Source organism: Platichthys flesus, chromosome 18, assembly GCF_949316205.1.
Source record: "Platichthys flesus chromosome 18, fPlaFle2.1, whole genome shotgun sequence".
Classification (NCBI taxonomy): Eukaryota; Metazoa; Chordata; class Actinopteri; order Pleuronectiformes; family Pleuronectidae; genus Platichthys; species Platichthys flesus.
In genome coordinates this window covers 16111424-16218281 of record NC_084962.1, presented here as the reverse complement: position 1 = coordinate 16218281, position 106858 = coordinate 16111424, and the positions used below count along the sequence as shown (strand labels likewise).

At 43.2% G+C, this 106858-nt stretch overlaps 10 protein-coding genes across 18 annotated transcripts; 5 read left to right on the top strand and 5 right to left on the bottom strand.

Moving 5' to 3' along the window:
• Positions 1–998: 998 nt before the first annotated feature.
• Positions 999–6668, bottom strand: LOC133973545 (uncharacterized). Its single transcript, XM_062411477.1, has 21 exons — positions 6576–6668; positions 6431–6489; positions 6257–6343; positions 6049–6170; positions 5806–5946; positions 5555–5650; positions 5304–5474; positions 4920–5022; positions 4603–4823; positions 4158–4314; positions 3865–4079; positions 3666–3780; positions 3191–3390; positions 2970–3084; positions 2718–2887; positions 2550–2644; positions 1877–2007; positions 1557–1746; positions 1342–1483; positions 1170–1260; positions 999–1094 (listed from the first exon to the last, which is right to left on the bottom strand). The coding sequence occupies exons 1-21, from the start codon at positions 6596–6598 to the stop codon at positions 1018–1020; spliced, it is 2721 nt and encodes a 906-aa protein (XP_062267461.1). The 5' UTR covers positions 6599–6668; the 3' UTR covers positions 999–1017.
• Positions 6669–9836: 3168 nt separating this feature from the next.
• On the top strand, positions 9837–11842 carry LOC133973661 (potassium voltage-gated channel subfamily S member 3-like). The gene has a single exon (XM_062411655.1). The coding sequence runs from the start codon at positions 9837–9839 to the stop codon at positions 11322–11324; it is 1488 nt and encodes a 495-aa protein (XP_062267639.1). The 3' UTR covers positions 11325–11842.
• Positions 11843–28668: 16826 nt separating this feature from the next.
• mideasa (mitotic deacetylase associated SANT domain protein a) lies at positions 28669–38235 on the bottom strand. 4 transcript variants are annotated; one of them, XM_062411159.1, is made up of 13 exons: positions 38111–38235; positions 35434–37167; positions 34000–34227; positions 32837–33179; positions 32682–32748; positions 32426–32568; positions 32091–32194; positions 31813–31888; positions 31529–31617; positions 30831–30974; positions 30619–30747; positions 30280–30446; positions 28669–29662 (listed from the first exon to the last, which is right to left on the bottom strand). In XM_062411159.1, the coding sequence occupies exons 2-13, from the start codon at positions 36907–36909 to the stop codon at positions 29401–29403; spliced, it is 3228 nt and encodes a 1075-aa protein (XP_062267143.1). In that variant the 5' UTR covers positions 36910–37167; positions 38111–38235; the 3' UTR covers positions 28669–29400. The 4 variants fall into 4 exon arrangements, with proteins under 4 accessions (XP_062267143.1, XP_062267142.1, XP_062267145.1 ...); XM_062411158.1 differs by lacking the exon at positions 38111–38235 and adding an exon at positions 37575–38100; XM_062411161.1 differs by lacking the exon at positions 38111–38235 and adding an exon at positions 37575–38100 and having other exon boundaries at positions 34009–34227.
• A 1199-nt stretch (positions 38236–39434) lies between these two features.
• ttbk2b (tau tubulin kinase 2b) lies at positions 39435–46978 on the top strand. 2 transcript variants are annotated; one of them, XM_062411850.1, is made up of 15 exons: positions 39435–39829; positions 40378–40500; positions 40608–40755; positions 41658–41731; positions 41825–41965; positions 42051–42155; positions 42497–42562; positions 42651–42743; positions 42840–42965; positions 43065–43222; positions 43428–43617; positions 43807–44021; positions 44107–44536; positions 44807–45507; positions 45790–46978. In XM_062411850.1, the coding sequence occupies exons 2-15, from the start codon at positions 40432–40434 to the stop codon at positions 46133–46135; spliced, it is 2862 nt and encodes a 953-aa protein (XP_062267834.1). In that variant the 5' UTR covers positions 39435–39829; positions 40378–40431; the 3' UTR covers positions 46136–46978. The 2 variants fall into 2 exon arrangements, with proteins under 2 accessions (XP_062267834.1, XP_062267833.1); XM_062411849.1 differs by having other exon boundaries at positions 39437–39829; positions 45787–46978.
• A 1214-nt stretch (positions 46979–48192) lies between these two features.
• Positions 48193–50796, bottom strand: churc1 (churchill domain containing 1). The gene is made up of 4 exons (XM_062410689.1): positions 50640–50796; positions 49283–49418; positions 48936–49006; positions 48193–48542 (listed from the first exon to the last, which is right to left on the bottom strand). The coding sequence occupies exons 1-4, from the start codon at positions 50676–50678 to the stop codon at positions 48450–48452; spliced, it is 339 nt and encodes a 112-aa protein (XP_062266673.1). The 5' UTR covers positions 50679–50796; the 3' UTR covers positions 48193–48449.
• A 79-nt stretch (positions 50797–50875) lies between these two features.
• znf106b (zinc finger protein 106b) lies at positions 50876–59829 on the top strand. 3 transcript variants are annotated; one of them, XM_062410683.1, is made up of 21 exons: positions 50876–51004; positions 51199–51326; positions 51434–51495; positions 52051–52254; positions 52753–53949; positions 54282–54597; positions 54702–54762; positions 55031–55185; positions 55271–55331; positions 55444–55927; positions 56030–56076; positions 56159–56295; positions 56493–56630; positions 56806–56922; positions 57140–57331; positions 57529–57591; positions 57711–57830; positions 58107–58178; positions 58275–58346; positions 58419–58565; positions 58648–59829. In XM_062410683.1, the coding sequence occupies exons 1-21, from the start codon at positions 50983–50985 to the stop codon at positions 58711–58713; spliced, it is 3861 nt and encodes a 1286-aa protein (XP_062266667.1). In that variant the 5' UTR covers positions 50876–50982; the 3' UTR covers positions 58714–59829. The 3 variants fall into 3 exon arrangements, with proteins under 3 accessions (XP_062266667.1, XP_062266666.1, XP_062266665.1); XM_062410682.1 differs by having other exon boundaries at positions 55441–55927; XM_062410681.1 differs by having other exon boundaries at positions 55411–55927.
• Positions 59824–70115, bottom strand: capn3b (calpain 3b). Of its 3 annotated transcripts, XM_062410684.1 has the most exons (23): positions 69605–70115; positions 66702–66771; positions 66334–66452; positions 65973–66106; positions 65352–65520; positions 64875–64958; positions 64694–64785; positions 64515–64592; positions 64190–64350; positions 63940–64109; positions 63845–63856; positions 63368–63576; positions 63172–63208; positions 62680–62703; positions 62365–62451; positions 61539–61616; positions 61388–61445; positions 61237–61304; positions 60890–60958; positions 60725–60803; positions 60448–60564; positions 60180–60238; positions 59824–60035 (listed from the first exon to the last, which is right to left on the bottom strand). In XM_062410684.1, exons 1-23 carry the CDS (start codon positions 69920–69922, stop codon positions 60009–60011), a joined length of 2319 nt encoding a protein of 772 aa, XP_062266668.1. In that variant the 5' UTR covers positions 69923–70115; the 3' UTR covers positions 59824–60008. The 3 variants fall into 3 exon arrangements, with proteins under 3 accessions (XP_062266668.1, XP_062266669.1, XP_062266670.1); XM_062410685.1 differs by lacking the exon at positions 62680–62703; XM_062410686.1 differs by lacking the exons at positions 64190–64350; positions 64515–64592; positions 64694–64785; ... (4 more) ...; positions 66702–66771; positions 69605–70115 and having other exon boundaries at positions 63808–63856; positions 63940–64023.
• A 1419-nt stretch (positions 70116–71534) lies between these two features.
• On the top strand, positions 71535–78886 carry nrbp1 (nuclear receptor binding protein 1). The gene is made up of 18 exons (XM_062410688.1): positions 71535–72066; positions 72300–72572; positions 72752–72874; positions 73839–73940; positions 74044–74133; positions 74229–74269; positions 74481–74575; positions 74723–74806; positions 74905–74963; positions 75100–75198; positions 75285–75417; positions 75705–75795; positions 75895–75945; positions 76203–76338; positions 76546–76599; positions 76685–76748; positions 77191–77246; positions 77377–78886. The coding sequence occupies exons 2-18, from the start codon at positions 72339–72341 to the stop codon at positions 77470–77472; spliced, it is 1608 nt and encodes a 535-aa protein (XP_062266672.1). The 5' UTR covers positions 71535–72066; positions 72300–72338; the 3' UTR covers positions 77473–78886.
• A 726-nt stretch (positions 78887–79612) lies between these two features.
• Positions 79613–90240, bottom strand: si:dkey-12h9.6 (macoilin). Its single transcript, XM_062410677.1, has 11 exons — positions 89229–90240; positions 87404–87545; positions 87131–87257; positions 86889–87012; positions 86342–86520; positions 85160–85622; positions 84912–85070; positions 84322–84492; positions 83423–83549; positions 82278–82482; positions 79613–81689 (listed from the first exon to the last, which is right to left on the bottom strand). The coding sequence occupies exons 1-11, from the start codon at positions 89303–89305 to the stop codon at positions 81499–81501; spliced, it is 1965 nt and encodes a 654-aa protein (XP_062266661.1). The 5' UTR covers positions 89306–90240; the 3' UTR covers positions 79613–81498.
• A 3684-nt stretch (positions 90241–93924) lies between these two features.
• LOC133973933 (serotriflin-like) lies at positions 93925–97361 on the top strand. Its single transcript, XM_062412005.1, has 8 exons — positions 93925–94014; positions 94144–94147; positions 94257–94360; positions 95077–95167; positions 95633–95775; positions 95866–95960; positions 96344–96426; positions 97167–97361. The coding sequence occupies exons 1-8, from the start codon at positions 93925–93927 to the stop codon at positions 97292–97294; spliced, it is 738 nt and encodes a 245-aa protein (XP_062267989.1). The 3' UTR covers positions 97295–97361.
• The last annotated feature ends 9497 nt before the right edge of the window (positions 97362–106858 follow it).

The following is a 106858-nucleotide window of genomic DNA, read 5'->3' as shown; positions in this document are numbered from 1 at the left end:
GCCAAACCACTCCATGTTGGTAGACAGGATATGGCTAAAAAATGTGTAGTTTCAGTCATTTCTCAGTAAATTTGTTTTATCAATTCTATAAAAAACATCTTTTACTCGATCACACCATGTACTCAGGTTGATTCCAATACCAGTGGACAATAAAGATTAGAAAAAACAAGCTGATAATTGTTCCATAATGAAAACCAATTCTCCAAATGAACATCACATGGAGCTCAGCGTAAGTTCAATAAGACTTAAACCCTGCATCCAGATCAGCGGGCGGTCCTAAATATTGGCAACGCCCACAGGACGGCTTAACCCATACCGTCAGCTGATCGTGGGCTTTCCCATTACATCCAATCAGGCCCGCGAGGGTTCCTTCAGCCAGTCACACAGCAGCTGTCAAACTTTAAAAATCCCTTCTCTTCCTCAGCAGTGTCAATGCAGCGACTCGCTCAACCCCTCCTCCACCCCAATCGCCTCCGTTCCCAAGGAGAACATTCATCATCTCTCCCGGATCCCGACGACAACCGACCACGGACTAAGGTGGCAGCTGACTGCCTGACAGACTTGTTACTCGTGGCATCCATTGCACTTCTGTCCATCCTGGGAGAAGGATCCCTCGCATGTGGCTCTTCCTGAGGTTTCACGTTTTTCCCTTCAAAAAGGTTTTTTTTTCGTAGTTTTTCCTCACTCTTGCGAGGGTTAAGGACAGAGGATGTCACACCTAGGAAGTCCAACATGGCAATGCCCATACATCGGCCATCCAAACAAACGACTGATGAACCACCACCAGTGTCTAGATCCCGGGGGGTATTCCTGTATGACGTTCTTCTCTACCCCCTCCTAATTCTGATGACATCACACAGGGGTCTAAAATGCCCAAAAACTATAAATATTCACATTTCCTACGCATTGTGAAAATATGTAAATAAAACTTGTTAAATCAAAAACCAAGTCTCTCCTGATTGAACTAAAGTTATAATAGAAAACCACGCAGTGTAAACTCTTGTAAAACCACTTTTATTAGGATTGTGTTATCTTTATGGGTCCCGATGACACGTGTTTGTAACTGTGTGCGTCTGAAACCGCTCGTCTTTGACCTGCGGAGGAAAAGAAAACATTTGATTTATTGCCAGAACATTTTGTACCGTGATACCAGAGTATGCATAGTTCACCTTTAATCCGGTTCTGCTGGTTTGAACACTTCCCATTACAAACGCCACCATTCCTGTCATCACAGATCGCCACATCACAGTGGACAAAGAGCTGCAGGGTACGAACAGATGAAAGAGTTTGTCCATATGTGAAGCATGAGAGAACAGAAGTGTTTTTTAAAGTGTTAATTACCTGGCGACTCAAGTTATCTTGATCTTCAGCGAAGGCAAACATCTGGACCTCGAAGCGTTTGACGTGAGACGGATACGGAACTCTGGCTTCCGCCCACACAGGATGGAAGACCAGCTGGTATGGGTCTACTGGGTTTGCACAGCTGGAAGAGAGAAGAGTTTACATTTTCACCATTTCCTGTTATTTTACAACAGACGACACCAGTGTTTGGTTACCCGTCGATGATGAGGTTCCATCTGGGTTTGGACATCCTGTCGTCTTTCAGTGTCGCCCAGCAGTTCTCCAGCTCCAGGGACACCTGGGGATTGGTGGACCTCATCAGCTCGATCTCAAAATACAGCGGCTGTTGTAAGTACTTGGCGATGGGGTAGTCCTCGCTTCTGTGGAACGAGCTGTAGGACTCGTCTGACGGAGGAGGGACAGAAAGTGTTATTGAGTCTTCATCGTACGACTTGCTAACTTGATTCAAGAGGTGCCAATGACTCGTTAATGTTGTAAAGCCAACGTGAAAAGAAGTGCACTCAGAACTTCTCACCCGAAGCGATTCTCATCACCACCTCCAGCTCGCCCTTTGCGTTTTCAGCGAATGGTTCACTCCGGCGAGGTCGCGGGTGGAAGGCCACAGCGCGGGTTGTGTTGATGTCATAGTAACAAGAAATCTTTAACCTGGAGGAACGACAACAGTGTGATCGCCTTGTAAAAAACTAACATGAGGCAAAATTGATTTTTGGAGATGATTGGTCTGGCGTTTAACTGGGATTCATGTCGTATTTAATTGACTTAAATCACCAGACTTTTGATAAGAAACTCTTCATAGATTAGGAAGATTGTCCCATCAGGGCTGCAACTATCAAGATATTAGATAAGAAATGCAGGAAATGCAAATTAGTGAGGCTGTGACTGAGGATTGTTTGTCCCGGAATCGTTGTTTAATAAATAACGTGTTTCAGCCCATGTTTAAATGGTAATTGATCATTTTGAAAAATGCTAAAAAAAAGCTTAGAATTGCAGTGCACCTCTATTTCCTCAGTCTTATAATGAGCCCGCCCAGATTTGATGAGGGCGTTGACTTTAACATCATGATGAGTAGTCTCAACTGGCACCAGCCTCAAAAGGTCACTTTGATACTGGAATCCATGAAGCCACATTTCGCATTAATTTTGTGAGACGTACATTATTTTATTGCACAGTAACTTTCAGACACTCACTCGTACTCGGGCTCTTCTGTTTCTGATTCCTGTGAAGGTTGAAGCTCATCCGGCAGAGAGATCTCATTTTCATACAGCATCACGTTGGAGAAAAACTAAGAAATCAAAAGTAGAAATTTAGTCATGTTAGATCTTAATGTAGAACAATGTAGAGCAGCGTTTCTTCACCTTTCTGGTCGTCCCACACGAGTTCCCTGTGAAGACGAAGAAGGCGTGGCGGTCGTCGCTGTAGACAGGACCACAGCTGGGGTCAGAGAGGGTGAGCTCACTGGGCTTCAGACTGGGAACCGACTCCAGCTTCACAGCCAGAACTGTGATGGTTCCATTAGGAAAACACTCTGGAGGAGAAAGACGGGAACTGTTACTGTGCACGTTTGAGTTTTGGCAACAAAGAGATTATGTATTTTCTCTAAAACGAACCAGTCAGGGTTAAGGGGAATTTGCAGGATAAAGAGAATTCTTGAATGTTCCTGTTGTTTTCTGGATCCTTCAACGTCATGTCCACTCTGCTCTTGATGGACGACGACTCAACAGCCTGAGCAGTCAGAAGTCACAAGAACAGAACATTTCTTAAAGGTATGGACAGAATATCGAGGATTGCATTGCATCTTTGCACAACCATTACTTGATTGAGCTCGGACCTCAAACACGGCGTCAGCGGCTGAGAACGGCACGACCAAACTGAAGTGGGTGTCGTTCTCCTTGAACCCGTACAGGTGAGCCAGGCTGGGGGTCAACATCTGCTTTCCCACGATGGTCTGAAAGTTGATGCCCTTAGTTCCGTATTGCACGAGAACATAGAAGTTTTCATGATCACATCCACCGGAGACAGAGGGAGCAACTGGAGGAGGAGGAAGACACTGAGGTTATAGAAGATTGCATGTTGTTCACGAGGTTCAGGGAGGAGGAGAGGATTTGACAATCACTAGTTGCCTTATTTGGTCACTTAATATTTATTGTTCCTTAGTTACTTACCCTCTTTTTGCTTTAAATTAAAAACAAATTTTTTCTTAGTCACTATTTGTAAATATTTCTTTTGAATGGATAAAGTTTTTGGTTTATAGATCAATTCCTCTCGTTAACTCTGTTTTGAATGAATCCATTAAGAGAACAGACCTATGTCTACTAATGTGGCTTCCAGATTAGCGGTATGAGAAAATGGCGCAAACTCCGGCAGCACCAGCAGGCCCAAGGTCAGCTTAAGAGAAAACACTGCCGTCCCCTTCTCTCTCTGTTGGGGAGAAGATCATCAACCAAAACATATATAAAAAATAATAATTATATACGTATTTTCCAAGCTGAGGTCGAAGCTCACACTCGTTTGTTGGACTACAGGATCCGTGAAGGGCACGTCGAGGGTGAAGACCTTCAAGCTGCTGTTGGGGGCCGTGTGCTCCAGGACGTTGAAGCCCCGGGCGCTGCAGTCTGTGACGGACAAAACCTCCGAGGGGAAGGTGACGTTCACAAGAGCCACGTCGGAGCCGAAGGGGCCGATCAGCATCTTGAAGATCCGCTCCTCCGGAACGGTTTCTGTGAGGGAGCACACAAACAGGAATGAGGGCAGGTTGGACTTATTCATTGAAAACTCCACACATCTTAAAAACTCACTGTCGATAACCTGTGCAGGTCGAGGCAGTAACGGCGTGGCGATGGGAAACAGGACTTTGTAACTGGTGTCCTCGTGAGTGGTTTCCTCCGTCCAGAGCAGCTCCAGCATCGGCTCTATCATGTAAGAAGTGAGGTATTGATTGTTCTGAATGTGACTCTGCCAAAAAAAAAAAGAGGAAAAAGGGCATTAAACTCAAATCTAATGACGTGTCCCATTAAAAAGAAATTACAGAAACCATAGAAAGTTAACTGGAGCCAGAAAAGCATCGAGTGGAGGAATAAAGAAATTAGATTAGATTAGCACTTTGTGGGGTGGAAATATTAAAACCTGATATTTTGAATGTTGAAAATATTAAATAAATGAATGTAAATGTACGATGAAATAAGAGCCCAAATGATTATTAATTGGAGATTTTGATATCAAACTGTATTCAGTGCCAGAGACCTTAAAGTAGCCACCGGTGGCACCGACAGGAATTTTGAGGACGATGTAAATGTTATTGACGGAGAGAGAGTATCGCCTGGCAGCCATCTCAGTGGCGTCCAGTCTCTCGCCATCGACGCCCACGTGCACCTCCACCAGTTTGAACTGCCCGGCGGTAACCAGCGGGTCGATGTGCCGGGGCAGGAACCAGGTGATCGTGTTGGGAGTGAAGTGAACGCTGCCTGTAAATGAAAAAAGATACTCGCACATCAAACAGGAAGTAAAATCATCGATTCGATTTTAGGTGAAGTCCTCCGCTCTCAAAATGCTGTCTTTACCCTCCACGGTCGGACAGGCAGCCGCTGCATTGATCTGAGTTGCCAGCCATTTCTTTTCAAAGATGGTGGAGGTCTGGAGCACAGTCATCGGTACGCCGGCTACCTGCAGGAAGAAATGAGTGGTAAAGTTGCAGATGATAGACAAACGCTTGAGAAGAGGAAAATCCAGTTACTCAGGATGTGGGTAATTCACGACAATGGGGGCCATTAATAAAATTAAGTCTACTGGGTTGTTTAACTGTGCCAATTGGATGCAAGACAAAGTGATTTAAAAAAGGGAGCTTGGTCTTATTGTGTAATCAGGGAGCTGAGGGTAATAAATCCTCTGGTGCACTGGTAGGTCAACACTTGTTCATGTAACTTAGCGGCCTGCGCTCCACTCACATTCTGGGTGTACGTTTCAGACGCCGTGTGTGGGGCTCGCAGCACCAGCCTCGACGGAGTGCTCGCCATCCCGTAACCACTTCTCTGGGCCTCGGCCACCGTCATGACCTTCTCCTCGGGGGTGAAGAACACGACGGACGTGATCCTGAATCCGGCGTCCATGGGCTTTTTCTGTGTGTGAAGGGAAAGCCATTAAATACAGGTGAAAAGATGTTCCAGAATTTATATATTTAAAAAAAAAAAATTCTAACCTCTGCACCTCGTCGAGGATCAAGCTTTGGGTTGACCCCTAGGAGAGGATGTGCAGGCACAGCATAGTCGTCTGGAGCCGCCCTTTTCACAGACACCTAGAGAGGAGGCCACTTTAGAAATGATGATCCATCTCTCCCCTCGTTTTTACAGTGGCGTCAAATGTAGTAGCCTTGATGCTAATACGGGTCATAAAGCTACTTATCATATAGACTGGCCCGTGACCCCTGACAGTCCTGCAGCGTTCACTTGCCTCCATGTAGTTACGCTCACACACTATTTCCCTGGAGCTCCAGGCGGCGTGGCGGCAGGTTTCGGCCACCTGGTGCAGCTCGTCCTCGGCCATCCGGTTCCCCTTCAGACGAAGATTTAACGTTGTGGTGAATGCGTCGTCCTGCAGAAAGAACACAACTCAGAACACAACTCAAAACCCATTGAAGACACAATCGGTGCCGCTGCTCGACAAAAACACCCAACATCTCCAGTTGTTCTTTACCACATTGTGAACGAAGCAGTTTTGCAGGGAGACGTAAATCACGGCGTTCCCCTGCTGGTCCGTCTTCATGCTGAAGCCACACTGAGAAGCCAGGCTTGGTGTGAGAAGGATGCTAGAGTTATCTGAGGTGGAGGGGGAAAAGAGAGGGAAGTTTACAAAGAGTGAGTTTTAGAAGTTGAAAAGAATAAATTCAGAAATGTCGACTTACTTATGACGACAGAGACTTCAAGAAGTTTCCCTCCAAGTGGACCAACATCCACACGCAGGATGTTCCCCAGACATTTAGAGCGGATATCTGGGATTAAACAAATTTCCATTCAGTAGAGTTCAAAAAGACAAAATTCACTGATTCAAATGACCAAAGAAAATAAAAAAAACATACTTGTAGGTGGTTTCTTTTGAGCTTCTATGTTTACAGCAGCTATCAGGAGAATAAACCACCTGAAAGACATTGAATCATTTTCAGTGTTAAATCAAATCTGGAGCCGTGAACAAAGGAAACTTGACAAGAGGCAAAAACGACAAACCCCAATCTGTATGAACAGGCCATGGCAGTAGAGGTGGAACACTGGGAACCACAGAGCGCTGTTTTTTTGCAGATTTGAATGCACTTACTGGGAAAGTAAACTCTGTGGGCGGGAGTTGGAGGTTCCTGTTCAACACAGGTGGATCCTATCACCGGCTGATGGAGGTAATTGTGAGGACGGGTGGTGTCGAGTTCAACTATAGTTTAAAAAAACACTTTTTATTATATCTCTGTTTTTGAGTGGCCACTATTTACACACATAGTCCGTGGTTTGGGTCTATTTTGTTGATTTAGTTTTTTTAATTTCATGATTAAAATTTCGTGTCTGAACATTAACAGCCATAATGTGCAAGTGTAAAAACACTCGAGAATAAAATACATTGTATAATAAATACATGCATGTATACACATCAAATAAAAATACATCAGACTCAAAACTGTGAGAAATAATTATTAATAATGATAATGTATTTCTAAAAGCAAATGAAATTAATTCATAAAAAAATAAACACACATTAAACGGTTATCAAGGGCGTTCAGGGCCACATATTTGATGTATTACATAAATACAGATAAATAAAATCTAAAATAATTAGTAGATTTTGTTTTATTTTCTTCCCCTCAGTCTTTATTGTTTTATTATTTTTATCTTACTTTATTACAACAGTAAATTCAGAGAAGGGTCCACCATTCGTTGGTCTTCACACCAGAGTCCTCAGCGGCTTGTGTTGGATCCCAGGTGGAGTTAGGAAGCTACATAGAAAACCAGTGTAGGAAGGTCTCTGAGGACACGATGACTGTCTTGGAGACGGAGCGAGAAGACACACCGATGGTTTGACGAGCCGAGCCAAGGTTGAGACTCATTGGTCCAGAGAAGCATCGTGAAGAGTAATGACATGTGGCCTCTGTGACGTGCAGGGAGATTGTATTACTCACATGTTTTACAAGGACAGCTCCGATTTGGTTCTGCTGCTGCCTAAGACATCGTCCGTCTCCAAAATAAAAGAAAAACTGTCTCTTACGTTGCAAACTTCACCAGAGCAAACATATTTATTTGATTAAGGACATTTTGGGAATAAATAATGGAACAAGAGCAAGTTAAAGGTGTGGCCAACTCATCAAGACACATTAGATATTCATGTTTCTGTGACACAAACATTTATAAATTGTGAAAGTATTTTTACTAAATCTAAAAAGTGAGGTGCAAACCAAAGAACAAGTGTCAATAAATGGATGAATAATTTATAAGATTCAGACACTGATGACTATGAGACTACGTTTTATTGAGTTATAAATCTACTCAACCAATTTCCATACGACACAAGGAGGAAGCCATTACAGTTTGGTGTGGATGCAGATCATTGGGGGATCATGACCTTACTCTTTCACTTTTTTTTACTTTGCAAGATCAGGTGTTTTTTCTAAATTATATTTTCATTGATTTCTTAGAGAATAATTTATGGATCTTGTTGAAGAAAATCTGGAGTTTTTGCGAGACTGAAAATAATTGAATGATCCGGATCGAGTGACTCTAAATCTGTTTTCATGCGGAGACTCGCGGTCTACCCTGAGCCACTGTAGTTTTTTTTATTAACAAGCCTTCAAGCTTAAAAGGTGCCTTAATGTGTTTTTCCCTATTTCCCCCAGTGCTACAAATGCCACATTAATTCTTAAAGTACAGACAAGTCCACAACGCTGGTGCTTCGGGGGGAAGAAGAACACATTTCATATTATAAACAGCATCTGGGAGATACTGAGCGTGTGTTTTATGGAAGGTGGTTAAAAACCCTCGGCCAGGACACAGGGGTGACTTCACATCGACCACATTACAAGTTGTCAAGGCAGTTTAAACACAGCGTCTGCAGCTGCTCTCTCCACAGCTCACAGTGGAGCTATGCTGCTATTTGGCGTTTGCTGCCAGATCACTGTGTTGCTGCCTGGTTTGGCAGAGGAGTGAAATGTCAGTGTTTGAGTTTACTTCACTTTCGCCTGCCCTCTCTCCTCCAGGACGCAGACAAGCTGTGGTCAACAAAATCCAAGTGCAGCTTTCACGACGTTAGACTCTTATTTTAAGGGACAAACACGGGTTAAACTACAAATATCTCAGGTGGAAGATCACATCAGGAACGCTTTCTGGTGGTTCAACATATAATTGACCTCCACAGTGTTAATTGGGGCCCATTTATGTGTGGTCAAAAAAAGGCCACCCAATGTGAACCTGTGACAGTGGATTGTAAAACAAAAGTGCAGATATTTGTTGATACTCCGTACTCATTAGAATAAAAGTAAAACGTGAGTAAATGTAGTACTTTGTTACATCCCACCATTGGTTAGAGGCTCATATAAAGATAAAGATGAATAATACAGCTGGGTTTTACTACAACTTCTCCTCTCCTTTCTTCCTCCCTTTCTTCCTCTCCTCCCTCTCTCTCCTCCCTTTCTTCCTCCCTCTCCTCATCCTCTCTCGCCCCTCCCTGTTCCCAGTATAAGGGAACAAACCTCCGTCACTCCTCCAGTCTCTCTCCTCGTCCTGAAGCCGCAGCACCGCTCCCTCTCTCCCTCTCTCCCCCTCTCCCTCCTCCACCGACCTGCCGTGCGTTTTTTTTTTGTGCAAAACTAAAACAGCTGGATAAAAGTTATTTTCATGGAAAGAACGGTTCCAGGTGCAGGTACGATGCAACTTTACCTTCTGCATTCTGCTTCAGTGACATTTAAAGTATCAGTCTTGAACAAGAAATAGGGTTTGGTGGGACTAAAATGGCATAGATTCTCTAATGCAAAGGCCAGTACAGTCAGAGTGCATGCAGCCACGCATGTTGATGTCATGCAGAATGATCACAGGACAACACAGGCACAGGCTGGAGAAACGGTCCCTGGAGCGATGTTTGGGGTCGGTTTCAACTTGTTGCCTCCCATATCCTCTGAGTTAGTCCTCTCCACTCGGTAATTTGATTCCTCTCGTGATAATCCTGCTCTTGAGCTCTGGAAGAAGTGACAGTACCTCACGCCTCTTCACTCACTCCAGCACAAGCCATTTCCTGTGTGTGCTGTATTGATTTTCTTTTCTCTTCTGAGGACTAATGTGTTCTACAAACAGTGCCGTCAAATTTGTCTTGATGGGTGTCCGTCCACATAAATGTGTAGCTCGCAGCCCTGAGATCTTCAGATGCTTGTGGGGCGTTTGCTTGTAATGAAACTGTAAAGACTTATATTTATAGAAGTCATTTATTCTCATAATGTTTCTGTGCGTATCATCAGGACGATGGGGTATGGGCAAATTCTCCACCGGCGTGGGAATGAGGAGGACCAGGTCCACCTCAATGTGGGAGGAGTACGACATGAAGTGGATCCCAGCATGCTGCAGCGCTTCCCTCACACTCGCCTAGCACGTCTCCTCTGCTGTCAGAGCGAGGCGGCCATCCTGGAGCTGTGCGATGACTACGTCCAGGACGAGAAGGAGTACTACTTCGACAGGAATCCCCGGGTCTTCCTGTGCGTGCTCAACTTCTACCAAACGGGACGTATCCACATGATGGAAGAGGTGTGCGTTTTCTCCTTCAGCCAGGAGATCGAGTACTGGGGCATCCAGGAGGTCTACCTGAGCACCTGCTGTAACAACTGGTACCACGAGAGGAAGGACTACATCGAGGACAGGGACTGGGACATCAGGAGTGACGACATGCAGCAGCCAAGCTGCAACTCGTCCTTCGAGGAGCTCTCTGCTATTGATAAAGACCTGGAGAAGTTCAAAGGTGTCTGGTGTGCAGAGCTGAGGAGCTACATCTGGCTCAGGATGGAGGATCCCGGTCACTCCACGGCCTCCAAAGTCATCGCTGTGGCCTCCCTCAGCGTGGTCTTGACCTCTATTGTTGCCATGTGTGTCCACAGCATGCCTGAGTTCCAGCTGGTGGACGACAATGACAGGCCCATCGAGGACCCGGTCCTCTCCATCCTGGAGGTCATCTGCATCATCTGCTTTTCCACAGAGTTCATCATCAGGCTGATTGTTGCCCCCTCTCGCAGGAAGTTCCTCTCAAACCCCTTGAACATCATAGACGTCGCTTCCATTTTGCCATTTTACGCCACTTTAGCTCTGGAGACAGCGGACGAGGAGGCCGCGGAGGAGAACGAGGACCTAGAGAACGTTGGGAAAGTGGTGCAGGTTCTGCGCCTCATGCGGGTTCTCCGAATCCTCAAACTGGCTCGTCACTCCATCGGGCTGCGAGCGCTGGGTGCCACCGTGCGACACAGCTACAACGAGGTGGGTCTTCTCCTGCTCTTCCTCTCGGTGGGCATCTCCATCTTCTCTGCCCTGATCTACTTTGCGGAGAAGGAAGATGGGTCCTCAGATTTGGGGACCATCCCTTCAGGCTGGTGGTGGGCGACGATCACCATGACCACCGTCGGTTATGGTGACACCTGCCCAGTGACGTTTCCAGGGAAGATAGTGGCGACCTTGTGTATCATCTGTGGCTTGTTAGTGGTGGCTCTGCCCATCACTATCATCTTCAATAAGTTTTCAAAGTACTATCAAAGAAATAAAGCCATGGAGGGACAAGGCATCACTAAGCCGGTCAGAAAAGACCCAGAACTCCCTCATTATAACATCAGAGACCTGTTCACAGACAGCGTGTATCCCTTCATTGGCAGCATCACCTTCAGGAACAGTGTGAGCAGCGCAGGGGACGATACAGATGCCTCCAGTCTCCAGGACATCGAGGTTTATGAAAATGACACTTGTGAAAATTAGGCGACAAAATGAGAACCCTGGCATTTCAGCGAGACCCGCTCCCTTTATGACTTCTAGTCACTCCGTGCCTCTCAGGGCAGAGCCCTCCATCACTGACCCCGTCTTCCTACACTGTCTTCCTCCTGCAATTTGACAGAGATTTGTGATGGCCATTATTTGCGTTTTCCTTTTTTTTACCTAAGGGGATTCATTTGAATCATCTCTGAGGTTTGAAAGCCCATTTTCTGCTTGAGAAATCTGCAATGATGCATGTAGAGGGCCATAATGTTAATGTTTTTCAAAGTAATGTCCTGTATCGATCTGTCTGCTCGCTGAAAGTTCAGACCGAATATAAAAGTCTAGGACGACAACAACAGTTTGATATTTAGAAATGGTGTTATAATTCTCAGATGATACACAGCCTGCATGAAATAAAGTAAATTCATTTTTTATTTTAATCAGAGAGTAATGTAAATACTTTTGTAGAGTTATGCAACATCATTGATGCTGGTGAAGAGTGGCCGCACATTTCTGTCAGAGCTCAGTGGGAAGGTTTGATGCCCGGTTATTGTTATGGACAGTTGTGTTGGCATGAAATAAAACTCAGTGAATCAGAAGCGAGATGGCCTCTCATTTGTTTAAAGGCAAACAGAACATGGTATTTTGTTTTCATCTATAACCGTGTGTATAAAACGGGCAGGATTCCACATTGACGGAAACGATGGAAATCATCGAGAATGTCTTTTCTTTTGTGGTCGAATGGAGATGTAGAAGAAACTTTCTTTTCTTGTTTTCTCCCTGAAAGCATTGATTTCCTGCCTCATGTTATCATCTGTGGTTGGATGAGCTGCTGTCCCACTAGAGCCAGAGATGTAAAAAAAAACAATCACTTCTCTGCAGGGGGTCTCAAAGGTGCTCGCTCAGTTGACCAGAAGCAGCCTCACGCAAAGTCAACATCACCTGCATTTGTAAACAATGTTTCTTGAACCATTTGTGGATTTAGAGCTCAGATGGTTTATTTTCTCTTGGCTGAAATACATTGCATTAAATTGATAGAAGTGACGAGTTGAGGTTCCCATGCAAATCATAGATCGTTACTATGACCACTATCCACAAATGAAGCCAAAATATCCTAGATACAAACCATCTGGTGCCAAAGACATACAGAGCAGTTCATATACTACAGATACACAATCCTTACTTTAGAGCAGGTTATGTGCAGGCTAAATGCAGATTAACCTGAGTTACTATTAGTTCATAATATTAAATGAGTTTTGATCAGTCAGCCTCAGAGGAGCGTTTTGTAGAAGGTGATTAGCAAATTGCTTTATCCACACTTTCAGTTTTTCACTCTTGGCACATACCATTTAATGCAATGATACAGAAGAGCAATGAATTTATATGAGGGGTCACCAGATGGACTAATGAGCAAGAAATCATGTTGTGTTACTTCTAATTATGTAAATGTGCGACGTACTCCATTGACCCATCTTAATTTTAAATGCTTACAAGGCAAAAAGGTTGTGTAACATTGCAATAAAACATAAAACAAGTATTAAAGGAACAGTGCTGGATATACGATTGCTGTTCTATTAAATCATAATGGATGTAATGGTCATTACTGTTATACACACTTTGATTAATGCTCTTGTGGAAATCCTTCAACATCTAAAGACTAATCTAACATCAACATCTAAAGACTAATTAGAAAGATGTAACATGCATTCACTTTGAAGAATAGCAGTCAGTAGATTTCTAATCAGATATATAATCTTGACTGAACGTGACGGTGAAATCCTTTTGTGGAAGAATCCACCTCTCGAGTCGCGGATGAGGATCAGATGATGATGTTTTTCCCGTTCAGCGACTGCTCGTCTTTACCTCTCAGCCTCATGACTCCAGGCACTGCTGAGCGGAGTGGATTTAATGTGCCCTTACTCTGCTGTTCCTTATTATCGATTAATGACCTGTTTTTCCTCGCCGCCTTAAACATCCACCTCGCTCTCCGTCTCCCTGACTGACAAGTGACCGATCTGCCAGCTTTAAAAGAAAACTCTCCACAGAAAAAAGGTCTTTCCAAGAGAGGGAATGAGCAGCCAGCTCGTGGGATCTGGGCATGAGCATGTCCCCCTGGAAAAGATTTTGACCTTCATGGCTCAAATCTTGTGCCTCTGTTTCCTTTTTTCTTCAACTATTACTATAATTAAAATAATAAGCCTCCCTTGTTTTTAACTCTGTGAAATTTGTAAAAGAGAAAAGCCAGAATGGAATTCTTCATTAAAGTATGACCAAAAATGCTCAATGATAGGAAAACCCAACATTTGTATCTTGAATAAAACACATTATGTGGAATTGATTTGTTCCTGCAGGATTTTACATTATATCAATTTTTCATTGTTTAACACATAATTAGGAACCTGTGAAATTACAACTGTAAACTGTATCTAGAGCAGTCTCTCACTAATCTGCCAATAATCAATAATCTGTCACTTCTGTCATTTCCTTTAATGAACAAAATCGTTCCTGTAATAATTACTACACAACAGGAGAATGGATTATCACAGGTGTGGCTTTTTTCCTGGTGTGGCCCTCGGTATGTGTGAGGGAAATCATTCTTAATGCAAAGAGGGAAAAAAGCCAATTACCTGTAAAGGTCAGAGTGACTATGTCAGCACAAATGTCGTCGTTCCAGAAATGATTTGAGTTTTTTCTCAAACTTCCACTCAAGGCTTTTTCCCCCACTTGAAATGAAACAACCTTAATTTTTAAACTGAGGTGAAGTTGGCGACTACTATGCTGCTGCCGAGTCTCACACTCAGTGCTGATTTGAAGTGAGTTGTCCTTGTGCAGAATAGAGACAGTGATTTTTCTTGGCATCAGGAGCTGGGACACTTCTGCTGGGAATTAATATTAAAAAACAGCCCTGCAGAGGAGGATGGAGATAAAGCTGGGACATGGCCGCCTCTCACAAGGCTCAAATGGGTGCATGTTTGGCACCTCAAGTTTTTGAAGAGAAAAATTGTATCTCGAAAAACTCTTTTATATTTGTTTCCAGGTATGAACTTGAGCAGTGCATTACACACAAAGCCTCCGGCTCTGCGAAGGCAGGTGTCCCTGAACCTCACGCACAAGGAAAAGGTCAGTGAACGCAGTGATGAATGTGCAGAGGGAACTTTTATATTGTGTGAAATTCTGCAACATTCCGACGCATCAGCTTCTTTGTGAGTTCACACTTTGCTATTTGGTTGCACCACACAGTACATCTTGGTTGTCAATTAGTTAACTCACCTGTTTAGATTAAAGAGAACAAGGGTAAGAAGGTTGAGTTAGCTTTAATATTAAATATCAATCAACTGCCTTCGTCAGTATAAGATGTTTGGTTTTGATCTACAAAGAAGATGAAATTTACAGTTGTGCATTTCACACCAGGAATACTGCACTGCGGTTGTATGCCTCCCCGAGCCAGTGCAGTTTCTGTCTTCATAAAACAAATGCTCCAGATTTATATAAGGTCACTGTGACCTTTAAACACTGAAATCTAATTGGTTCTTTAAGTCCAACTGACAAATGTTCAAAACTTGAAGAAATTCCCTCAATGTACTCTTATATCCCAGTCAAGAGGCCAAAGACATGATTGGTGAGGCCACGGTGACCTTGACCTTTGACCTTATGGCTTGCCAAAATCAAATCAGTTCATCCTTCACTTCAAGTGAATGTTTCTGTCAAACCTGAAAGGATTTCCTCAAGCCCTTCTGGAGATATTGCATTGACAGGGCAAACAGATTTGCTTTTTAATGTCACAGTGACCTCGACCTTTGACCTTTGACTACTCAAAGCTTATCAGCGCATTCAGGAAGGGACTGTTTAAATCCCTCAAGGAGTTCTTTAGATATCGCTTTCACAAGAATGAAACACATATTGCCTCAAATTACAATATCTCAAATTACAAAACAATGACATGATGCTAATGCTAATGACTGTACACAGCTAAGGAAGCTAACGTAGCTGACAAAACTATCTTTACAGTGAGTTTCATTAAGTGTGGTTATTGTGTTGATTAAAAACTTGTGTTTAACTCAGATAAAAACAACACAATACCTCACTAGACAGCAGTTGTGAACTTTACACACAAATCTAGTGATGGATTAACTGGAGAAACCAGATCAGCTTTAACTGAGAGAACATCAGTCACTGAGCAATTTAAAAAAACGATGTCATCTGAGGCCAGCGAGGTGGTTTCTGCTGGAGTGTTATGAAGCCGTGTGCTTCATTATAATTACCTTACTCTGAAAAGACAACACTTACATGTGTAAATAGTTAATGAGCTGGACCATGAGTCTGTGACGCCTCTCTGGGAGAGAGAAGATGGGTTTTTATGTGTTTCCCAAACTGAATGAAAGTCTGTACGAACCCCAGCTGGAGACGGTTTGGGTACTTCCATGACCCCCCCCCCCCCACATAAATTGTGAGCTAATTTATAATGTTTTGATCAGAGTCATTAACGGATCAGTTTCACTCAGCCCCAGCAGCTGTGTGGCAGCAGCTCAGGGTCACAAATAACAAAGAAACCACTTTGTTTATATTTCGATCCTGCTTTTCTCCCTCAGGCTGGTTTATTACACCGAGGCTGGATGGACCTGGTTACTGCTACTGTCCATAATCATCTATTGCTCTGACAGAGGTTGAGTTTTCCAGTGGGCAACAACAATAATCTGCCGTAATTCAGTCGGACATTTAACCCTGTTTGCTCTAGTTTCTACTTGACCACTCCTCTGAATTTCTGAAAAAACAGTTTTACGTCATAAACAGAAATTTATTTAATATTTATTTTTGGAGCGACAAGCACATGTACCAACATACCACACCATATATAGCCCAAGCTAGTCTTCAACACCAGTCCCTAGATGGTACTTTACACAAATATACACAATAAGCAGGAAAACCATTGGCACAAATACCAATGCGATTAAAAACACCATAAAAACAAAGGGGAAGTCAACTAACTCATTTTGAGAACAGGACCAGTACGTCCTTGAAAACTGAAATTAGAAATAAAGTCAGTCATTTGTGGTGAGTTTGATAATAAGGACATTTCATGAAATACTCGTATAATTCGATCTGGTGAAACTCAAGGTCCACTCATTAATTTAACATGAAGCTTTCAGACGTACGACAAGATCTTCATCTGCTGATGGAGTTTGCTCGATCTTTGCAGCGTTGATAATTCAATCAAAGTACTTTAAGGACTTTGTGATCGTGTTGGCTCAAAGGTTAAAGCCCATTAAGTTCAGGGAAATTAGCCGATCCATCGCCAGCTAACTCTATCCGCTAATGAAGACTGTAGTAGATAGATCTTGAATTAGAAACATCTGTGTTTTCTTTCAAGATTTAATTACATTCCCACACACAAGCAAAAAAACATCTGGACGTGAAACTAAATGTGGTAATTGGTGAACATGGCCCAAACAGCACATAACACATTTGGGCCTACTTTGGTGGGCAGGATGTGGGATGTTGGTCAAATCTGCACCAAAACAAGTTTGTAAGTGTGTTCATGAAATAGCTTTATTATATTAGACCTATAGAAGAACAAATTGACCCCGTTGGATTAAAAACAAGAGTAAATTAAGTATCTCATTTAAATTTGATAATTAAACAATGAAAAAAGCAAGTTATTCTCATCCGGATTATTCCAGTTTGGCCAAAAATTAATTGCCAGTTAAAGCCAGTTTCACCCTCACCTCACCTTGGATACTGCAGTGTGACCTATCCCATTAAGAACATGGGGATGACTTGAGCATTTCAATTAGCCGCGTTGATCCATGCCTTTTGTCCAGCATTAAAATCGCTCCCAGGGAACCTTCAGTAATTACGGAGGCCGAGATAAGATGGATAATCTGATGTCCCAAGTGTTGCCGGTGTCCCTTCTCCCAGGGACACAGATTCAGGCCTGTACATAGTCTGACCTCACCACTCACAGCAGCAGCAGCTCCACTGGGACCTCTGGTATTTGCCTGCGCAGACAGAATCTGTTTAATGGTTGTGTGGACGGGTTACATGAGGATACAGTCTAAGCACTAAACGACGAGAGCTTAATGTTTGTATATAATGATATACAAACACTACGCATACATATCTTTCCTTCTGTTACACCGTAAGACATTTTTAGTTAATTGTAATCATGTAATTTTTGCACTATCTGACAATATCAAATTATTTTTATTGGTTAATTGTATTTTTCAATTAGGATTTAAAGCCGTTTTCAGTCATTAACGCCAGAAAATGTCCGGAAAATTGGTTCTAGATATTTTGCCTCATATATGAAGGATGCAGCAGGAGATTGTTGAGTCAGGGAAACTTTATTTAGATACTGGAATTCAAAATAAAGTGTTGAGCATTGGATTTTTTTCCTGCACATCACATAATTGAATTGATTTCTGTGTAACTCCTTAATGCATAAGCTATTTAGTCAGAAATCAAAAATAGCAAACCACATACTGTTCTGATCTGATGTGTTATTTCCTGTAAGCGACTTGTAAACAGCGGTAAACCATATTTCTGCTGCAGATTCAACCGTTATTTGGGGAACTCAATAACCACTACACACTTTCTTTGTATGAACAGTTTTCCCACCACAAGATTCCAATGTTGCACATTTTACATCCTTTCAATTAATGTTTATGTGATATTTTATCAACTGTTGTCCAACTGTATAAACAGAGTGTATTCATAAACACGTATTATAAATTAATTTGCGTATTATTTATTATGTCTTTTACAGCAGGTACAACGAAAGGCCGTCGTGATTTAGTATTTGTTGAAAGATGGAAAGAGATGCAGAATCTCTCTTGCTGTTAATCACTGGCTAACAAGCATTATATGAATTAGATTTACATTTCATTATTGTGATCCAGAGTAACAGAGTGCTGATCCGGGCCAGAACCGGCCCGAGTGAAGATAAAGAGGGTGGGATGAAAAATGTTGAGTACATTGCCACGGCTCTTAGCTCAGATGATGAACCGATGCACTTCGCCATCCATGGAGAGTTGCAATGGAGGGAGCGAGGATTTAATGGAGGCAGTAAAAGAGGGCAAGAGGGCTCCAAGTCCTGCTAATGAATCAAAGGGAGGAGGAGGAGGAAGAGGAGGAGGAGGAGGAGGAGGAAGGGAGGGAGCCTTCATTCTGCGTGTGGCTGCACCGCTACAGCAAGCGAAGCACATTTACTATAAAGAGTGCAGACAGAGATTGGCCCTTTGTGTTTTTATCGGGAGCAAATTTTGAGTCCGTGGAATTGATCCTTGAAATCAGATTACAAATCAGAAAAATAAGATGGCTTGAAAGAAATTGTGATTTCTTCTAGGGCCAAAGATGATTCTCTTTATAAACAATGGCTGATTCATTCTAAAACAACAGAAAACATTTAAAACAACCAGACATTTAATTTAATACTCTCACCGATATCTTGTTATCTGTGTTTTAATTTGTTGTTATAGTCTTGGTCTGTATAAAATTATTTCGGACGCATTTGACCAAAGTGAAGTCAGGTTTATCGATAAAGCACATTTAAAACAACCAATAATTTATTTGAATTAAATTAAATTAAATAAAAACAAATATATTAAAATAAAAAAGCGGTTTAAAACAACTTAAGGTCACGAGACGACACAATGGAGCCTCTTGAGTCAGTTGGTCGGTGAATCTGAGAGAAGTGGGAGTGGAGGAGGAAGCAGAAAGAACCACAGCCCTTAGAAGATAAAGAGCCCAAAGAAATAAACAGTTTCTTGGAGTGATTAGCTCCAGAAACTCAATGTAATAAGTTTATCCGAACTAGGCCGAGCTCGGGGCTAAACCAGATTAGCAATTTGCGAATCGCCAATCACAGAACTGCTGCAACAAACCAAGCCCCAACTGATGATGCTTCCGACAAGAGCATTTGGAAAATAAGCAACAAAGAAAAGAAAAACACAAAAGTCACACTTTAACATGAAATGCATGATTTTCATTAATGATAAAAAACCATTCACTTTGAAAATTAGGTTTTTCTGTGATTTTTTTACGGCAGCTGCAGTTTACATTGCCTCCTGTCCGTGCTGTGTAATGCATGTGCTCTGTGATTGTGTCCACTCAGCCCTTCACTGCATCAATAAAAAGCCTTTAATTAAAAAATCAATGAGCTCCATTGGATTCTGCTTTAGCTGAAGTTTATTTAGTTTCATGCATGATGGGATGAGATCTGTGTCTGATGCATCGTTTGATTTATGCCGATCCGGTGCATTTGTTTTCAGGGCAGCAGCTACAACGAGTGAGAGAGTTTTCAGCTGTTGTACATGGAATAAGACAAATAGATCTGTTTCATAAAGTTAATATGGATGATGTTCCTATTATGATCGCTGCTTTAAATCATAGCAGAAAGGGAAAAAATTAGACACGTTAATTGCAAAGTTTTAGGGAGGTTAGGATCAATATCTATGAAGAAGAGATGAAAATAGAAAGGTGTAAATATTCATTGGTAAAAAATAAATAGTGCATCTCAAACGCCCCCTGTTGGCTGGCTGCTGTATGGATAATAAACAGAGCCTCCTCCGCGTTAGTGAACGGGACATGGACCACACAAACTTGTCAAAGTGCAAGTTGAACACAATTTGCTCAAAGATGGTTTCTGTCTCCGATTGCCCGAAGATGGCAGCCTTTATGTCCTGGACATTTTGGCTTCCTCTCTACAAGTAGTGGGAGGAAGTGGAGTCGTGTCGTTCATCTTTATTTACAGCCTGTGTAAATAAAAACAATGAGTGTGTCGGTAGCTGATGGATGTGGCTCAACGAAGACAATCAGCAAATCCCACTCCAGCAACGAGGAAGTGAATGAGCTTGACTTTAACTCTAACGGTGACAAAGTGCCACGTAGAGTTGCACCTCCCACATAATTACAATGACGATGGTGAACGGAGGAAACGCCGTCTCCAGAAAAGTTTGGTCCTGAGTCCTCGGTTTCTTCTTCTCCCTCCACGTTTTGTCTTCCTGTTTTTCAAACTGACTCTCGAACTCTCGGGTTGCGTGTCACTTACAAGCAGCGTCGCCTTTTCGAGGCGTCGATGTGACATTAAAATGGAAATCGACTCAGCGAGCCGTCAGACCCGGCGCACTTAACGAAAGCTCTGAAGTCATCAGTCAGTGAGTAATTGGCCGCTTCATTGCTAAGCATTATTGTGCCCCAGCGATTGCTTTGATTAGCCCGGGATGACCTTTCGTTCAATCGATCTGTGGATTTTATTTCTCGCCGGTTGACTTATGCTGCTATGAATCTTTTTCGACGAGGTGAGAGTTCACGTATCTACAGCATTGCACTTTCAATTTGCTCTTCCCTAATTGTGGTCATTTGTGTGCACTGGTTTCTGTGGGATCTCATAACACGTGATACCTGAAAACAGCCGTGTCATTTAAAATAAACCACATCCTGCTCTGTTGCTCTGGTCTGATGATCCATAAAATTATTTTTGGGGATCTGGCCAAAGTGATTAATCAGTTAAGCTGAGGTATCCTGCTTTGTCTCTTTGAGGAAATGGGCCTGGATGTGAAAGAAGCTCCTCGAATGTTGTCAGTGAGATATTGATTCGCATTCGCTTGATTAATTTAAAGTTTCTAATGTAATGTTTTTCCCACGCACTTCAGCAAAGTCTCTTAACGGGAGGAAATTCTGTTGAAAGAGCTTGTTTCAAATCATGATGAGCAGAAGTGGCACAGAACCATTAAAGCCTTTTTAACGACGATTGTAAAGCAACTAAATTAGCTGATTTTTGAAAGATGTAATTTATGAAAAATAGTTAGAACTTGAATTCTAAGGTTCCCGTAAGTTGTGTTTTTTCAGCAAATTCAAAAGCAGACTCACAGATGATCCTGTTTCCTCTGATATCGTGTGTTTATCGCAGGTAACTGTTTTTTTTGCTTCATCATCATCCAGTGAATTATACCACATTAATAATTAATAAATTGATCGACACACCTGAAGACGGTGCTAGGACCTCGCAGAATATTCCGCATGACATGTTTCCAAAATCCATACACTCACCAAATCTGTGCAGCTGCATAGAACAAGCCTTGTTGTTTATGTCGGGGGTGCAGATAGCGACGTTATTGAAGTTGTCAGTTCAATTTAAATAAGAGGCTGAACAAGAGTCTCTCAGCGTAATGGACAGCGACAGCGTGTTTACCTGAGTGTGTAAACAGAGGGGGCGACGCTCGGACCCAGCAATTGACTCCTCTAATAACACGCCGGCTGCAAGAGGCTGAAATAATGGCCTTGTGTGCTCATTAGGAGATAATAAGTCTGATTTGAATCGTGCTGAGGCTCTGCTGGAAACTATGCTATTGATCGGAGGCACAATAAAGTGAAGCCACAAGTGGATCTGTCTGGTATCGCCTCTCTGCATTCAAACGTGCGAAAACAGCAACACTCAAAATGTTATACCTTATTAAAGGTGGAAAATCCATTTACTATTAAATCATATATTTTACCTCTTTATTGTGTTGAAGTAATTGTATCAATATACTGTTGAATTTAACTGTTGTCGAAAATATAAAAATACTTGTTTTCTTATTGCTCTGTATTCATGTAAGCTTTTATATAATTTTATAGAAACACAGTGCAAATTTCATATTTATATTTTCTATCTTTACATTTTCTTTTCATTTGTCATAGTTTGTCCCGTGTGTCAATTTCCACCTTGAGGGATGAATAAAGTATTTTGTATTGTATTGTTTCATATTGTATCGCACTAGTATACCACTATAACTAGTATAGTGTTGTATTGTGTTGTATCGTTTTGTATTGGTTCATATTGTATAGTTTTGTAATCGTAACCTTTCATATTGTATCATTATTTATTATTTTGCATCGTATCTTGTTGTTTTGTATCGTTTCATATATCAAATCATCTAATTTCATATTGTCAAATTTCATTTATCGTTTCGTATGATCTCATCTTGTATCGAATTTCGTATCATATGATTACCACATCATTTCATATCATATCATATCATTTCGTTGTGCATCATTTCATATAGCAACACAAGATAAGACACGATTCCACTGCTAACACAGCACTCTACTGCCAGTCAATGTTTCACGTTAATGAAAACTCCTTCATTGTTACTGTTGTTCTTTAATCGTCTAATGCTGTTTGCTAAGTGTCGCTCTGTGGCTGGTTTCATGGACACGTGGTTTGTGAGGCAGAATGTTGTCCAGAGAAGGAGGAATTCATACGTCCATGAATTCCTCCTTCTCTGGACAATTAGCTCACTAACTCAGAAGTGTATCTTTTTAATGTACTCGGGATATTATGGTCACAACAACGATAAACGACAATTAAAACTCAGTGGCCTGATTGATTGTTTTGCAGAAATACGCCTGTAGGCTCATTTAAAGGACTTTACTATATGTTTTAACCCATTCAATTCAATATGTCAGAGATTATAAATCAGTCCAGGAACAAATAACCTTCTAAGACACTGAAAAAGTAAGTATCCTTACCCGGTGATCATTAATTCTTTAGTCAATATTACATTATTGTTACCTATTAAAGTTGTTTCAAGCAAATCTGTCATTAAAATAAAATCAGAGGCATCATCCTGGTAGATTAGTGCGGAGGTTAGAAACCACTGATTAATCAATATATAATAAGGCTGATTGATCAGAGTCGGTCCAGACTGTTAGGATGGAAAAGAAACAAGTTCTAGATTTAATGGAAGCGCAAGAAAATAAAGTCCAATAAAGTCGTACCATAGCAAGAATATAAACACGCTAGATAAAATAGATTTTATGTATTTTGTCTTCCGCAGCTCTGGAGGAGATTTGTTAAGTCTGAGAAAAATAACCCTAATCACGTCGTCAGCTTTATCTCCGTTAAGGCTGGAACAGTCTATTACAAACATCACCGACTGGAGGGTTGAAACAAACTGAAGTCCAATGAAAAGATGCCATTGTTTTTCATCATGGGAAATTTATTGCATGTGGTTGACCAAGCAGAGGTTTCACTTTATTGTCCATCCAATCAGCAGCATCCTTCTCATTGGTGCCTGTGGGGTTTTGCTAGACGTTTTAGCTTTAACGAGCTATTCTACTAACTTAACAATGTAACACTGAAACTTTCCTTGGAAGCAGCAGTGGTTCCTCCTCGAAGCAGCAGTGTGCAGCTCTCAGAACTACTTGTTCGTTAATGGAGCTCTGGCTGCGAGCCTGGATCGATCACGGAGCCTTAAAGCTGAAGAACTCCCAATTTCAGAACAAATCAGGACCCTAACTCTGGTTTACAGCAGAGCCTGATGTCGGCTGACGCCCTGCTCCATCACGCCAGGATGTACAAGGCCTAGGGGGGGGGGGAACGGGAGTGGCCGACAAGGGAGGGGGGGGCAAGTGGACGCAGGACGAACACAGAAGGCAGTGAATCACGCAGATAAATCAGAGCATCCGGGCCACTACATCACCCCCCCCCCCCCCCTCCGAGAGGAGGAGGCTGGATGTTGATGACTTTGTGATGGATGACGGATTCAGTATCCATCAGACCTGCACATGGATCACAGCGAGATGGGACGGAACATTGGCAGAGCTGAACTGTCGGCTCAGGGCTTTGAGTGAAACATCCCTGAGGCACAGAGAAAAGAAAACGCTTACGTGGTTTTATGTAGATCATCTGTGAGCTCAGTGGGGCGTCGGCTCGGTTGGGGTTATTTATCATATACAAATATCTTTAAAATGACCTCAGATGGATGTAACTGTAGAGTTTGTTTTATTAAAAATACATTATAAGCTGATTAACAAGTAGAAGACGGAGGTAGTGGAGGCTAAACCCACACTTTAATGTGCTGACTTCTCTTCTCAAGATAAGTAACCTTTGACGTCCAAATAAATCTTTGAAAATTAATAGTAAACAGAGGCTTCAACAGAACGTAGACGAGGAGAGAGTCTGTGGAACGAAACAAATTAATGCTTCTCAGTTTGGTCGGTGGTAAGAACACGTCATTGGCAAATGTTAAAAGCTTTCCATTATTTATTAAGGATATTGAATAATAAGACTAAAGATGCCAGTTTACTCCGTCACAACCATCAACTGTTTAAAGATGGACAACATCTAGTGTCTCGATCACCCCCTGGTGGCTGGCTGCAGTTCAGGTCATAACCCCCGCCTCCTCTATGTTAGTGGATGGGACATGGAGTTGAAGTCAAATTAACTTTTCTCAAATTTGGTTTCTATCATTTGAGGTAGTGTAAACGCGTTGTGTACGGTCAGAACTAATCTTTGGAAATACCTGGTTTTCTTTCAGTATAGTGGAAGGAAGCAGAAACACGTCTTATACATAAAAATCAAGCTAACGTTACATGAAGATTGCCAGTAGGTGTGAACGTTAGTAAGATATCTTTGTATGTTGGCGATATGCAACCTATCCCAGGTGCACCCTGCCTATCGCCCCAATGTCAGACGGGATTGGCTCCAGCTCCCCCGGACCCCTCAGAGGACAAGCGGTGTAGACAACGGCTGGATGGATGATAAGATAAGCTTCATATCAGATGCAGCCCCCAGGTGAGGGGGAGGTGGGAAAGAGAATTTAATGTTGCTGGAACTCTGAGACTAATTTAAACAGAGGGATTTACGGTCCATCTGTGCAGTAGCAACGTTAGCGAAGCTGGACCCATGAGCCCCGTCCTCCCCCACACTAAAGTCACTCATTGCTTATTAAAGCAGACACCCTTCTTTGTTGTGAGTCTGCAGAACAAGCATATTGGGAGGCCACCTTTCTGAAATTAGAAATTACCCATGAGTGAAAGAGGTGACGGCTGATGCTCTGCCAAACACACTCCCACACTGTAAGTGCTCCCAGTTCAGTCGTCCTCTCCTAAGTCCTGCCAACCGTCCCATAGGAGAACAAGAGCTTCTGGCTCATCCTCACAGAGTCACTGCTTTAACGAAGGCAGCCTCCACACAAGGGCAATATTTCCTGCTACACTATAATAAGACAGCCTTGTTTCATTAGAAATGGTCAAAAGAACGCCACAAAAACACATGTGCATCTAGTAGTGACCCTGTGATCAATTTTTTTTTAATTGAACAGTGTTTGCTTTTAGCTTCTGGAAGCAGTTAATAAATGTTTGCCATATCAGGTAGCCTCCTTAAATGCCAGATGATCATAAGTTAAGTCTGTTGTCTTTTTAACTGTCTTTCATGCCTCACGTAGAGAATTCAAACTTTTTATCATCCAAACAAGCAACAAATCATCAAACTGAACTTGACTGAAAAGTGATAACTTGTATTTACACTATTTGTTTCAGTCCATGTTCCATCCACTAACATGGAGGAGGCTAGGTTTAATGAACTCTACTGCAGCAACCGGTGGATCGAGACACTTTGGCTTCACCTCTGAGGAGCAGTCGTATCGTGCATCTTTATTTAAAGTATTTCCCACGATACAATACTCAGCCCCCTGCTGATACATTGATCCTACTGAACAACACATCAGAACCTTTTCCTTTAAAATCTGTGTTTCTCACGTCTTTGTCAGGACAGTTTCTACTGACGTGAGCGACGTATCCACCTCGGCAAGACAGTAAATAAGCATATTGCCTCGAATATTGATCTATTCCTTTAAGCTGCTGGACATCGATATCAGCCGTCAGCGATGACTTGATGGACAAAATGTCATCTTGTTAAAGCTGAAACCCGAACCTCCTCACTCAGAGCCGGATGCACCACCTCCCACAATCATCTTGTGTGTTCCATTAAAACAAGACACATAAATCACACGTAACCTGACATGTCCGACTCAATCACAACCACCCTGTGTTTCTGGGGCCTCCCAGTCCTGCTGCAATGGGGGCAACTGATCCATAGTGGAGGGAAAGGGATTTGCATAAACGTGCGGTGGAGCTGCTGACTGCAGCCGAAAAACGCTGACAGATGCTTTTAATTCCATTAAGCGAGCTCCTGTGTGAGGATAGAGTCGCAGCTAATGTATGGCACAGCGAGCGGCTCCTTTATGCCGTCAGCACTGCACCTGACTCTAACATGGTGGAGAGCTGCGGATAAGGATGACAGGCAGACGACCAATCAAAGCGAGAGGTGTCACAGGTCGCGGGGGTCAGCCGGGCCGATTACACCCCTCAAGGCCATTGACCACAGATTGGAATTGAGCTGAGTGGGTTGTCAGTTATATGGCGTCATAGTCGTTAAACCAAGTGATTCTGGTTCGGCACCAAGGACGGCGTGATGTAAGCAATGCTGGAGCTATTACGTGTGTTATATATGGCAGAAGGTCTTCTGAGGGAGTTAAAGAGAAGCTGACACTTTATTTCATTTTGATTTTATGGAAGGATTTCAGTTCAAAAGCTGTAAATGAGCCCGATTGGAAGATTTTTACTCGATGTAAATGAATCAAGACAGCAGACACATCCTCGTTCATCACTACTACCTTTACTCCTGCAATACTTTTACTTTCTACGTTGTTTTTATGGTTAGTGTACAAAAAATGAATGTACCCATTCGATCCAAAGATTTTCTGAAGCCTTTATAAAGGATTTAGGGACAAATACATTTTATCTTATCTTATTTTATCTTGTCTTTTGTATCGTATCATATCAAAGCGTATTTTATCATATCTTATCATATAATATAATATCGTAGTGTATCGTGTAATATTCTTATCGTATCATATCTTATTGTGTTTCCTTATTTAAATGTAACTTCAAACCTCAATGATTCATTATCTCCATCCTCTCATTTATTTCCACCCTGTGGCCTCAGTTTCTTTATGTGTATTTACTGCAAGAATGACATTGACCTGCAGCCTCACGGGTCACATCCAGAAAATGATCAAAGTTTTACATCTGAATGGCCGATCATAAATAACCTTGGTGCACTTTTCAGGTTTAACCTCGGCCGTGCCGGAGAGGAACCATCGATCTCCTCGTTTGTCTTCCAGACATTCTGTGACATTGATCCAGGGTTCTGCCTTTTGTCTCCGTCACTCTGCACCAGTCTTCTTTGCAATGTCTTCATTTTCTGCTCCCTCTCGCTAACCTGTTTTACTGTGTCCACTCCACCGCAGAGCTGGCTTTTCAGAGGGGACCTCATTACCAGACCTGGGGCATCCATGAACAGTTGTGAAGACATTCATGGTCCCCAGAGGATGAGTCCTGCTGATGATGGTGGCCCTTGACTTGTCCTCTAGAGCCACCGTGAGATGATGCAACAACAGCTGGATTCACATGGAATCTGGAGACCTTCATGGTCCCCAGAGGATGAATCATGATAACTCATTAACTGATTCACTAGCTGTTATTGTAGCAGGTTATATCAGGTTAAATGTTTAGTCTGGTTTATGAACCACTACCTGCAAAGCCAATGACATTCCCATCAACCTCAGCTTGTTTAACTAAAGTATACCTCCTGTACATCAGCACGTTCAGATTTTTAGTGTTTAACTCAAAGTACTGCGCCCACTAAATACAGCCTCACGACACAGCTACTGACTCTAGCAATATACAACATACAACTAAGAATACTAACTGTGTATATGGTTGCATGGTAACTGTAGGAGTACATCTAATACTAAAGGTAATTATTCCTTAAGCCCCTTCATAACATAATAAACTTTATTTGTAAAGCACTTTTCTTTACAAAGTGACAAAGTGCTTCACAACAGGATAAAACAAAATAAAAACTCTTTTTTTTTCTCCGAGATGCGTAAAGCCATGATTGAATCCACATCAAAAGGTAAAGTCAGGTGATTTCCTTCTGTCCTCGTCCTGACACATGAAGCCTCTTGTGCCCACATCACAGCAGCATCAGGACTAAATGAGAGCTGTCAGGCACCAGCTTGTCAGTGACGAGTGGGAGACAGAAACAGGGCCACGTCGTCCTCCGGGATCTCGGGGTTATTCGCCTCTGCATCTCATCTCCTGGGGGCAACAAGCCACACTTCTCTCTGCTGAGCACATCTCTAAATGGCTGAGTTATGTCACCGTTGATCAACGCCACAGTTCACCACACCGTGTCAGAAGATGGCTTCCCCGGCCCTTAATCTGGAGATGACAGGCGTGTAGGAGCCTGTGTTGCATATTAAATCAGACCTATAAGGAGTTATTAATCTCCCCTGTTTAGTGGATACAGAGGAGGCTGTTCAAAGCAGGATTTTATCACTGAAAAGGGTAAAATGAAAAATGGATTTTGATACAATCCATTAACAAATTCAACCAAGTGAATCTAAAACCATCTCGACAAGAATTCCATCTTTCCACAAAGCACCATCACACTGACCCTCTACCGCCCCCTGCTGGATCAACAATGTCTCGCAATGTGGGGGGGAAAAAAGAGACACACTTTCACAACAGTAGTGATTTTAATAAACTTTTCAATTCACAAGTCATATTGCAGATGACATGATTAGTTTTTATATTACCAAAGATCATTGAAAAATGCATCATTATAAATACATGGCGACATCTCATATATACTTTTTTTTTGTACAGAATCATTTCAAAAAGGTCCCTTAGTTGTGAAAGCAAGTGTACAACTAACCTGAGACCTGATGGGAATCTGAAGAACTACACTTTCCAAAGAGAAAAGATTTTTAAATATGGGATCTAATTATATTTAAAAAGGTCATGGCTATAAAGTGAAACATATATATTTTTTTGATCTTGTCGTTTGTATTGCTAAAGAGACACCCTGATTATCTGATGAAGTACTCTCAATGAAAAAGTTACAATATTTTCGACGTATATTCAATTAAATAATTGATATAAAAAAGGCAATATTGGCAAAAAAGCAGAAGCGTACAGTATAAGTGCATTTACAAAAAAATAAACTTTCTCTGAATATTTAAAAGATACAAATGCGAAGGGTTGGAGTGTGACCGCCTGGTTTTAACGGTGTAAAGCTGAATAATGGTCAAAGAGATGACGGAGTGAGAAGATGAACAGGAAGATGTGAGAAGCTCTTGCTCTCCATGGCTGTGTAGTTTTTTTTATTTTATTCCTCCCTTTTCTGATTCAATTGCCCTCTTTCCCCTCCATTTACCAATCAATAAATCTCCTCATTGAGTTTTATTCCTTAGCGCCAATCCTCATCATCGTCATCCTCTCCTTCAGATGACTCTTCGTGGCTGCTGACCTGCTCGGTCACTCCATTCCCATTTCCCTCCTGATTGGCCGCCGCCGCCGTCAACGCTGCTGCCGCCGCCGCCACCTTCCTGGCTCGCGCTTCAGCCGCCGCCTGCTCCTCTTCCTCTTTCAGACGCAGCGCCGCCGCCTTCTTCTCCTGCTCGGCGTGACTCTTCATGTGGGCGCTTCGACTCTTCACCTTATTAAACACCCTGGAGTACAACGAGAAGATGATGCAACGTTACAGACAATAGCAGGTGTACATTTAATAAATTGAAAAAAAATCGTTCTTTAAAACTTGGCCCTATTATGTGATTTTCCCAGCATGCACCTGGCTTCCAACCAGTTCACTAACCATTCATGAGAAGATTCTGTGAATAAATCGGTTTGAAACTTGCCACAACTGTTTGGCCTAAGTCATTAAAGCAAACACAAGTCATCAAGTTCTTTGCCCTTACTCCAATATAACTGCAGCTCAAGCAATATTTAATTTATGAGGTCGATACAGAGAATGATAATTAAGAGTCTAAAAACTGTCTGTCTGCTCAAAACTGCTCTAAATACACCCAGCAGTTTATTGCAGGTTTAATTAGTCTGTCAATCAGTACCCATTATTTCACAATTTCATGACCGTATCACTTCATTATCTGCATTTCTTCACATGACTGCTGAATTCACAACATCCCACTTTATCTGTTATCTTGTTATTGACCCACGTGAACAACAATCAACGCACTGAGTAGACAGTGCGGCTGCAACTTTTACAAACATCATTGCAAAACCCACACTTGAGATCACAGCCTGAGTCATGAAGAAAAACATTGTATACCTGCCACACTTCTTGCAGGGAAACACTGCGTCCGGATCCTGCGGCGGCTTTGCCGGGGCTCTGGGCTTCTTTGCCGCAGGGTCGGCCCGAGGCCTGGGATGTGCCGCCGGGCGATGAGCCTCCTTATTCACAGCGACTGGCTCTTTGATCACCAGCATTGTTCCCGCCTGTAGTACCAGACAAGAAGTTTTGTAGTTTCTATATCAAAGTTTCAGTGGAAGTTCTTCTCCTGGTGTTGATTAAACCACTGAAAAATACCTCTGTGATTCTTTCTAACATTTTATTGACCAAACATCAATGATCGCCATTTACAGATCTAACATGCAGTGAAATACTTACATAGTCATGAGCCTGTAGTGACTGAGCAACGCTCGCCTGATGGTCTCTCTCAGTAATCTGGTCGTAAGACAGATCCTTCTTGTCGTCCCCACCCGTCTCTCCAAGAGCCATTTTGGACTGATGGGAGCCCTGTGATGAAGACATTCTTTTAACCAGTAACCAGAAACCAGTATGTGGTACGTTACATTTGAGCCACGTTAACTCCGCCCTACCTTGACATCCACCACGGCCTCTGCCTGTTTCTCCCCTGGCGAGTCTGGAGGCCCGAAGGTTAAAATACTATTGCGACCGATCTTCACCTGCTTCTTGTACGTGTAGTAGAACTCTACACACTGAGCCACAGTCTTGGTCTGCACCTTTAAACCAGCGCAACAAAAAACAAAAACACACAGACACACAAGAAGATTAATGTTATTATTCTGATGTTCCATGCACTGTCAATGTTTACATGTAAAAGGTTCATCTGCAGCACTACAGTGTATAAATCAAGAGCAGCGGTAGTCTCGTGGTATCGATACCGAAGTAAAGACCACATTTCCCACAAATCAACTTACTTCCTGACTCAAAGAGGATGTGGCCAGGCTACTTGAATCTTCTTCTAGTTTGCACTTTTTTTGGCTCGTTTTAGCTCAGTTTGTGTTGAAAGAGGAGCTGGCAGCTTCCTGTTTGTAATCTTGCACATTTTCCAACACTAACTGTCACATGCTTTAAAATGCAGTCAATGTCCGGTCATGAGTAAGTTCTAATGATGTATGTTTTAGGTAATTAAACCAATGGGATAAGGGGGTAATGGGGTAAGCATTTACGGACACAACACAGGGCAGATTTAATTAAAGTCAAATGTATTTTTAGATTTATTCGGGTTGATATGTGCTTGTTTATGCTGCGGGGGAGAAATTAACGAGCATACCAGTTTCTGCACCAGAAAGAAGTCCTTCCTGTAGGCAGAGATGCCCTTATTGAAGTAGCGCTTCTCTTCTGCCGTCCAGCTGTCAGAGCCTGCGAGTTCATTCAGAGGCAGTAACATTTTATGTGTTCTTACAGGAATGAGTGAACATTTAGAGAGGAATTAAAAAAAATCATAAAGAACAAGAGAGGATGAGGAAGAGATGAGGGTAATGTGGGAATCTGTTAGAGTAGATACAAGTGGTTTAGATTTAAAAGACTTGATTTTCCTGTAGAGTTAAAACTCACCTGAGTAGTGATAACCAGCCAGGGTATGGCCTCTGGGAAAAACAGGGTCCTGAAGCATCAAACGTCCCAATGTTTCCTGCAAATCAGCATCAGAGAGGGAATCAATAAAACCAAATCTAACTGCGAAAAATAACAAAGACATGTGGATTTACACCAATATGTAATGTTTTTGATCGAATCCTGCTGCTGTTGTTTGTTTTAATTTATTTGATTTTGATCGTTATCAGTGCAAACTGAATTTCTTCAAGTCGACCGAGTCTCTGAGTCACTATACTTACAAGAAAATCCCCTCCACATTCATGTAAACAGTGTAAAACCAGTTCCTGATTGGTTCCTCCCCCTGTGAGCACACTGGAACAAGCCATGTTCATCAAATCAACCACTGGGAAGAAAAGAAACGAAAGAAAAGAGGCGTGTAGTGAGAAAACAGCTCGGGAAGAATCCATAACCTTAAAGGCTCACTGTGCTCAGTTGTGTTTTCAGATGGCACATCATCAGATCCCCATTCAAAGCCAACGTGTTCTCAGAATCTCTTGACCCTGTGCTGCCCTCTGGGTGGATGCATTGTATCTCTTTAAATGAGTCAACAGTCAGTATGACATGAGATACTTACTGCTCTCCTGGTCGCCATGTTTCAGGTTAGAGTTTTCCACAGGGACCCAAACCAAGTCGGCCTTCAGCTGGTCAAACTGGGAGGAAAGTTGATCCTGCAGATCTGGAATATCTGCCTGGTACTGCTGTCCGATGTTAATGCGCCTGGATAATAATATTAAAAAAAGAAGCAGAGTTATGGAGATCAGAGCTAAGAGCTTTGGGACAAATATTGAAAGACCTCAGAAGCCTGTTTCGATGTTGGTGGTTATACTCACGGTTCGAGGCTAACTGGTGTGACATCAGTGATCATGGGCAGGACAGGGGGAGTAATATCTGAACTTGCTGAAAAATGCAAATAAAAGAAACTTTAAAACATTATCCGATAAAGTCTCTAGTGGATTTTACGAGAGGGTCAACAACCACAACTTACCGGAGCGCAACAGGCTGCGCGTCGCAGTCTTGGGCGTTGGCGGCAGAGGCAGGATCTGGTTGCTTACGGCGATGCTGGTCATCAAGGTGGAGAAGTAGAGTCCAGAGCCCTCGCGCACAGGAGAGAGGATGGGTGGAGGCGTGTAGGGGGGCAGTATGAGGGGGTGGTCCGGCATACGGACCGGGGAGCGCAGGTTGCTCTGGTAGGAGGAGATGCTAGAGTAGATGGATGGAGCGATGAAGGTGGATGGTTTGGGAGGAGGGATGATGAGAGGCTCCGGGCGAGGGCGACGCTTGAATTTGGATTTTCCATCCGCATCCGGCCCTGGATCGTTCTCTCCATCCTGGATAGAAGATGGAACAGGTTACTTTAACCGGTTGATAGCAGAGTCGGCTGGAAACCATGGACCCAACCGGCCTCGTGTTGACAGTTCAGGATGGAGGAGGAGGAGTAACAGAGTGGAGAAGGTTTTCCTGGCTCTTAATAACAACCAATATTCTTATAAACAGTATTGTTGCTGATCATGTGCACCACGTCACCAGATGAGAACTTAGTAGAACACCTTTAGGATTTGGTGGAAGAGATTAAAAGAAAGAAGATGTGCAGAAACAGCGGTTTGAAGAACTGAAGCAGATATCACTGAGCTGTCACTGCTCTTTACCTGCACCACACACACAGCAGAAGACACACGATCACGTTTGTCCTCGGATGTTTTTCTTTCCATGACGGTATCGGATCGAATGATGTCAAACTGTTGAATCGGGCTTCATTGTGAACGTTCACACCCACTTTATAACAGAGCTAATCCACTCCCGTCATGGCTGCTTCAGGTTTCAACACCTTCTAATTCTACTAGAATGTCACTGGGTAGAGCACATACCTCCGCCGAGGCCCAACCGGCGCCTTTAATTCAATCAAGCGGCACCAGATTTGATACACTCATTGATATGAGTCACTTTATGAGTCTGTGCCGTTTTTTTTATTTTTTTATCAAGTTTCAAAAACAGTTTTAAATCCTTGGTCCATGTCCAACCCTTCCACCACGTTTCAATAACTTCACTTGTAGCCTTGAGTCCCTACGATAATAGAGTCGGTACCACTGATCACAAACAATGATCCAACTGCGTGTGACAATCGAAGCAAAGCAGATCTTGTCTCCTCACCGAACTAACCTGGCCAAGACTCTCAGACATGGAGTTCCTGAGCGATCGCCGGCGAGCCACGATGACGGAGGGGATGCGGTCGGACAGCGCCGCGGTCGGACGCTCGCCCTGGCCGAGTCGGCCCTGAGCCCAGAGGCCCAGAGGATCCATCGGACTCCTGTGCACCGGCACAGACACGGGGATGACCAGGGGCACCATGGTGGCCTGTTTGCCTGAGGAACCATCTTCCTGTGGAGGCAGGAAGAAGAAAGAAGGCGATGTGAGAGAGGGAGAGAGAGCATTACAGGATATTTTGGGATAAAAAGAAAAGGGGTTGCGATGTGAAAAGAGGACGAGAGGGCTCAACAACCGAAGGTTCATCACCTACAACGTTCATCTTCACCCTCATCAAAGTTGTTGCTCATTAACTTTCTGTCGTTGAACTAATCAACCGATCAATTGTTACAGCTCTAAAGTGCATGATCACATTCTCCAGCAGACTTCACTCTATTGTAATATTGATTTTCACTCACAGAGTTCAAAAAGCCTGAATTCTGCAGCACTCTGTCAGAAGTCACACCCTTTTCTGTAACATAAACGAAACCTTGTTGTTTTATTTCCTTCAACTTTGTTCTCTGAAATGCACATGTGCAGCAATCCTACCATCTATTATTGGCAAAGAGAGATATAAATCAGTTTTATGATTCACTCTCCAGGCAAAGTCACCAGAGGAACCGGAGTGAGGACATGTGAATCTCATCTGCTTCACCAGAAAAGAGCCAACCGCAACCGCAACACAACAGTGCAGGGTTTGTGAGCAGCGATATTAAACCTGTTCGGGGTGTGTTGGGGAGTTGCAGTTGTGCAGGTTGACAGCTTGGCCCCTCCCTGGCTCTGCTGAATGACTGGGAAACAGCCTGCAGGAATGTGGAGGTGTGCAGACATGCAGCTCCTCTGATTGTACATCCAGCGTTCGCCCTCTGCACTAAAGCCTACAACGAGCCTGGTTAACTCCCCGAGGACAGAGCGCTGAGAAAATGGTACTAGATCTTTGTTTACTGCGTTTAACTGAGCTGCTGAAGAAAAAAGAAAAAAGACGCCGGCTCCAGTGGGTGCGCCACTCAAAATGTAAACAATATAAATCCTGAGGAACAGGGTTAAAGGTGTCGCCTCCCTCACAGCGATAAAATAAGGACAATCCTCAAAATCTAGAAAGCAGGATGTTCAATAATAGCAGTTTTTCAGGTTGCACCAGTATTTGTCGCCGCCTGCTACGGCAGAGGTTCCACGGAATCGAGTAAACAGACCCAATAAGAGGATTTTGTAAACCACGGGGGAAGTTCTGCATAGAAACAGGGTTCTTCCTCTTTGTGCAGCTGACTGAAGCAAACGCTCAATTGCTTAGATTACCATGAATAAAAAAGGAAATGCAGTGTCATTGAGTGATTGTTTAACCTTGACCATTTTTTGCCTTTCCGATGCCGTCTGTGCAAGAGTCTCCAGGTTGATCTCCTTCGACGCCCTCCTCCTCCGGCGGGTGATCTGGATGACGCCTCCTGTGGCCACCTGGCTCTCCCCTCCTCTCTTTTCGCCCGCCACACCGTTCTGGGACGCCGAAGGTTCTTTGGAGCCCTGAGGCCAGATGTTCGTCGAAGGGGGACCCAGTGGGGACTGTCCCTCTCTGGAAAGGCGACGCGAGCGCCGTGGGGCCGCCGGGTGCGAGTCTGAGGCCTCGTCAGGATCTGCGGGGCCCTTTTCGGGACCCGGATCAGGTACGGCTGATGAGTCACAGGTTTGAGTCTGTGGCTCCACTGAGCGGACCTCCTCCGTTTTAGATGCAACTTCAGATGGACAGGGTTCAGGAGACTGATAGCCTGCAAAGTTTTGGGTCTGTGGCTGTTTTGGTTGCACCTGCAGTTGTGTTGTTGCATCTTGCTGTGGCACATTTTGCTGCAGCTGCTGCTGCTGCTGTTGCATTTGCTGCATTTGCTGCTGTCGCCCCTGAAGCTGATGCTGCTGATGATACTGCTGCATGTGCTGCAGTTGTTGCTGTTGCTGTTGCATTTGATGGTGTTGGATATGGTGATGCTGGTGTTGCTGCAGATGTTGCTGCTGCTGCATCTGAAGTTGATGCTGTTGCTGCAACTGCTGCTGCTGCTGTTGTTGCTGCTGCTGCTGCTGCTGGTGATGATGATGCATTTTTTGCTGCTGCATCTGGTGAAGCAGTTGTTGTTGAGTTTTCTGTTGCTCTCCGTAGGCCAGGCTCGGCATGGCCTTGTTCCCTGGAAAAACTGAGTAATAGCCAGAGGAGAACTGCTGCTTGCTGGGTCGAAATGTCGACTGGAAGGGCTGCAGCATGGAGCCCTGCAAAGCGTGAGGCGGCACGTGGGGCTGACCCTGGAGCTCCGCACCTTTGTGGCCATGTTGATATGCTTGCAGCTGCGCCTGTTGCATCGCAGCCACGGCATGCTGCTCCCACTCGAGCCCCCTCCCCTGAGCTGGTGCCTGGTTGGCATCTCTATAGGCCTCGGCGGGTGCGGGCACCTGATTCTCTCCAACCACTGGCAGAGTTACACCTTCGTGGACTCCTTTGTGGAACGCCATCTGACCCCTGATGTTCACCCCACCCATGTAGGGACCAAAGTTCTGCCCCCAGGCTGGCACGGGGGCTTCCTGAGACCAGCCGGGGGCCTGAATGGAGTCCTGGTGTATCCACTTTACTGGAGCAGCCTGCTGGTAGTGCGGTAAACTTGGGGGCCCTTTATCAGGGTTATAAACAGCAGAGCTGCTCGCAGAGTCACTGTGGCTCGACTCTAGAATAGGAGGTCCCATACCATAGTAAGACTCCCCTGAATGCTGCACCGACTCCTTCATGGCTGCAGCCTGATGCTTGCCACTCTTGTCCGTGCTGACTTGAGGCGGGAGACTCATACTAATGTTCTAATGAACGAAAATGTCACCGCTCTCCGTCTTTAATTGGGTGTGCAAATCTGAAGTTATCGCCTCTGTAGTGTGTTGTCTCGGCCTGCAGTCGAGAAATGTTTTGTTTAGTTGTGTACACAGAGGTATTTTGGAGGAAATATAAATCCCAGAGGAAAGTGCAGGGTGGGGAACATGCAACCGTCCTTCTTGCAGAATCAAATCTGAGGTTTGTTGTCCGTTCTTCTCATCCTCTCCAGGCTGCCAGACCTTATGAGAGAGAGGAGGGGTTAGACACTTTTATATTTCTTCCTCTGAGCACAAGCACAAAGTTTGCAGTCTACTTTCACCAAAGAGGAAACCGAGGCCTACACAAGCAAATAGCCCAGATAGAAAAGTGAAGAGTGGATCTGTAAAAGTGAGCAGAAGCAGAAGAGGGAGAATAAAGAATATATATATAAAGACAGTAAGATCCATGTGCATGCAAAAGGAGAGTTATAAACAGGAGTTATTAAGCAGCCAAAGGCAACAAGGAGGCGCTTGCGGTTCAGCTGCCATTTGGCATAACAAGAAATACAGGAAACGAAGGGGCTCGTGCAGACACTCGGGCGATGGCCACTGACGTTTTATCAAAAAAAGAATAAACAAGGAGCTCGACATGAGCCCAGTGTGTGTACCTCATCAATGGTGCACGGAGCTCCAGCTCCATGGAGCTACTTTGGTTCCGATCAAAGTCGACTGCGTGCAGCCCCGCGGAGGGATCGTGCGCAGCGAGTGTCATAACTCTGACAACTTTCCCTCGAGTTTCTCTGCGCACAAATATGGCGAACAGGCGGGTTTAGATTCGAGAATAGCAGGAAAGAGCTGCTGCGAAGTCCGCGCACGCAGGAGAGACGCGTAAACGGCTACGACGTCGCGCAGCGTGTGCGTAAAACCGTGCAGCTCCGGGAAAACATGTCCACAACTTTTTCCGCGAGTGAACAGCACATGAGACGTGGGTGGTGCAGAAACCCAGCTCCGCACCTCACCGCACAGGCGTTTCCGCTGATTTCAACACTGCACGGCCGAGCCCCCGCAGGCGGCTCCACGGGTTCCGCTAGTATCCGTCCATCCGCAGCGTGAGAAAAAAAAAGTGCGCAAACAAACACCCAGAGGAAAAGTTATGCGTCCCCCGAAACGCGCTGCCTCACCCCGAAAAAACAGCGCAACTCACATCCTGTTGTCCAATCCCGTCGTCTGACCACTCCCATCGCCGTGTCCGTGTACGTTTGTTTTCGCTGTCATGGCTGCCCCGGAAAAGCGGCGTCTGGCCTCGTCACACGGAAACAGTGTCCACACAGGGCCGGAGCCACGACTTCAGAGCTCCAGCAGCCCCCCCCCACACACACAAACACACTGCATTACATTACCCAAGACTTTCAAACTTTATTAGATGTTCTATATTTGTCCTTGTTTAATTATATCACACTGATGTCACAAAGTAGTTTATTCAGATATGTAAAGTCATATGATACAGTTTACACATTACTTTTTACATGTTTTCATCTATAACATCTTCAGTAGTTTAAGGACAGGTATTAAAAAAACGTTTAGACATTACACTTTTATAATAATTTATACAATTTTCACTCTACTTAATACATATTTCCACCTATCGTCTATCAACTACCATAACCTTTTTTCATAATGCCATCTATTGTATTAGTGTCAATATAGAAAAAAATGTTATATAACTTTCTGCTTTTGATGTTTTCTATTTAACACATCATCTATGACAGCTGTTCATAATTTTAATTCTATACAATATGACAGCAGATGTCTGTCATAAGTAAGAACTTGTGGTCAAGAATGAACCTCAATTCTTAGTTTTAATAAGTGTAAATCATTTATTATTATTTATTACTTAAAAAATAAGATGTGATTTGTGTACTTGTACCCTTGGTGGATGGGGGGACTGCAGCATCCCCTACGTGCAAGGGACTTTAATTGCAAGGTAATAATGCTTTCTTGAAACGTTCTATTATTTTTTTTTTATGTATTTGATTTCATTTTCAAAGTAACACTTAAAATGCGGCATAGTTGTAGGCCTACAAGGTTTGAAGTACAAAAAGACAATATTTGGGATTTTTTATCAACATTCTGTGTATTTTCACTGTAGCCTATGTGAAGGGCAATTACGATTAACTATGATAATGAGAAGTTACTGAAGTCTGCTACTCCTCAGTGGTGATGGAACTTCACAAAGCGTTGAACTCCAGCCAGGTTCATCACTTATTTGGGTCGCCTTAAAATATTTCCACGTTACTGTATTTGCACGTGTTGCGAATTTTTGCAACGCATGCGGCGTCAAATCGATGAAGTTGTTTTCTTAGGTTTAACGTGTCTTTTTTCTATTTGCGTGTGTTTTCTTGATTTGCAGTGCATTAAGTTTTCTCTAAGCCACTGCATTATACAGAGTTTCTCTCAGTGTCCCCACCGGACTGGGGGGTGGGGGGGGGGGGGGGTTGCAGCAGCAGAGGCCTTTGCTACGCCCCTGCTGCGTTATCGATCAACAGGGATGATCGCGATGAGCGTCGATCAAAGACACGAGGATAGTGATGACGCAACACACGTATGACCCACACACATGTGCTTCGAGCAGGGTCGAGCAGAGCTGTGACGTTACCGCCCGCTGCTGGACTTTGCGGGACTTTCCCCCAGCTGTGACGTCACCGCCAGCAGTCAGCGCACACACACATACATACACACACACACACACGCACACACACTGGGGCATCGCTCCGCATCCTTCAGCGGGGGCTAACGGGGGCTAATCTGCAGCTAACCTTCAGCGATGGTCCGTCACCTCACCCGCCTCCAGTGACCGAGCTGCCCCGGCGAGCATGGGCGCAGTCTGGATCGCACCCGCTGACTGCGACCACACCGAAGCGAGGTGAGGAGGGTGGAGGGCGGAGAGGGGGATGCCTCGTAAACATGCTAGTTAGCTTCTGTACAGGACCACCTCCGGAGCCGAGCGCGGCCACACAGATGAGATTAGCCTCGCGGCGACTAATCCTCTCAAGCAGCCGGTTATTATCCAGTTATGACCCGTGAGATGATCGCCGCGCTGGTCCCGCTGCTGCCATGGCTCCGCAGGCAAAACACAACACAAAGCCTAGCTAGCTGCTGTGTTGTGTCCTGACCACCGGCTAGCATCGGTTAGCATCTCCTCGGAGGTGTGGCTAACCTTTAAATGCTCCACACACACACACACACGCTTCTGTGTAATATCTGACAATCAATGGTTCCTCATTCCATCAGCTGCTGTGTTTACTTGACCACCAGCTAGCATTGCTTAGCTTCTTCTCTGAGGTGTGGCTAACCTTTAAATGCTACCCCCCCCCCATCCTCCCCATCAATGAATTCCTCCTGTTTTAATGAGCTGCAGTGCAACAGAAATGGAAAACGTGTTAATGCAAATCTGCCTCCCCTTGATTTCAGCGAGGGGCTTGATCCACTGATGCCAGGAGCAGGCTGCGGGTGAGAGCTCTCAGGATGAGTGGGGCTGCAGAGCACGCTGACATCCTGTCAGTGGCAGACGTGGTCAGAGACAGATGGAAAGTGGTGAGTGGCCTTTTTCAAAAACACTCGTAGGTAAATCACAGTTTCCTCTAAATCTGAGCCTTTTGGGGCCAAAGCAACAAATATGGACGATCTCTTCTCCCCACCAGACGAGGAAGATAGGTGGAGGGGGGTTCGGGGAGATCTACGAGGTGCTGGATCAGCTGAGCCAGGCCACGGTCGCCTTGAAGGTGGAGTCGGCTCAGCAGCCCAAACAGGTGCTGAAGATGGAGGTGGCCGTGCTGAAGAAGCTGCAGGGTGAGTGATGACTTCCACGTCCTGACTCACTTGTTTTAGTTCAAATCCTCCAAAAAAACATTTGAGAGGAGGCATTCATATTTGTTCCTGCCCTCCATGAGTAGTGTTCGATTACAAGCTGTGACTGTGTCTGTCAGCAGACGTTATACAAGTGTAAACTAAAAGCAGGATTGCTGTGTCAGCGGATTCTGCTGCAGGAGGCTCTTCTGTCCCCTTTGTACGGTTTCCGTCAGCACAATCGGACCATTAGTGCGAGCTGCAGTAGCTAGAGGAAGCTCGTCAACTCATTCTGTGTCAATTTTAGGAAAAACATAGTTCAAATATTTGTATTCATTTAATACCTGAATTTACCACCACTTATCTGTTCAATATCCTTTTTCCTAAATTATTGTTATATGCAGCTGTGAATTACCTTTAAAACCGTGACATTAATGCAAATAAATTAATGTTCTCAATGAGTTATGGCGGGTTTTATTGTCTGCACTGGTTTTCCATCATCCTTTGAACTAAAGGACCATGTAAATTGCTGTGTTATAGGTGTTAAGTTTGTATTAAAAGTCTTAAATTACATTTTTGGTACACTGCAGAAACTCTGATTTAAATACTCTGCGTTTGTTCTAAGTAGTAGTCGTCTACCAATGCTGAAATGTCCAATCAGCGGTTTTATTATTTCTCATAATGTCAATTTATTTCAGTCAATTATATTAATTACAACCAGGATATTACATTTGTATAAATATATCTATATTCTATAAGTAATATTTGTAGTTTGTAACGGTCACAATTGTAGGTGCAGCAAATGTGTATTTATGGGGAGTAGTATTAGCACAAGGCCAGCAGTAGTAGTGATCAACTTATCTACTTATTTTATATTGACATGTATATATACTTTTCTTTGACAGGCAAAGACCACGTGTGTCGCTTCGTTGGCTGTGGCAGAAATGATCGCTTCAACTATGTGGTGATGGAACTTCAGGTATGTTTTTCATCGTGGAAATGCTGGTTGAGTATTTTATTTGCGTCTGATACCGTATTACCCATCATGCAACACTTGACTTCCTGTGTAAAGGGGAGGAACCTGGCAGATCTACGCAGAACCATGAGCCGCGGCACCTTTTCTGTCTCCACCACCCTGAGACTCGGCAAGCAGATTCTAGAGGCCATCGAGAGCATCCATTCTGTCGGCTTCCTGCACCGGGACATTAAACCAGTGAGTAGACCTGAAACATTGGGTTGGTTTGGAAATGAGATGCCGTTGTGCATTCGCTGACTTGCTTGTGTTTATCGCTGCCCAGTCTAACTTTGCCATGGGAAGACTAGCCAGTACCTGCAGATGTTGCTACATGCTTGACTTTGGTTTGGCCCGTCAGTTCACCAACTCCAGCCAGGAAGTCCGTCCAGTAAGTACCGTGTGCCAGCTTCCTGAAAGCATTGTTTTATCTTCTTCCATTACCCATCGTCAGAAAATGTGACATCAATATTTATGTAGCTTTGATGGAAAGGTTCAGACTCCTCTATATACTGATGTAACAATTTTAATAAAATTCTAGATAAGTGTTTGACCACAGAATATTTATGAAAGTTTACTCTAAGTTCACAAGGAGGTCATACAGGGTGTATTTAAATTGAAAGTAGACGTCATTCAAATTTACCCTGATTTGACACAAACATGCAACTCCCCATCACTGAGGATTGTTATTTGTGTTTCACTCTCTCTTTTTTATTCTACCTCATCTTTCAGCCTCGTCCTGTGGCAGGATTTCGAGGCACTGTGCGATATGCATCAATCAATGCTCATAAGAATAAGGTGAGCACAGACCAAAGACACATCATCACAGCAGTCTGGTTTTTCGTGCAATTTGAATTTAATAAGCCTCTTGTGTCCGAATCTGCAGGAAATGGGTCGGCATGATGACCTGTGGTCCCTCTTCTACATGCTGGTTGAATTCATGGTCGGTCAGCTTCCATGGAGGAAAATCAAAGACAAGGTATGTGCCTCTATGAAGCTACATGCTCTGTAGATTTTTTGTTACAGCACGTGTGCGTGTATAAACAGACTTTTTTTAATTCCCCTCTGCTCTCAGGAACAAGTAGGAAACCTTAAAGAGACGTACGACAACCGACTCATGCTTAAGCACCTTCCCTCAGAGTTCACTGCTTTCCTGGATCATATCTTGACCTTGGACTATTTCACTAAGCCCGACTATCAGGTAAGCAAATTCTTGCAGGTGTTATGTTGCATACACTGTTTATTCCTCTCCAGCCATCAAATGCTGAGTCCTGTGGTTTTCTGTTTTTGTCTGCGACAGCTTCTGACGTCAATTTTTGACAACGCCATGAAGAGCAACAACGTGCTGGAGAATGATCCTTACGACTGGGAGAAATGTGATTCAGGGGATATGCTGTCCATCACTGGCACAGCAACCACCGCTCAGCAGCTCACTCGTCTAACACCAGCCTACATGGGGTACTTGCAGCTGAAGAAAACTATTTTATATTGTTTTTTCAATTGCATTATATTTATTAACTTCACATACTGCTGGATGCGTTTTTTAATATATATCTGCAGCTTTTTTTAGAACAGGAATCTGCACAGTCGGAGATCCCAGAGAAATCACTGCTCTATATTGTGCTGTGAAAACCAGCAGGGTGACCTTCTCTCTCCTCCACAGCATGGCCAATGCCTCAGTGCTGCCGGGCGAGCTGCAGCGGGAGAACACAGAGGATGTCCTGCTAGGGGAACGCCTCAGTGATGCTGACAACTGTCCTCCCATACCCACACCGACCACCCCTGGTGCAGACGTATGGGAGGAGATGGACCGGAACCTAAACCATAAACATGCCCAGCAGATCATCAGGAAGGTCAGGGCAATGTACTTTACTTTAACATTAGCTGGACTGGTCCTACACCAAGAGTAATCACTATATAAATCTAAATTCAAGGCTCTGTTCACCTTGCAAAGAGATATGATAATTGCTTAGATCCCATTAATCTCTGTCCTTGACTACAAATGTTCTAGCAGCTTATCCACTGTCACCTATTTTGTTCAGGGGGTGAGTGAGGATGAACACAGTCAGAACCAGGGGAACCAGAGTCCCAACACCGGCTCTGTACAGAGCTCTCCTCGACGGGTACGATCGGAGACCATGTTCCTGGAACGAGCGGCCCCGCTTCTACGGAGGATAAGACACAGTCAGAGCTTGGCGTTCGAAAAGAGGCTCGCACCCGAGCCCAAGCCCACCATTGAACGCTTCCTCGAGGCCTAGTAAGTACTCAAGATACATTGAATTACAACAATATAGACAAAACAGACAGAATCCCACAATAATGCCTATAATGTCTTCTTTCAGCCTCGGCAAGAAGCGACCGTCCCTTTCTCAGGTTGGAGAGAAATCTATCACTGATCAGCCACACGGGCAGCAGACGCCCTCCTGCAACGAGGCACACTCTGGCACAGGCACCCCTGACCCGGAGGAGTGCGCAGCGAGCAGTGGCTTTGTGGCCGTGAACCTCAGTCCTGTGCCCCAGGAGGGAGACTCTCAAGAGTGGGTGATGCTGGAGCTGGAGCAAGGCAGCGGAAGCAGACCTTCAGCAGAAGCACCGCATGAGGAGAAGACCGCAGAGACTAAGAACCAGGATGGCCAGTCCGCTGCAGTCCCGACCAGCCCTGTCATGTCTCAGATGGGCATGCCTGGCACATGGCTACTGGGCCACCGGAGGCTGCCAGGCATGCTGGGACAAATGCCATCAGTCATCATGGGAAGACCTCAGATGGACCAGGTAGGACTGATGAAGCGCTTTGTTTTACAATTACCTGAGAGCAAATAAAATAAATATTTTGGACATATCTTATGACACAATCTGAAGCACTAACAGTGGAGCTTTTGACCTTATTACAGGGTCTGGATACCTCTTCTGTAATATTCATTCAATAGATTTTCTGTCACACCTCAGGAAGCCTTTGTGTCAAGTTCTTTATATCCCTGTTAGAGGTAATATCACATTATAATTTCTTCAGCAACCCTTAAACAATCATCAAACTCTTCTCAGTCCTCCAGCTGTGGGCCCCAGTCGCCTGTACAGGAGAGGAGGGATGCAATACCGATGGAGGCTCCATCCAGTAAATCGGACAGAATTCCAGAGGAAATTTTAAACGATGGAGGGAGGTTGGAGTTAGCACCAGTGCCAAGCCCAGCCAAAAGCCCCGCAGCTCATCTGACACACGACAGAGACCCAGAGAGTGACTCTGGTCTGCCCGATCGCTCCTCAGAGCCCAATCAGCAGCCCCAAGCTGACACTATAGGGGGCGCTATGGAGAGCACCGTCACAGTCTCCTCCTCGCCACCCCCAGCTTTGCTCAGGCAAAGAGACTCACCCTTGTCGCCAAAACTGAGCCGGATCCCGGTACGAGACCCCAGCGCTCCCCTGGACTCTGCGAGCAGGGACCTCAACATGGAGAGGCGTCATCGCTGGAGCAGCCCCGTCCCCGGCTCTCCCACCCACTCCCCCTCTCCATCTCTGTCCTGCGACAACCTGCCCTGCGCTCTGCTCAGAGACAGGCTCTGGTCAGAGCGAGGCTCGAGGTCCGACTGTGGAGGAGAAGACCCCCTCTCTCTGTCCTCCTCATCAGGGAGTAAAAGTAAGATCCCACGGCCGGTGAGCGCCACCTTCATACCCGAGCTGCTCACAAGCAGATTCCTGCCTCGTCCGCCTCCTGGAAAACCACCCATCCGTCCGTGTATGGACAACAGGTAAGAGCTCTGCTCTGTCAAAGGGCTTTTAAGATAATACAGATCTTTGAGCAGTAGTTGATAAAAGGACATTTATTTCTCTCATTTGATTGATGATAAATATGGCGACTTGCAGCATGGAGACAACAGACCCTACCAGTTAAAATATACAATTATAAGTATTTAAATAATCTAAATACACTGAATGGCCTATGCTAAACTGGAAATATAGTAGAAGAGCTGGGAGGTTGAATCGTTTCACAGCCTTATAATCAATGTGCCTTGTGCTCTTGTCTCCAGAAGGCGGAGGCTAAGAGTGCGAGCCAGCAGCACCAGCGACGCAGACTTCCTCGCCAGCCTGACCCAGCTGATGCAGGACCGCAGTGGGATGCTCTTTAGCCCTCCTCCCCGCCCTCGCAGCTCCTCCTCCTCCTTGCAGCGCTCGCTAAGCTCCTCCCCCTCCCGCCAGGAACTCCGCGAGGGCGGAGCGCTGCAGGGGCGCAGCCGCTCTCCCTCCAGCTTGTCTGGATCCCCACCTCCTCGGCACCTGCAAGACGGGTCCAGCGGGCAGCCTCCATGGAACCTCGGCGCCAGGGGGGGAAGGCGTCTGATCCTTGAGAGCAAAGGTTCTGGGAAAGTGAATCGATGACTGTGTTTCACTCATAAAGACTGATCGCGAATCGTGCAGCTGTAGCAAGAGGCTGTGTCACATCCAGTCACTGAGAGCATGTGTAAATACAGTATTTACTCAAGAGGAATGTACTGTATGTAATGTAAAATGTATGATAAATTGTATTTATTTATTTATTCATCTATTGGTAGTGTCTCTTAAAATACTTGACGATGTTGCTTGATACCTGCAGATGAAAGAAAAAGTTGAAGAAAAGCTTGAGATTGCCAACTCTTACCTCTCATCTCACTCCTCCTCTCTGAACACTCCTTATAGGCCTAATATGAGACCAAAAACATGTTGAATACTCGAGGGATGTAAAAAATGATGCTATCTGTATATATGTACCATTAGAAACACTCATAGAAACTGTATAATCACAACAAGAACACTAATAGTAAAGTAAAACAAGATCAGCGATTAATGAAGATGATCAGGGCATGCTGTCCCATATCGACCTCACTCCTGTAAAACCGATCGGTTATAATATGTAACAATGAATTTGCTCATTCTGGCATATCACAGTGTTGTAGTGTGCTTTTACTTTGCCAGAAAATGTTTGTCATGCAGAAGACATTGGAATTATAGAATGTAAATGTAAGCGCACACATACTTAAGTATTGTAAAAGTGCATGAGCATCACGGCAAATGATTTTTTTTTTTATTCATTTGTACAATCGGTTAAATCATATGTATTTTTATTGAACCGCTTCTGAACAAAATGCAACATTTTATGATAGACCAGCAGCAGCTAAGTGCATTTTAATTTCCCACGGACACGACAAGAGATAAAAGCTGATTAAAAAAGGAACATTTTCATCATGTCTGGCGATTGTTGCATTTTATTTGTTTTTATCCAATTTTAAAAAGGGACTTTGACAAAAATTCTAGATCTCAAAAAGTCTCATTTCCTGCTTTCACATGTAGACTTTATCTGGATTTAAGTTTTACTTCACCATAATGTACTTCCTGTTTCTTCACTCAGCCAAAGTTGAATCTAGATGTGCAGATATGTTTGAGATTTCTGCCACAACTGAGTGGAATTTGGTTTGTGGCCCTCAGCACTGGAAACCAATGTTTCTAAACTGCAGCAGGAGCATTAATATCCAGTAACAGCTGCTCTAGATAACATGTGTATGTCTGTGTTATCTCTAGAATGTGCCTGCAGAAGAGAGAAAAAAGATCCCAACCTAAAACACTGACGAGGCCACTTTCAGCTCCACGCCCCAAAAGCAGTGGAGAGAGAGTGCTGAAGATCTGGTGACTGAGTCGTGATAGGGGGGAGGGGGCTGCAGGGGCGAGGGAGGGTCCCAGATGACAACCGCCATGAAACCAGAGTGAAATGAGGACTGTTCCACCTGTTGTGTTCACTGAGGTTTAAAATGTGAAGGGAGATAATGTCTAACCAGCACTTTAGCAGCAGTAAATGACAAAGAGCTCTTCTGGACACTGAAGCTCAAGAGGGATAAACTCTAAATCACTTAAGGGATTTCTTGCATTGACTCTAATGAAAACTGGAGTAACTGAATGAACACTAATTGAGATGTCTAGTATGGCAGATATAGGTTGGTTAAGTACTTTGACTGCTGTATAGGAAATGAGAAGCTACGACAAATGAACAGATGTCGACAAAAAACAGCAACTCAGTACAAATACTCTCACAAACCAGTCTCTCAGTCCAACTACACAATGAAATGTGGAAATGCGTAGTAAATGTTTTTTAGACTCATCATTTGAAAGCTGAGACCAAACATTTATTCTTGCACTTGAGGTGAGATTGTTTTTGTCAGTTGTCGTTTCCACAGTCGAGAACGAGCTTGAAATGAAAAGATCCGGACTGAAACATTGTAGCTCAACATAATCAGAACATTCTGAGCCGGACTACTCTGGGACAAGGTCTTTGCCAAAGTAAATACAAGCACACGATTATGCTTTTGTTTTAAAAGATCCTGAAATGTTGACTTTGCATTATTTTATAATTCTGACTTTGTGAATGATCAGCTATTTTGAGTTAGGAAGAAGTAAGATACAAAGGGTTTTGATGGCTGAATAAAAAGTTTTATTTACAATTTATAATCAGTTAACATACAGAATATTGGTTAGTCATAAAAAGCTGTATTTCCTGTTCTAACTTTATAAGAATACAGCAGTTTCTAAATATTATGTAACGAACATGCATTGAATTTTGAAATGGCATGATAAAATACTTGTAGCCCTGAAGCAAGGCGCCGGCAGTTAGTCCACGTCGCTGTGAGTTGATCTAAAAAGGGAGCGACGGCCTGCAGGTTTGGTTCTAGAAGAGCGGAGCGGACTGCCGGGGGTCATCTGGTAACACACTGATGGAGTCCTCTGCCTTTCCACACAGCATGCACAACATGGTGTACTCCTGCACAACACAAAACACACTTTAAGTACTGAGGAGAGAATCTAATATTAGCAGGATTGAGAGTCTGAATAAGACACTGCCATGGAAACAGCATTCTCTGATTACCTTAAGAAGCAATAATCAAATCAAGACATGTGAAGTATTCAGATTCTCAATCTCATTATGTATGTATTGTCACATGTCAACACAAACAGAAATGGAATGTTCTATTAGCAACTAATGTCAATATCATAATCAAAATAATGTCGGAATATTAGTGTCCATGTAAACAAAGAAACCATAAACAAGTAGCTATGAATTCTGTTGTATTATGTCCAATGACAGGTCTGAAAATAAGCATCTAACATCAGAATATGTTTAGTTATGGTGAATAAACCAGACAACATCACTCACCTGATATTCATCAACGACAGAGAAAGTGTATTCGTGTCGGGCGATGACGTGGTCGCAGTTCTTACAAACATCTGGAAGCACAAATGAACACGAGTCAAACACATGTGAAAGATGCAGTGAAGGTGGAGACATGATTATCAGACTGGTGAGATATGATCGACTCTCGTCTAGTTTCACTTTGGATATAAATCTGTGTGGACACTTCGTATGTGATTGTTGCACTTCTCCTTTCAAAACTGCTGCTGAGACAACTTCTGCTTCTCTTTAATGAATTTCCACAAGATGTTGGAAAACTGGCACAGCAGGGCAATTGGATTCATAACGGGCCTAGAAGAAAAGAGACTAACGGTCATATGTGACGATCTCCTCTCCATCCTCATCCTCTGTGGTTTTGTTGTTGATCAGCACAAAGTCCCTCTGGTGGCAGCTGGCACAGCACAGGTAGTTCATCAGGTAGGAGCCATTCTCCAGACAGGTGTTCCCCTGAGCAGGAAATCATACGCACTTTAGTTTGAAGCAGAAATAACAGACACACGCCTGTTTAGACACACAATGACAATCATGAAAGTTGGATTTACTGCAGAACGGCTGTGTCACTGTAGCTGGGTGTTCCTAATAAACTGTTTGTACTGTTGTGTATCAACTTCCATGGAAATTATTATTATTAACTCAAATGAGCCTTTCACAAACAAAGCAGTATTGATATGATAATGTTTATTTTACAGAATAAAAAAATTGCAGAAAATATTTATTTTCATGTTTACGTACATTTATTAAACAATTATAAAATCTAAAGTTAAACTGTAATTTAGATATCAATATATAGATCTATCTATAGAGATATGGATATCGATCTATCCCACCTCTCTCTGTCTCTCCATCTATCCTCTCTTTCTCAATCTATATATCCTCTCTCTCTATCTATATATCTATCCCTTTTCTCTCTCTCTATCCATCTATCTATCTCTCTCTTTCTCTATCCATCTATCTATCCTCTCTCTCTCTCTTTCTCTATCCTCTCTCTCTCTCTATCCATCTAACTATCCTCTCTCTCTTTCTCTATCCATCTATCTATCCGCTCTCTCTCTATCCATCTATCTATCCGCTCTCTCTCTATCCATCTATCTAGCCTCTCTCTCTTTCTCTATCCATCCTCTCTCTCTTTCTCTATCCATCTATCTATCCTCTCTCTCTCTATCCATCTATCCATCTATATATCCTCTCTCTCTCTCTCTCTCTCTCTCTCTCTCTCTCTCTCTCTCTCTCTCTCTCTCTCTCTCTCTCTCTCTCTCTCTCTATCCATGTACCCCCTCTCACTGTCTGTATCGATCATCGATCTATGTAACTTTCCCCTCCATTTCTCTATCCATCCATACCCTCTCTCTCTCTCTTTCTGTCTATCATCTCTCTCTTAATCCATCCATACCCCCTCTCTCTCTCTTTCTATCTATCGATCTATCTCTCCTCTCTCTCTATCCCCTTTCTCGTTCTATCTATCATCTCTCTCTTAATCTATCTATCTAGATTAACGGAGTGACATATCAATACACGATCTGTAGAAGAGGAGAGCAGGAAATACACCACAAGTCAAATGTTCGCCTGAACTTAAAACCTATTTAGCTCGTGTGGTTGGTCGAAGGCATCACACACGTTGACGCGTCAGGGGCTAAGGAGGTTGGTAAAGTTGACCAAAGTAGAACTCACCCTGTCCGGGTATTCTTTGTGCAAGCAGCCGTTACACATCTTCACTTTTCACTTTATTTCCAACGTAAATAAACGATAAACAGCAGAGGAGAAAGCGTAAACCTCTACTTCCGCACTGACGATCCCCGCTGGTTTATTAGATCTGCACAACATCCGCGCCGCTAAATCATCTCGTCATGGTGTTCTGTAGATCTGCGGCACAAAAACCGGCACTGCCGTCAAACGCTCCGTGGACGTAAAACAAACATGGCGGCTGCCAGGGCGGTGGGTCCTGTCGTCAAGTGGAATCTTACCTGATGGTCAAACGTCACTTGTTCACAACTTGAACCTTTGAAGTTCTCAAATGCAAGTTAGTATGAGTTCAGGTGAGTTGTGGCCACGTGGTGCTGCTGTTTCTTTTAAACGTTACATTCAATGCTTGTTGTTTTTTCCTGTTTATAAAGTAAAAGTCAACAGTAGAATGCATTTCAGTTGCTCTGTCTACTCCCTCTGCTACACGCTGTTGTGCCAAAGCGCCCCTTGTTTACATGTGTCTGTGTGTGTGTTGCTTGCTTCACAGAGATGTCAGTGGTTCCAACCCCTCAAGGGGCAGTGGGTAAAAAGGGCAACAAGAAACTACAGTATCAGCAGCAGCAGCGTGAGAGGCGCACAGAGTGTATCCTGTGTCGAGTGTCCTTTCCAAGACGTGTGAGTGACCAAGATGTCTACATGTGGAGCAGCACTGGCTCATGTCAGATTGTTTTTAATTGACCACATGGATCCTTCTCACCTGCTCTTTATTCTCTCTGACACAGGAAGCACATGAGCACGTGCATGGGATGCAGCACCACAGAGAGCTGGAGTCAGTGCTGGGCAGGCGAGTCCATTCCGTCTAATGAAAACATCTCTATCCGTTCAATTGATGATATAGAACAGTATTTAGTAGAATGGTTGCCTCTGCCAAAGCTGATCTCTTTCTCTTGCAACGACACACAAACACCTCGGACACAAACTGGATGAAAACAGCATAATTTGGTCCTTGTGAACAAAAAGGACGAATATGATTATTCCCAGGAAAGTGAGGTCCGTTCACAGGCGGTCACAGGAGACACATTCAGGACGTGTTGCCGACATGTGAACACAGTTACTCAACACGGGCCTGGGTCTCTCAGGATGGATGTTAATCCTCATATATATTACTCTCCTAAATGTGTCAAAATTGTTAAATTCAGTGATACAAATATTCCTGGATCCGTTCCTCTATCCAGATCTGCCCCAAATTTTGACCCATTAAATTCTGTGGTATTTTTCTGAAATCTCAGGTGTAATATCAGCTCTGGTATTTGTTTTGATCCAAAACCTTTCCCCACATTTTGGAAGCCGAGATTTTGACATATACGTATATCTGATTTTTGTGTCCTTCGATGAACAGGGATGTGTTCCATGAATGCCAGGCGTGTAAGGTGTGCGACATGAGTTTGCGCGACTACACCCAGCACATCTCCACTCCGCTACACAGAGCAAAGTTGCAGGGCTTGATGTCTAGAAACACAAAGCCTCTTCCTCTGGTTAAGACTCTGAGCAATGAAGCAATCGCCCGGATCCTAGAGAGAAACAAGATGCTGAGGAAAGAGGAGTAAGAATTTCACCTTTATGTCATTATGATAATGGATGTTGCATTTGAATGAGTGTTTTGGCCTTTGGATGGGTATCTGGAGACAGTATCATGACTATCAAGAAATTTTGAGGGAGTCAGTGTTAAAGAGAAAATTAAATTAACATTGATTTGGAATGGTGGCATCAACCATACACCTAGATAAAACTAGGTCTATAGAAGAATGTACAGGGTTCTCACAAAGGCATCAACCTTCCACTTTACACCATGCAGACAGAGGCAGCATTGGGAATACAGGAGCTGGAATTCCACGAGCAGTCTTTTTATTGAGGACACAGACTTGTGATAGTCCAGTCTAGGGGAGATGGGGGCTAATGAGCAGCATGACCAGTCACAGGTGCAGACCAATCATGGTGATTCAACCACTAGAGGAGGAAAAAGACAGGAGCAAAGAAAAGAGACACAAACACACTGCTCCTGTCTGGCACATAACAATGACTCTGCCTCTCTCCATCATAGGAAGAAACAAAAGGGAAAGAAGAAAAAGAAACAGAAGCAGATCGCGGCTCAGAAGCGTGTGGAGGAGGTACAGGGATCCACCAAGAAAAGCTCTGTGGCCTCCAACGTGGTGAAGATACAACAATCCAAAGAAGTGAACCAACAGACACAGCAACAGATGCAGCAAACCCTCCAGAAAGGTAGAAGCAATGTTGTTGTCCAAAACAAGGAGAACAAAGTGCTTAGTGTGCAAAGACCTGTTTGGAGAAGTGAAATGCCTCCGCCGAATCAAAGTGCAAGACTGGCCGGTCCTTTGGGACCACCTGCTGGCAGACCTTGGCATCGCGATCATGTCAGCGAACAGTTCCAACAGCCGGGTTGCCACATGAGTTCCAACACAATGTGCCAGATGAGGTACAGTGACAACTTTTCTGTCCACAACCAGCATGTGAATGTGGAGCACTCACAAACATGGAGAGCTGTTAACAGACCACCAAATTACTATGACGGTGGCAGGCCTGACTTGTCTGAGCAAAGGACATGGCCTGACAAACGCCACTATGATGACTATTACAGCAGGCAGTATAGGGGAGCCACCATGTTTGATAACAACCAGAATGAGTGGCCTAGATTTCCTCAACGGGGACAAGAAAGTTCACATCGATTCTCTAGTCCTGCTCCAGCGAACAGATCCTCCGGTGCAGCTCCGCTCATGGATGTCGACGTCATTAAGATGTTGAGGCAAATCAGAAGAACGCTGGGTGTGAGGGAGCCATGCAGAGCAGATCGTGAAGCCAGGAGGCAGAACGTTGAGGCAAGTGACCAGGTGGTTGATCGCAGCACCACACAACAGGCTGGAGCCGCGGAAGGTCAACCTTCAGGTGCTGCAAGTACATCTGTGCCATGTCCACAGGTCGCCACCTTTGTACCTGAAGCACCGACTGATGTTCGTCCTCCCAATGCTGCTCCTGCCACACCAAAACAGACCACTGTCGAAGTAACGCAAGAAATGACCGGATGCGCAGGCAGCGCCACATCCTCTGAGCAAAGCAGCCCCAGGGTTCGAATCGCCCATGAACCAAGAAGAAGAAGTCCGGCTGGGAAGGAGGCTGGACGGAAATCGCTCAACTCATCAGGGGCCAAGAACAAGCTGAGCTGGAGTGAGATGTACAACAAGAGGAAAAGAGAGGGGTCGGTCAGCATCACAAGAACTCCCAGGTGAGCAAACCACCATCAAAACACATGTAAACATCTTTTATTTACTATGTGCAATATATATTTACTTGAGTTGTATTTACTTTGAAAAATATTTTGCTATTATTTAATCTTCATCGTTGATCTCTTTCCATCGGCCTTTGGTGTTTCTCCGTTTCAAATTGATGAGGTTTCCGATGGTGCTACCTCAGTTCCTGTCTTGCTCTATTGTTTTTATTTTATTTTATTTCATTTGGATTATTTGACTCTGATTCTTTTTGTGTTGCATTGTTTGTATCATAAGTGCTATACAAATTAAGTCTGTTTCATTTATATGTGTCATTATGTGTGTTTAGGTCAAGAATAGAGTCGTCGAACCCTCCACCTGAACACAGACCGGACTCTGACCTGCCTCTGTCCGAAGGCTTCCAGTGGGAGTCGATCCCAGTCAGTCCTTCAGAGACCCACTTGACTTTGCCGCCGTCAGCCCAGGACACGACCGAGATCGACTCCCACAGGGACGAACAGTCGGGGTCTTTGATGCAGGAGCCTGGCTCATCAGGTCAGGGTGCGGGCAGTCCCACAGTACCAGCAGGCCCCGTCCAAGCAGAGCCAAGCGGGGAGCTTGAGAACGGAGGTTTGAGTCGAGCCAAAAAGAGGAAGCAGCACAAGGTGTGTAGAATATTGTCCCAGAACAAAGTTCCCCACCAAATTCTTATTTCTTAGATTCTTAAATTCTTGTTGTGATATAGTTATAGTAAATTTTTTTTTTACAGGATGATGACATTTCTGTAAAGGAGACAAAAAGAAAAAAGAAAAGAACAAATTCAAACAAAGGTAATTCTTACATTTTTTTCTACTGTAACATGAATAACACCAAAAGTAATGCATTACAACGTGTAACCTAGATTTAAAGATTTATGGCGTTTTCAGTCATTTCCACTTCACAGTAGATGAATGAAAACTTTATCCACATCACATGTTGTTGTAAGGCTGTGAGAATACTGCAAAAATGAAAATGACACAAGCACAAATGTATTAACATGGACTTCAGACATTTATTATGTGAAACTCAGTTATGTTTCCCAACGTTGTCCACTTGCAGATCAGGGTCTCATGGACCAGCTGCTGGCCGTGTCTCTGAGGGAGGACGAGCTGAGCCACTCGCTGCAGGATTTGGACATTTCTCTGATCCAGGCTCGAAACGCGCTGCAGGTGGCCTACGCAGAGGTCCAGAGAATTCTGTTTCTGAGACAGCAGGTAACTGCTCTAGTGAAAGAAAAATGTTATCTTTTCCTTTTAGATGTCCATTCAAAGATTTGCATTAAACGTTTCCTGTTTTTAGTTTTATGCCGAGGTCAACACTCTGAGAGCAAAACGCATTGAGATCCTGCAGGGGATGCAAGGTACTGACTAATCCAACATAGAAATTGTGGTCTAAATGGTTTAGCAAACGAAAAAACAGTTTCTTATTGTTTTCCTCAGGAGCGTCTAACATAACCACTGTCTCATCAGCAGGCGCCGATGCTCCCCTGCAACCAAGACACTGTCCCCCTCCTTCCTCTAGTGCCTCCTTGGCTTCCTCCAGCCAGCAACCGTCTGCCACGACAGTAAAGGAAGAAGCCACAGCTTCACAGGCCAGACCGTTTGTCTTCTCCAGCACAGACGCACCTCACGTACCTCTGAACCAACCTGTGCCTTCATTTCCCTCTGAGCTTCCCCCCCCACTGCTGCTCGGACCCTCACACCCAGCTGCTCCCACCACCTCTGCTGCTGCTGCAGCCTTGACGTCAGCACTAGTCAATGATGATGGGAACGAGAGCGCCGACTCCGGGAAAATGATGGAGCCCTCCGACCCGGTGGTTATCAACATTGATGAATCGGACGACGAGGACTTACCCGAGGGGGTCCCGGATGGTTCAGCTCATCCAGAGCAGCAGGTCTCAGGTGTTGAGCTGAGTTCTGCCAGCACACAGACGTTTCCGCAAAAGGAGGTTGACAGGTGAGATTCAATATCAGGCTCATGTCGGAGCTATGGACATTATAGGGATCTGCAGTTTCAGTTATGTGAAATGTGATCCACCATTTTCTCTTGGTCCTTCAGAAAGATTAAGATTTCTTTGCCAGTGAAAGCTGCCAAATCTCCTGCAGGTGACTAGCATCCCTCCTTTTAAATAAATGCACCAAGTGAAGATTAAAAGATGTTAAATCAATAAAATCCTCCATGTTTCAGTGTCTGTTGAGGATGAGGAGGAGCCGTCGCTGGGGGAGTTTCTGAGTCACGCCGGGCCCGTGCACGGCATGCAAGTCCACAGGCGCCTGTTGTTCACATGTTCAGGGGACAACACAGCACGAGCCTACTGTCTGAGGGTGCGTTGTCCAGGCACTTCACACTGACATATGCCTCTTTAGACTGCCCAGAACAAAGCAGCTGAGTCCTAATACTATCAAATCAAATATATTTCCATATGTCCTGTAAAAAACATTTAAGTTCTCATACACCTTGAAATCTGCTGGTATCAAGTCTCCTCATGAAACGTGTCTGCCCTGTTTCTCTGTGAATCCAGACCAGGGAGAGCAAAGCCGTGTTCCAGGGTCACACCAACAAAGTCAACTGCCTGCTGGTGTCAATCCTCCCCCACTCCCCGACGCCTCGCCTCTACACCGGATCAAGTGACCAGACCATCCGCTGCTACAGCGTGAAGGTGCAGAACACCTGACCCAGTTACAATTACACTGTCAATCATTCCAGTGGTTGCTGTCACCTGAGCTGTAGTCTCTCTAAGGAGTTACTGATTTGTTTTTTTTAAATTGCTGAATTATTTATGGGTTTTTAACCCTCGTACTTAAAACTGTACATCCATGTCTTTTCACCTTTAGTCAAAGAAGTGTCTGCAGCAAACCTTTTTAACAGACAGAGTGCTGTGTTTGCACATAGCCTGGAACACTCTGTACGCTGGACTCGCCAATGGATCAGTCGTTAGCTATGATTTAAGGGTGAGTGACTTGGGTTGATTTCCCACGGGAGAAGTTGGAGTATTTGAGTGATCAACCTAAAAATATTTGATTAGTTCAAACTTAAGTTCCTAAAGTACATATATAATACAGAGTCCACATTAAGCGGTTAAACTATGAACCTCAAGACACAAATGTCCCGATTGAAACCCAATGAAAGTAATTTCCTCTCATGTTTTCATCAACTTCATCTCATTAGACCCTGAGGCAGCTCGATGTGTTTGAATGCCACGGCCCTCGAGGGGTGAGCTGCATGGGCACGGCGCAGGAGGGCGCCCGCCGGGTGCTGCTGGTCGGCTCCTACGACAGCACCATCAGCGTACGGGACGCCAAGACCGGCCTGCTGCTGCGCTTGCTGGAAGGTCACACCAAGACGGTTCTCTGTATGACGGTGAGGGGAGGAAACTGACATTTAATCATGCAACTTAAATTACCTCTGTCCACGTAAGGAAAATTTTAGCAGATTCTCAAACGTTCACGTGTAACGTGCACGTGATGTTTATATATTCTATTTTTTTTCTAAGCATGAACATATTTCATAAGGGTTGACTCAGGAGAAATGAATTAGACTCGCGTTGTGGTTTTCAGGTGGTGAACGACCTGGTCTTCAGCGGCTCCTGTGACACATCCGTTCACGCCCACAACTTCCATGTAAGTGGGTTATTTGAATCAAGAGAATCCCTGTGCCTGACGGTGCCTGTCCTGATTCATTCTTTATATCAAACTCTTGTGCTTTCAATATAATCTATGTCGTCCGCTGTCTCTTGTAGACGGGGGAGTTGCTTCGTGTCTACAAGGGTCACGGTCACGCCGTCACCTCAATCGTCATCTTGGGGAAGGTGATGGTGACGGCCTGTCTGGATCAGATGGTCCGCGTTTATGAGCTACAGGTATTCATGACTCTGGAAACCAACTAATTACTGATGGGAATGATTTGTGTATTTTAATTTCTTTGAGTTTTGAGTAGCAGACAAACTTTCGTTCAGTCCCTAATGCTTCAGCATCCAATGACGAATACCTGAAACAATCTCACTATAATTAGTTTTTAAAGTTAATTTAGGTTTGTGTCTTGAATTAAGATCGATTCGGTATCTTCAATTTGACTTTCTGAAGCAATTTGTATTTTAGGTTTTATGTGTGGACTGTATTTGTTTTCTTTCTCCTAGTCCCACGACTGTCTGCAGGTGTACAAGGGTCACAGTGACATGGTGATGTGCATGACCATTCATAAGAGTGTGGTAAGTGCAGAAGAGGGATTCCTTTTTACAAACAATGCTCATTTCCCCAGTGTGGTTTGATTTTGTTGTATTTACGTGGTTTTGTTCTCACCTCAGATCTACACAGGCTGCTACGATGGCAGCGTTCAAGCTGTGAAGCTCAACTTGCTGCAAAACTACCGCTGCCTGGTAAATATCCAGCTTCAATTTTTAAGAAGATATTTAATGATTTAACGGAATTGTGTCTTTACCTTTGTCCAGTGGCAGAACTGCTCTCTTATTTTTGGCATGGAGGAGCACCTACTGCAGCATCTTGTCGGCGATCACAGCAAACCCAATCTGCAGATGGCGAAATGTCGCTGGAGAGGCTGCGACAAGTTCTTCTCCACTCAACAGTCGGTTCAACAGGTATTGAGCTCGTTGCTTTGTTCTAAATGTTGATCGCCATATTTGAACACAGAGTCGTGAAAGCTGCTTGTGCTTCTTGCAGAAGCTTCCTGACCACATGCAGAACCACGTGAAAAACGACAGTTATACACAACCGGAGCCAAGGTGAAGTGGAGTGTCATCCATGAATACAGTTCTCATGTTGTTTCAGGATTTCTTTAGTTGTTTCTTTACATTTGTTCAGCATCTCAGCCTCTAATCCCTTCTTAAAAGAGGTGTGAACTCCACTTGATCACATGAAGCTGTTTCGTGAAGAGGGTCAAGACGTGCCGAGACGTTCAGGGTCAAACTGAACTCTTTCAGTCTCTAATTTACCAGCAATTCAACTTTATTTCTTGAGCCAAATAATTCATTACCCTTTTTTGTAAATACATGACCTGCGGGTTTAGACACCATAGAATGTACAGCACTTAATACGCCTCTTCAGAACTGGCAAATGCAAAGCAACTATGCAGCACTGATATAAAAACCTCAGTATGTTTGAGAAGCAGCTCATCTTGTCAATTAAAGTTTAAGCTGCCGTGTTTTGCTTTATATTGACAATTGGCTCTAAAGTGGAGGTTGTGGGTTTTTGTTTGACTTGAGTATTTGAGGTAAAGGAGAAAGAATGAAAGCTGAACATGGATCAAATTAGATGAAATCTCATCCATCGGTAACTGGTAACTCCCTCGTCCTAATCTATTCTCTCTTCATCAAACCGAACTGAATTATTTCTCTCATTGAAGATTTTTTGAAGATAATCAGACTTAACTTGCTGGTTCACTTCATTCTTTCTTGAACGAGCTGTTCAGGTTATTAACTCCAGATTTTAAAATCTAAAGGCTGATATGGAACAACCTTTAGTTTACATATAAAATTATTTCAGGTTTGTGTTTTTCATTCATTTCTTCCTTAGACTCTTGTGAGAACTTGATCAATATCACAATTAATTAAATCCTGATGTGGTGACTTGAGGTTTGGTTATTGAAACATTTTGAATTGAATGTGGAAATTGTGTTACTTTACACATTTATGGGAGAATTCCTTTTGAGGAAACCCTCTTGTCCTCTAAGTGACTTTATAAAACACATCATCTTTCTGAGTGATGGAAGAAAGAAGTGACAGTTGATAGATTTATAGTTTAACTTGAACAAGGCTGTATTCATGATATGGTCTGTATTTCACCTCACTCACATAAAATCCATACTGTAAGTGTACAGCAATAAAAAGACAAATTGCATTCACAGTCTTCGCCTCCTGTATATTTAAAAACTAAATACATTAAGCAACTCTGAAGATTTCTGGATACGACATCAAGACTTTGTTGTAACTGTGCAAAACTACACTTAGTCCAATTAGCCTTAAGGAAAAGAGAAATAAGTCAAAGTTTGTGTCGGCAGCAACATCCGGGGCCAGGAGGGGGATTTAAGAATACATGGTGAGCTGGAGCCACTGCAAAGAGAGGAAAACAAGAATAAAGGGTTTCATTACTCATTTCAATGATGTCAATGTTAAATATAACTATAAACATGGACTCAAATTAACAATACATCTGGATTTCCTGCTTTGGAGCAAAATGCTGAAAATGAGCCGCACCTCCAGGACGTTGAGTTTAATTATTCCATCTCCGTCTTTGTCGAAGGCATTAAAAGCTCCTGCAAGAGACGAGATCAGCAAATCTTCATCATTGTCTTTTTTTAACTACACATTGAACTCATGTGGTTGAGCTGAGCTATAGTTGGTCGTGCAAAGGTTCTTGTATTTGTAGTTTTTCAACACTGGTTTAGTAAAAAAGAAAAGCTCTTGTGTACAAGAAAATGATCAGAATATGAATAGCTCGTAGTAAAATTATATGAATACTTACTGAACATTCCCTCTAGCCTCACAAAACAGCAGATGTAACTGTCAAAGTCGACGTTGAGGTGTTGATCGGCGTAACGCATCGCTATGATGTCATAAAGCTGTTTGTTGAGTTGAAACCCTTCACATGGAGAGAAAGAAACAGAAGCTCAAGATTGAATTATACAAATAAAGTTTCCTCATGATTAATCAGTGGTTGGAAAAAAAAAAAAAAAAAAATCTAAAGTAAACACAGAGAACGATTCTTTAAGTGGTGGATTCTGTTGTGTTGTGTTTCTCACCTGCGTCATTCACAGCGTTCCTCATCTCAAAACTACTGATGGAGCAATTTTTGTCTTTATCATAGCGCTTGAAGATCAGCTGCAAACACACAGACACCGACGATCAGAAGAAGACCTGGAGGGTTTTGTAGAATTTAAAGGTACAGGCGGCTGAGAACACATTACCTGCCACTCCTTGATCTTTTTCCACAAGTGCTTGAACTCCTGTAGATTCAGTTTTCCGGTCCCATCGGTCTGAGAGACGTTCAGTTAGGAACAAAACATGTGACATCGCTTGTTGACCCCTTTTAGAAAGTTTATGTTGGATTTCTGTGCTGTGATTTTGTTTTTACGGGAGAATCTGTGGTCTAACCTCCGAGTTTTTTGATTAAAAAGTCAGCAGCTCCACTGGGTAACTAGATATTACAAGGGGGATTAAAACCAACAACCTGTTGAAGCCATCTTCAGGCAGCACAAGGCTTATCTGCTGTTACCCACACACACACAGACACTTGAACCAGCTGACAGGATACATCCATCAAGGCGATCATACTCCGACACGTCTCGAGGCTGAAACCTTCTTTGGTCTTGATGTCAGCATCTGTGGAAAAGTAGAACCAAATTTGAGGGATTGCAACATGGCACAGACTGTGAGGATCGCCCTGATCTTCTCAGCTCACTCACGTTTGGAGAGAACGTTCTTCATGATGGTCTGGAGTTCGTTGGCACAGATCTGCATGTCCTGACGGAGGGAACGGAGGATGCGATTCAATCTGGGCTCGATTAGAACTCGGCGTGTTCACACTGTGTTGTCCTCGGTCTCACTGGTACTCACCTCACCAGAAATCTGCTGGTAAATGGCCCTGAACTGTTTTTCCTCTTCAGTCTCCTCCTCAGGTTCCAACAGTTTTCGCTGAAGAAACAGATGAAAGAACGATTTATCCTTTCTTTCTGGTGCTAATAACTCTATTCATGAGTTTTTTAAATCTGTATGTTGGAAAATAGAGAAATAATGACAAATGAGATTTTGAAGTTCAAGAGCTTTCTGATAAAAGTGTGTAAAGGTTACATACATTTTAAAACTGTAATTTGTATACCTTTTATCAGGATTATTCTATGTTTGGACATAATCAGCTTTTAGCCAGCATTTTTGCTCCGGTCTTATTTGTGTGATGCAACTAGCTAAATTCGACCTTCGGGCATCAAAATACATGCACCCATTAAAACTTAGAAAAAAGTCAAAAAATGAGCTTCAGCTGAAAACTGTGTTCTGGCCTTGTAGGTTAGAGTTGTAATAAATTGTATCATCTGCATAGAGGAGGACTTTTGAAAGCAAATGAGCAAGATGTTGTTGACTTTGGTCAAAAATACTGGTTTATTTAGTCCAGAAGGGGGCAGTATACAAGGAGATCATTTGAACGACTGGCCTCGTGGGAAAACAGGTGCAGCTGCCACTTGAGATAATTTGGCTTCAAACGCGATTATTTTATTCCCAGTGAGGTTATATGACCTGGTCGAGATTGCATTACAGAGCCATCAGTCAGGACGACAGGTCAAAGGTCACACTGAGCTATTTGTAATGTGGTTGCACTGTTTTTGTTTTAAATAAAAAGAAACACTGACTATCTATTCACACTCTGTTCCCACAACAAGGAGATTACCTTTGGCTTCTTCTTCTTTTCCCCCCGGATGCCGTCATGCTCAATCTCTTTGTTGGCTCGCGCTCTGTCCGACACAAATACAATAGGCTGGCATGTGGGTCACGGCGCCGTTGGCAAGAGGAGCGAAGGGTTATAAAAGACAAGCAGGACAGAAAAGACCAAGTTACTTTTAAAGTTATTCCACTGGTTAGAATCTGTATATTCAATGATGGGACAAACTAACTGATAACGTTGCACAAAGCTGACGTGTGATGATGAGAAGCAGCGGTGGGAAGCAGATTTTAAAAAGAAAATCCACTGACATGCACGTGTTACCTTTTCCTTCTTTCTGTTGTCTTGCTGATGGCCGATAAGACAAGGAAGGACAGAAAGATGAAATGAGAGGAAACGGAGGGAAACACTTGAATACTGAGGTGTGTTAGTGACTCGTAGGGAAAACAATGAGTAAACATACAGTGTGCACTGAGACAAGACAAGAGATTTAAATAGAGTTGATGGAATATGAAGGAGACGAAAACAGGATTATAATATGTCAAATTCAGATGCCATGAAAGTAGAGCATGACCATATTCAGGTTTTGTCCCTGGGATGTTTAGGGTCAAGGATACTGACCCAGGATTTGTATCCTCATGAAAACCTTTCCATAGACAGATTTGTTTTTCTATTGGTATTGGTGTATGGTTTTAAAGAAGATCTGTTACACGCATCTTAACAAACCCTACACATGAGTCATTTCACTGCTTCAGTATTGGTCACAATCATTAAAGTATATTTCAACCTCACTCCTTCTTTAATCATGTGGCAAACCTGGATTTTTCCGGACTCGATGGTGTTCTCCGCCTCCCTGTGAGGGGAAACACACACATTAGCATTCTGAAGCTCCGATAATGACCCTCATTTAAAGGCTTTGCTATATTTTGCACTCTTTCTGTCAACAACCTCTCAAAATAACATCAGCTACAGCACCAAACGTGCGCAGCAGCCCACCCTCAGCGATCCTTACTCGGACATGCTCTGCTTCTCGGAGAAGACCCTGAGGAGGAACTCGCCCTCTTGATGGGCCTCAAAGGTTGTGGGGAGGATGGCGTACTCTCCTGGCGGCAGACGGAAACGCTCCGTTACCTCGCGCAGGTTGATGTAGGCCTGGCATTTGGCCTTTGAGGCTGTGTAGAGGAAGAAGTCCTTCTGCAGATGCTGATTCTGTCCACACATCTGGGTATGGGAAAAGAAAAGCAGTGAAAGTGTGGAAATGGTGAGAGAAGAATGGTGAGAAGGGGATGAGCTACAAGTAAAGGGAAGAAGTAATATTTAAGGATTATAAATAAACGCGGGTGAATTAACTGGAGGATTTAGTAAAGTTTGACCAATGATATAACTACATATACTCCTAAAGTGAAAACACAAATTTCTGGAGACACAGGTCAATACAGAGAAACCACTGACTTCATCACAATAACGTCCTTCTCCGTGATGGGCATACCTCCTTTGGTACCTACAGAGACACAGAGGAAGTTCAGAGTTTAGCTCCAGTGAATGCACATGGGCATTGAAGGCTGAGGTGTTTGAGATCACTACCTCGTAGATGGAAAACCCGATGGTGAGGAACTTGGCCCCCTGATGGCGCTGCATCCGTCGACCTTTCTGCATCAGAGCCACGACCAGAGTGCAGGCCACCATTCCATCCTCTGGGTCGTCGTCCTCCTCATAAAGCTGCAGCCGATACTGAGGGTTTGTCCAAAATGTGTCTGGAAAACACAGAAAGTAAATAATAGAGAAAAAACACGAGCAAAGATGACACTTAGAGAGTTTGAAGGCTGAAGTCTACCTGGGAAGTTCCTGCAGCCGCCAGCCGAGCTGCCTCTCACCCAGCGGCCCTCGTTGACCGACACGGACCAGCTGTTTCTCTCGTCGCCCTGCAGCGCGTCGGGGGTCAGGTTACACATCTCCAGCTTCGTGAAGGTCCTCTTGAAATCATCGAAAGACATCCTGGATGGGAACGTGAGGGAGGACGGTGGCAAGAGAACAACATTTAAATAGATGGAACCTTCGACTTGTTGGTGATGGTTGATATGAATGTCATGGTTCAATAAAGTGCTGAGAGGCCAGAGTTAGAGATGTGGTCAAATAAATGTCACAGTGGTTTCACTCACCAGAACTCACTCTCCTCCACAGTCTGTTTCTTTAGGTTCTCCTTGTCCGCGATGGAAATGGTCGACCACTCTTTGGAACTGTGGAAAAAATATTACCACATTAATAAACCCTTATTAGCACAAAATAACACTAACATTAACAATAACACATGATATTGGAAGACTTTTATTAGACTCACTTTGCACTCCACGGTCCCTTCCATAGCACCCAGCCCCAGGGGTTGCGCAGGCGAATCAGGCGAATTTTGGTGTCCTTTGCAACCTCATCACACTAGAACGACATCTCATCAGCGTTACTGGAGAATACACGACATAAAAATACCACGTGTGCATTTAGAGAAAGCAAAGGTTTATCTTTACCTCCTCCAGGCCTATGATGGAGTAGGCGTGGCCTTTGACCAGCCCCTGACCAGTCCGAGTCTCCATTTCACTGGCTGAGACGACCTGAGGGACACAACATATGTTACAGACTGGATTATCTTTTCACAACATCATTTCAATCTATCTTTGAATCTATTCTGCTACAAATCATTAAAAAGTTAAAGGGGGACGACAGAAATCGAACTGTATCGTCTCTTATTGTGAGAAAAAATTGTTAATTTGTGAAACAGTCTGATTAACATGGGGAAATAAAACTGTCCTGCTGATCTTCCATTTGTTCAGAGCCAAGTCAAATTGATTTCAGATTTTTATGTTGTACCAAGAACCTTAAGGGAACAGTGCAAACCACTGTACCACCATGCCACCCCCTCCGTTTGTAATGTCAATTGTTGTATTTCATTCTTGTTTAGTGTCTTTTCTGTCTTTTCTTCGTTGACTCTGTCCTCCACCACTCACATCTATGGAGCAGCCCATCAGCGAGCCTCGCTCCAGCGCCTTCTTCATGACGGTGTAGAGATCTTTAGACGCCGCGGACAACTCAAAGAACTCGGTAACGCCACCTGTGAAATCCTCCATGGCTTCCAATGTGTTCCCCCCCTTCAGAGCCTCGTAAGAGCCATGCAACCTGAAGGGGGGGAGAGAGAGAGAGAGAGAGAGAGAGAGAGAGAGAGAGAGAGAGAGAGAGAGAGAGAGAGAGAGAGAGAGAGAGAGAAGGCTTGAATTTGTTATGTGTCTACAGCCAATATGAGAAACAATGGTACAGTGTGTGTGTGTGTGTGTGTGTGTGTGTGTGAAAGATATAAACCTCACATAAACCAAGAGAGGTAATGAGGTCACAGGTCATTGGTTTCAAGTGTCAATCGTCTCATTTGACAGATCATCTTGAATTAAGACTTTAAATTCAAGTGAAATGATTTCACGTCCCTAGGCTTTTACTTTTTCAATTAGAGAGGAGTAAAAGTTAGGAACCAGACTCAAGCCAATTTGAACTTCAACACATGGGAGGTAAAGATTTGAACGCCACCACTTTGCAGGGGGTGGGGGGGTGGGGGGGCGACATTAATAGACTCTGCTTACTTTGCATAGGCCTTTTCCAACAGCGCGCTCCAGAACTCGTTCTTTCTGAAAGATTTGGTGAACACCAGCTGGTTGTTGCAGGTGGGGATGCGGTCGTCCACGACCACGTCGATCCATTCGCCATAACGCCAGAACTGAAAACAGGACAAACAGAACGGGAGGAAAACAGAGTCAGGAAGGAGACAGCTGAAAAATGTTTTTCTTAAAAGTTGAATGTCGCTTTTCTTGTTTGTATCCCCTCAAGGTTTACTTACTAACCTAATCAAATGAAATCTCTGAGTTGGGTTTTCAAAGATGATTTTTAAAGAACATGAAACTTGGCTTGTTTGTTTCACAGTGTGTCAGATGTTCATGTCAAAACCTGGAAGTGGAAGATGCCGGCGTAGTTGTCAGTGAAGCTCTGGTCTGGAGGGATCACTCTGTACAGCAGCTTCTCGTTCAGCGTCAGGCAGGCGATGGCAGCGAGCAGCCAGCAGTCACCTGTCACAGCAGATTCATGAAAACACAAGATAGTGTCAAAAACTGTTCTTCTGTAGGTGTAAGCAATAAAGGGTTGTCATGGAGGCAAATGGGAAATCTGGGAAAGGAGAAAGAGTGAGAAATAATTTTTTATATTAAACATTTTAACATTTCCAGACTTGTTCTTATCCTTTCTTCCTCTGGTTCATAATTATGTGTTTGGATGTTTGAAAACTATTTATCTGAAAGCAGGAACTGTTGAAATATTACCCAATTCTCCCTGACAGATGTCCGTCCTGTTGGCTCCGTCCACGATGAACTCAGGCTTGTCACAGATTTCCTGTCATTAAAAAAAAGGAGAGTTATATTTCTGAGCATGTTGTGAAATATCAATTCCATTTTCGGTATGAAACGATAGATTTACTAGCTGGAAAAATATCGGTAGGAAGTCCTGTTTAATAATTTCCCCTCCTCTCTTTACTGGATAATAATAAAAAGAGAGCTGAACTAATTTTAAACGTTAAGAGTAGGTCGATTTTTAGATTTTATTTAAACCAAGTACATTTGTTTGATATTTTTAAACGTTGCCTATTAAGTCAAATGTAAAAAAAAAGGAAAGACAACAACAGACATCTATGTTTGTTTCTTTGTCTTCTCAAGTTGTCAACGTCACAACAATTTAAAATCTACAACTCTACACTCGACCTGATTTATAACACGAGGACTTGACCCTGAAACCGGAGACGGGTTGGAGAATTTTTCCTGACTGTGTTGGACCTGGGACCCTGATGGCCCTCTGCTTTCACTGCATATCTATGAGGAGGCAGCTGTTAAAGGTCGACCGGTCGCGACTCTTTGGTCGTCTGTACAAGTGACAACGCTGCGGTGAAGCCGCCTCGACTCGTAACAACATATCTGTCGTGGTGGCACCGGTGACAGCTTCAGTGGGAACCATGGACCTCAGCTCGCTGGCGTGTTATCGGGCTGTCATCATGGAGCCGTTTGTTTATGAGAGGGAGTTCTTGTTGGTAGATTACAAGAGCTTTTGTATAAGTGATTTACAACTTGTGGATTTGAATCATGAACTTGTATGTTAAGATGGAGGATATGAAGCCAAAGCATCTCAATCTCGACCGGCTGCAGTATAGGTCTCAAACTCTGCTCCCTCCATGTTAGTGGATGGGACATGGACCAAACTAAAGAATCAAAGCACATGTCAAATCCCTTTTTTTCTCAAAGATGTTTTTTATAATGTCTTCCATCTTTATTGACAGTCTATGGTCCATATAATCTAAAGGGGTTCACAAGATAATTAAAGGAATAAAAATGAAAAAGTGTATTTCTGCTACACAGATTGTGCTTATGTTTTATGACATGTTTCTATTTGTCTGTCTTTTTCTTCTGAAATCCTTCAAATGACACAAGCAGAGGAGAAAAAACAGTAGATCAAGGCCAAACATGTGAAAAGTGATTTATACCACTGCCCTTTAAAACCTTTTGAAATCCATCAAATGAAATATGGGATTGTCAGAGAAAAATCCAATGTTGCAAAAAAACTCTTAATATCCTGAAGCTACAGTTTCAAGCATAAGAAAACAGGATGGTTGGAATAAAGATATGAGTGATCAGGTCTCATACAGAGTTTATTTAGAGGGTTCACAGCAGGGACTCGAGTCCCTTAATCACACGACTGACCATAGCTAAGGCCGTTAAAATGCAGCCTCATGTTCTGTATTTAGAGCGGGCACCACGGCTGACCCCTTGATGGGATTCATGTATCACTGGTCTCATCTGAATGTCTCAATCTGTCATCGGCCATTAAGTGGCCACCACCATCTCAATGTGTGCTCCACTGGATTTCACAAAGCTGAAACTAATAAAATGTCTTTGACGGGTGTTTAATAGTGGCCGGTAAAATTGATTTATAAATAACAACCAACATTTTACCTATTTATTTTCATGTTATTGTAAAAAAGGGTCAAGGAATAATGTGGGAATGAAAAGTCATTATATCAGCATCAATACTTAATCTTCATAACAGCATCATTAAACTGAGAGTGATTGATTTTCATGTTTTTGCTGTTTTTCGGTGTAGGACAATTGTTAAAAGTAACTCAGTATATTTACCCAATTACTGCATAATAGTTTACTTGAGTATTTCCATTTAATGCAACCTTTAGGACTGCTTTGACATTTTCGAACTGATCATACATATGAACCTATGAGCCAGTTAGTTTGGCTTAGCATAAAGACAGTGTGGAGCACCTAGCCTTGGTCGCTACTGAGGCAACTGAACCTGCCCACCAGCAGCTCATAGCCTCATTAATCAACACATTATATCGTGTTAATCTGTGGAAAAGCTGCATCCAAATATGATCCGTCCAGTGAACCAGTATAATAACAAACTTATCATTTAACTAGGAACTATTTCATTGTTAAACCTGAATATACCATCTATATGTATGGATTTATACATTATTATCGAATACATTTATGAAAATGATTGAAAATGTGGGACATTGCTACTTACCGCATTTGTTTTTGCATCAGTAATATTAATCCAAGCATGTATATACATGGTAAAATGGCCTAATACACACCAGTGTTTATATATCGCCAACTTCTGATATACTTATACTTATACCTATATCTAACTTTTAGCTGTTACAGTTAAATTTACAGGTCATGTGTTTGCATTACTGTGTATTGCTGTTTACATTACGTCAGTGTGTTGCCAGGCACTGTGAGTTGAGGGAGGCATAGTTTGTCAGCTCTGTGCCAAACACAGCTAAATGTCTGCTGACAACTGTAAGGCCTGCAGATCAGAACCATTTCATGCCAATCCAAACCCTACAAGTCCTTGTAAATCAGAATCAAAACCCTGAAGTCAACACTGAGTTGCCAATAGGCTTCTGAGCATTGACAGCGAGTGTCCTCCTGTCAGCTGTCGGTGATTGTAGAAGGTGACAACGCAGAGCAATGCACCCACGCAACTAATCCACCCACAACCACTCGGCCATATCAGCGTGTCATCTCAACCATGTGCTGCACAGGAAGCGCTGACAAACACATGGATCTTAGAGGAGAGCTTTTTGTAAACGTGCATGAGCCACTTTAGCTTTGAGTGTGACTTGGTGCCTAAAAGGACACAATGACGACAGACTGGAACTCACCGAGGGACGTTTCCACTCTATCTTCATGGAAGGTTTGCTACTGTAGAAGAGCGAGGAGTCGTTTGCAGGGAACAGGGGGTCCTCAAACACAACCTTCTTCTTCAAGTATTTGTCCCGCAGCTCCAAGAATGTCTTGAGACGCTTGGCATCCTTCACGGCCTCATTTCTGCTCAGGATGGCAGAGTAGATGGAGTTTGCCCCCACAGGAGGGTAATCGGCTTTGTCATCAGGCCCGAGTGACGCCTCAGTCTCCAGAAGCACCTTCAGTTGTATGTCTTCCACCAGAGGCACTTTCCCTTCATGTGTCTTGACCTCCATCTTATCTCAGTGTCCACCTCAGCCTGGTTCAGTTCTTAAAGTGGAGAACTTCCCTATTTGCAGAAATGAACTTGCAAAACAGCCCAAAGAAACTTCCTGTGTCCTCCTTGACTCCCCGGTGTTCACTTTTGGTTCCTTTTAAAAAAATCCAATCACTGCACATGAACAGTCACCGACCAACAGCTTCTCACACTCACACAGTCAGTGTTGTCTCCCTGAATCTAAATATAGGCCTCTTTTAAGGAGGGGAGGAGGAGAGAGATAGACCCTGACCCTGTCTCAACATTTTCAGGACACAGTGTCGTGCAGTTCTCTCGTCTGAAATCTATTCCCCAAATTGAATAGTGCAGAACGTACTCCATGAACTGGTGTGACATTTGTAGAGTGATAAATCCTGACAAAGGAAGACTGTGAAAGAAGTGGTTGGTGTAGTCATTATGGAATAACATTAAAAGACAGAGAAAATACAACTTGTGTGCATCTAATATGCTTCAAATCTGACTTATTATATCAGTTTAACATGGATATTTGAATGCACCTGAAATGTCTATTACTGAGAAAACAGAGATAATTTGTCATTAATATGAATGTTTATTTGAGCCTTTATCTAGAGAAGCTTAGATTCTATGATTATATACATTTGTACATAGTCAATTTCCATATGATATCCCTTTAGGACTAAATGTCTTTATTGTATAATGTCAAAATAAAAATGTATAAAAAAGATTTAGTACTCTTCACATCAGAATAACACAATACAGAGAAAGGGTTTGGAACCGCAGTTTTGATGAAATGTCGAGATACTTGGAGTCTGTGTGTATAATCTGTCCTCCACCCTTGGATTGAATTTCTATATAAAACCAGTTACATTGACACCTAGTGGTAAAACACTTCCATTTTCAGAGGTTTGGTGAAGATGAGAGAACCGATCCCTCTTCTTTATTCAGCTCTCAGTTGGTCCAGGCCTCGGTCAATCTGCATCCATGTCAAATCAGATGAGGGAGGCGGCTGAGGGGGAGGGTTGCCAGGTTTGAAGAAGAACTGCATTTCTTTATTCTTTTATAACCACGGTGAATGGGATGATGAGGCCAATGTTATTAATCTGTGGTTGACAATAAACCATACGGAAGCCAACCTCTGTCAATCATGACGTTTTACCCCATTTTTTACAACATCAAATATCAAATAACTAATTATAACAAAACGTACCAGAGCTATCAAGACTCTTTGGCTTTACTTTTTGGGAGTAATCTTGTCAAATCCATATTTATATACATTATCTGGTGAGAAGGTAAAGCCACGTTCAAATATAGTTTGGAAATCGGAATGACGTCATACCTAAATACCTGTGACGTCATTTAAATGCTATAAAGTAAAGCACAATTAAGAAGGCATTTTGGCAACACCTTGAGGCTGATGCCTATTTAGCATGGGGTGGACCATATTTTATATCTACATATATCAACAAAGCTCTCACTTATGACGTAAAAAAATGCTGTGAGAACATCTATAAATAATTCTGATCAATATATCGAAATCTGGAGCTGGACTAGTGATTTGGCGGAAAGGGGGGGGATGAGTCAAACCGTACCTGGCAACCCTTCCTTGTCGACATCCGTGGCTAAATGCTAAGCTAGCTGCAGTCAGTCCTCCGTCCTGTCCGCGTTTGTGAGGTCACCGACATAATTAACGTCACTTTGTTTGTGGGTCGGTTTCCTGCGCGCTGTTGTGTTGTTACTTACCAGGAAACATGTCGGTGTTTCTGTTTTGTGGACTTTACTCACATTAGCGGAGTCTCGAGGAGCAGCAGCGGCATCAGCAGCGAGAGGCGTCGGGCTGATAAACCCCAGACACTGCCCCACTGACAGCGGGCTAGCTAGCTGGTTAGCAGGTATAGAGGCGGTTCTCAGTAAATAAACCCACTGGGACTCGCTAGCTTCATTAAGCTAAATGGTCGCCGGTGGTTGCCGCTGTTGTCCCCGGTTTTCGAGTCAGTAGCCAGGGAGCTAGCTAGCAGCGACTCCGCCGTGAAACCGACCGGACAGTCGGCCACCGCAGCTAAACAACCCTCCGGGATTCGTGTGTGTCACGGTGGGAGCTGGTTAAACTGGAGCTGGCATCGTGACATCTCCCATCTTCAACACGTATGTAAAAACGACATGTTATTCTCCCACTCGTGTATGTGTGTCTGTGTGTGATGCGGTTTATAACGGCCTCTCCCTCAGAGCTGCACCAGCTAACAAACTTCTCCTGCACCTGTGCTAGCTATCCGCAGCTAACGAGTGCATTTTCTCGTTCAGCTGCTTTGAAGATGGGAGTTTTTTTTGCTTTTCATCCACCGTGACGCTCATGTTGTGTTTGTGTATGAACCAAGCAGCAGCCACCTCCCGGTGCCTGACAACCCAGAGGACAGAGGATGTCTGAGGGAGACAGCAAGCAGGGCCAGGACACTGTGCAGGAGGGGAAGCCGGAGACGGTGGGGGCAGGAGCCGCCGCGGGTCAAGCGGTGTCGTCGGTGTCTCCCCCCGTGTCGATGGTGACACAGCCTCCGGCCACCGCGGCCACGGAGGACGAGGAAGAGGAGAGCGAGGATGAGTCAGAGATTTTGGAGGAGAGTCCGTGTGGACGCTGGCAGAAACGCAGAGAAGAGGTAGGAGGATAAAGAACAACATGGACAAAGGTATTGGGACACACCTCAACTCCAAGTAGAATGGAGTGACTTTTGTAGGTGTCCCAATACATTTGTCCAGATGGTGTATGTCTGAGCAACAGTCAGCTGGACTTTTGTGAAGATGCCACTGATGCATTGTTGTTAATTTCCTCCCAAAGGTGAATCAGCGTAACGTCCCTGGCATCGATAACGCTTACTTGGCCATGGACACGGAGGAAGGAGTTGAGGTGGTGTGGAATGAGGTCATGTTCTCCGAGAGGAAGAATTTCAAACTACAGGAGGTGGGTGCACAATGGAGCTGATGCAGAAATATATGTTTGAAGCATTTGTACTCTGCAGAGCAATCTTACAAGATACGTTTATTATGTCAAGATGATGTCAGCTTGAGGCAGGTTTTTATACCTGCCAGGAATCTAAACGCATTGTTTTACATTGTTAATCACACATTAAGTTGTTTTCAATGGTGTGAGCTTACTCACAATGTGGACGCCTGCCCGTTTTTCATTTCCCCTTTGGCTCTGAGTTCCTTGGGCACGTGGTCGGACTTGTTGCTGCCAGCAGCGTAGCAAAGTACACACTGTACCCAAATAGCTGTGGAAAGAACTTTCAGAAATGTGAAGGGGCAAATCTAAGCGGAATCGTGGTTTTGAAGGCTCTCACATACTTTTTTGGGCATTTAAGACATTTAACTCGACTATTTTACTTCATAGAAGTCCATAGACTAGTTAGTAGGACGCACACCACATAACCACAATGTTCAGGGTATGACTTCCAGCCAGGGGAGCTTTACATCAAACCACTCTGTCCTAAATGTCACATAACAGTGAAAAGCCAAAGGAGCTAGAGCAGGTCTCCAACTAATCAAAGGTTCGAGGTAGTTTGATTCCTGGCTCACCCAGGCTTCATGCCAAATAAACTCTGCTCTGAACCGCTGACCACTTAACTTGCAAAATGTGAATGCGATACATGACAGATAAAGTGCTAGATATAGAAGTGCTGAGTATGTGTGAATGTCAACTATACTGTAAAGCGACTGGTCATCGAGACTGCTGTAAAAAAATATATATTTTAAATTGTTCTAAGTAACATTCAAGGCTTCATTCATTTGCAATCCGGCAGGATGATATTCTCAGATTTTGTTGACCTTAACTGACAAAAGTTACATTACAAAGTAAGACCGCACACTATCATCAAGATGCTATTTGAAATGTATTCATGTGTGATTTCCTCTTTTTTCTTCTACAGGAAAAGGTTAAAGCTGTATTTGACAATTTAATTCAGCTCGAGCACTTGAACATCGTGAAGTTCCACAAGTATTGGGCGGATGTTAAAGAGAACAGAGCCAGGGTAAGAAATCCTCTAAAAAATCTCACTTTCATCCAATCTGATCAAGAAGAATACAAAGACCTTTTGTGATCATCATTTTCCACTGCTTTGTTTTTGTGTGCAGGTCATTTTCATCACAGAATACATGTCGTCAGGAAGTCTCAAACAGTTTTTGAAGAAAACAAAGAAAAACCACAAGACCATGAATGAAAAGGTGTGAAATCTCGAGTCACTGACAGCTGATTGAAAAATCCGTTTGGCCTGGTTTCTATTTTCTACATGAAACTTAATCTGTTTCTTCTCTGACAGGCCTGGAAGCGCTGGTGCACACAGATACTGTCGGCTCTCAGGTAAGCCTGCGAGACGGGTTCTCTTCTGTGAAGGAATCCACAGTGGCAAGATTTAATTTATTGCAACTGGAGATAATCAGCTCTGTTACTAAGCAACATCCAGTTTCAGAAATCAATTCTGGATAATGTGAACGAGGCAAACATTTCAAAAGCCACCAACCGCCACAGTTTTGGTGGCATTTTAATTAACCATGTTACCCTCTGTCTCCAGCTACCTGCACTCATGTGAACCCCCCATCATCCATGGCAACCTGACCTGTGACACCATCTTCATCCAGCACAATGGCCTCATCAAGATCGGCTCAGGTAAATGGCCAATCTCTGAAGCCAGTGATTAACGCCCATCATCAGTCATTCCCTTTTCTTGTTTTCTAAGCTGCTGTGGCCTTTTATTACCGGAGTCAGCCTGAGATCTAGAATCGGTGTTGTTAAGTCTTTTTCCCTCTATTTCAGTTGCTCCAGACACCATCAACAATCATGTGAAAACCTGTCGGGAAGAGCAGAAGAGCCTTCACTTCTTTGCTCCAGAGTATGGAGGTAAAACCCCTCCAGTGCGTTCTGTGTCTCAGATACAGCCCCGGTGTGTGGGGGTGTTTCTGTTATATTGATCAGCTTTTATTTCTCTCTACTTTCAGCTGTTGCCAATGTTACCACAGCCGTGGATATCTATTCCTTTGGAATGTGCGCCTTAGAGGTGAGAGGAAATCTTCTCTTGGCTGTTATTTTTTATTTTTTAGAACATCTGACACAGTAGTGGTTGCTGTTGATTTCAGTTTTGTGTTTGTATTTCTGAATCATTTGTAATCGACACCTTTCTTCCCTAACGTCAGATGGCTGTGTTGGAAATCCAGAGTAATGGGGATTCGTCTTATGTGTCCCAAGAAGCCATAAACAGTGCCATTCAGTTCCTAGAGGACCCACTGCAGCGGGTGAGCAGAGCAAAGGATCTCAAGCTGCCATGGCTGTTTCGGAGAGAGATTGAGAAACTGACGTTTGTTTTCTTGTGCTCGTTCAGGAATTCATCCAGAAATGTCTGGAGGTGGATCCCGTTAAACGACCCACAGCGAAGGAGCTGTTGTTTCACCAGGCCTTGTTTGAGGTGCCCTTACTCAAGCTTCTGGCGGCGCACTGCATCGTCAGCCACCAGCGTGAGTACAGAAGTACACACTCGCATCTATACAATGTTTTATTGGTATGAAATAGAGATGTTGTTAAAAATCTTGGGTACATTAGCAGCTTCTTGTGATAAGTCACCCCTCGCAGCATTGACACTCTTTTAATGTTGGTTAATTTAAGAATACACAGACAAAAATCTGCAACACAGTTCAGAGCAAAGTGTCATACAGGACTTGCAGGTCCAGAGGTAATATGTTGCATTGAGTGTGTCCGTAAATAAAATGTGCGAATGTCTAATGAAGTGTCTGTACTTTCGTAGATATGATTCCAGAAAATGCTTTAGAGGAAATGACAAAGAACATGGATCCTAACCTGGTGATAGTTGAAGTCAAGGATGGAGTTCAGATGAAGTGAGTCATCAGCTGTTAAATGATGGAAAACAAATCTGAAACAAAGGAATATCTTTTTTTTTTCAGGTCTTCACTTTAACATCTCGTCTTGTGTTTCAGACTCTCTCAGTTTCCTGCCCTGGAGCTGGACAAGTTTCTTGAAGACGTACGGTAAGAAAACAGATTTGCTTTGATTTCGAAGGTTCTGACTCAAATACACAGACCTGCTCTCAAAATTTTGTGGAGAAAGTTAAATTCGATCTGCTTACCTTATACTGAAGCTAACTTTTTTCACAGATGGAAGTAAATGGAAATTTTACTTGTCTTATCGTACTTGCTCAGTACAGCCTTCAATGTGCAGGTCACAAAAAGGAGTCTTTCAAAATGTCCCTGGTTGAAACTGCTGCTTTCTCCCTTTGGTGCATCAGGAACGGGATCTATCCTTTGACTGCGTTCGGGGTCCCTAGTCCACATCAGCCTCAGCAGGAGACGGTGAAGTCACCCATAGTTCCCCCGTCAGTCAAATCCCCGACTCCTGAACCTGCAGAGCTCGAGACCCGGAAGGTAAGAACTGACGTGTGGGAGTGAGATTAAATTACAACACAATGGAAATGTATTGTGTTTTATCAGTCATCTTTTTGAGTAAAGCAATGCAAATTTTTCTACATGTAGAATAAATCACAAATAATAACAATATCAATTTTAACGTTTGTTTTTGAACATTTTACTGAAAGCTTTTCTCAGTCCAGATTCTGTTTGCTCACGTGACAGGTTCTTCAGATGCAGTGTAACATCGAGCCGGTAGATGAAGGAGCCAAGCATCATGTAAGTCATGATTCTGCCTCTGATTATTAATCACCTTTTTAAGTTTTCTTTATGTTCTAAATGACTTACTTTGTTCTCTGCTCAGTTGACCCTGCTGTTGAAACTCGAGGATAAATTGAACAGGCACTTGAGCTGTGATTTGTTACCAAGTGAGTATTTCTGGAACCTCACACTAACCGCACAGTTATTTGCAGTTTTTACACTGAACCAACAAGGACACGCTACTGTTTTGACAATTTGACAGTTTCATCAAAACCAGTGACTCGTGTTTACATTGAGTTTCAAGTTTCTCACTTTTGTGATCATATATTTAACAGATTTTTTTTAAATATCAGTTTTTAGTCTTCTTTGCTCTTATTTTGGTGACATGGACAAACATGAACAATTTACTGATACCATTTCTACTATATGTAGACCTGTATACTGTATCTCATCACCCCTTTGCTTGGATGCTGTTAAATTTCAGACTCTTGCACATTTATCCCATAGTTTATAGTACTGAAAGAATGTAGTTTTGTCATAAATAGTCAAACTAAGTATTTTCTCAGTACCTGGTAGGTATATATTCTGACTGCTTGTGTTTCTGTCCAGATGAGAACGTGCAGGAGCTGGCTGTGGAGCTTGTTCAGCTGGGATTCATCAGTGAGGTAAGTTCCTCACTGGGTCTCCTCTGAGAACTCAACACTTTTGCTATTATTAGTACAACCCCAACATCCTGGCTTCAGGGTTTAACAGGTAAAGGTATTTTTTTCTGATCCCACCGTTTCTCCGTTTCAGGGCGATCAGCCGCGACTTGCATCAGTTCTTGAAGAGGCCTTCTCCAGGTTCTACAGCCGGAATGGTTCCCTCAATCCGGTGACGGTGTCTTCGTAGCGGAGGACTCCACGGGCCTTCTCTCCGCCCTCCTCGTCCTCTTCAGCTGGACTAGCTTTTGGCTTCACCTCTGAGTTGCAGCAAAAGCTTTTTGCGAGGACAGATGGAGGAAGCCTTGGTCTGACTTGCAGATCCTGCAGCCTGTCCTTGTATCTTCTGGTGGGAAAAGTTGCCACTAAGTGGTTGATGGCTTTCCATCTTATTTTTTCCTCCCACCCAATACAGCCATCTGCTTCTCTTTTAAAAGAGAAAATCCTTGTTGCAACTTAAGGAAAATGCAAATGTTTTCCCTTTTTTGCTTATTTCTCTCCGTAGAGTTAAGCAAAGTAAAAGTGGAGAACAGCAGTATTTTCCTTAAGTCAGTGTTAAAAATGTATTTTTCAATTTTTATGTAAAATTCTGTAATAGTTATGTGTATAAAAAAACGTTTGTCCCGGCATACTGAAGTGTAAGTAGTATGTTGTTGTAAGGTTAAGTCTGATTGTCTGGTCCTTTTCAAACTTTCTCCTGAGGGCGACGTTCGACCTTACATCGGTTTTTGAAGACTCTCGAAAGTATCAAGCTCGAAACGCAACGTCAATTTAACTTATACATTTCTGTAATGACGTCAACGCCGTCATGAAACCTGCAGTTGCGAAACAATCTGAAGAGTTGCCGATAAACTATTACAAATCAAACTATTTATTTGTGTACCTTTTCTTGAGTTTTTACTGTAACTTCACTTCCAGCACTGAGGCCGGGTGGTTGATTTTCGAATGTGTGCGTTAACTTGCTTTCCCACATGAGGTCATGCTCTTATTTTTCTATGAAAAGAGGTTTCCTGAATGAACTATTGATTGACACTTATCGATTAGGGCTCGATCAAAAAGAGTTTTCTGTAGGTGGAACTTCACACTGGAGAGGTTGGTTTAGACTCGCATGAAGAAGCTTTGGTGTTAGAGCACGTGATCCGACGGGTGTTAGTCAACGGGTGGTAGATTCGGTTTATTTATCACACAGTTTTGTCAGCTTAGACCCGTCGACACAAAAGTTTTGTCTCAAGCATTAGTTTCCTTCACGGCCGAGTTATTCTGTGTGACACCGTCTCTACAACACGCTCTCACAGCTTAGACTAAATTCTGTTCTTGGCTCAGACCGATCATTTCTGTAATCTGATGATCTCTCTGCTAGATCTTAGGCTTTTATCGTCCTGTCGGAAATATCTCTGGCTTCTTCAAACCAATAAGAGGGAGAGAGTCTCGCCTGCTCTCTGCTGTGACCACCTGCTGTTAGGCTCTGTAGATACTGCGTGGGACTACCTGGCATGCTTGTGACCATCTTGTACACTGTATGCTGGACACTGCTCTGTTTCTGTGACACATTTACCCTCTTTTTTCACCTCCTGAAATAAAAAGATTACTCTATCAGCACTTGAGGCCTTTGTTTGTTCGTGTCATGTTGTCGAGGGGAACCGTTACTCACACACATTCAGCTTCATAGTGAAATGTCAGAATTGATTGTTAAGGAAAGTAAGAGGACAAAAGATTTTAAAATCCTATGATTTATGAACTGCTTTCTGCTGTTGATAGCAAACATTAATACCTGGTGTATGGAGCAGGTTCTCGTGTACGCAGATGATACTGTGTTTTACATGTATTTTTCTAGAGTAAAATATGTTTAATGTTGGATTTTCAGTTAAAATTTGAGGGACAAATGAAATCTCAATAACTATGATAGGAAATCGTTTTTTCTCATTTAAAAACTTAATATGAGATAAGAAACTTCAGGGAAATGTTTTTTGCATTTAGACAAAATTGTTCCTGCATATCCAAACTTAAAAAGTATGTTTTGGTTTATTTTTATCTTCAAGATTGGAAACTGAAGTAACTGAGTTCATTCCAGTTAAATAATGTATACACACACACACACACACACACACAGACACACACAAATGAGAGAAAAATCACTTGTTTAAATTATTTATACAAAAGCCCATCCTGGTGTATCAGAGGGAGGGATCTCTACCCTCAGAGCATCACCAACAATTATTTGTTCAAAATGTTAAGAAACTAGCCCTTGTACAAGTAGACCCATGTACATACTCAGAGTCACAATGTGTGCTCGAATAACAGCTGAATAAAACACGTTTCATGCTGACAAACACATTTGCCGTACAAAATTACAGCAGTTTTAATAAAAGTACAGCGAGACTAAAAATATTTTTCCATATAAAACGCCCTAGAAACGAACACTCTAAAGAAAAAGCTACCAAAATGGCGACATCCAGTTCATGAGTGTTTTTCAGCGGGCGATTTTCAATTCTGTACATTGTGAGTTAAAAAAAAACAACAAAATAAAAAATAAAACTACAAAAACAGTACATAGCACTTCAATTCAAACACATTACTCTTTCACATTAAATCTGTGTTTCACTTCCCAGGTTGAAAGTAGCGTATATAGGCACAGTAATTAAATTCATGAGCCACGTTTGGTCGACACCGTTCCTTCTTATGTCACAACTCTGCTTTGACTCTAATTCCGGCCGATGGCGTCACTCTTGAACACATTCTCTCTCTCTTTTCTCCGTTTGCGAGACAGAAAGCTGCCGAGCATCAACGTTTAGTTTTCAGCTGTCAGTGGAAACAAGCTGAGCTCCTGTTGCTGCTGCATCTCCTCAAGGTGACCAGCTCAATCACAGACAAATTAACATGGCGTCATTGTTCAGGGGAAACACTCAGATGTCGCTCTAGAAATTTCAAACAAAGTCGGCAAAGAATAGAAATATGCCAATAATTTAATGAACCTATCATTTTCGTCTGGATTTCAATTTTGAATGATCGAAGTCCTCGGGCCCTGACAATAATTGTTGCATATTTGCTCTGTTGAAAGGTTTTAAATACAGCTGAAGTCCATGAACAGAATAAGGTTCAGGACATGATTCAATGGTATCATTTCTCTATTATCATACTAGTGTGAGTAAATGTTGAGTTCAACGTTTTTAAAGCTAAGTGGACCAACATCTGTTGAAGCTTCAGAATGTATATTTGTTTTACATAATAAGGCTTTTTCCACATGAGATATTTTCAAATATGAAAAAGCAGAGGTGTAAATGATACGAATAAAAATGGCTTATTTCTATTTAGCTGCTTCAGTGTAAGTTTCCTGGTTCAAGGTCATTGTTCACTAGGAATATAAAAAGGCCAATTCAATAATATGGTCCTCAAAAACACCAAAAATCATTCGAGTCGAAGAGATAAAATCAATTTGACCATGTTAATTAGATTTCCTCAGCATCACTGCAGATCAAGAGAAATCTGTAACAACGATTAAAACAAAGATGATTGTATTTCCTTCAATCTTACAACCGTGTGTAAGAACAATAATTGAATTTGGAGTTTAGTTTCTCCTTCAATGTCAGGAAACGATTTGTCTTTTTAAAGCTGCAGTCGGTAACTTGTTAGTTTGTCTGTAACGTAAAGAAATTACCGTACTTGCACAATTTGAACTTAAGTAATCGGAAATCATAGGTAAGGATGAATTCATACTTACGGGTGTGAGATCATTTCAGATCCTAGAGGAGAGCGGCAGATCGACCGGGTCCAGTTTCATTTGGATTAAACATTTACAGCCGCTTCATCTACTCTTTTGTCAGATGTTTAAAAACCCAGCACCAGTTTCCCCACAAACCTTCAGTGTGTGAACTGGTCGAGATGTTTGTGCTTTTCTCTGTTGCATCCCAGTTTGATGGTGGACACTGTCATGGCGGCGTCGTCACATAAAGCTCGTGCCTGCGGCAGCTCTGCATATCAGATCTCTTGGTTCCCAGCTCGTGATGTGCGAGAGGAGACGTGAAATACACAGAATGAAGTAGCACCGTCAGTGCAGCTAAAGGCATTCGACTTGTGGAGGCTCCTTCTGGTTCCACTCATGGCTGGAAGTAGGCGACTGTGTGTTGTCATTTAGCTCTCTGATAAAAAAAATCCATTCAAATCCCTCCCCCGCCAGTTTTTTTAGGATGGCGAGGAGGTCCGGGGATCTGGCGTTCCTTCATTTCTTCAGACACTGGTACATCAGCGCTCGTGGGTTCAGCATGTAGCGCTCGGAGTTGAGCAGCTTGGTGAGATACTGTGGCACCTGAGGCCGGGGGGACATGTAGGAGACACCGGGGCTGACGGCCATCACCTCCGCGATCTTCTGCTTCATCTCGCTGATCTCCCGATCCTGCTTCATCACCTTATCTGTAGAGCACATGAACGTGTTTCATTCTACAAAAATAGAATAATTTATAACAGTCCTATTGGTTTCTGCTAACAGGCTCACATTCAGGCCCTGCCACAACCTGCCTGACGACTGAAATCTATTATTACAGACAATAGAAATCAGATATTTATATATGGGAAACTATAGCGCATTCAGTTAAATATATAGAAATTTGTTAGATTAGATTTATATCGACAAAAGTTATGTTTCACGCCTAAATCTTGTCCTGCAATGAGGTTCGTACAAGAAATTAAATTGTGCAAAATTTCCAGTGATTCAAACAACTGACCACTGAGGTGTGGACCTTTAACTTAAGAATATAACCAAGTGGGAATCCACCTTGATGGTTTGAGAGCTGCCATTTGGGAGCCTCTAGTTTGGCATTTAGTCCAGCGCCATCTTGGTTGTTTTAGAAACCAGATGTAACCATATTTGGAGGAGAGGGTGGGGGGGGGGGGGGGGGGTGGAGCCTGACTGAGAGGACGCTGCACGCCCACCTAACACCTGAGAGCTGCTAGCTTATGTTGCACACAGAGAGAAAACTGATATGATATACGAGGTTGAACCTTGAGCGATCTCCAGCTGTCGGCGGGCGTCTCCCAGTGCGGAGAACAGGTCCAGTTTGATGCGAGTCTCTGCGCTCAGGTTGTACTCCAGATGCTGAGCCTTCTCCTGCATGGCCGACAGCGTGGACAGCAGCATGTCCGTCTCTTTCTCCACACAGCGGTACTTTCCCAACGCCTGAGTCCAAGAGCACACCGACAGTGAGGACTAGTGCAAAACAGGAACACATGCATTTTGGTTTTACTTCCCGCGGTGACCACCTGAGGGAGTCAGCACTTTGGTTTCCCAAGTGATTTTGAACCAAAGCACCACAGAGAAACAATGATGAACGAGACAGTCACCAAAACATGAAAGCTGCACGGTGATATTCTGATGGATGATTCTTTCTGCTTTAACATTCACTTTTACAGTTTTATTTTGAAGGAGTTGACCTGCACTCACTAGCAGTGTAATGTTTGTATGAAAGACCCGGCATCTGTTTCAGCATGCGTCATGTGTGAGTGCGCCACTGAAATCAAACCACACAATACAACAATGACCAAACCTGATGAAAATATCCATGTGATGACAAAGTGCAATAGAACGGCTGAGTATTTGGGCCAAATGAAAGAAATAAAATCTGAGATCTGGAGAATAGAGTCATAATATGATATATACACATATATAAATATAAGATTTTGGATCCTTAGTATTATTACTATATTTAAAACTACATTCTGGCAATATTATAAAACACTTTCTCGTTACAGTACAACTTTAATCTTCCAATATTAAACGTTTTTCTTAAACATTCTGAATTTTTCTTCAATGGTGACTTTATCCTCATATTACAACTCCATATTCTCCAAATCTCAGAATATTTGTTTCTTCAACATGGCCCTGATAGTCCATGGTATGATACGTTGACTGCAGGCTAAAATTAAATAAAAAAAAAAAACACTTAAACTTCCCATCGTCATCAAGACCACGGATGTTTCTAATAAACTGCGCAAACACAAATAATTCAAAAAATAACAAAATAATCATGAACAACAACTAAAAACAGCAAAACTACTACATGACCAAACTAAACACAACCAAGTACTGGACCACTGGAGACTCACACACAAACTCACAAGTTCATTCTGAAATAGAGGAAAACAAATACCTCAACATCCCTCTCTAGATCTACCACCCGATTCTCTTTCACTTGATTCTCCAGCTGTAGTTGTCTGTACTCTGTCTCTAGATCTTTTACCCTTTTCCTTAACATTTGGGTTTCACAGTGCTCCTGCCTGGTGTAGGAGACGGAGAGAATAACAGTTTGGAAGCGGTGAGAGAGGGGATTCATTCAAAGTCAAGACCAGATCACACAGAGAGAAACATGGCATTTCATTAGTATGCATCAACATAATAGCATTAACGAAAATATGCTTATTTGCTCTTTTTGGGGCCGAGAGTTAGACGAGTAGATTGACTGTGAATAAACATGGACGTCATGACAGCTCCCACAAGTGAAGCCAAATCATCCTGATCACCCCCTGGTGGATGGCTGCAGTATAGGGTCATACACCCCATCTCCTCCATGTTAGCAGATGGGACATGGGCCAAACAAAAAAGTCACAGTTTGTTTTTAATTGGTTATTCAATGCTTTAAAAACGGGGCGAGATGTCATGATTGACAGATGACGCTGACACGCGATTGGTCAAGTGCATAGGTCGACGATTGTGCACTGGGAGGGAGTGCAGACATACGGCTAGAGTGGTCTTTAAGGTTTCCTAGTCTGCCTTCCAACACCTTTAAAGCTCCCTGTGACTCTGAATAAAACCAGGCTAACCGTTCCCCTCTGTTTCCAGTCATTATGCTAAGCTAAGCAACCCCAGTAACCCCGCAGTAAATAACAGTACCTAGTAACTGCAGCCAAACTAACGCAGCTAATGTCTAACCCTGAGCAAGAGAGCAAACAAGCATAGTTACTAACAGCAGAGTTTAATTGCACTCAGCTGTAAATGAATGCAGATCCAGTTTCTGAGGCCGTGAACCTCAACGCTGACCATGTGATTTACCTGTTTGTGAGGCTCCGGGCTGAGCTGGCGGCCTCCTCCAGCTTCTGGGCCTGAAGATCAGCCAACTGCTTCTCAGCAAAGAGTCGGGCGTCCGTCTCCGCTCTGGTCTTCTTCTCCAGCATCACACCGCTCTGTTTGTCCCGCTGCTTGGTTTTAGACAGACACAGAATCCTGCAGGAGAAAAAAACACACTCACTTTAATTTGGATAAGGTCAGACATGATAATACGTCTGTTTATTTTACTTCTGTTTTAAAGTGGTAAAGGTCATTATTAGTGTTTTGGTAAACCTGTGTAAACAAGAGAAACATATATACTTTAAGTAATTAAAAAAATTAAGAAATTAAAAGCTTGTAATCTTTTTTGTGCTGAGAAAACACACAAAAATTGTTGGTGACAGAGTTAATGTACAGTATTCAGAATAGTGGGATCCAAACTCTGATACATGTTCATCACAATTCAGCAAAACATTAATTAATGGTTTTAATTGGATAAGACAAATCTCCATATCTCAGCCCCTGTGTTAGTTTTGCTCCTGGTGTGTAGAGCCGCCCACAGACAGAGACCCTTCCCCTGAGTCTTCATCACTCACTTGCCCTGCAGCAGGATGTTGGACTGTCGGAGCAGAGACACCTCCGGTCTCAGGCTCCGCTCGCTGTTGGTGAGGTTGCACATGTGACTCCTCAGCTCCTGCTCGCTCTGCCTGCTCGCCTGCAGCTCCCCCCTCAGCTTCCTCAGCTCCTGCTCCAGCCTGAAATCCAGAGAGAGACACAGGAGCGTTGATTTCACCGACACATGACTCATCTCACACCGAGCTGAGGTGGATCATCCCAGTCTTACTTGTTCGTCTGCTCAGCGTGGTGGTTCTGAGGAGCTGTCTTGTCCGCCACGTCCCGGTTGGGGCTGACCGTTTTGGAGCTGGACCTCTGTTTCTTCTCGGTCCTCGCTGCAGGTGGAGACGGCGTGTTGGTGCTGCTTCGAGTTTTGGGCGAGGAGCTTTTGGCCGCCCGCGTGGCTTTGCTTCCCTGCTCCTCCTGAGGTAGAGGTTCCGGGGTTGCAGAGGAGTCTGGTCCTCCCGCAGCACCGGGCAGCAGATCTCTGGACTCACCGGCGGCCCCGTGTTTGGTCGACGATTGCCGCCGGTGCGACTCAGCTGACCTCACCTCCTGCACTCCCTTCTCTGTCACTCTCTCCTCGCTGCGGATCTGGAGGCAGTCCACAGTGTGTGCCTCATCCTGGGCCACGACAGCACCGTTCTGACACTGGTACTGACTGGACTCGGTCTTTATCTTCCATTTGGAGTCTGCAAAACACAGGAACAAGTAAAGGTTAATGCCATCCCGGTATTGCATATGGAGTCACAGCCATTCACTTATGTTCTTCAAAAGTGTTGTTTCTGTTTTCTGTTTCCCTACAGTTATCATGTTCCCTCAGCGTTAAAGAACTGACCTGATCTAAGCTGAATTCTACACCAGGGATATAAAAATTTAAAACAGAGAGCAGCAGAGAAAGTTCATCTTCATCATTTGGGTGTTTTAGCTGCAGACAAAGATTCCTCAACGGTGAAGCTGTGGCTGAGCGGGATGGACTCACCTCCAGTTTATAAGAACAATAAAGTGCATGAAAATGATAAAAGCAGCAGAAAGCTGTCCACTTACTTTCAATTCAGCTGCTCCAAATAACACGCTCATACAAATCAGTTCCCTGAATGTGCCTCGATCCATGAAGGATTCTCTGGGAATGTTTACATAATATCAATCACATCTATGTCAGAGCGAGACCGGAGAAAAACCATAACCTTCTTGATTAAGGTAATCATTGATCCAGTCACCCAGTTTCTGCTTATTTGTAATAAACCCTGCAGAACAGAGATGTTACTCTGAGAGTTGATGACACGAGAAAAACCAGCGCCTCCCACAGAAACCTCTGATCCCTCACCGCCGGAATCTTGTTTGACAAATAAGACAAATTTAACAGAGCAAAAAGGAGTGTGTATTTGTGAGGGTTGGTAGTTGAACTCACTGCTGCTGCCGTCGGCGCTCGTCTTGGGGAAGACCTGCAGGCCCGGGGGGAGCGAGTGCTGCAGGAGGTGCATGTGGAAGTCGTTCTCGCTCTGAACAGCTCTCTGTATGCGCAGCTTGAAGATGTTGGTGAAGTAGCAGGTGGCATCAAACCCCAGATATACCACAGGATATCCAATACTGCACGTGCACACAGAGGGGAGACACTTAGAGTAAGCGTGCTTGGTTGTAAAGATATAAACATCTTGGCTGACAGATTTGTATTATTAATGCCTACTCTATTAATAAATGCATGCATAATTAAATCTTTTAAATCCTACTCGGCTGGCGTTTGGTTTGAAGCATAAAAGTGAATTTGCTCCCGTAATCTGTGGCACACCAACACGGAGGCTGGTTCTCGACAGCACACGTGGGACTCAGAGAGGTTTAATACTGATGCTGCTATTTTTTATTAATGACAGCTCAGTTAATTTCATCCAAGATTCCTCAATCTGGAGACTTATTTTCACTTCCGCAGGCGGAGGCGTTACCAAAACAGGCAAACGTACCAGTGTGCAGCGAAAAGATGAGACAGGTTGGCGTGAGAGGTTTTCAGGTCCTTGAGTCGGAGCGAAGCCTCTGTGTACACAAGTATAATCCACAGGGACACCGTGGATATGCAGATGCCCTTCTCTGAAAAGACATCAAATAATAATCAGATGTGAAGAGATGGAAAAAAAAACCCTCATAAAACTGATTTATTCAAATGAAAAAGCTTAATATTGATGACAAACATGTTCCACTGCCTCACCTGTGTGCCATATGTAATTGAATAACACGTAGGTGCTGGCCACAAAGAACAGCCAGTGCAGAGGAACAAAAATCAAACAAAAGATGTCGAGAGTGAAGGCAGCGCAGACGAAGACCACACAGATCACCTGCAAACACAGAAAAACACCCAGTTTGAGTCAAAGGCACTGGATTTATTCTGTGGAATTAGCATCGTCCTCATCATTGCACACAGTCTGGAATGACACTGCAGGGGGGCGTGGGGGTGGTGGGGGAGGCGGGGGGGTAGTCTCACCAGGCCGTGGCAGTGGAACGTTGTGTACACGCTGCCGAAGAAGAGCCAGCATGGCCACAGGTACTCCAGTCTGAATTCAAGGATGAAATCCGCCAGCAGCACCACAGTCCACATCACCATAAACTTCAGGAAGGTGTACGCACTGGAGGAGCGATACAAAAAAAAGAAAATCGCATGAAAACTGCCTTTTAAATGTCAAATATCAACATGGCGGTGACACTAATGTGCAGTCCAGCCTCTTGATTCCAGTAAATATAGACGTGGAAATACGCCTCTTTGCCCGGGACATTAAACACACACTCACACTCACACACACACACAAACACACACTCGCCTAAGCTAATAAAACGCTTGGGAATCGGATACGAGACGTGAAGCCTGTAATTGAGCAGCTGCATCTTAAAAGTGCAGAACATCCTCTCAAGTAGAGGCGCACGGAGAACAATGACTGCTCCCGCATTCATTTTCTCCGGCGACCACGAGCCGAACAGGAGCTGTGGTTTCCTCCTTTGTTCTGCCCGTCCATAGGCTGCCATCACATCACCCCCTTCTTTGTTTGGTAACCATGGCAATATTTCATCTGGAGGAGAGAGGGAGCTCCACAGCATCCCATTACACATCCCCATCATCAAATCGGCCTTTTAATAACACACGTAGAGGAGGGTGTGTGGTTTAACATCTCCTGATGGGGATTTTTTTCACCACAACATGGAAGTTGTTTCCAAATCATCTTATATCCGATTGAATTATCTGACCTGGAAGAATTATGTGGGCAAGGGAAAGCAACCCAGCAGCTTAAATCCTGATTACATATTCAAATTGGCTTTATAATGGCACTAAAAGAGATTATTCTAATTCACATCAATGCTATTGTGAACGTAATCATCAAACAATATTTACTTCATCTTTTAACAGTGGAAGCAAAGATAAACAGAGCAGCACAGCATCTTAGATTCTTTGCGTGAGCACAGATTGGACGTTGCGTGTCATTTAAAGGTGTGTATATAAATGTATCCCGCTGGTTATTTCATTATTAATGTGAAAAAGTTATTCCACATCGGAAAGGATCAGGGAGAACCACAACATCTCAAATCTTCCTTTGTAGTATTACTAAACTAGTGTATTTTAATTCATCTCCCTGGTATCCTCACTAGTAGTGTAAAATGAAAAGTAATTCCACAACAAAATGCAATATTTCATATTAAAGAGACATGAGGCAGGAGAAGAGCATCTTAAATTCAGGTTCATCTTCCCAATACAGGCTTGAATTTGCCTTATAATTCCATGGATTATGGATTTTAATTAGATATTTAAAATAATCACAATAGCTCCCAACATGCTAAATAAAATGTGTGCAACAACGCAAGTTTTGTAAAGTCAAATATCTTGAACATATTTTCTTACAAATTTAAGTGAAATATGCAAAATAAATAAAACAATGCTTATTTTCCAGAAAAGTTAATTCCAAATAAAAATAGCTTTGTTATAATATCATTATTATTTGCTTCTTTTAAATCAAAAATAGTTTATTTTGGCCTTGTCTAAAAACACAAGTATTAATATACATCTGGTACACACAGCAGATATTTGTACACACAGCAGCAGACTATAGGGAACAACAGGCCACGTTCACTTCCTCAGCTGCTGATCCGTGTGAGTGTGTGTGTGTGTGTGTGTGTGTAAACAAAGCAGGATGAAGTCACCACATGATGAAGAGAAGCTGGTGGTTTTAACAACGCCTCGCAGACACAGACAGACAGGGGGTGATGAGGCAGACAGGTGACAGCGATGACATCTCACACAAAGACCACAGCTGCACATCTACCTCTCAGACAGACGCTCCGTGATCTTCAGCTTCTTCATCTTCCGCAGCCTGCTCGCGTCCACAAAGCGTTTCTTCATATTATTATGATTATTATGATTAAGGCTGCTTCCTCTTCCTCCCGCCTCTTCCTCTTCCTCTGCTGCTCCGCGCTGTGTCTCGCCGACAACAAAAGACAGATCAGAGCGAGAGACTACATCCAAATACCAGAGAGAGCGAGAGATGCGTCTTTGTGGCAGAGGATGTTCAGTTCAACCTGTGATGATGATGAAGATGAGGATGATGAAGAAGAAGATGATGATGATGATGATGTCTGGGAACAAATAGAGGCGACCAGCGGGTCGGCGCATGCGCAGTAGAGGGTGCACCTACCAGTGCTGGACGCAGGAGGGGAGCAGATCTGCACACTGAACACACCCACTATAATAATAAAATCAATATTATAATATTAATATTGATAATTATACAAACTGCTTTATAGACCCATTGTAAAAATGTGTACATGTACATGTTATCAATGTTTATTTATTAACCTTTGTCTTACGCCAATCTGACCCTCCTGTGTTTCAATGGTACAGTTGCAGTCAACACATATAGTTACTTGCATTATGTTTTACTTCAATACAAAAGTATAAATTTATGAATGCATGAATGTCCGATTTTGGACGGATCAGAAGAAAGTTGTTGAAAAGCCAAATTTTGGTAGTTTTGTGTTTGTTGAAGGTCTTTTTATGTTCATTTATGTTAAATCAATGTGTATTTGTGTTAGTTTTATGACCTAAGTGGTTGTTTAATTTATCTTTGAGGTAATTTTCAAAGGTTTGTAATTTTTATGCTTCTCTTTGTTTTTTTGTACTTTACTGATCTTGCATTTCTTTAATATTGTGTGGCATGTCTTTGTAGTAGTTTTTAATCTTAAACAAACCATTTTAACAGTCACAGCAATCGACCCTTGCGAGACATGTCATGCTATTAAACCTCACTTCATATATATATGAAATGTAGGCGTGTCTAAATTTTCACATATATTGTACAATTCAACCAGTAAACAACTTTTTAAGACACAAAAAGTTTTCTTGAACTTGAATATGTCATCTTGTCATCAAAGAGCAGTGGTGTGTAAAGTACTTGAAAGCCATACTTGAGTAAAAGTACAGATATCTTACCTGAGAGTGACTCCGGTAAAAGTAAAAGTCACCCGTCACAAAATGACTTGAGTAAAAGTCTTAACGTAGCTCCTATTAAATGTACTTAAGTATCATAAGTAAAAGTAAAAGTACCAACATTAAAAATGCAAAGTGATTTTTATAGTAGTCCTATACAGACACAAAACAACCCAACATTTTTCTCTGCAGGATTTAATTCAACTGACTAAAAAATGCTAACAACAATATGCGTATAATGTATAATTTTACAAATTTGGAACCCCAGGTGCTGAGGTTCAAATAGTATTGGTCTAGTGCATTAGAACTTCTAGGGACAACAAATAATCAACACCACAGAATAAACAAGTGCCTCTTGGGTCTACCACTACTAGACCACAGTATAACCACTAAAACATTCTGTAAATATCATTAAACATGGACCTTTCATCAGTAGCAGGAATGATACACATTGCCCCTTATGATGACTTAGCAGAGGTTAACAAGTTCTAGGCACACAAAACTAAAAAGAGGAATCTCAGAAAAGCCTCAAGTGTGTACCTGCCACAGGCCAAGCTTAAACGCATTATGTATATTTGGTTAGGCCTTAAATGTGTGTTTCTTCTCCCGGATATCCTTGTCGTGCTCTGTTATACGAACAGTAAATACCCTATTTGCACTTTTTTTTACATTGGTGTTTTGCAATTTGTTATGCTTAAATGTGGATGTTATTGGAATTGCACTGCATATGCCTGTGTTCATATACAACTATTTTTGCTATAAAATTAATAATATGTATGATTCTAGTCCTGTGTGTGGATCATATAGTTGTGATTAAGGGTGTAGGTGGGCCGCACACATTTTTCAGTTTTGAAATTGGGCCACAGCATTCTTAAGTTTGGGAATGGCTGATTTAGAGGAAGTAAAACTCTCAACAAAGTTTCTGAAGGTGAACCTGTGGAGGGATCGTTACCAGCCCGACCAACATCCAGACTTTTAGGGTCTCGTGTGAATCAGCCAGTCAGTGACAAACAAGACACAGTGTTAAAAAAACAAGTTGAAAAGAACGTACGATGAAGCCTGTGTTGCTCTTTAATTCACAGTGAATGAAGGAGGACATGAGGAGAGACCAGTGTGGATTATAGACCAGAAAACTCTGGCAGCTGACAGTATGAGACCCAATAAATTAAGAAGACACTTAGAAACATTTCACCCCAGTCACATGCATGTGTTCTTTTGGTTGAGCTTTATCATCGTTGTAACAAAGTGATTATAATTAAATCATTTTTTTCTCTATTTTTGAAAAAGTACAGACTGATGGAGGTATGTAGTGATAGATGTCACCAAAAGTACTTCAATTAAGTTGAATTTAAGCAAAGTTGAAACAGATTAACAGAAATAAATGTTGCCTGTTTTAATATATCTGTTTCCTACCATCATTGTTGTGGAAATCATGGTTAATTATTATTGTGAGAAATAATTGTCTACCTAAGAACACTAATAGACCAGAATATAACCACTAAAACATTCTGTAAATATCACTAAACATGGACCTTTCATCGGTAGAAGGAATGATACACAATGCCCTTTATGATGACTCAGCAAAGTGAAACAAGTTCCAGGCACACAAACCTAAAAAGAGAACTTGCAGAAAGAACTAAATTGTGTACCTGCCACAGGCCAAGCTTAAACGCATTATGTATATTTGGTTAGGCCTTAAATGTGTGTTTCTTCTCCCGGATATCCTTGTCGTGCTCTGTTATACGAACAGTAAATACCCTATTTGCACTTTTTTTTACATTGGTGTTTTGCAATTTGTTATGCTTAAATGTGGATGTTATTGGAATTGCACTGCATATGCCTGTGTTCATATACAACTATTTTTGCTATAAAATTAATAATATGTATGATTCTAGTCCTGTGTGTGGATCATATAGTTGTGATTAAGGGTGTAGGTGGGCCGCACACATTTTTCAGTTTTGAAATTGGGCCACAGCATTCTTAAGTTTGGGAATGGCTGATTTAGAGGAAGTAAAACTCTCAACAAAGTTTCTGAAGGTGAACCTGTGGAGGGATCGTTACCAGCCCGACCAACATCCAGACTTTTAGGGTCTCGTGTGAATCAGCCAGTCAGTGACAAACAAGACACAGTGTTAAAAAAACAAGTTGAAAAGAACGTACGATGAAGCCTGTGTTGCTCTTTAATTCACAGTGAATGAAGGAGGACATGAGGAGAGACCAGTGTGGATTATAGACCAGAAAACTCTGGCAGCTGACAGTATGAGACCCAATAAATTAAGAAGACACTTAGAAACATTTCACCCCAGTCACATGCATGTGTTCTTTTGGTTGAGCTTTATCATCGTTGTAACAAAGTGATTATAATTAAATCATTTTTTTCTCTATTTTTGAAAAAGTACAGACTGATGGAGGTATGTAGTGATAGATGTCACCAAAAGTACTTCAATTAAGTTGAATTTAAGCAAAGTTGAAACAGATTAACAGAAATAAATGTTGCCTGTTTTAATATATCTGTTTCCTACCATCATTGTTGTGGAAATCATGGTTAATTATTATTGTGAGAAATAATTGTCTACCTAAGAACACTAATAGACCAGAATATAACCACTAAAACATTCTGTAAATATCACTAAACATGGACCTTTCATCGGTAGAAGGAATGATACACAATGCCCTTTATGATGACTCAGCAAAGTGAAACAAGTTCCAGGCACACAAACCTAAAAAGAGAACTTGCAGAAAGAACTAAATTGTGTACCTCCCGCAGGCCCAGCTTAAATGCTTTAAGCATATTTGGTTACGTCTTAAATGTGTGTTTCTTCTCCCGGATATCCTTGTCGTGCTCTGTTATACAAACAGTAAGAAAATATTTTAACAATACCCTATTTGCAGATAACTTAAGTACAGATATGTGAAAAGTCGACTGAAGTATATATATATATATATTTATATATATATGAGTATTTAATGAAGCAGCAGAAAACCAAGAGTTACATTGAGACTTGACATTGTGGCTCCTCTGAAAGACGATGGCTCGATACCACAGGTGTTACAGTCCGTCATATATTACTGTATATATGATGTTTATGAATTTTATTGTTTTATATTAAACTCTATATACTCAGTGTATCACCTTATTGATGAACAAAACAAACATACCTGCTCTTTATCAAAGCGACTCCTGTCATCTGTCAAGGACGCGGCGCTCCTTGTGTTAGTTTAACTTTTTAATCATATTTAATTTTGATATTATTGAGGTTTACCTTAGATACCCAGTTCTTTCTTGATAAGACACAACCACTGGCCATAACCTGGCCCCGGGGAGAATATGATGAACATGCTTAATGCACCTTTAACACAGATGTGTAAACAAAGACCAACGGCCTTCCACCATTTCTCACCGCTGTCACGTTGAGTACATACTCTCTTCATAAGCCCTTGAGCCTTTGAATCAAACACGTGTCCACTGTCTTGAGTGTATATATATCGCACCTGTGGCCCTTGGAAAGTAGACACTCTCGAACTTAACCGCGAGTATGCACACCTTCAGCTTCCTGTGCGCCTTTGGCCTCTTGGCTTCTCTTCAGGTGACCCGGGCATTTTTCTTTCATTCTTCTTCTTCGGAGGTAAGTGAAAAATAATCAGGCAGCAAACAGATGAGGAACATCCTTGTTTAGTCATTTTACAAATCCAAGTTGTCTTAACATAAAAAAATTAACATCTTTTTTCTCTCGTCTCTGAATTCCCACCTGCAGGAGGGTGAGTGTAACTGTTATTCCTGCATCCGGCCTTCAGTAAGATTCAGTTTCATCATTCAGAGTCACATTAGGTTTGTTTCTGAATGTTCTCTGTGTCTTTTGTCCCTTAGAAGAAACTGTCCAGGTGGTAGCCTCAGACAGCACTGAGATCGTGAACAAGCACAATGACCTGAGGAGAAGTGTTCAGCCCACTGCCAGCAACATGCTGAAAATGGTAAAAAGAAACAGTGCATTAATATGAAGTTATGATTTCAAAAGCAAAGTATTATTGATGCAACATATTATCAGTGGTGGGAAGTAGCGAAATAGAAATTCTTTGTTAGTGTACTTAAGTAGATTTTTCACATACTGTACTTTTTACTTCGTATATTCTCAAAACTGGCTCGTTACTTGAGCATCGGAGGTCTCTCTCTCTCGCTCACTCACGTTCCCGTGGCCTCGGGAGATGTGCAGGTCCGGCAGCGTGTTTTCCGTGCGTGGGGGGGGTGGGGGGGTGGGGGGGGGATATTGACAGAATGTTTTAGTGGTTATACTGTGGTCTATTAGTGTTCTTGGGTAGATGAAAGAGGCACTTGTTTATTCTGTTGTGTTGATTATTTGTTTTCCCTAGAAGTTCAGATGCACTAAAGCATTACTATTTGAACATCAGCATCTGGGGTTCCAAATTTGTAAAATTATACATGATATGGTTATTGTTCAGTCAGTTGAGTTAAATCCTGAAGAGAAAAATGTTATGTCTGTATAGGACTACTATAAAAACTTAATAACATTATAAATTTTGATACTTAGGTACATTTCAACCCCAGATACTTTTGATACTTAAGAACATTTGATATGCATATACACATATGCTGATTAAATGGCGTCTGATGTATTGTGGTGATCTACATGTGCTGATCTAACGGCTGCTCTCCCCTCGGCTCCCCGCAGAGCTGGAGCTACCAGGCTGCAGCCAACGCTCAGAAATGGGCCAACAGCTGCTCCATGAAACACAGCCATAAAAGCGCCAGGACGATCAGCAGTAAGTTCGATCTGTTTTAAAACGACCCGACAGGAAAACACTGTCGCTTCATGTGCAGATATGGAAAGGAAACATGTTATTTACTGAAATCCGTATTTTTTTCTTTCTGGTTTGGAGAAAATGTCAGAAACCTCATTGCAAACTACAACTTTAATAACAAGCATTTAGTTAAAATTAAAACTAGAGCCCGACTTATATGGTTAATTTGGGGCTGGTACTGATATTAGGGAGTAAAACCTTTTCCGATCGATATATTCCACTAAACAAAGTTGGAAATAAGTTCTTGCTATATCGCTTTATCTTAACTTAATCCTCTCTGAACCTGATCCACGGTAGGTCAAATTTGTGGCTGAGACATATTGCTTTCGATTAATTTAGAGTTAGAGGTGTAGTTAATAAAGTGGCTTTCATTATATGATTATGGATCAAACACAGGATTTTAAACATGTGAATCTGTGACTGCAGCTAGTGGCTGTGGAGAGAACCTGTACATGTCCAGCAGCAAGAACTCGTGGAGTGACGCCATCCAGGCCTGGTACGACGAGGTGAAGGACTATCAATACGGAGTGGGAGCAATCAACTCAGGAATGATCGGGCACTACACACAGGTGCGGTCATGTACAGTTTATATAGATATATAAAAACAAACCGAAGTTATTTCTCCTTTGTGACCTTGTGCATTTTGTGTCTCGCCTTAGGTTGTGTGGTACAGGTCCAACTTGATCGGCTGCGCAATGGCCCACTGCCCCAACTCTCAATACAAGTACTTCTATGTGTGCCAGTACTGCCCACCGTAAGTACAATACTTCACAAGATGTCTGTGCATCTATATCTGTGTATTGTGTTGGTTGGAATTTAAAAGAAAATGAAGAAACGAAGCATCTATTTTCTTTTTCTGATAAAAGTGCCCTGTTTTTTTTAACCTTGGTAAAATTGAAAACATCATTAAAGGCAAATAATAAAGTGGATGCAGCAGCAGAGCAGTAATACATGAAGTAATTTGGAGAACATTTGCAGTTTGGATCTAATTTCCTTCACCACTTTGCTCGCTTGTCATTCGACAGTGATTTAAAAGTGCTCGGCCTCCTCCGAGCACGTCCGTGACACATTTGGGCTGACTCCACCGAGTCCTTACGCTGTGATGTTGAATATTTGATGCTCTGCCTTACATTACAGGGGGAACTCTCAGTTCACTCACCCCTACAAAGCAGGACCCTCCTGCGGTGACTGCCCCAACGCCTGCGACAACAAACTGTGCAGTAAGTGGCGACAAGCACACACATCGATTAGTTCATCAACGAACCTGAGAGGCTGAGCTGGAGAGAAATGAGCTCATTACTATCACACACGAAATGTTAAAGATGACACATTTAAGATGGTTTTTGATGAAGAGAGAAACACATTAACTACAATCTAATACAATAATTATCCTCACCATCCTCCGTAGAATGACAAAATCAATAATTTTAATGAAATGCATTAATAGAGCACCTTTCAATAGGCACTTTAAGAATAAGGAAAACAAAGAATATAATAAGCAATCTAAATAGCTCAAAAGGAAAAGATAAGTCATTAAAGATAATAACGTGCTATGTGTTGAGGAGTAGAACCTCATTGTGTGGAGTCTGCAAAGTTTCTGAAAGTACAGAGAGAAAGAAAAGACTTAAAGATCAATATCTTTTTAAATATTCAGGATCGTAGTTCCTGAACATCAACTTCTCGAGCAGATTGTTTTACTAAGGAACGTTTTGCTCTTTTAACTCATGCATATGTGTATGTTTCAGCTATTGGTGGGTTTAACTGTATAATAGAATCAAATAGTTCCATACAAGATATTTTATAGTGTGTATACCTGGGTAGAAAAAGTGGGACAACAGTATTATCTCTGTATGCAAGAGTGAAGCATGGGAGGTAAAGCGAGTCATTTGTGGACCACAGGGTCAGGGGTTCGATCCCCGACTTATCCTGATTAACTTTCTCTTTTCCCCCTGTCCTCCAGCCAACCCCTGTCCCCACATCGATCAGTACAGTAACTGCCCGGACCTGAAGAAGCAGCACGGTTGCACCAACCCGGACGTGGCCACTTGGTGTCCCGCCTCCTGCAAGTGCAGCTCTCAATTCATTTAAATGCCACATGTACCCCCCCCCCCCCCCACACACACACACCGTGGGTTTCGACTCATCGGTCAGTTTCAATAAAGATATGCATCATAAACACTTGTGTTTTGTATGTTTTTTGTGTCCTCAACTTAATCACCCCCCCCCCCCCCCCCCGCCACAAAATAAAACACAACAACCACAACCTGACAATCCTGCTAGTGCTTCCCGTTGATTTCACACTGGAAGCGCTTTGACCTGTTCGGCAAACAGCGGAGATTAAGGACGGAGGATATTTAATTTGGCACACAACTCCTCTCTGGACAAACATGGCGTGCCCCGCGGGGGTGGAAGGAGAACACGGGGTCCGGCAGAGGTGGACTCTACAAGTATTTCCCAAAGTGGAGCCAAGAAACAGTTGGCGACCACACCTGCTGGCAGAGGCTAATACAAACCAGTCTGGCTTTGTGGAATAAATCCAACAATCAGAACAGACTGAATCCTTAAATATTAAAACACACTGTATGTACAATTGAATCATTATAATTGTGATCGTTATTAATAAATTTAAGGAACAATAAGGCTTTCGATGGTAGCTGTGGAAGTTGGCCTTCTTCTCTCCATCACGTTTAACCCGCCGCTTTAGATCAGAAGCGAGGCTCCGTCATGAGGCTGCGAGCGTGCGCCTCTCCTCAGGGGTCAACCACACACGCCCTGGCTGCACAGCCGGCCCCTGGTTCGAACAGGGCCGTGTTTGTGTGCGTTAGAGTCTCGCCGGCCACATTTGAGGAGCACAGATGGATGTGCAGACTCAGCTGGCTGGAATTCAACCAGGGTTTTTTCCCCTCTCTCTCTCTCTCTCTCTCTCTCTCTCTCTCTCTCTCTCTCTCTCTCTCTCTCTCTCTCTCTCTCTCTCTCTTTCTCCCACGAGCCCGTCTTTGGTTTCCACTCCGCGCTGACAGCAGAGGTTGTTTTCATTTTGGCTCATAAAAAAAACATTAGCAGGCAATAGTTAACCTATTGCCACTTTGTCACACGCAGCTCCCTTTCCATGTGATAACAAACGTCTCTCGACAAACACGTGGGCTGCGTTCCTGTAATCTTGTCCGAGTGCCAGTGGCAGCCTCTCGACGGCGTGTAGGAGTCATTCAGACGAAATCCCAGAGGGCCCGACGAGAGCACCGCCTGCAGGGAGCAGACAGGGGAGCTGGAAGGAGGGTTATTCCCCCAGCAAGGGGGAGATAAGGGGATACATTATTGTTTTCACTCTGCCAGCGGATCCAGCGACAGCAGAGGTCCTCTGGCTTGGCCGAGCTCGATAAGCCCGGCCATGCCATCCCGTGGGGCTTATCAACGGTCGAAGATGATTATGACTTTGGCGTCAGGTTTGTCTTCCTCGACAGCAGATTGCGTAATATCGGGGAAATAAGGACCATGGACATGTTGTGCACGGTTAAAGCTCTTGTGAATTTTTCTTTTTTTAATTAACAACAGTGAATCTCGAAGTGGTGAAATTTGAAGTTTTTTGCAGGAAAAGATTGTCTCGCTTCGTCTTAATGTTCATAAAATCTGATTGTTGAACGTTGAGAGCTCATTACAGCTCCTGCAGGCGGCTCTCTGCTTGTGTTGTGACAGAGAAAATAATCAAATGCGGTGGAGACATTTACCTCGTTTAGTCACATTGAGAGAGGAGGGCGAGGAAAGTGTGAGAAGATAGAAAGAGAAACAGGGGAGGGAAGAGGAGAGGAAGAGGGAGGGAGGCACGCTGGCAGAATCACATTAGGACATTTTCCTAGCAAAGTAGAGAAATGCAGGAGGACACAGATCAGATACATCCGTCTGTCCTGACTGAAGACAGTCGTTATCTCCCCTCATCACATCCCTCTGGATTAGAAACAGGAAGCTGAAAGAAAAAAAGAACCCTTACTTCATTTACAACTGAGAGAAAAAGATCTTCGGGCTCAGTTCAGCAATTCTTGATTCACCGTGTTAGATTTTTTAAAACCCTGATGAAAAATGTCTAAAAGTCTCAGATGTGTCTGTTGTAAATTTCCTTGAACACCAGATATGAGGGTTTTAATAAATGAGAAGTTGTTTCAGTAACACCAGTGACATTCCCCACAGATTACATGGGCCGCTTGAGCTCCGACCAAACCAACAGGCGCCTTAAATTCTGTATATGAGGAGTAACGGTTGATTCCCTATACTGGTGTCAACTTATCTCAGCTGCACATGTGGTAGTTACAGGTTTCTAGCCCTTTTTGTTACCGTGCAGTGGCTGACAAAAACCCTACCCCTCATGAAACCATGTTTAAATCCACCAGATCCAGACTTGTGTGTGGATCTGCACTAAATTCCACACACTCCAAAATGTTATGGGTCATGTCAAACCAGCAAACACAGACGCAAACATGACCTCCTTGGTGGAAGTTAAAAAGTAAACAAGTGAGAGGTTCAGATTAAACCTGTTTGCCCCTCAGGACCTTTAAGTGGTCTGACACCGCAGACCCTGGATCAGCCCTACAGGCCTCATGCAGCCGCTCCACACTGCACCTGTGCAAAGTGATCTCCTGCCCAGAAACAGCCGTGGAGGCCTCCAATGAAAGACGAGCATTGAAGCAGCGCTGCAGCTTCCTTCCTCTTGCTGAGTGCTTTTAGGTGCAGCACAAACAAAACCTGCTACCGGGCCCCTCAGCTCAGCACCTCTCAAGCTTTCATCATCTGAACCCGGGGCCCCTGAAAACAGATGTGCCGCGGCCGTGACAGATCACTTTCATTGATAAAGGCCTGAGGGAAGGAGGGCTGTAGCCATCGCAAACACTTTATTTCTAATCTGCATGTGGTAGCTGCCTCTATAATAACCACATACTTCCCTATATTGTCCCGTGGAGCTCACAGTGTGTGGAATGGGTCCCTGTGTGGAGCTCCCCCCCAGGGCTTCCTCAAGTGGCTGTGAGTGCGACTGAGGTTTTATGATGGCAGCAAGTTCAACCAGTGGTCACAAGTCTGAGTTCTCCCAGCAGAGCCCGGCTTGGCTAAATAAAACAGGCCTGCTTCACGTCAGCCATTAGCAGTCGGGTCTCACTCCATGGTCTCACTCCATGGTCCGCCGGTGAATGCACATTAAACAAACATTTGGAGAAGGGGTCCAGAGCCTGCGGCGGCGGAAATGGTTCATGTGGGTGTATCCCAAACACAATGTATGGCAAAACACAAGCTCACACACAAAACACAACTGTGAAGAAAATAAAATCAGGAGCGAGAACGGACTCGAGAAATAATCAACTTATTTTTGAGCTGTTCTCTTGTGTTTTGGTTCAATCAAGTCTTTATATGTACATTTACACTTATTGTGGATTTGAAATGAAAACAAATCCAAAAGGGTTTTACTTTACGACTTTATACTTTCAATAAGACTTCCTTAAGGTTTTATGGTTATAATTACTGGCTTTATGTGTGAATAAAATATCCTTAAACTCTTTGAATCCATTAAAAACAACACATTTTGGATATGTGTCCAAAACATGCAGTACCTTTTAACTTGTATTTAAAATATGTCTTTGTTTGTGTAGTTTCCACTTTGTTTTTGATATATTTTTTAATCTTAAGTACAGTCTCTTCATTATTGGTATAATGTGGCATGAAAATGCTTTACGCTTGTGTTTATCCTTCTTATTGGGAAATAATTGAGTCCTATTATGCTATTATGATTATCATTAGGACGTATGATGGAAAATTGATACTAAATTGAAAGAGAGAGGAAAGAGAAAGTTGTTTCTTTTACAAGCAGATGTGTATCCACAGAAAAACCAAACTGATTATAAAAATGTCCAAACACGATGGTCTGCTAAAAGATAAATAGCAAACACAGAGCAAGACTGGACGCCTGCAAACCCTGGAGCCTCCGAGGGGTTTGCAGGGTCGGATGTTTAACTGCTCCTGGTGGTTTTTGATATACACTGGCAGGAAAAGGTTAGGGTCAAAATAACCTTATATCCAAAAGGCAAAATGTGGAGGAGTCTTTAGTTCCAGAAACTGCTCGTGTTTTATCGAATCCATTCCCCCCCCATGAAAGCAATGTTTCCCGCTGCAGATCCAGTCTCATGTTCAACAGCTGGAGATTGAGTTCTTTCATAAAATCCTGCACCACTTTCTCTTTCCTTACTGCAGCCAAAACTTTTTTTAGGCTTCTTATGATCTTCCTCGAAGGTCATATTTGTGCAGGTGTGGCTGAGCGGTGCAACCCCCCCCCCACCCAGGGTCTGCTGAATCGTTCTGAGGGTCCTTTTATAATCAAACAAATGGTTTTTATTTGCCTCTAAATCCAAAATGCAGTCCTCTCTCTGAAAGTTTTCTTTCCTTTCTAGACCCCAAGTTGACGTCCATCATTCTTGTTAACTGCTTTAACGGCGTTACTGAGGTAAGAGCTACCTGCGAACACTCTGCTAACTCAAAGCCTCCTGCTTTAGCTCCTGGTCACCTGATTTAAATCTGCCTGAGAGCGAGGCAGCTGCTTGGAGGTGCCTATGGTTCCTGAAACAATTATAAATGCTATCAATCCTCATGTGCATTTCGATGTCAACTTCAATATTTCCTGATATATATTTCTGTTCTTCCTGGGAAAAAAATTCATGAAAGACATTCGCTTCTTGGTGCATTTTGACACGAGGACAAATATTGCATGAGAGCAGTGCATTACTCTCTGCAGAGTGCTGCTCTCACCCTAGTTCCTATTTTAACCCTTCTTGGCCTTAATAAAAAATAAGCCCCGAGGGTCTTTACATCTGCTTATCGCGGCTGCCACAGTAATTTGACACAGACGTTTTCTCCCGGCCTGACATTCACACAGAAGGCCGCTAGAACATTCCTTTTTTTCATCCTGGGTAAATCTGTTCGCCATTAGCCGGTGTCGGACAGACGCAGGAACCGAATCCATACGCTTCACTCAGGAATGGCTTGGTCATGCCGGGGTCAATCGCTCAGGGTTCATTATGTCAGCGGCAACCAATGCATTCCTGGAGACGTGACGTGAGAAAAGATAGTTCGGAAGGTCGGGTCCTCCTGGAGAGAAGTGGGCGGCGCAAACTCCCTGTAAATCTTTCCCCACGTCCGTTTGTAAAGATTTGAGTCTGTTTTAAAACTGAGTCACTGACATCAGTTTGCACCAGGGGAACTTTCCAGCAGAGGAGGGTGTGGCGCTGCCCTGGTCCTGTTTGCACGGTGTCTCTCCTTGACGTGGGTCTTTTAACAGTCGGCCATGTTTGAATCTGTCATAGGAATTAAGTTTTGTTAGAACCAATCGTTACCTGAGAAGCTCAATTAGATGTTGTTTACAAGTTTTCACAAGGACAGACAGACTTATGGTGTTTTTATTATTTTTTGGCAGTTTCAAATTGATTTATTTTGTCCTGTTCATCAAGGTTCGATCAATTCACACACTCGACCAATTAGGAGTCAATCTCAGCTGTCATCACTTTGTTCTACTCCGTTTTCATAGCATAAAAAAAATTATAGTATCGCTTACAAACCTACACGTGAACATCAGAATGATAAGAACTTCATAAAACAAGGGAAACCATCTTTGAGGAAAATACATTTCAAGAGTATTTAAACTTTTTTGACTGGTCTATCTCCATTAACATTAACATTTAGGAGGAGGGGCTTAGGACCTGTAGATCTAGTAGCTTCGGCTTCACTCTCAGGAAGTTGTCACATTGTCCATCTTTATATACGGTTGTGTTGACTTCTACTGTCGGCCAAATTGGGACAGTAGAGATTCTGACCCTCCCTCCATCCAGTTAAATGTTCAACTCAAAAGGAGGCCCCTGTTGATGAGTAGCTTTATTTACATACTGGTTTTTACAGGAGTAAATGTGAATGCTGTGATCATATATCACTGCAATAGAATATACCGAGGTTTGTGTTTAAGAATTTCTCCCTGAACCCTTAAAGCAACAGTGCGTGCACGCACACATATACAAACGCATACCTGGAGAAAACTGGAAAATATTATCACACCGGGTTGTTTGTATAAACCTGCTGCGGTTTGTTACGTTAGAAATCAGCCGTGTCTTTTTGAATTTATGGTGCCGCTCTCACAGCTTTGGCTTGAGGTGCGTTTCTGTCAAGAGAGGGAAAACACATGGCCTCCCATATACAGTAACCGCTCTCTATACTGTACATCTGGCCGGCTCTTATGCAATTACCGTGCCTCCCACAATGGCTAACATGTGAGCAAACATTTAAACAACTGTACAATCATACAACAGACATGTTTAACAGACATTCCCTCTGAATTGCACACAAGCAAATATTGCTAAATTGCTTTGAACTAAGATTCAATGAAACAGCTGGAGCTGGCACCACTGTGCTCGTGGACGCCAGCCACTTGTGAATACTGTGAATGTTTCAGAGGGACTAATTATATCGTAGCTCCTCCCGTTGTTTGCGTGACAAGTCGTTTTCTCCTCCCGTCTCTCCTCCACTGACATGCCTCAATCCACAGATCTCCACATCCTGTGCATTTAAAGCCCACTCCCCATGTCGTTTAGGTCAGGATGTTTTCCCTGCTGGTTTTTCAGTCCCCCTCCTCCTTCCTTCGTTTTCCCCGTTTCGATGGGAAGTCCTGGGTTGTGGCCCAATCATTTTTAGTTTTTATTAAGATGCGGTGATAACGCGGCAGGTTGATTGCCACGTGAGGAAAGGGTGCGGCGACAGCCCCTCAATTAGGCGTCATTTATAAAAGCCGGCGCTAGATAAAGCAATTACAGCTTCACTGCAGGGAGGCGGGCATCAGGATGTGCCGCAGAGGAAGCTGTGGCGCTGCCTGTCCAGGGGCTTTCATCAAACAATAACACGAATAGCAGCTCCACTCAAACGTTTAAGGATAAAGACGGCAGAGAATTAAAAAGTAAAAAATACCAGTTGTGTCTTTAAACGCATCTCCACCCGCTCTGCTTTACAATTAGCTTGACATTTAAAAATCGGACAGAAAAACCCGGCTTAGCTGTGACATTCTGAGCAGAAGGCGAGATCAGGACAGGTCTTTCTTTCCACTTCCCCCCCCGACACGTTGAGAAATGTCAGAATGAATATGTTATTTCATACCTGCTGTGGCCTGGGACTGTGTTATCCTTGTGATCAAGGAAACTAAGAAGTCAAGCAAAGATTTATCTGCGGTTGAATAAATAAGAGAAGTCCCATGACACTGCAAAGTAACTAAACCCTCAACACCAGAACCAGCAGCCCCGTCCACCGCCTCTCTGCAGCTGGCCTGTTACACACACTCCCTCGAATACACTGCATAGTTCCAGTGTTGACTGAAATGTCGACATAGTAGAACCAAACTTGGACGGGAAGCCGGCTAATGCCATCAAAGTATTACATAATCCTAAATACCATAGAGCAAATCTCATCTCTTGAAATCTTTACAGCGCATCTTCAACTCTAATCTACTCTTAAACTGCTGAGCTTATTTTAATGTTTCACTTTCGAGGATTTAATCTGGAGAGCGTCCAGTGATGAGAAGAGAAAAAAACATCTTTCAAAAAGCAGGAATAGCTCCAGAGGGTCGGTTGCTCTACATCTTCCCGCTGTCATGGGAAAAACACATGTCGGACATTTCTCTGTATCGCGTTTTGCACATGTGGCTTCGGTCCCACAGTGTTCGCACTGTACGCACGCTCCTCTGTCTGCACTCGGCTTTGACTGATGCCCGCTGCTCATCCTATACCGTAACGCTATAGGCACAAGCCCTAAATCCTCCGCACACCTGTTAAACATTCAAGCGCTCCCAGCCCTCTTCAAACAAGCGCTCCTTATCAGCCTCTGCAGAGGAGCCCAGAACCAGATGCCGGTGCAGGGAGGGCGTGAGGAGGCAGTGTCTCTCATCCAGACCTTATCTTAACTTTTATTTGGTTTCTATTTGATGCCGTAGTTTCTGTCCATCACCAGTAACTGTGGGAATGGAGGCAGAATAAACCCAGCACAAATAGAGAAGTGACAGCAAACCACCATGCAAGGCTATATAGGGAAATAATGGTTGGCCACTTAAAAACCACAAAGGGCCGCCGCAACATAAACATGAAGGGGGCTTGTGATTGTTCTTGATTACCCGCAGCCAACATGGTGATTACGCATCTACGCCGTCTTCCCTCCGAGCGAGCTTATCAGGGTGGGCGATTGTTCCCCTCAGCCCGAGCCACAGGAAACGAGGGGTAGGGTACTTCAGATGGGGCTGGGGGGCTGGGGGGCTGGGTGGCGGGAGTGCTGCCCTCCGGGATGGAAAGGAGGTGTCGGCCCCACTATCATCCTCTGCATTCCTGTGCCTGCCACCATGGTGCATCAGGGAAAAGACATGTTGAACTCATTGCAAACATACATGTGAGGGTGCAGAGTCATTTTATCTGACTTTATAACACTTTAATCTCTCCTTCCTTTGTAAACAAGTGAAACTACTTCATGTGTTTCACAGATTTTCTCACCTGTTTTCCGGTTATCAAGCAAAAGTAAATAAGGGTGGTAGAATAAGATGCATTTCCGACGACATGCGGTTCATCAGAAAAGAGCAGACCTCTTCATTCTGTCGGGTTTTCTCACCTTCATCGTTTTCACCAGTTGCCCACTGAGCAGCTTGTTCCTTTATCCCACCTGCTCCTGCTGTAGCGTTGCATCAGGCCTTGGCCGGCTGCAGTCTGCACATGGAGATAATGACACGTGTCCAGCCGAGTCCACGGGAATATTTACTTTTTAACATTTATCTCCACGAGCGTTTCAACACCAGTCCATGAAAAAAACCTGCTGCAGGTTCAAGGCGACACAACTTAGACTACAGCTGGATGTGTGAGATATGAGCCACACACAAAATATGTAGAAAGATATTTCTTTGCTCATTTCGCAGATGAAATACTTTAAAGTCTTTCTCTCAGAGGGTCACGACACAGGAGCCGGTTTCATAACTGTCATGCGTGGAGCGTCTGACCCCAGAGGCCAGAGCCCGATAAGTTCACACCTGTCACAGTGTCCTTGAGTTAAGTACTGAGCCTGTACCTGGTCTGGAGTCTGAGCTGCCTCTGACCTCCACAGTCACATGCAAACAGTATTTTTAACTCCACCGAGGAGGTTATGTTTTCATCTTTTGTTTGATTATAAGAAGCAAGACAACATGAAAATGGATGGATTTCTATAAAACTTTGTGGCGGGATGCAGTATATGTGTAAGGGGGGGGGCTTAAATTGTAGTGCAGCTCCAGATCGAGGGGCGGATCCAATCAACTCTTTTTCACTTTCTATAACATTTTCCTTGGATCTTGATGAAAAATGTTGGGAGCTGGTTTCTACGAGTGTGTGAAATTTGACGCAGCCTGATTGAATTCAAGGAGACTGTTGGGCCTTGTCGGAGATATAAGTTCTACTGAAAACCATTCTAACTAACCATGTTTCAAAAGGATGTAAAAACTCCTGACTTTACTTGTTGCAACAGTCCTTTCATGACCTAACCCTTGCAGCTGCTGAGGAGTTCAATCTACCATTGTTTTTTCATATCTCTAGATGAAGTTTGATCTAATAAAAAGTTCTGGAGCATTTAAACCCGTTT

Coding starts and splice junctions, on each gene's coding strand:
- LOC133973545 (XM_062411477.1), bottom strand. CDS start 6,598: ATGGCCTGTTCATACAGATTGGG. Junction 5,023..5,303: donor CTGAAACGTACACCCAGAAT/GTGAGTGGAGCG, acceptor TTCTTCCTGCAG/GTAGCCGGCGTACCGATGAC. Junction 4,080..4,157: donor ACCTGCACAGGTTATCGACA/GTGAGTTTTTAA, acceptor GCTCCCTCACAG/AAACCGTTCCGGAGGAGCGG.
- LOC133973661 (XM_062411655.1), top strand. CDS start 9,837: ATGGGGTATGGGCAAATTCTCCACCGGCGTGGGAATGAGGAGGACCAG.
- mideasa (XM_062411159.1), bottom strand. CDS start 36,909: ATGAGTCTCCCGCCTCAAGTCAGCACGGACAAGAGTGGCAAGCATCAG. Junction 34,228..35,433: donor AAAGGCAAAAAATGGTCAAG/GTTAAACAATCA, acceptor CTGCCTCCACAG/GAAGATGGTTCCTCAGGCAA. Junction 30,447..30,618: donor CACTACAGGCTCATGACTAT/GTAAGTATTTCA, acceptor CTGGTACTACAG/GCGGGAACAATGCTGGTGAT.
- ttbk2b (XM_062411849.1), top strand. CDS start 40,432: ATGAGTGGGGCTGCAGAGCACGCTGACATCCTGTCAGTGGCAGACGTG. Junction 44,537..44,806: donor GAAGACCTCAGATGGACCAG/GTAGGACTGATG, acceptor AACTCTTCTCAG/TCCTCCAGCTGTGGGCCCCA. Junction 45,508..45,786: donor CGTCCGTGTATGGACAACAG/GTAAGAGCTCTG, acceptor TCTTGTCTCCAG/AAGGCGGAGGCTAAGAGTGC.
- churc1 (XM_062410689.1), bottom strand. CDS start 50,678: ATGTGTAACGGCTGCTTGCACAAAGAATACCCGGACAGG. Junction 49,007..49,282: donor GGAGATCGTCACATATGACC/GTTAGTCTCTTT, acceptor TTGTGCTTCCAG/ATGTTTGTAAGAACTGCGAC. Junction 48,543..48,935: donor CTGTCGTTGATGAATATCAG/GTGAGTGATGTT, acceptor TGTGTTGTGCAG/GAGTACACCATGTTGTGCAT.
- znf106b (XM_062410681.1), top strand. CDS start 50,983: ATGCAAGTTAGTATGAGTTCAG. Junction 55,186..55,270: donor TTCTGTTTCTGAGACAGCAG/GTAACTGCTCTA, acceptor TCCTGTTTTTAG/TTTTATGCCGAGGTCAACAC. Junction 57,332..57,528: donor AGACGGTTCTCTGTATGACG/GTGAGGGGAGGA, acceptor TGTGGTTTTCAG/GTGGTGAACGACCTGGTCTT.
- capn3b (XM_062410684.1), bottom strand. CDS start 69,922: ATGGAGGTCAAGACACATGAAGGGAAAGTGCCTCTGGTGGAAGACATA. Junction 60,804..60,889: donor AAAAGATCAAGGAGTGGCAG/GTAATGTGTTCT, acceptor GTGTGTTTGCAG/CTGATCTTCAAGCGCTATGA. Junction 60,565..60,724: donor GAACGCTGTGAATGACGCAG/GTGAGAAACACA, acceptor CTCCATGTGAAG/GGTTTCAACTCAACAAACAG.
- nrbp1 (XM_062410688.1), top strand. CDS start 72,339: ATGTCTGAGGGAGACAGCAAGCAGGGCCAGGACACTGTGCAGGAGGGG. Junction 75,418..75,704: donor CTGCATCGTCAGCCACCAGC/GTGAGTACAGAA, acceptor GTACTTTCGTAG/ATATGATTCCAGAAAATGCT. Junction 76,749..77,190: donor GAGCTGTGATTTGTTACCAA/GTGAGTATTTCT, acceptor GTTTCTGTCCAG/ATGAGAACGTGCAGGAGCTG.
- si:dkey-12h9.6 (XM_062410677.1), bottom strand. CDS start 89,305: ATGAAGAAACGCTTTGTGGACGCGAGCAGGCTGCGGAAGATGAAGAAG. Junction 84,493..84,911: donor AACATCCTGCTGCAGGGCAA/GTGAGTGATGAA, acceptor TTTCTCCTGCAG/GATTCTGTGTCTGTCTAAAA. Junction 83,550..84,321: donor GCCCGGAGCCTCACAAACAG/GTAAATCACATG, acceptor CTCCTACACCAG/GCAGGAGCACTGTGAAACCC.
- LOC133973933 (XM_062412005.1), top strand. CDS start 93,925: ATGCACACCTTCAGCTTCCTGTGCGCCTTTGGCCTCTTGGCTTCTCTT. Junction 95,168..95,632: donor AAGCGCCAGGACGATCAGCA/GTAAGTTCGATC, acceptor CTGTGACTGCAG/CTAGTGGCTGTGGAGAGAAC. Junction 96,427..97,166: donor CTGCGACAACAAACTGTGCA/GTAAGTGGCGAC, acceptor CCTGTCCTCCAG/CCAACCCCTGTCCCCACATC.